This window comes from Aethalodelphis obliquidens, unplaced genomic scaffold (assembly GCF_003676395.1).
Source record: "Aethalodelphis obliquidens isolate GAN/ISIS:26980383/991018 unplaced genomic scaffold, ASM367639v1 scaffold6, whole genome shotgun sequence".
NCBI lineage: Eukaryota > Metazoa > Chordata > Mammalia > Artiodactyla > Delphinidae > Aethalodelphis > Aethalodelphis obliquidens.
In genome coordinates this window covers 4,820,374-4,954,172 of record NW_020837950.1, presented here as the reverse complement: position 1 = coordinate 4,954,172, position 133,799 = coordinate 4,820,374, and the positions used below count along the sequence as shown (strand labels likewise).

The following is a 133,799-nucleotide window of genomic DNA, read 5'->3' as shown; positions in this document are numbered from 1 at the left end:
TTTTTTTTTTTTTTTTTTTCCTGCACCGGTCTCTTAGTTGCAGCATGCGGGATGTAGTTCCCTGACCAGGGATCAAACCCCGGCCCCCTGCATTGGGAGCTCAGAATCTTAACCACTGGACTACCAGGGCAATCACAGGAAGTCCCTCTATATTATTTTTTATTTAGGTATCATGGAAATCTAAACTCTTTCTATGTAGAATATGAAATTGCGAATGGAAGACTGTTTATAGAAAAAAGACAAAATCTTTAAGTGGCACATATAGGCACTCAATATTTGTTGAATGAATGAATGTAAGGACAATAGAATATAATAATTCCATTTGGGATCAGATTATTAGTCTAGTATTTATAATCTAGTTTGTAGAAAAGTTGCTCTGTGAAAATTATATATAGTATACTTAATCTCTCTTTTGAGTCAATCATTTTTCAATTATCCATTAATTTATCTAAATTAAAAAACATTTCTATTATAGTTTCAGCCTATACAACTTTAGGAATAATTTCCAAATGTTTATATTATGATATAAAGATATGGTTCTGTTCAAAACCTACCTTTCTTGTGACTCTTGCTCATTCTCCAATGATACAGTAGTTTGTAAAAAAAAAAAAAAAAAAGTATTTTCCTGAATATATTTTGAAGCAATTCAAAGATAAGTTTTTAAGTTTAATTTTCATCTTTATTTAATGCTAGAAATGGCTCTCAGATTAATAGTTAGCTACTATATGGTAAGATTTCTAATGGATAACATTGTACTAAATGGATGCTAATGGATCAACGTTCCATTGGATATTGATAAATATTATCAAGCTAGACATGTATTATCTATAGAGTAGGACCAACAAATTTAAAATCTTATCTGTAAGAAAGTAAAAAAAAAAAGGGGGGGGGGTTAAAATGCTTTTGAGTGTATAAATTATATAAGCTTTACCAAGAGAAATTCTGTAGTAGATATGAAAAGCCCTAAAAGTTTTTATACCATTTGATCCAGGGGGTATTGTTTGCAGGACAGTGAGAGTGCCGAGTCCTAACCACTGGACCACCAGGGAATCCCCAGTTATTATTTTTTTAAAACTCTCATTGTTAACAGTTCTACTGAACTTAATGATTTTTAATAAGAAATAAAAAATTCAACAGCTTAAGAAAAAAAAAACAGTCCTTAATATGGGCTAGAGAAATCATCGTGAAAAAATGAAGAAAGCTTCACATATAAACACAAAAGAAAACATTAAAAGGAAGTGATCACTTGAAACAATTTTCTCTCTGCCCCACCTCTCTGAAAGATGAGCCTTCTATCTATGGAGAATCAGTGGAAGTTGTTGTATAATTTTTGGTATTGGCAATGACTAATAAGCTGTTCTTTAATTTTGCTTTAAAAGAAATTTCATAATAAGGAAAATTCACCAAGGATTTTAAAGCTTGGGTTGATTCAGCTAGGTGGTCTTAGGGGGGAAATTAACTTTTCTAGTTCTCACAGTCATTAAAAAGGAAGCTGTGTACCATCTTTTTCATCCTGGTGGACGCAAAGTAAGTGTTGTATCAGCTTTGTATATACATCCTACCATCCAAACATTCAGCAAGGTGAAGTTGGGTGTGAGGTGTTTTATATGGATATGAAAAATAGCTACTCATTCAATCCTTCCAGGAAAGAAATTTCTTACCAAATGGCAGAGCATTAGGCATCAGGTGTTAACAAAACCCCAGCTGTCATCCATGGAACTAACAGATGTTATGAGAAATATCCTGGCAACTCCTATTCAGTACTGTGACTCAAGACTTAATATTGGGCACTTCCCTGGTGGTGCAGTGGTTGGGAATCCGCCTGCCAATGCAGGGGACACAGGGTCGAGCCCTGGTCCGGGAAGATCCCACATGCCGCGGAGCAACTAAGCCCGTGCACCACAACTACTGAGCATGAGCTTTAGAGCCCATGAGCCACAACTACTGAAGCCCGCGCGCCAGAGCCCATGCTCCGCAACAAGAGAAGCCAACGCAATGGGAAGCCTGCGCACCGCAATGCAGAGTAGCCCCCGCTCGCCGCAACTAGAGAAAGCCCGCGCACAGCAACGGAGACCCAACGCAGCCAAAAATAAATAAATTTATTTATTTTTTTAAAGTGAGCTTGTTGTTTTTCATTAACCATATGACTTGAAGCTAATTACCTGGCTTCTTTGAGCCCAAGAGTTTTAATTTGTTGAATGATAAGACTTTCATATCTCTGAAATTCTTTCTAGTTCTAGCAACTATTGTTCCAATTTTTTTTTTTTTCTTTTTGGCCGGGCCACACGGCTTGCAAGATCTTAGTTCCCCAACCAGGGATCAGACCTGTGCCCCCTGCAGTAGGAGCATGGAGGCCTAACCACTGGACCAGCAGGAATTCCCTCTAGTTCTTTAATCAACAGTTAGATTATCAATAAAAGTGGTATATTTCGGGCCCAGCCACTCCGCGGCATGTGGGATCTTCCCAGACTGGGGCATGAACCCATGTCCCCTGCATCGGCAGGCAGACTCTCAACCACTGCACCACCAGGGAAGCCCAAAAACCTATCTTCTTTAAAAGCAATTCCTTATGTTAGCTTGTTTTATAAAATATCTTAGATGCATCAAAATGTGTAATTAAGAACAGAACAAACTTCTTTGTACCCACCATACAGCTAAAATGTAGAACATTACAGTTTTTCATCACGTTGGCAAAAATCCTTAAGTTTGACAAAACATGTTATTGGAAAATCTGCAGGGAAGCAGGCATTTTCATACATTGCTGGTCGGAATGCAGGAATATCAGGGGAATTTGGCAATATCTAGCAAAATTACGTATGCATTTAACCTTGGACACTATAATCACCTTTCTATAAAATGTATCACAAAGATATATAGGCAGAAATTTGAAATGATGTATGTACAAGGTGATTCATTGTAGTATTATTTGTAATAGTAAAAGATTAGAAACCATTCAAATGTTCATCAGTAAGAGACTAGTGTAAGAAACAATGGTACATCCATATGATTCATCCTATGCTGCTGTAAAAGATGCCCTGTAAAGTGCTGTGGGGGAGAAAAAAGAAAAAACAAACGCTATGGAATATGCACAGTATGCTACTTCCTGTGTAAGAAAGGAGACTATAGATATATGTGTGTGTGTGTGTTTTAAGTAACAATAGAAGGACAAACCAAAAGCCAATAAAAATGGTTACGTATAGTGGAAGGAAAAAACCAGAAGCAAGGTATGGCAAATAAGCATGTGAAAAAATGCTCAACATGGTATGTCATTAGAGAATTGCAAATTAAAACAACAAGATACCAATACACACATATTACAATGGCTAAAATCCAAAACAGTGACAACGCCAAATGCTGGGAAGGATGTGGTGCAACAGAAACTCATTCATTTCTAGTAGGAATGCAAAATGGTACAGCCACTTCGGAAAACAGTTTAGCAGTTTCTTACAAAACTAAGCATACTCTTACCATATGACCCAGCAATCACATCCTTTGGTATTTACCTAAATATCCACAGAGAAACCTGAACACAGATGTTGATAGCAGTTTTATTCATAATTGCCAAAACTTGGAAGCAACCAAGATGTCCCTCAGTAGGTGAATGGATATATAAACTGTGGTACAACCAAACAATGGAATATTATTCAGCAATAAAAATAAATGAGCTGTCAAGCCACAAAAAGACATGGAGGAACTTTAAATGCATACTGCTAAGTGAAAGAAGCAAATCTGAAATGACTACATGCTGTATGATTCTAATTATATGACATTCTGGAGAAGGCAAAACTATGGAGACAGTAAAAGATCAGTGGTTGCCAGAAGTTCTGGGGGAGGAAGGGGTTAGGGATGAGTAAGTGAAGCATAGGAGACTATCAATGGCTGCTAAAATCATTAGGTGACATGTTGATGAGGGACGTTATTATTACATGTGTTGATGAATCAGGGTGACCACTTTTGAACCTATTGATTGACAATCAGCATTACGTGCCTTTTGTTGTGATACAATAGGAAGTATACAGCATAATGAATGAAGTATCTTTGCCTAAGTAAATAAACCTAAATCTAAACCAAGCCTCTAAATCTAACTGCAAGTTTATAGGAAATAACATCCCATATTTATCAAAATGATAAAACTTGACAAGTCTGACCTTAGCAAGCTTGGTGAAGATGTGAAACTTTGGGAACTCTCACATTGCTGGTAGGCGTGCAAATTGACCATCCTTAAACTATGGGGAAAATCACCTTCTTGCCACTAGATGGTGCCTATTGGCTTTTGAGTAGTTTATTGTATTGTCTTCTATTAGGTTGCTACATTTCTGTAATTACTCTGCATCATCATTGGAGGAAGGGACTAGGCAAAAGCACCAGAGGAGTTGTAATCTGGACCCAGACAGCCATATCTGCTTTCTGCCTGTCACACCATGTTGGCACTGGGGACACATCTCTGAAGCTTGCTGTTTACCCAAGCCACTTATTTTATTCAGTTCCTTAGCAATATCTATCTCTAATACTATGTCAAAGATATTTTTTCTGAAAAATATGTTTTTTGATATTCAATAGCTTCTTTCCTATTTTTTTAGTTTGAGATCAGAGTTATAGGAAATGGTACAAAGAAATTCTATACATCCTTCACCCAAGACCTAGATTCCCTCTTATTAATATTTCACCATTCTCTTGCCTTTTCTCTCTCTCTCTCTCTTTCCCTCCCCTTCTCATTATCTCACATGTATAAATATATGAGATATCAATTATGTATAATTTTGTAAACGATTTAATAGTAAGTTGCAGACATGATGTCCCATCGGCCTTATAAACAAGGGGCACTGTTAGACAAAAACGACAGCATCCCTATCAAAATCAGGACAGTTTCTCAGACTTTCCTTATCTTTTATAGTCTTGGTATTTTTGAGGGCCAGGTACTTTGTATGACCTTCAGTTTGGGTTTGTTTGTTGTTTCCTCATGATTAGATACAAGTTATGGTTTGGGGGTCAGGAATATTACAAATGCGATGCTGTGTCCTCAGTGCATCATATCAGGAAGCACACAGTGTCAATGTGTCTTCTTACTGGTAATACTAACCTTTCTCATTTTGTTTCTCCGCTCAGAGATAATTAATAAATATTTTGTAGTTACTAATTAACATATAATTTTTAAGTATTTTGTGGGGAGATACTTTGGGACTATGTAAATATCCTTTTTCTCATCAAACCTTCACCTGCTATTTTGCCTGAATAAATTATTACTGTGGTTGTTACTAAATGTTCATTTTCTAATTCCATTATTCCTTCTACATTAATTAGCTGGCATTCTTTCCATTTATTTATTCATTTCTTTATACCAGTATAGACTCATGGATTCCTTTTGTTCAATGGTTTATAACCCATTATTAATATTATTTATTTTGATGCTCAAAATGTCCCATATTTCACCACTGGGAGCCCCTTCAGGTTAAATTCTGTATCCTTTAACATGTTCCCAATATACTTTGGGAGCGTCCTTATTTTCTGGAACAAGAAGATGTTTCAGACTCATCTTTACTTTCCATGGCACAGCCCTAGAACTGGCAACTTATCCAATGAACTCTGGTTCCTTTTAGTAAGCTACTTAGAAACCAAGATCTGGGTGTCATTGCTTGCAGGCCTCTCACCAAAAAGAGCTAGGATTACTCCTGTATCTATAGCTATATCTGTTCTAACATTCTCTCCCTTTCTCTTTCTCTCTCTCTCTCTCTCTCTTCCCCCGCTTCTCTGCCCCTCTCTCATTTATATATGTAAATAACTCTGACTTCACAGCAATCTCTACAATTCCAATCCGATACCTCAAAGTTTATTCTCGCCTCCCCCTTTTCCATATTTGTACCCCCTTCTCCAACAAGAACATTGTCCCGGCCCTACCATACCTGCCAGGTGTACCAGTTTAGTCCCTTTGACCCCAAATGCTCCTCAGTCATTTGCGATTTCTCCCTCCCCCTCACTGTGAACATATGATAAACCACTAAGCCCTGAATATCCTGCCTCCTAAATATTTCTTGAATCTGTCTGTTTCTCTATATTCTTTATGTATGATTATATGACTGGGAAAACTACCAGCTGCCTAGCAAGTCATCAGTGGAATTGTGGGAGCTAGTATATTCTTTTTCCCTCTCCCTCTAATGTTTCTTGGATTAATAAGACCAATTATTAAGTGTCTTATTAATCATGGTTAAAGAGCAATGTGTTCCCCAGCCCATGCTTGCTCTCATCCCAATAATTATTGAGAGAGCCCAAAAGTTGGATGTGAGGAGTTAAGTCTTAGTCCTGGTCCACAAAAATGAAGTGATACTCAGAAGGCAAAGCTCTCCTGATGGAGGAAGTGGCAGAAAGTGAGAGGCCACCTCTATCAGTCCAGCATCATTGGTGGCTTGGTATCTTGTAGCTTCCTAATCGTAATCTGCAACCTGAGTTTCTGTGGATAGGTGAGTGCATCTCAGTTTGATGCTGTACTCTCTTTTCTAGTAATGTGCTCCAGAAGTCCAGTTGGCTGTACTTGTCTTTTAAATATTTTGCATCGTCAGTGACCTTGCCTTATAACCTCAGAGTTGACCTAAGAGGTAGAAGTCAGGTAGGGTTGGGAAAAGCACCTTTTCTCCTGATGATAAAAGAAATCATCACATTCTAGAAATCTGAGGAAAATGAAGAAAACAAACATCACCGTAATACTATAACACTCGGATATAATTTCTTCCAGTTTTTTCTATGCTCTTGTAAAACAAACTTGATTTTATTATAGGCATTTACTTTTATATCCTGTTTTTTCTGTAATGTTATCATATAAGCATTCTTCCATTTCATTTAAATGTCTTTGTAAACATCATTAATGAAAACATAGATGTGTCCTAACCATGTCCTAATTTTTACATTGAGTTTGTTTCCTGTTTTTTACAATGCTGAGTAATGCTGGAATAAACATTTGTGTACATAAATCTCTGTTCTCATTGATAATTATCTTCTTAGGTTGGATTGCCAGATGTAGGATATCTGGTCAAAGTCTATGAATACAGTTAAGCTCTTGGAGCGTATTGCCAAATTGTTTTCCAAAAAGCTTGCTATAATCTACCCTTTCAGCAGCCATATATAAGAGTGAATGCCTTTCTCACTCTGACACTGCATCTTAAAGGATAGGATAAGAAGTAAGAATAGGATGATAAAAAGGGAGATAAATGGAAAAGAGAGATCAAGTAGTCGCCTGAGGAAGAACATTCATTTCTAACTTTTATCTTTTTACACTAGGGTGTGAGGTGATGTTTAGCCATTTTGATTTTCTTGGGAGCTTTTAGCCCGGTCTGATGTACACATCTAGGGAAACAGAAGATCCTAGATTCTAAGATACTTTGGTGATGTTGGGACATTCAGCTTTATCATTTGGTGGGAAGGTGAAAGAAATTGAATTGCCTAGTCTGGACACTCTGGACCATCCTCCCTGCCTCTTTTTCTCTAACCCTTCACAACTGATCAATCAACAGACCCAACCATTCTGCCTTTTCTCTGTCTGTCACCACCTCTTCACCCCTATTAGCTTTTCTAGTTCAGGCTGTCATCCTTCACTTGAATAAATGCAATAACCTCCTAACAGATCTCTCTCAAATCAACCTTTACATAAAGTAGTCTGTCTAAAGCATAAATCTAGCCATCTCACATTCCTCTTTAAAAGCCCTCAAGGGTGCCTCATTGCCTACAGAATAAGGATCAAGCTCTTGACAAGGGTCTACTGACCTCTCCCCCACCTGTCACTACTGCTGCATCTTACTTCCTCCTGTCCTGAGCCTTATACTTCATTAATAGCAAGCTATTTATAGCTACTGCACAAACACCACTTTGTTTCTTGCCTCTAATATGCTCATTCCTATTACTTAGCATACGCTGCTCCCTGAAAATGACTTTATTTCTTTTTCCAAAATAGTACAATAATTGTCCCTCCTTGGAGTCATATCATACTTCCCTGTCCCACAGATATCAGGTTTGGCTACATGGTTTGTTTGGACTAGGAATATGTGAGCAGAAGTTACGTTTGTCACTTCCAAGCATAAGCTTTAAGAGTCAGAACATGGCTTGCTATGCTCCTTTTTTCCCCCCATGCTATGAGATTAGTAATGTGGACAATCTACAATGGACACGAACGAGAAGTAAACCTTTCTTGCTGTGAGCCACTGAGCTTCTGGAGTTATCTGTTACTGCAGCATTAAGAATCCTATCCTGGGGACTTCCCTGGTAGTCCAGTGGTTAAGACTCTGTGCTTCCACTGCAGGGGGTGGGGGTTCAATCCCTGGTCAGGGGAACTAAGATCCTGCATGCTTCGCAGTGTGGCCCAAAAAATAAGTAAATTTTTAAAAATAAAAATAAAAAGAATCCTATACTGGCTGATAAACTGGCCATCTCCTAATCATTCTTTCACACAGGGTACTACCTCCACTGAGGTTCTGTAATAGATGTATGGCTACCCAGTACTTGATACAAGGAAACTTCCTGTTTGGAGAAGCTGCCATTGCATGAATTTTGTCAGGAGGCGCTTTCTGCCTCCCACTGGGGAAGCCAAAAAGAACTGACCCTTGTTCTCCCAGATTCCTCACAGCTAGAGAATAGGCATGTGACCTAAGGTCAGCCATTTGGAAGCTCTGGACTCAGGACTTTGAGTCTTAATACAAAGAAGCAAGAACAGTATATTATAGTATCATTTATGTTGCTAGTGGCAGCTGCCAGTGTCCAGTGGAGTGACAGCAGTGAGAGTGCAGTCAGGGATGTAACAGTGAGTGTCCAGTAGTGACAAGATAAGCAGACTGTTCCGGTGGTGTGATCTAGCTGTCTTTCAGACTGCCAAGTCCTCTCATTCCTGCTCATTTTCTGAGCCTGCTTTTCTAGTTTTCCTACCAATTCTTTGATGTACCTAATATCCTTCCAATCAATCCGTTTTCTTCTTAAATTATCCAGAGTTGCTTTTGGTTGTCTGCAATCAAGAAACTTATTCTTGGGCTTCCCTGGTGGCGCAGTGGTTAAGAGTCCGCCTGCCGATGCAGAGGACACGGGTTTGTGCCCCGGTCCGGGAAGATCCCACATGCCGCGGAGCGGCTAGGCCCGTGAGCCATGGCCCCTGAGCCTGCGCGTCTGGAGCCTGTGCGTCTGGAGCGTGTGCTCCGCAATGGGAGAGGCCACAACAGTGAGAGACCCGCGTACCACAAAAAAAAAAAAAAAAAAAGAAAAAAAAGAAACTTATTCTTACCAATTCCCAGGGCTCGAAGTGACCTGGTCTCCACGTGGAGTCACATTTTCTTTTTCTTTTTTATTAATTTTTGTGTTTTTTTCCTTCTTTTCTGTCTCTTTTTTAAGTCACATTTTAATAGCCCAATCCTGCATCCAAAAAGAACTGTAAAAAGAGTTCCAATCCCTGTCTAATTTCTCTGAAGAACATTAAAAGGGATCTCTTTTATGACCCATATTTACTGATATTCATGCTCTTTCCTCACCCACCTCCACCCTGAGAAATTTCTCACTCAGAGCTCCTCTAGAGCATCACACTCACAAACTTCCCATCTCTCCACACCTAGACTGCCCAGCCCTGGGACCTCTTTTCCTCTTACCCTCTCTCTCTGCCAGCTCTTTGTTATCTAGATCCTCTTACCTCATCCAGTTAGGTCCTTATGTATTTTATTTCGCCTCCCAGACCTTGGTTCTCTCTACTCATTTTTTCAATTCTGCAAAAGGTCTGGGAATCAAGCTGGCCAAGAGAAAATTCTCCTTAAAGTAGAGGTGGCAAAACGGCAGCCCACAACTTAGTTTAAGTTGTAGAGTGTTGCTGTTGTCTTTATTGAGTTAGTTTCCAACATTTAACAGTGGGTGAATTTCACCTAAAAATCTGGATTTCCAGATCTTCTGGAAAATTAAAAGACCTGGCAGCACTGGGATCCCATTTTCTCCATGGTAAGAATCGACGGGAGCTTGATAGCAGCCGTCTCCGTTGGTGGGGCATCACTCCAGTTCTCCATGATCCCTCCCCACTTTTCCTCATTCAGGTTGCTTTTCTACCTCCTGTGGGCATTTGAATTTGCTACCCCTGCTCTGTAAGGCACACCAGGAAGGACAGGAAGCATCTGTGAGATGAAAGAGCATATCTTCTTTAGGGATGGGGCATCAAGTGAAAGAAAGCATACAGGAGGGTAGCACTTGCATATTGTAAATCCTGTCCTGCCACAATAGGACAAAGGAGGAGAGACTAGTGAAAGAGGAGCATAGAAGAAAGTGAGGCAGTTTCAGAGAGCATGGTGGGTAGGGGGACAAGACAAATGGATTAAGGTGCCTAGCTGGCCTGAAGGATAAAAGTGCAGTGTTTACAATCTTCCATGAGCTTGTGTTTTGGAGGCTTTCTCTCTCTCCTCCCACCCTGCACTCCTGCTAATCCTCCCCCCTTCTCTATACCTGAAAGGCATCATCCTTGATGTCCCTCCAAGCTGCAGAGGAAGCAGTATAGTGCTCTTAATTTAGAAGCAAACTGCATTTGATTCTACTTTAATGCATAAGGGAGAAAGCTTTTGAAAAGAATCTTTTCTTAAATCTATCTATCTATTTATTTATTTATTTATTGGCTGCATTGGGTCTTTGTTGCTGCGCACAGGCTTTCTCTAGTTGTGGTAAGCGGGGGCTACTCTTCGTTGCTGTGCACGGGCTTCTCATTGCAGTGGCTTCTCTTGTTGCAGAGTGCGGGCTCTAGGCGCACGGGCTTCAGTAGTTGTGGTACGTGGGCTCAGTAGTTGTGGCTCGCAGGCTCTAGAGCACAGGCTTAGTAGTTGTGGCACACAGGCTTAGTTGCTCTGCAGCGTGTGGGATCTTCCCGGACCAGGGCTCAAACCCGTGTCCCCTGCATTGGCAGGCAGATTCTTATCCACTGCACCACCAGGGAAGTCCCTGAAAGGAATCTTAAGGTAAAATATTTTGAAAAGAATAGTTACCTTCCAAAGTTTGCTTATATTTCTTTTATATAAGAATTTTTCTTATGCAGTGTTTTAAAGCTCATGTAAATTATCAAACAATTGGACTAAAATTTCTTACAGTAAACATGTTGTTTGCTTACAACTTTACAAGTTCTTCACTGAGAAAACTTACTTGAGACCTATATCTCTATATTATATCTGTATCTGTATGTGAAAGAGAGTTTCAACCCTTTAGTACTACATGATTGTGAGTATAAAATAAAGCAACATGTTTCAGACTAGTAGAGAGGAAACCTATGGCAATGTTTAAGGAAAAGAGGGGGTCAATGAAACACTGGATTGTGAAGGTGCTCCACTTTAACATTATTCACTCCTTCCTCTGGAAAGAATTCAGGGATTTTAATATTTATAGTAATACATCACATTCATGCTTTTCAGGGAAGATCCAAGTGTTGAATATAGTTGAATTGATAAATGGCAGATTTGGGTTACTATACTATTCTGTTTAACTTCCATTTCTTGTCACCTTTCTTGACATATTACTCCACTTTCTTGTAGTGCTTGGTTATTTTTTATATTGTAACCAGAGACAGCAGAATTTTTTACAAGCTGATAAAGTAAAATGATATCCATTATGGAGAATAATTGGAAATATCTAGTTAGTTTGAAGATGTACATACCATGTGACCCAGAAATCCTTGCCATAGATATATATCCTAGAACTCTTGCATATATGCACAGGGAGACCTGTGCAAGAATGTACTTGCAGTATTGTTGGTTATAATCTCTATTAATAGTAGAATAAATAACTGAATTGTGGCCTATTGATTGAACAAAATACTGTGCTCTAATGAAAAGGACTGAACTATGGCTTCCTGTATCATTATGGAGGAATCTTGCAAATATAATGTTGATGAAGGGGAAAGCAGGTTGCAAAAGAAACATAGTATAACAATATAACAGTATTTGAAACAGTGTGGCTTAGTCATGCAGATACTCTGGAGTCAGACTCCTGAATTCAAAGCCATCTCCACTATTTACTACATGTGTGACCTTGGCAAGTGACTTAACCCATCTTGGCCTCAGTTTCCTTCTCTGTGAAATGGGGATAATAATTGTTCTGCTTAACGTGGTTATTATGAAAAGAAAAATGAGTGAGTACTAAAGTACTGAGAAGAATACATAGTACCATTATTTTTCATACAGTGTATCTTCAGTCTAAAATCATGCAGAAAATACTGGGTATTTTGTAAGAATGTATACATGTAAAAGCACATAGATATGAATGTGAATGAAAATACAAATTAATGATAGCAGTTATCTCCTGGACAAAGAGCTATTTCTTTTTTTTTTCTTTTTTTTTGCTGCACTGTGCAGCTTGCGGGATCTTAGTTCCCTGAGCAGGGATTGAATCCAGGCCCCGGCAGTGAAAGCGCCATGTACTAACCACTGGACCACCAGGGAATTCCCAGAGGAATTTCCCACATCTATTTCTTGAGCTGTGGTAGGTACATGATTTTTTTAATTATAATCCTTATGCCTTTGTGTATGGCTAAACTATTTCATGATAAATTTTAAATCAAATAAATAAAGTTTAGCTTTAAAACTATACACACAGTGTAACCAAATTTCCCCAAAAAATTGGAAAATAGAGGAAAATTCACCCCAAATCATACCCTTAACCCACAATTTTTAAAAATTATGTAGTTCTTATTATCCAGCAATCCCACTCCTGGGAATATACCTGGACAAAACTATAATTCAAAAAGATACATGCACCCCTATGTTCATAGCAGCACTATTCACAATAGCCAAAACATGGAAAAACCTAAATGTCCATCAACAGATGAATGGATAAAGAAGATGTGGCACATATATTCAATGGAATACTACTCAGCCATTAAAAAGAACATTTGCAGCAATATGTATACAACTAGAGATTATCATACTAAGTGAAGTAAGTCAGAAAGAGAAAACCAAATACCATGTGACATCACTTATATGTGGAATCTAAAATATGGCACAAGTGAACCTATCTACAAAACAGAAGCAGACTCATAGACATAGAGAACAGACTTGTGGTTGCCAAGGAGGGTGGGGGAGGGAGAGGGATGGACTGGGAGTTTGGGGTTGGTAGACGCAAACAGTTGCATTTAGAATGGATAAACAGCAAGGTCCTAATGCATTTAGAATGGATAAACAGCAAGGTCCTAATGTATAGCACAGGGAATTATATTCAATATCCTGTGATAAACCATAATGGAAAAGAATATAAAAAAAGAATGTATATGTGTGTATAACTGAGTCACTTTGCTGTACAGCAGTGATTGCAACAACATTGTAAATCAACTATACTTCAATAAAAAAAAATTATGTAATTCTTTCAACAACACAATGAGGTTGGTGAATAAGAACGTTATTTCTGCAGCGTTATTCATAATAGCCAAAATCAACCCAAATGGCCATCAGCAAGCAAATGGATAAACAAAATGTTGTATATCCATACAAAGGAAGGAAATTCAGCAATAAAAAAGCAATGAAATGTTGATGTATGTTACAACTCAGATGAAATTCGAAAACATTATGCTCAGTAGAAGGAGCCAGACAGAAATGACCACATATTATATGATTCCATTTATGTGAAATGTCTAAAAGAAGGCCAAAAAAGTGCCTAAACTAGATTAGTGTTTGCCTGGAGCCATGGGAGAGGAAACAAAGTGCCTGCCAATGGGCACAGAAGACTTTTAGGGGGTGATGGAAATATTCTACAACTGGATGGTGATGATGGTTGCACAACTTTGTATATTACTTTGTGAGTTATTAAAATTCATTGAATTATAAACCTAAAATGGGTGAATGTTAGAGTACGTAACTTATATGTCCAAAAAAAACCCCACTGTTTTTAAAAAGTCTTTAAAGAATAAACACTTATGCATGGGGGAGAGGGAGGGAATGTTATTTTATTTTATTTTTTTGCGGTACGCGGGCCTCTCACTGTTGTGGCCTCTCCCGTTGCGGAGCACAGGCTCCGGAAGCGCAGGCTCAGCATCCATGGCTCACGCTCCGCCGCATGTGGGATCTTCCCGGACCGGGGCACGAACCCGTGTCCCCCGCATCGTCAGGTGGACTCTCAACCACTGCGCCACCAGGGAAGCCTGGGAATGTTATTTTAGATTACAGACATGAACATGGATAGATATAATTCTGAGAAAGGACCCAGAACTCTACCCCATTAAACTATGTCAGTAAAAACCCTCCACGTAGGTTGAGGTAGAGGCTGAAATCAAAGGCACCTTTCTGTCAGGGTCTCTGGGAGGAGGCCACCTTACAGGAAGACCCTCACCAACCTGGAATAGCCATAATAGAAAAAAAAAATAGTAATGGTGGCACCATTAGGCAGAGAGAAATCTGGAGATGGTGCTCCCAGCGCTTCATGTTCTGTGGGTGGTTTGCAGGAGAATCAGAAGTTCCTGCATGCCCCAATTTGGGGAGAGTAGGCACCACATCCTGGAAATTATGATCCTGGGACCATATACCATGTATCTGTTGATGACCCTCAAATTTATATCTCACATCTAACTCTAGGCTCCAATTTCCAATGGCCAACCTGATATCTTCCCTTGGGCATTGCACAGAAATATACAACTAAACATAGCCCCAAATGGCAATCTTGATCTCTACAGCCCCAAACCTCCCCACCCACCATTCCCCCAGGTTGCCACCCCCATCCACATCCACTGTCCCAGTCTCCCCAGTACACAGAATCCACTTTCTCTATCTCCACTGCTACCACTTGTTCCCGTCCACCATAATTTCTCTCCTGGACAAAGCAACAAACTCTTAACTGGCCTCTCTGCTTCCACTTTTGCTTTCCTCCAGCCTATCCCACACACAACAGCAAAACTTGTTTTCTTAAATGTAAATTGGGTCCTATCACTTAAATGCCTGACTCTCCAATAGCTTCCTATTGTACACAGAGTAAATCCCTGAATCTGGCCTAAGTCCCCACCTGGCATTCTTTCCATTCCTCACTACATTTATTCACATTTGTTCTTCTCTCAATTTTCACATTTCCTAAGCGCTTCCCATCTCAAGGCTTTGGCACTTACTGTTCCTTCAATTTGTACCTATCTTTTGCCTTCTCATTCTTCACATTTCAGCTTAAATATGCCTCTCACAAAGTCACCTTCTCCAATCACTTTTTGTAAAGCAACCTCCCTTTTTTTCCCCTTCCTTCAACTCCTTTTCATTTTCTTCACAACACTTCTCACAATTTGCAACTATTATGTGTTGCTTTACTTATACTTCAGGCTGTTTCTCTTATGAGAATTAAACCTCTATGAACCACACGCTACTTACTATTGTAGCCCCAGCATACAGCAAAATACCTGGAATGGCTCAATAAAGATTTGTTGAATGAAAGCACTTAGAAAACCACTTGAATATTTCCCCCTATTGTTCAATTTTCAAAAAGAAACAGATTTTCTTGGTCGTATCAGGACTATTTTATTTACAAGTAAAGGAAGCCCATTTAAGATGCAGATACAGAGACGGAAATAAAGATGCAGACCTACTAGAGAATGGACTTGAGAATATGGGGAGGGGGAAGGGTAAGCTGGGACAAAGTGAGAGAGTGGCATGGACATATATACACTACCAAACGTAAAATAGATAGCTAGTGGGAAGCAGCCGCATAGCACAGGGAGATCAGCTCGGTGCTTTGTGACCACCTAGAGGGGTGGGATAGGGAGGGTGGGAGGGAGGGAGATGCAAGAGGGAAGAGATATGAGGACCTATGTATATGTATAACTGATTCACTTTGTTATAAAGCAGAAAGTAACACACCATTGTAAAGCAATTATACTCCAATAAAGATGTAAAAAAAAAAAAAAGATGCAGATACAGGATTCTCTCAGGAAGCTGAAGGGCAAAGGTACAGATGTGTCTTAGGAAAGAACTCAACACAGGAGTTCGGGTACTGTAGGGAACCTGGGGATTTTACCCTACATGCAAGCTAACAAGTTAGCCTGCCACCGTTACATTCTGGCAGAAGACAGAAGGTTCCTGAGTCAGAGACAAAGAACAATATATCATTCATACCCATAGCAGTAGCCAGAGTATCAGCATTTGCACTGGTTCTGAGCTCCAGTTCCCACAGGGCGACATGAAGAGAGCCAGGTGGTGCTTACACACCCAGTGTGTTGTGTTGCAGGTGAGAAACTCCAAGTTTAGGGAACCCAAATCTTTTATAATGGGCAGGATGCATGCCTGACCTTGACCCTGGGAGGAAACATTATTTTTATTGTATTGGATCATAAACAAACCTGCTTTTTTGCTACAGAGAGACATTATCTTTATATTCCAAGGTTGTTTGTTGTATAAACGTCCTTGAAAAGATAATCCAGAACAAGGGTGGCAGTGCCTCACTCACAAGATATGCAGAAATGCAAGAGATCCAGGGAGAAATGGCTCCCACCAGGCAGGTGAGGGGAACAGGATGCCCTAAGCCCAAAAAAATAACAGACGTCCACCAAAATCTCTGGACCGTGGTAGCTTTTAGAATGGTTGTGGGAATAAGTTTAGCACTTTTTACAAATGAATTCAGGGAATATTTACTAGTTTTTATCTTATAGAACCTTACCATTAGAAACTATTTTTCTTTTTTCTTTTTTGGCTGCGTTGGGTCTTCGTTGCTGCGCCCGGGCTTTCTCTGGTTGTGGCGAGCGGGGGCTACTCTTCGTTGCAGTGCAAGGCTTCTCATTGCGGTGGATTCTCTTGTTGCAGAGAATGGGCTCTAGGCGCGCAGGCTTCAGTAGTTGCAGCACGCGTGCTCAGTAGTTGCAGCACGCAGGCCCTAGAGCGCAGGCTCAGTAGCTGTGGTGCACGGGCTTAGTTGCTCTGCCGCATGTGGGATCTCCCTGGACCAGGGATTGAACCCGTGTTCCCTGCATTGGCAGGCAGATTATTAACCACTGCACCACCAGGAAAGTCCCGTAGAACCTGTTTTTCTTAAAAAAAAAAAAAACAACTCTTCCCAAAAGGTATAGAATATTTTGAAAACAATATTAATGTGTTTTCACAACAATTGGTATGGAGGAGAACAATTTAAATTCCTGGCAATGATGCATTTGAAATAATTCTTTAAAACTAATTTCACTTTTTAAATTTTCTTTTTCCAAAGAGTGTACTGTGGGGACTTACCTGGTGGTTCAGTGGCTAAAGACTCCGCACTCCCAATGCAGGGGCCCTCGGTTCAATTCCTGGTCCACATGCCACAACTAAGAGTTTGCATGCTGCAACTAAAGATACCACTTCCACAACTAAGAGTTCGCATGCAACAACTAAAGATCCCACATGCCGCAACGAAGATCTTGCACGTGGCAACGAGGATCCCGTGTGTCGCAACTAAGACCCAGTGCAGCCAAATAAATAAATATTTTTAAAATAAATAAATAAAGCGTAGATTGTGGCAAAGGGTCAAGAAGGGTATGGTTTTATGTTTTTCCTGCTTAAGGAAATCTGAACTACTCTGATTCTGTATGAATAAAAACAAAACTTGGAACATTTATAGCTGTCTTTAAAAGAAATTCAAGGCAGTACTAAGGGACTTAAATGCCCTCATTTAATCCCTCATGACCATTTCAGATTTTTAAAATTATGTTTGTACATGAATTTGAAATTCTGGTTACCCAGAACTCTGTAGATGAAGAAAGTCATATAGCCTTAGGAAATAAACCAGCTATCAGAGTAACCTTATTCTATGATTTATCTCCAATCAGTGATTATGGAATGGTAGTTTGTAAACAAATCAATGATTTATTTACTGTTTCTTCAGTTACACTTATTGATACGTATGTCTTAGATGATGAAACCATAAAATACTGAATTAACCAGTTTAATTCACTTTACAGAGAACTTAGCATAGCAATTGAGTGCTTAAATATTAGCTAAATTAGAAAATGGTCCACAAATCAATTATAGAACCAATATTTTCAATCTTAATGAAAGACGAATACTTAGAAGCACCATTTCCTCTAACTTAGTGTTAGTACTTTTTTGTTGTCTATCTCTGAAATTTAAGAAAATATATTTTCTTTTTCCCCTGTTGGTCCCATTTCTAACCCAAGAGAAACTAGAATTTATTTCAGCTATATTTAGCAGTAGAGTTAATCTGTAATAGAAAATTTAAATAGAACAAATTACATATTATCTTTTATAAAACTGAATATATTCTTTTTTTTTTAATTTACTTATTTTATTTTCTTTCTTTTTGGCTGCGTTGGGTCTTCGTTGCTGCGCACAGGCTTTCTCCAGTTGCGGTGAGCGGGGGCCACTCCTCCTTGCGGCGTGCTTCTTACCGTGGTGGCCTCTTTTGTTGCGGAGCACGGGATCCAGGCACGCAGGCCTCAGTAGTTGTGGCACGCGGGCTGTAGAGCACAGGCTCAGCAGTTGTGGCGCGTGGGTTTAGTTGCTCCATGGCATGTGGGATCTTCCCGGACCAGGGCTCGAACCCGTGTCTCCTGTGTTTGCAGGCGAATTCTTAACCACTGAGCCACCAGGGAAGCCCTGTTATGTATTCCTTGAAAACCCAAAATATTTGAGGTACCTGATGAAGTTGATGTGCTAACTATTGCCTTTCTGCCCATAATCCCTTCCTGGACATGCTATAGGATTCTGTTCACCTCTGCCCCCACCCCCACCTCATCTTGTTCTCCCACAGTGGACTAATCTTAGCCTAATAATACGTGAGTCTAATATTATGTCACCCAAGAATCTGGAACTGAGACACTGAGAGACTGAGTGATTAGGTCACAGTAGGCACACAAATGTCAACAGTTGTTACAACACCAAACAAAAACCCACATGTAAACTGATGTTGTGAAGGGAACTCACAAGCCATGAGTAGGCAGAAGTTTTGAGAGAGAATTAGGGGAATGGAGCAACTGGCAAACACGCAAGAAGCAGAGAAGAGAGGGCTCTTGTTAAAATGTAAATCAGGTCATGTCACTCTTCAGCTCAAAATCTTCCCTTTTCTTCTCATTTTAGCTGGAGTAAAAGCCAAAGTCTTTACAAGAGCCTAGTAGGTCCTATAGACTCTTTCTTCCATCCCTCTGACTTTCATCTTCCAAGACTCTCCCCATCACTCACTCCAGTTTAGCCACATAGGTGTTGTTCTTCCTTGAAGCCAGGCACATTATTGCCTCAGGGCCTTTGCACTTGCTATTCTGTTGGCATGCTCTTCCTAAGTTACCTGCATGTCTTGCTCTCTCACCTCCTTCAGACCTTTGCTCAGATGTCATCTTCTCTGCAATGCTTTCTCTAACCACACTATTTAAAAATTCAATACCACCCCTGCCCACATTCCTTATTCTCTTCTCTGATTTATTTTTCTCAATAGCACCATCATCATATGGCATACTCTACATTTTAATTATGTGTTTATTGTCTGTCACCCATCAGTAAAATGTAAGCTCCGTGAAGTCAGGTCTTTTTCCTCTGATTTTTTTGCTCTATGCCCATTGCCTAGAATAATTCCTGGTACATAGTACGTGCTCAATAAATATGTTGGATAAATAAATGAATGACTCATTAAAGGAGATGGAGGACATTTCCTTGGTTTCTTACTTTATAGTTCTGTTCCTCAAGTGGCCTGGCCACACTGTATTACCTACTCTCCGATGTTATAATACAACATTTTTTTTTTTACTCATTAGATTTTTTAATAGTTGACATATACCACTAGCATTATAATATCCAGAAAAATCTTTTTTGTTTTTTCAAAATAAATGAGCACACATGATGCACAACTGTAATGCTTATTTCTCTTACATGTTTTGGCTTCATCATCTCTGACTGCTTCTTAATAGGATAGCAATTTTTTAATATTAATATCTCAAGTGATAACTGGAAGATAATTTGGTTTTATAGGTAATACAATTTATCTTTTTGCTGTTATTATTATTAAAAATTTTTTAACATCTTTATTGGAGTATAATTGCTTTTCATTGTGTTAGTTTCTGCTGTATAACAAAGTGAATCAGCTATATGTATACGTATATCCCCATACCCCCTCCCTCTTGTGTCTCCCTCCCACCCTCCCTATCCCACCCCTCTAGGTGGTCACAAAGCACAGAGCTGATCTCCTTGTGCTATGGGACTGCTTCTCACTAGCTATCTATTTTACATTTGGTAGTGTATATATGTCAATGCCACTGTCTCACTTCTTCCCAGCTTACCCTTCTCCCTCCCCGTATCCTCAAGTCCATTCTCTACGTCTGCATCTTTATTCCTGTCCTGCCCCTAGGTTCTTCAGAGCCATTGTTTTTTTTTAGATTCCATATATATGTGTTAGCATACAGTATTTGTTTTTCTCTTTCTGACTTACTTCACTCTGTATGACAGACTCTAGATCCATCCACCCCACTACAAATAACTCAATTTCATTTCTTTTTATGGCTGAGTAATATTCCATTGTATTTATGTGCCACATCTTCTTTATCCATTCATCTGTTGATGTACACTTAGGTTGCTTCCATGTCCTGGCTAATAGAAATAGTGCTGCAATGAACATTGTGGTAGATGACTCTTTTTGAATTATGGTTTTCTCAGGGTATATGCCCAGTAGTGAGATTGCTGAGTCATATGATATTTCTATTTTTAGTTTTTTAAGGAACCTCCATACTGTTCTCCATAGTGGCTGCATCAATTTACATTCCCACCAACAGTGCAGGAGGGTTCTTTTTTCTCCACACCCTCTCCAGCATTTATTGTTTGTAGATTTTTTGATGATGGCCATTCTGACTGGTGTGAGGTGATACCTCATTGTGGTTTTGATTTGCATTTCTCTAATGATTAGTGATGTTGAGCATCCTTTCATGTGTTTGTTGGCAATCTGTATATCTTCTTTGGAGAAATGTCTATTTAGGTCTTCTGCCCATTTTTGGATTGGGTTGTTTGTTTTTTTGATATTGAGCTGTATGAGTTGCTTGTAAATTTTGAAGATTAATCCTTTGTCAGTTGCTTCATTTGAAAATATTTTCTCCCATTCTGAGGGTTGTCTTCTCATCTTGTTTGAAGTTTCCTTTGCTTTGCAAAATCTTTTAAGTTTCTTTAGGTCCCATTTGTTTATTTTTGTTTTTATTTCCATTTCTCTAGGAGGTGGATCAAAAAAGATCTTGCTGTGATTTATGTCAAAGAGTGTTCTTCCTATGTTTTCCTCTAAGAGTTTTATAGGGTCCAGTTTTACACTTAGGTCTCTAATCCATTTTGAGTTTATTTTTGTATGATACAACTTTTTAATATCTCCCCTTTTTTACTTTTAATTTTTTTCTTAAGCATGTCAATATTTACATGGTTCCAAAGTCAAAAGCATGTTACAAGATAAACTCAAGATAAATTATATTTTGTTGATGAAAAATTAATCAATCAATCTAAAAAAGAAATGGAAATTTTTATTTGAGCCAAATTGAGGATTATAACCTGGGAACGGCTCCTCAGAAAGCTCTGAGAACTGTTCCACCTATTAGAAGTCAAAGTACAGTTATGAAAATTTTTTGAGACAGAAGGCTATACATTGAATGATGTATTATAGACAGTTTACACAATCCAGATCTGCAAGTACACAGTGGTGGATCATTGAGACCCCTTTGAAAGATCAACGAGGAATGTAATCTTTAAAGGAGTTGTCTAGCTGGTGCTAGGAGAATGTTGCTCTTTATGGTTGAGCAGGTATTTCTGCTGATGGGGAGCTGTGGTTGAGGCACCATGCAGATACACCGCACACAGTGAGGGGAGAGAGGAGGCCAAAGGGCAGAGGAAATTCTTTTCATGTTTAAATTTTTCTTGTCTCGCCATAAAATATGAAGTTTATTTCACAATTTCTTTGCCCTTCACTCTGTTTCCTCCTTCCTCATTGGGTCACCATTTTTTTAAATCGATTTTTGGTTTAGGCTTCCATTGTTTATTTTTTATTTATATGTATATTTTTGTACATATATAAGCATATATGTATATATTTTATATCCCTCCTGCTGTTGACACTAAGCACCATTCTGAACCAGTTATCTTGGAGACATATGGATATCTTTCTCTTTCCTTTTTATTGAGGCTTAGTCCTCCATTGTGTGGATGCTTCATGATTTTCTCAACTAGTCCCATATTGATAACATCGGGGTTGCTCTCAGTCTTTCGATATTACAGATAATGGCATAAAAATAGTAAACTGCCTTGTGCATATTTCTGTTCATATTTTTTTCCAGTTTCCTTTTGGAATCAATTCTTACAAGTGAGATGAGATTAAATGGAGATTATTCAAGTGGTTTTCTGTTCTTTGCAACCAACAAGTCAAGATTAAAATAGCTACCTATCCCTGAAGGCCCATCTGAAATCACACTTCTTCTGGGAAAGCTCTTATTATCTCAAGCGAAAGACTCCACTTCTATTCCCTTAATACTCTCAAAAAAAAAAGAAATCAGAGGAAAAACAAACACACCAAAAAAGCCCTTATATTCTCTCTTGTCCATATGGCTCACATGGTTCTTTGTATGTATTGTTATCTTGTGTACATTTCATCCCCTTAATTGGACAATAAGCTGCTCCAGAGCAAGGAGCACAGTCCTTATGACCTTTATCATCTCTGGCCTTTCACAGTGTACCTTGAACTAGTAACAGTGACCAAATAAATACATAGAGTATAATCCAGCATACGACAATGCCCCATATAAAACTGTCCATTTAGAGATATGCCTCACACAACCCACCAGAATAAATCCCATGTCAACTGAAGAGTTGAATGGAAGAATTCTAAGAAACTATAAGAAAAACAGGTGTGATATTTAGCATTTGTTTAGAGGTCAGGGAAAGGACTGTCTGAACTTTGTGGCTTTAAGCTAGACTGACCCAGTAAAAATGAGCCTGGAGCCCTCTAGCCCATCATTAGGGATCTTCTCACATAGCTCCTGCCCATATTCTCTGCTCATGGTACTAATCCTGGCTGGTTAATTGCTGGGCTGACCCTTCAAGGGATGACTGAATGTTCTTGCCCAAATATAAGGCTCCAGAGCCAAGCCCATTACTACAGTCATGTGGAAGATCTGGCAACTACATTACTGTGCTCAGGGAGCACATCCGCTTCTGTGTGGAGGTGGTGGCCTTTATCAGCCTTTTGACTTAAGTGCAGGAGGAGTTGTTTTATCTGCCTGGAGTCTAATAGGCTACGCCCACTCTTGGAGGGGACCTTGTGCAACTTTATGATGTAGCTCTGAATGCATCTGTGGTGGAGAAGTAGAAGAGCATCTCTTTTATCCTGCCGGGTGGAGAGGTTGAGAAATTTATCGCCTTCCACGCACACTGCAATCCCATCTTTGAAAGCAATACGCATTGCCCTGCTATCCCATAGAATACATACCCTCTCCCTGCCAGTATCATTGCCAGCAGCACCATGGTCTGTCCTGCTGCCAATGCACAGCAGAATTTTGGTGGTTTTCTCAAGAGTTGTTTACAAAGATATCACGTCATAATTTGGGTCCAGTATTGAAGGACCAGAGGATGCTGAAGCAGAACTGCGAACTGACAGCTGTGTGTGACTGAAGGTTGCCTGAATACCTGGCCACACCTCCTGATCAACTGACGGGGGCTGCAAAAACCGGCAATAGTGAAAGTGCCATCGATTTGGGAGAATGGTGATGGTAGAAAAGAGGAAACAAGTCTTCCATAATGCTGGGGTAGACAACCATGCCGACAGACAGAGCAGCTCTGTTTGAACTGAGAGCCACCTCTTCATGTGCAGGTGCCCTATCTGAAGGAAACCATACCCACTGATAACAGGGGAACCACCTCTGCCATGCCCTACTACTCATCTCTTCCCTGCCCGACACCCTACCCTCGTTTCTCTAGACTAGAGTGCAGATGTGAGATGAGAGCTATCTGGTTTCCAGGATCTTTGGGGAGATGGAATCTGTTTACAGATCGACACAATGGTGGACTCCTGTGCATCAGGGAGCTCTGAAGAGCAGGCCCTAGTCCAACATATCTGGTTACCAGTGTGTCCCAAGACTAGAAACTCACAACCCAGACAGGCAGCAGCATCACTGGACCTTTAAATGCAACTCTTCCGCCCACACAACCTGCTAAAAAGCCTGCAACCACTTAGTTTTAGCAGAGAATCACCCCTCTCATCTACTGTTAAGACCATTCCTCCTATTCTCATCTGTTTCCCTGGCTCTACACTTTGTCTTTTGATATCTGCGTTTGTCTCGCTTGTTTCAGGGCCAGTTCAATTTTTCCTTCTCTCATGTATAAGCCTAGAACTCCTGCCATTAAATTCTGACCTTTAAATCTTCCTGCTTTATTGATTGTGGGGTAATATTACTGCCCTAGGTAAAAGACTCCCTCTGCTAGCTTCTTCCCCATAAAACTCCTACAAGCTGGACTAGTCTATCAGCCTTTCCAGTAAGAAGCTCAGATGCTGAAGCTTCATCTTAGTAAACTGCTGACAGGGGGTGGGAGGGACATGGTCTTCAGGACTCTTCCGCCCACCTCTCTGGAGTATCTGGAGTACTATCGGAGTAAATGGCCTACTAGGAAGTCTTTTGAGCAAGAGATAAAGGAATTGCTTCCCTCTCTAAGGAAAAGATTGTTTCAATTTGTTGAGTCGCAGAGGTGCTGAGACTTCAAAACTGGCAAACTTGCTCTTAGAGCAAGAGGATCAAGTTGTTGGGTATCATAAAAGCAATAACCCTGGGCTTCCCTGGTGGCGCAGTGGTTGAGAGTCCGCCTGCCGATGCAGGGGACACGGGTTCGTGCCCCGGTCCGGGAAGATCCCACTTGCCGCGGAGTGGCTGTGCCCGTGAGCCGTAGCCGCTGAGCCTGCGCGTCCGGAGCCTGTGCTCCGCGGTGGGAGAGGCCACAACAGTGAGAGGACCGTGTACCGCAAAAAAAAAAAAAAAAAAAGCAATAACCCTTGCTGCTAATTCCCACTCCAGATGGTAGCTGACTGAGGTATCAATATTCTTGTAAGGAGAGCAATGGAGAACTCATCTTGGTCATGAACTATTGGAGATTATGAGTGCGGATTCTGAAGTCCGACCACCTGTATTCAAAACCAGCTCTACTACTTCCTGGCTATGGGATTCTGGGAAATTATTTAACATTTCTGTCTCAGTTTCCTCATTTGTAAAATGGAGATGATGATACTAATAGCTGCTGCCTCAAAGGACAATTGTGAGTTTTAAATGCATTATTACATATCATAAAAGTGGTCAATAATTGTTAGCTACTATTATTATTGGGCTAATTCAAAAAGACCTAGATATTTACAGAATTACACTTCCAGGGTACATATAACTTTGTTTACATAAGGATGATGATGAATAAGAAAGGAAATTTCTAGATGTGCTTCAGGAAATTGAATAGTTGATTATGTCTTTCTGTCTGTGTGATGATGAATAAGAAAGGAAATTTCTAGATGTGCTTCAGCAAATTGAATAGTTGATTATGTCTTTCTGTCTGTGTAATATTCCAGGAGTATCCCAAAGACTCAGGAATGGAATTCTCTACAACTTCTTAGATAGAAGAGTAACTGTATAAATATCTCTATGACACCTTAATTTACTTTAGCCTAATACAAGCCTCTGTTCATAGCCTATTATCTCTCTAGCATCTCTAAGTCAATACTCAGAATAATATATTTAAAATCTTAGATTACTGTGACTTGTATCAACTTGGAGATTTAGATGATTCTTAAGTTTTCTCCTATCCTTGAACGGTAGGTTCTCTAGAACATCATGGATATCCAGAAGTGGTTCATATTCTACTTTTCCAACTTCACTATCTGATATACTACTTAAAGAAAGGAGGAAATAATAAATTTTATTTAACAATCTTACCCTCCCTCTTGCTACCACAAAAAGGTGGGAGACTAGGTATTGTTCCATTTGGGGTTAAGACGGCAGCCTTCTAAGAGTCTGAGAGCCTGTTTACCTCTGCCCTTATCGTGGACCTTCCCATTTTACATCAATATAATACATACCCCCAACAGTGTGATAGGGGGCCACCCTTGGCCGGAGGACTTTCTTAAGGAAGTGATGCCTGCCATTATGGTCACTTTTGAGGCATCCCATAACTTTAAGATTTGATCGATGCTGACTGGAAAAATTCTAGGTTCAAATCCTGTGCCCCTCTTCTTTTTGTCCCCAAGATTTCAATTCAGAATTTCTTATACACATAGCCTTTAAAGTTCTTGAGATTCCTCCTTAAAGTTGCATGTGCCAAGACAGTAAAGAAGAGCCCTCTTGATAGACCAGAGGGAGGTAGATCTCTGGGAAGAATGCTGGTGAGGAATAGGCGAGAAAGAACATATAGGAAATGACTGGTGCAGTGTGTGCCTGTGAAGACAAAATAAATGTACTGGATAGTAAAGCTTTCTTCAAAGAATTGGAGCATTTTTTAAACAAATGCAAATATTTCTGTAAGTGCCTAGCAATTTCTAAATTCCTTTTGGGCATGTGCTCATATGAGCGCACCCGTACACACACACACACACACACACACACACACACACAAACACACACCTTTGTTTAGGATTGCTAAATACCTTTAAGCCATTGAGTAATAGTTTATTTACTTAAATAATTTTAGTGGTTGTAATATTTTCCACTTTGTCAGGAGCTTCACCAAGAGGTAACATACAAGTAGAAACAAGTTATGGAAAGGGACACACCTGCTTAGAAAAAAAGCAACTCCTTCGTCCAGGAACAAAGCAAGCTTATCAAAAAAGACAACACCTGAAGAGCCAGTTGGGATAATTGTGCATACTGCAGACACCTCCTAGCTTTACTCCTCATGTCTACCTGAGAGTCACTTTTAGAGTGACTTTTAAAAAACATGCTGTAAAAACAAAACAAAACAAAACAAAACAAAAACATGCTGTAACACTTCTGAGTCACCAGAGAATTGTAGTTAACCCGAAAGAGAAAGACAGATTTAGGATGGAATGGAAGTATTCTTGTCCTTATACGTCTCAGTGAGAACCTAAGACTTTCTCTCCTCAGCAATTCTTAAGGGCTGTTGGCATTCAGGATGTGAAGAATGACCTAGTTTTGAAGATGACATATGTAGTGTGACATATTGCTCTTTGGAAAGAGGAAAATATAATTAAGAAAATCAACCATTCAACATTATTAGGAATCTCCACTTTAATGATTTGAGACATAATAAATGCATTTATCTGAAATTCACTCGAACTAAATCCATCCATTCATTCAACATTTACTGAACACCTACCACACAGTAGGCACTATTCTAAGCACCAAGGATACATCAGTGAATCCTGTTTTCACACAGTTTACATTCTATTGGGGAGAGATAGGCAATAAACAAAGGAAGAAATAGATGATGTGTCTGAGGAAAAACGAAACAGGCTAAGAGGATGGGGAATGATAGGGATGCTATTTTATGAGGGTCAGAATAATGAGGATAGTGAACTTAGGTGGTGATATTTGAGTTGAGATCTGAATGAAGGGAGAGAGTTAGTAATGTGACAGTGTGGAGGAAGAATTGACCCTAGATAGTGGGAATAGCAAGTGCAAAGTTCCTAAAGTAGAAACATGCTTGCAGGTTTGAAGAACATCAGAAAGGCCAGTGTGGCTGGAGTAGAGTGACGGAGGGGAAGAATAGGGTAGTCAATGAGATACCTGCAGAAGTTGCCAAGTATCAAATCTTTTAGGCCAAGGAGAGGATTTGGGATTTTTAAGTATGTTGGAAATCAAGTAGAGGATCCCTAGCAAAGGAGTGACCTGATCTGACTTACACAAAGGACCATCTGGTTGCTCTGTGCATCACAGATTGTAAGCAGCAAAGTGGAACAGCCCATTAAGAGAATACCACAATAAGCTACACAAGAAAAGATGGCAACTTGAACTACAGCTGTACCAGTGGTGGTACTAGGAAGTATTCAGGCATATTTTGAATATAGAGCCAGAATGACCTGTGTAAGGATCAGAGATTAAAGTTAAGTACCAGATTTGTGGTATAGCTAGGATCTGCCATCCAGTGTTCTGATGCTCCATTCATTTTTCCACATTACACCAACCTCTCCTTGCCCCCATGAACTTCATAATGTTATATGAACTATTCTTTTCAAGGAATATATTTGAAATGTTCTTGTTACAGAACCTGGCTAGTTGGGATCTATTTCACAAACTATTAAATGCAAGTGAAAGTGCTATACATGAAGCAGCCGTGTTGTTTAACCCTCTGGTGACTAGTTCAGATGTGCCAGAGACAGCAATAATATTTAGATGTGCATTATATAGATTATACAATTATTGTGATGCAAAGATATCCTTTGACTAGGTGTGCATAGCTAGGAAAATATTCTACTTATTTATTTAGGCAGCTCCGGGTCTTAGTTGCAGCACTCAGGATCTTCACTGTGGCATGCGGACTTCTTAGTTGGGGCATGCGGACCCCTAGTTGCTGAATGTATGCAGGATCTAGTTTCCTGATCAGGGATGGAAACTGGGCCCCCTGCGTTGGGAGCGTGGAGTCTTAACGCACTGGACCACCAGGGAAGTCCCGATATCCTACTTATTTATAATTGGTCAGCAAACGTCAAAAATACTCAATGCATTTTTTTGCTATGAATAACCATCTATCCGGTCCTTGACCTATCAGAATTTACATTCCTCATAACTTTCAACAAACCAGATATTCAATGTCCACTGTGTCAGACACTCTACTAGACATGAAAAACTAAAATAAATGGTCCCTTTTCATCAGGTACACAAAAACAACTGAAAGTGACTTAGAAAAAGAAGCAAAATTTTTAAAAGTGCAGACACCTGTTGCAAACTATTGATCAGGCAATGCTAGAGTAAACAGAACCACTAGATCGTTGTGGAATTGTCAGGAAAAATTTTCCTAGATGGGTGAGCATGAGTTTTTTTTTTTTTTTTTTTTTGAGCATGAGTTTTAAGAAAAGGAATCGGATTTAGCAGTTTTATGAAAAGGAATCAGATTTCGTAGAACATTCTAAGTAAGGAAAATATAGCACAGGAAGGCTAAAGGGTAGAAGCAAGTGACATGGCATGCGAGTCCACACCCAGGTGTATGTAATAGGACTGGATCATTATTAGCAAAGGGTGGAGGAGGCAATTAGAGGAAAGCTGCAAACATAAACCAGTAGTTCACAACTGACAACTCAAGAGCAGTTAATGTGATCACAACAAAGAATTTAGGTGTTTTTTGTTTGCTGTCAGTAGTACGAATTATAAACGGGTGCGACTGAAGGCAGATTCTTAGTCATACTTCTCTCAGCATTCATCAGTATTTGTCAACACGTTTATTAAGTACTTTCAATACACAACTGTTTTCAAGACTATGAAAAAGATTTTCAGAAGAAAACGATACAAAGAGCAGATTCTGCATCAATTAACAGACAAAGTTGAGAGAGGAGCAGTTTTCTATCGCCGCTTCTGTGCCAGTGTGCAGTAAACTGCAGTGAAGTCGGGAAAACTATTCTAGATAATGCCTTCAAAGTGCACAGTGTCTCCCCGTAGTAAGCACTTAACAATTTATGGTTATTATTTTGACCTTAGACCTCTCTTAACCATTGCGATTCTGCTTTCTCATTTTCAGAGGAATAAATGGGTCACAGATGGTCTGAGGATCCTGCCAGCCCCGACAATTTCCTATTTCAAGGAGGCATCGAATAAATATTTGCTGAACAAACAGACGAAGCAAACTGTCTCTCCACGGAGCCGGGCTGAGCGCCCACCAGGGAACCAGCCGGGAGGGAGGACAGGCTCGGATGCTGGACCCAGAAGCGGGTGCTCATCCAAGGCCAACAGGCGGGGTTGAGGGAGAGTCTCGATTTGCAATCTTAGCGCCACCCGCCGCCAAGTCCACACTCCCCTCGGGCCCCGCCTGCGGCCGTAATCGCTCTTCTCAGCCACCAGAGCAGCGACCCGCCTCCGCCGACGCTCCGGGCCGCCCCTTCCGGTTTAAGCCCCGCCCCACCGGCCTCGCCCGTGGCCCCACCCCTCCGCGAGATCGCCGCCGGGTCCTCTCAGCGCCCGCCGCCGGCCGGTCCATCCCCCGACGCTCTGAGGTCACCGACGGGGCCGGGCTGAGGTGGGCGGAGGGACAGAGGGAAGATGGCGGCCGAGGCCGGATATTGGCGCCGCCTCCCCCAATCCTGGAGCCGGCGCAGATGAGGCGGCTCGGCTGGGGCCAGCGGCGCGTCGGAACCGGAGTAGGGGGGGACCCTGGCAGTGGGGCCTGGCCCTGATATATGCCGGCGCCTCGGCTAGAGTGAGTGGCGGCGGCGCCTCTTTCCTCCGGCTCTTTCCCTGTCGCTGTGAGTCTGAGCGGGTGGCGGGCGGCCGAGGCGGCGGGGCCGGGATGGAGGACATTAACTCCAATGTGAACGCGGACCAGGAGGTGCGGAAGCTGCAGGAGCTGGTGAAGAAGCTGGAGAAGCAGAACGAACAGCTGAGGAGCCGCTCCGGGGCCGTGCAGGGCGCCGGCTCCCTTGGGCCTGGCAGCCCGGTTCGGGCCGGCGCGTCCACTCCCTCCTCCGGAGCGGCGTCCCCTAGGGGCTTCCCCTTGGGCCTCAGCGCCAAGTCGGGCTGCGGGGCCGGGTCGGGCCCGAGGCGGACGAGTAGCGAGGAGCTGCGGGACACCACCTCATTGCTGGCAGCGGGCGAGGGCGGCTTGCTGGACGAGGTGGAGCCGCTGCGGCCTGAGGAGCTGGAGCGCCTGTCAGGCTGGGAGGAGGAGGAGGAGAGCTGGTGAGCGCGGGGCTCCGGGCCGGAGCTGGGCGGGGACGGGCCCGGGGGGCGGAGAGCGTCTTCCGAGGGCCCCCTGGTAAGACACCTCGCTTTGTGTAGCGGGGTCCGCTCTCTGATTCATGGTTTTCTTGCTTTGGCTGCGGAACGGTTAGCGAGAGTTGGGGGTTCGAGGCTTGGAAGAGGAATAGGCTTTGTAGCTAGTTCTCCTCTGGATTGGGGACCCTCTGAGCTTTGGACCCCGTTGGGGTCTGGGGTCTGGCACAGCCTAGGAAGGGCTGCTCGCCGTGGGAGGAGTCGGAGATGGGAAACTGCTTTGTAGGAAGGGATCCAGCTTTGTGTGAAATACTGGCTTTCGGATGGCGGCCTGGGCATTTTGGGTGTGATGAGGTGTCACCCGGTGCGCGGAGCAGACCAGGGTAATCTAAGTCCGGGCAGCGGTCAGTGTTTTGGACCCGTGGGAGATGGGTACATTTCTGGCGGCGATGGGGAAACCGTGTGGATCAGCAGCACTCCCCCTTGGGTAGTAGGGTGACGCTTGCTTTGTGTGAAGAGGGCAGAGGATGGTGCTGCTTTGTGTGACGAGTCAAGGGTGGAACAAGAGCCCTGGCTCTCATTTTTTAAACAAGAATTGGGTCTGGCATTTTTCGAAGCTGTGAAGTGACAGTTATCTATCTTTCATTTCCATGTCATCCTAGGGGCAGAGAAAAACAGCCGTATTTAAAAATCTAAACCGAACTGTATTGTCATAAGCTACTTCTTGATAAAATTATGACCCACACCGTAATATCATTTCCATATATAGAAAGGACATGAGAGGCAGTTTCCCTCATGTTTTATTGTAATTGCATAAAGATGTCAACGGGAAATTCTTAATTTGTCTTAATTTATCCTTTTTTAAAGTTTTAATTTTTAGCTAAAGTATCTCTGCTCTTTGTTGAAACTGAAACTTCTAACTTAGTAAGGTTGAAATCCTTCATAGACTCCGGTTTCGCAGGGCTGCAACCCTTACAGAGTGTACTGAGGTAGTTAAGAGCTTTGCCTGGATTCAGGTCCTGGCTCTGCTACTTAGTAGCTGTACAGCTTTGGGCAAGTTAATCAGAGCCTCATTTTCTTCCTCTGTTTGATGGAGAAGATAATAGTTCTTACCTCTGTAGAGTTGTGAAGATTATGTGAGCTAATCCATGTATGCTTTTAGCATGGGTCCGGTATATGAGCTCTGTGAGACTAGCCACTATTACTCTTAAACCTGGTTGTTTAAATCAAGAAATATTTAGTGAGTGCTTTCAGGATCTTGAGGGAGGTTCTTAAATGTTGATCCCTGTTCATTAAGGAAGTTATGGTCTTGTTGGGAGCCAAGTTTTATGGAGGAATAAAGAAATAAGCTAGGAAATACACAGTGAATTGCTTAAAAGAGTGATAGGGACAAAAAGTACTGAGAGTGCTCAGAAATTGAGAAGAAAATAATAGTCTAGTTGGGGCAGACTTTGAGGAGAGGTGGTTTTGGAGCCTGAGAGTGGAGAAAGAGTGGGAAGGGCATTTTATGCTCTGACAACTGCTAGAGCAGAGTCAGAGATATTTGTAACTCAATTAGAAAGGTTTGAGTTACAGAGATGCTCTTGAATATATGATGTCAAGCCTTTATTTTATTGCCAAGTGATACCAAATATTATTAGAACTGACTGTGGTAGTGACAATTTTCATATTAGTGTGAAATCACGTCCTTACAAAGGAATCCTAGGTATGTATACACTTTAAAAGAAGTCGGAATCATCTAATATCACATGCCTCTTCCAAGTGATGATGATAATGATGCCCATAATAATAATGAAGATTAGCTGCACTCATTAGCCCATTTTAGACTATGTATTCTTAGAACACATTGACTCCCCTTGGAGAAGCTGATTAAGTCTTTTGCTGCTTTGGTTTCTGATCACAGTGTTTTTGTTCAGGTAAAGCAAGTCTTTTAAAATACTATGCCAGAAGTTTCTTTTGGCCAATTGATTCCTGCTTACTACTTTGATCCTGGTTACATATCTTGATGTTATAGATGTCCTGTGCTTTTTCTGAAAAGATTTGTGTGAATTGAAAGTTTGAAAATCATATTTAAAGTGCTTTGGAGTATGTGTATGGAGTATAAGTTATAAGGGGTAGTGGGTGTTAGTAGCAGTGAGGGAAAGATTTAAAGAGTCAAGAGTTTTTCTTAGCAAGCTAAAAGTCTACTTTCTATAACTTATACCCATTTCCTTCCTTTTCATCTAGAGGAATGTTTTTTCCCAAATGTATACCACAAAATGTCAGTCCTGAAGGTGTTAGTAGATATTGTGTGAAAAAAATAATTGTGGGTCTGAGATCAAATATATCTGGGAAAAACGAGGTTCAACAACAGCAACCAAAAAAACCCACCAGATTTCTTTAATGCTGGGCTTTTTAAATATGCTAATATGTATTGAATATAGTAAGTCTCTAAGTGGTACGGTTTGTTTCCTAAACTTATTTGCTCTCCCAAGGAACTAGTATCTTTAGAACACACTTAGAAAACAGTATTGTATTTACAGCAGTGGCTTTCACGGTTTGGTTTTGTTTTTTTCTCAATCCCAGCTTCATGATAAGACATACATTTTATACCATAGCCTAGTACACACATGTTTATGAATAATTGAAACAAAAGTTTCACAAAACTATACTTGGTATATGTGGTAAAGCGCTAATGTTTTCTGTTCTGTTTCTTTAGGAAAAAATGCTGGTTACAGCCCACTGAGCTGATGTGGTGACCCATTAATGGCTAATTATCAGTTTGAAAAATGCTCTTATAGAACAACTCAGAAAAGTCTAGAGAAGGGAACTAACATTATTGTGTATCACAGTGTGTCAGTCTATGCCAGGCAACTTATAAACATTTTTACACTTAATTGCATTTAATTTTTATCCATTTATGAGGTAGGTATCATTTTTTAGGTAACGACACTTCTTCTCTCTCCAAGCATCAAATAACAGATGGTAAATGATGGAGTCAGGATTTGAATCTAGGTCTTTATGACATCATAGCTTATGCTGTTTCCATTATATTTTGCTTTCTCCAAGTCTGATTCCTTTTCCACATGAATGGCCCCTTACGATATTTGAATACTACCATCATGACCCTGCTGACTCCTCCCCACCACACACTCTGAGCATTCTCATCTCTTCTTCAGAGTAATACAATCCCAGTTTACTTAATCATTCCTTAGATAATGTAATTCTCTGATCTTTCAACTGTGGTCATTTTTCTCTTAATGAATTCGGGTTGCTCCTTGTCATTAAACGTGGTACCCAGAACTGTACTCAGCATTTTAGATGGTATTTGACCAGACAGTGTGTGGTGGATATGTCTTGCTTGAGCTAAATGCTATTATTTTGAAACCAAATATTTCATTAACTGTTTTAATTTCTGTTATTTATGCTTAAAATGAGTGAGTGGTTTCAGTTACACCCCATATGTTTTATACATAGGCTGTTACACTAAGTCTTCCTAACGCTGGTTTTCTGTAATGAATTTTTTTAGCTTGAATATTAGGCTTTTATATTTCATTTTGTCAGTCTTGATTTAGGCATTTAATATCTGTTCCTTCCAAATTTTTTTGTCATTTTCATATTTCATAAGCATACCTACTGGGTCTTCATTTAAGTTGTTGATAAAAATATTAAAATGACAGAATAAAGGGCTCTGAAGTATGCAGCTTGACTAGACTTCCTCCAGATTAATGAACATCATTAATCAACTCACACAGTGGTTGTTCAGTAACTGTTAGTACTACTTATTATTATCAAGCCCATATGCCATTTTGCCTGTATGGATATTATGAAAGATTTTGCCAAGTGGCTTGCTATAATTAAGCTATATGATGCCTTAAAGAGTTCTTACCTTCAATGAAGTAAACTTATTAGCATAGACATTGCAGTTAATTTGGTTTGACTTGTTCATGATGAATCTTCTGGGTTTTTCCTATTCTAACTTTACAAACATTTTGTTTAACCTAGTTTTGAATTTTGCAAGGAATCAGTCTGGTCTGGAATTTCTAAACATTGCTTGTTTTTCTCTTTAGAAATTATCCTATTTTGTCTTATCCAGGCTTTTGAGCTTGCCATAATATTGATATTTCAGAACAACAAATTTCAGGTCAACAATAATTTGGTGATAAAATTTCAGTTATCTTCCATTATTTGGAAGAGTAGACTTAAACCTGTTCCAAGCTACCTTTTGGCTTACTGTGTATCACCTTGCCTCATTTGAACTACAATTTCCCTCAATTTAGCCTCCCCAAAATTCCAAGTTTATAGTTCAGTACTGTCAACTACATGTACATTGTTGTGCAACAGATCCCCAGAACCCTCCCATCCTGCATGACTGAAACTCTACACTCACAGAAGAGTAACTCCCCTTCCCCCTGCTCCTGGAAAGCACTGTTCTACTGTGTTTCTATGAGTTTAACCCCTTTAGATACCTATAGGTAGATCATGTAGAATTTGTCTTTTTGTGACTAGCTTATTTCATTTAGTATAATGTCTTAAGGTTCATCCATGTTGTAGCATATGACATGGTTTATCCCTTTTTGAAGGCTGAATAATATTCCGTTATAGTATATAACACATTTTCTTTATCCTTTCATCTGTTGGTGGACACTTGGATTGCCTCCATTTCTTGGCTGTTGTGAATAATGCTGCTGTGAATGGGAACCTACAAATAACCTGTGCAAATCCATGCTTTCACTTCTTGTGGGTATATACCCAGAAGTGGAATTTTTGGATCAAATGGTAATTCTATGTTTAATTTTTTGAGAAGCCACCGTACTGTTTTCCACAGCAGCTGTACCATTGTACATTCCAACCAGCATTATACAAGAGTTCCAGTTTTTCCATATCCTTGCCAACACTTGCTTTGATTCATTCTGAGTTTTTATGGGGTGTGAGGTAGGAGTCCAACATCATTTATTTTGCATGTGGATATCCAGTTGTCCCTGTACCATTTGTTGAGAAGACTTTTCTGTTCCGTTAAATTGTCTTGGTACCCTTGTCAAAAATCAGTTGCTCAGAGATTGGTTCAGATGGTGGAGTAGAAGGACGTGCTCCCACTCCCTCTTGCTAGAACACTGAATCACAACTACCTGCTGAACAACCATTGACAGGAAGACACTGGAACTCACCAAAAAAAGATACCCCACATCCAAAGACAATGGAGAAGCCACAATGAGACGGTAGGAGGGGCGCAATCACAATAAAATCAAATCCCATAACTGCTGGGTGGGTGACTCACAATCTGGAGAACACTTATACTACAGAAGTCCACCCACTGGAGTGAAGGTTCTGAGCCCCACGTCAGGCTTCCCAACCTGGGGGTCCAGCAACGGGAGGAGGACTTCCTAGAGAATCAGACTTTGAAGGCTAGCAGGATTTGACTGCGGGACTTTGACAGGACTGGGGGAAACAGAGACTCCATGCTTGGAGGGCATACACAAGTAGTGTGCACATTGGGACGCAGGGGAAGGAGCAGTGACCCCAAAGGACACTGAACGAGACCTACCTGCTAGTGTTGGAGGGTCTCCTGCAGAGGTGGGGGGTGGCTGTGTCTCAACGTGAGGACAAGGACACTGGCAGTAGAAGTCCTGGGAAGTACTCCTTGGCGTGAGCCCTCCCAGAGTCCGCCATTAGCCCCACCAAAGAGCCCAGGTACACTCCAGTGTTGGGTCACCTCAGGCCAAAAAACCAACAGGGAGGGAACCCAGCCCCACCCATCAGCAGACAAGCGGATTAAAGTTTTACTGAGCTCTGCCCACCAGAGCAACACCCAGCTCTTCCCACCACCAGTCCCTCCCATCAGGAAACAAGCCTCTTAGATAGCCTCATCCACCAGAGAGCAGACAGCAGAAGCAAGAAGAGCTACAATTCTGCAGCCTGTGGAAGGAAAACCACATTCACAGAAAGACAGACAAAATGAAAAGGCAGAGGGCTATGTACCAGATGAAGGAACAAGATAAAACCCCAGAAAAGTAGCTAAATGAAGTGGAGATAGGCAACCTTCCCGAAAAAGAATTCAGAATAATGGTAGTGAAGATGATCAAGGACCTCGGAAAAAGAATGGAGGCAAAGATTGAGAAGATGCAAGAAATGTTTAACAAAGACCTAGAAGAATTAAAGAAGAAACAAACAGATGAACGATACAATAACTGAAATGAAATATATACTAGAAGGAATCAATAGCAGAATATCTGAGGCAGAAGAACAGATAAGTGACCTGGAATACAGAATGGTGGAATTCACTGCTGCAGAACAGAATACAGAAAAAAGAATGAAAAGAAATGAAGACAGCCTAACAGACCTCTGGGATAACATTAAACGCAACAACATTCGCATTATAGGGGTCCCAGAAGGAGAAGAGAGAAAGGACCTGAAAAAATATTTGAAGAGATTATAGTCAAAAACTTCCCCAAAATGGGAAAAGAAATAGCCACCCAAGTCCAGGAAGCGCAGAGACTCCCATACAGGATAAACACAAGGAGAAACACACCGAGACACATAGTAATCAAATTGGCAAAAATTAAAGACAAAGAAAAATTTTTGAAAGCAGCAAGGGAAAAACGACAGGTAACGTACAAGGGAACTCCCATAAGGTTAACAGCTGATCTCAGCAGAAACTCTACAAGCCAGAAGGGAGTGGCATGATAAAGTGATGAAAGGGAAGAACCTACAACCAAGATTAGTCTACCCGGCAAGGATCTCATTCAGATTCGACGGAGAAATCAAAAGCTTTACAGACAAGCAAAAGCTAAGAGAAATCAGCACCACCAAACCAGCTGTACAACAAATGCTAAAGGAACTTCTCTAAGTGGGAAACACAAGAGAAGAAAAGGACCTACAAAAACAAACCCAAAAAATTGAGAAAATGGTAATAGGAACAGACATATCATTAATTACCTTAAACGTAAATGGATTAAAAGCCCCAAGCAAAAGACACAGGATTGCTGAATGGATACAAACACAAGACCCATATATATGCTGTCTAAAAGACATCCACTTCAGACCTAGGGACACATTCAGACTGAAAGTGAGGGATGGAAAAAGATATTCTATGCAAATGGATATCAAAAGAAAGCTGGAGTAGCAATCCTCATATCATATAAAAGACTTTAAAATAAAGAATGATACAAGAGACAGGGAAGGACACTACATAATGATCAAGGGATCAATCCAAGAAGAAGATATAACAATTATAAATATATATGCACCCAACATAGGATCACCTCAATATATAAGGCAACTGCTAACAGCTGTAAAAGAGGAAATCAACAGTAACACAATAATACGAGGGGGGAGGGGCTTTAACACCTCACTTACACAAATGAACAGATCATTCAAAGAAAATTAATAAGGAACCACAAGCTTTAAGTGACACAATAGAACAGATAGATTTAATTGATATTTATGAGACATTCCATCCAAAAACAGCAGATTACACTGCCTTCTCAAGTTCCCATGGAACATTCTCCAGGATAGATCACATCTTGGGTCACAAATCAAGCCTCAGTAAATTTAAGAAAATTGAAATCATATCAAGCATCTCTTCTGATCACAATGCTATGAGATTAGAAATCAATTACAGGGAAAAAACATAAAAAACATAAACACATGGAGGCTAAACAGTCTTTCCTAAATAACCAAGAGATCACTGAAGAAATCAAAGAGGAAATAGAAAAATACCTAGAGACAAATGACAAAGAAAATACAACAATCCAAAACGTATGGGATGCAGCAAAAGCAATTCTAAGAGGGAAGTTTATAGCAATACAAGCCTACCTCAAGAAACAAGAAAAAATCTCAAACAATCTAACCTTACACATAAAGGAACTAGAGAAAGAAGAACAAACAGCACCAGGAGTTAGCAGAAGGAAAGAAATCATAAAGATCAGAGCAGAAATAAATGAAATAGAAACAAAGAAAACAATAGTGAAGATAAAAAAACTAAAAGCTGGTTCTTTGAGAAGGTAAACAAAATTGATAAACTGTTAGCCAGCCTCATCAAGAAAAAGAGGGAGAGAACTCAAATCAATAAAATTAAAAATGAAAAAGGAGAAGGTACAACAGTCACTGCAGAAATATAAAGCATCCTAAGAGACTACTACAAGCAACTCTATGCCAATAAAATGGACAACCTGGAAGAAATGGACAAATTCTTAGGAAGGTATAACTTTCCAAGACTGAACCAGGATGAAATAGAAAATATGAGCAGACCAATCACAAGTAATGAAATTGAAACTGTGATTGAAAATCTTCCAGCAAATGAAAGTCCAGGACCAGATGGCTTCACAGGTGAATCCTATCAAATATTTAGAGAAGAGCTAACACCCATCCTTCTAAACTCTTCCGAAAAATTGCACAGGAAGGAATACTCCCAAACTCATTGTATGAGGCCACCATCACCCTGATAACAAAACCAGACAAAGATACTACAAAAAAAAGAAAATTATAGATCAGTATCACTGATGAATATAGATGCAAAAATCCTCAACAAAATACTAGCAAACAGAATCCAACAACACATTAAAAGGATCATACACCATGATCAAGTGGGATTTATCCCAGGGATGCAAGGATTCTTCAATATACGCAAATCAATCCATATGATACACCATATTAACAAATTGAAGAAGAAAAACCATATGATCATCTCAGTAGATGCAGAAAATGCTTTTGACAAAATTCAACACCCATTATGATAAAAACTCTCCAGAAAGTGGGCATAGAGGGAACCTACCTCAACATAATAAAGGCCATATACGACAAACCCACAGCAAACATCATTCTCAATGGTGAAAAACTGAAAGCATTTCCTCTAAAATCAGGAACAAGGCAAGGATGTCCACTCTCACCACTATTTTTCAACACTGTTTTGGAAGTCCTAGCCACAGTAATCAGAGAAGAAAAAGAAATAAAGGGAATACAAATTGGAAAAGAAGAAGTGAAACTGTCACTGTTTGCAGATGACATGATACTATACATAGAGAATCCTAAAGATGCCACCAGAAAACTACTAGAGCTAATCAATGAATTTGGTAAAGTTGCAGGATACAAAATTAATGCACAGAAATCTCTTGCATTCCTATACACTAATGATGAAAAATCTGAAAGTGAAATTAAGGAAACACTCCCATTTACTATTGCAACAAAAAGAGTAAAATGCCTAGGAATAAACCTACCTAGGGAGGCAAAAGACCTTTATGCAGAAAACTATAAGACATTGTTGAAAGAAATTAAAGATGATAGCAACAGATGGAGAGATATACCATGTTCTTGGATTGGAAGAATCAATATTGTGAAAATGACTATACTACCCAGAGCAATCTACAGATTCAATGCAATCCCTGTCAAATTACCAATGGCACTTTTTACAGAACTAGAACAAAAAAATCTAAAGATGTGTATGGAGACACAAAAGACCCCGAATAGCCAAAGCAGTCTTGAGGGAAAAAAACGGAGCTGGAGGAATCAGGCTCCCTGACCTCAGACTATACTACAAAGTTACAGTAATCAAGACAATATGGTACTGGCACAAAAACAGAAGTATAGATCAATGGAGTAGGATAGAAAGCCCAGAGATAAACCCACACACCTATGGTCAACTAATCTATGACAAAGGAGGCAAGGATATACAATGGAGAAAAGACAATCTATTCAATAAGTGGTCCTGGGAAAACTGGACAGCTATGTGTAAAAGAATGAAATTAGAACACTCCCTAACACCATACACAAAAATAAACTTAAAATAGATTAGAGACCTAAATGTAAGACCTGACACTATAAAATTCTTAGAGGAAAACATAGGAAGAACACTCTTTGACATAAATCACAGCAAGATATTTTTTGATCCACCTCCTAGAGCAATGGAAATAAAAACAAAAGTAAACAAATGGGACCTAATGAAACTTAAAAGCTGTTGCAAAGCAAAGGAAACTACAAACAAGACGAAAAGAGAGCCCTCAGAATGGGAGAAAATCTTTGCAAACAAATCAACAGACAAAGGATTAATCTCCAAAATATATAAACAGCTCATGCAGCTCAATATTTAAAAAAGCAAACTACCCAATCCAAAAATGGGCAGAAGACCTAAATAGATATTTCTCCAAAGAAGACATACACATGGCCAAGAAGCACATGAAAAGCTGCTCAGCATCACTAATTATTAGAGAAATGCAAATCAAAGCTACAGTGAGGTATCACCTCACACCAGTTAGAATGGGCATCATCAGAAAATCTACAAACAACAGATGCTGGAGAGGGTGTGGAGAAAAGGGAACCCTTTTTGCACTGTTGATGGGAATGTAAATTGATACAACCACTATGGAGAACAGTATGGAGGTTCCTTAATAACTAAAAATAGAATTACCATATGACCCAGCAATCCCACTACTGGGCATATACCCATAGAAAACCATAATTCAAAAAGACACATGCACCCCAATGTTTATTGCAGCACTATTTACAATAGCCAGGTTGTGGAAGGAACCTAAATGCCCATCCACTGCCGAATGGATAAAGAAGAAGTGGTACGTATATACAATGGAATATTACTCAGCCATAAAAAGGAACGAAATTGGGTCATTTGTAGAGACGTGGATGAATCTAGAGACTGTCTTACAAGGTGAAGTAAGTCAGAGAGAGAAAAACAAATATATATTAACACATATATGTGGAACCTAGAAAAATGGTACAGATGAACCAGTTTGCAGGGCAGAAATTGAAACACAGATGTAGAGAACAAGTGTACGGACAGCGAGCAGGGAAAGCAGCGGCAGGTGGGGGTGGTGGTGTGATGAATTGGGAGGTTGGGATTGACTTGTATACACTGATGTGTATAAAATGGATGAGTAATAAGAACCTGCTGTATAAAAAATAAAGTAATATTCAAAAATTCAAAAAAATAATCAGTTCCTCATAAAATGTATGGGTTTATTTATGGACTCACAATTCTATTCCCTTGATCTATGACTATCTTTTATGCCACTACTGCCCAGCGTGATTACTGTAGTTTTGAAACTGGAATGAGTGAGTCTTCCAGTTTTGTTTTTTTCAAGATTGTTTTAGCTATTCAGTGACCCTTGTATTTCCATGTGAATTTTAGGATCAGCTTGTAAATTTCAGCAAAAAATAAAAGGCAACTGGAATTTTGATAGGGATTGTATTGAATCTGTAGATCAATTGGGGATCTTAACTTTTGAGATCTTAACAGTATTGAGTTTTTTCAATCCATGAACATTGGATGTCTTTCTATTCATTTAGGTCTTTAATTTCTTTCAACTGTGTTTTGTAATTTTCAGTGTGTAAGTGTTACATTTCTTTTTTTAATTTTATTTTCAGTCATTTTATTATTTTTTTAATGCCACTGTAAATGGAATTGTTTTTCTCAATTTCATTTTTGGATTTTTCATTGCTACTGTATAGAAATATGGTTGATTTTTGTATATTGATGTCATTGTCTCCTGCAGCCTTCCCCAAGTCATTTATCAGCTGTAATAGTTTTTTTATTTTTTTTGGTGTGGATTCCTTTGGATTTTTTTTTCTTTGCGGTACGTGGGCCTCTCACCACCGTGGCCTCTCCCGCTGCGGAGCACAGGCTCCGGACGCACAGGCCCAGCAGCCATGGCTTACGGGCCCAGCCGCTCCTTGGCACGTGGGATCCTCCCGGACCGGGGCACGAACCCATGTCCCCTGCATCGGCAGGCAGACTCCCAACCACTGCGCCACCAGGGCAGCCCCCTTTGGATTTTTTATATAAAAGATCATGTCGGGCTTCCCTGGTGGCGCAGTGGTTGAGAATCTGCCCGCCAATGCAGGGCACACGGGTTCGTGTCCCGGTCTGGGAAGATCCCACATGCCGCAGAGCGGCTAGGCCCGTGAGCCATGGCCGCTGAGCCTGCGCGTCCGGAGCCTGTGCTCCGCAACGGGAGAGGCCACAGCGGTGAGAGGCCCGCGTACCGCAAAAAAAAAAAAAAAGAAAGAAAAAATATCATGTCATCTGCTAATAGAGATAATTTTACTTCTTTTTTCCAATCTGGATGCCTTTTATTTCATCTTCCCGTCTAATTGCCCTGAGTAGAACATCCAGTATCATGTTAGGTCCAAGTGTTGAAAGTGGACATCCTTCAATGTGATTTTTATTGCTCTTTTATTTTAAATAATTGCTAACAATTATTATTATTATTATTTTGTGGTACGCGGGCCTCTCACTGTTGTTGTCTCTCCCGTTGTGGAGCACAGCATCCAGACGCGCAGGCTCAGCGGCCATGGCTCATGGGCCTAGCCGCTCTGCGGCATGTGGGATCTTCCCAGACTGGGGCACGAACCCGTGTCCCCTGCATTGGCAGGCGGACTCTCAACCACTGTGCCACCAGGGAAGCCCTGCTAACAATTATTTATTGCACTAACACATGACAGATACATGCTAAGCACTTTATATACAGTATTTCATCTTCTTAATAACCCAGTATGGTCAGTCTATTATTAATCTCCATTTTAAAGATGATGAAATTAAAGCTTAGGTTAAATAATTTGCTTTTAGTCTCTCAAGTATGTGGATGAGCTAGGATTGGAACACAGTTAGTCTGACTATGTTTAAACATTTTCAGCTCTTACCTAATTTTAATTACCTGTATTTTTCATGTTATTCTTTGTATATTTGTACTGTTATTCACCTTTGGCTATTTTATATTCCCTAATTCTGTTTTTTGATCATTTGTCTTTAACGACCGGAGCCCTATGTACATTTTTATGAATTTCTTTATCTGATGACCTCTTTTTGTACTCACTATTCTTGTGCTGAATTGGCCTTTGGAGCCCCTGGGAGTCAGATTGTAGCTAAGAGCCATGACTCTGGAACTAGGTCGCCTGAGTTGAAATCCCTGCTCCCACCTTTGTCAACTGCATGACCTTGTTAACCACTTACTCTCTGTGCTTGAGAGTTTTCATTATCTGTAAAGTAGAGTTAATTATTGTATCAACCATATAGAATTAAATGTAATATAGGTAAAGGGTTTAGAACAGTTGTTGACACAAATTAAATATATAAGTGTTAGCTTTGTCTTTATCATCTCCATTTTATTTTAGTTCTAGACTGATCTGTCTTTGCAGTGAACTTAAAAAAAAACTTTTTGAAAAATTTCAAACATATACAAAAATAGAGTGAACAGTAAAATGAACCTCCACTTAACTTACAACCCATCTTTAACACTTACCAACTCATGCCATTCTTGTTTCATCTATACCATTCAAACCTCAACCCTCTGGACTATTTCGAAGCAAATTTCATCTCAAACATCATATCATTTAATTACTAAATATTGTAGTAGAAGATAAGGACTCTTTTTAAACATAACTACACTACCAGTTTACCCTCCCCATTAAAAATAATTCTTTAATATCATCAAATGTGATCTGAATGTTTTTAGATCAAATTTTCTAAAAAATGGTTTGCACTTCTTTGTTTAGAATTTTTTTTCTATTTTGCTATAAACTCCAAAATGAAATGGCCTCTTTCTTCCAGTATTTTGATCATTTTGTTATCCCCAGTTAATTTGTTGTTGGTGATGGTCAGAACAGGTCCAGTTCTCATTTCTTCCTAAGCCTTTTGAGAAGTTAATTGTTGGGTAAATCAAGAATTTCTTAGGTGTTCTCCGTGCAGGGTGAGGTTTTCGGCAGATGTCTAAAGACTTGAAGTGATCCCATGTCATTATTACATACTTTCTTTGTACTAGAACTGAAATTTGAATTAGGTGAGTAACATCATTCATATCTTCCTTTGGCCTCTTGGCCTGTAATCAGCTCCTGTAATATCATCCTTATTTTTACAGTTATATAACATTTTTAGTTAAATTTAGTTTTAGTGTCTCTGTGCTTTCATCCATGTACTTGTACTTTTAGGCTCCCAGGTTTCTGTAAAACAAAATAATTTTAGTCTAATTTTCCATAAATCCTCATGTTCTTCATTAAATTTACCTAAAACAGGTATACTTTTACTGAGGAAAGAAACAGTAGTGGGTCTCAAAGAAAGGACCCTTTTTAAATGGTTTTTATTAGAATTTCTCAAGAGCCTCATATAAAAGAATAAACAAATACATATAATACATAAAACATCTTTATGTTACTATTTAAAATATTCATTGTTGAGGGGGAGGATTAGGAACTGACTTCTCCACCTCTCCAAGTCTCCAGATTCTTTTCTCCATTCCTAGTGTGAATTGTGCTAATTGAAAAGGAATTTACATGTGGGCAAAAGGGGGGTGTATGTGTGAAATACTTTCTAAATGAGTTTTAGATTGTTTATTCATCCACTCTGCTGCATTTTTGTAGATGAGAGTTTAGTATTGTGTATATATGCATAAAGACTGTATTATCTAATCAGTATTTGTTAATTAAAATTGTCAGTATCTAGAAGTTTGTTGCTTTATTTTTTTTTTTTTACTTTTTCTTTGAGAGATTCATTATTGCTGACATACACTCTCTATATCTGTAGAGAAGACTACAGATTGAGAATAATGATTTTAGGGAAAATAGACATGAGCTGTCTGACTCTTTGTGGGGCCCTTAGGAACTTTTGCAGAACATAAAATCATAGAAAATAAAATTAGAAATGGACTTTGAGACCAGGCGGTCATGCCTCTTGTTTTTAAGCTGATTTAATATTCAGGCTGGTCAGGACAGATGATTATTTCTTCTTTTCTTAAAGGTTTTTGAGATTGGAAATCTAATAAGTTCCTCATATCCCGTTAAATCCATTTTACTTTAAATCAGTTTTCTTTTAAGTTTATGAAGACACTTTGAACTCATGCTGACTTCTCATCAATAAATTTTATGGATAAACTTCCCTAACTCAGAGGTAGATATGTTGGTGGTTTTTTCTTACTGTATTTTTTTCTCTCATAGCCCTTCACTTCTGATAATGGACTTTTATTACTTGACCTTTTTGTTTTATGTATGCTTTTTGTAGGGGACCATTGGTAGAATTTGCCTGTGATTTAATATGATGAGCCTAGGTTTATAAAGCAATTTAATTTGTATAATTGCCACCACTTACAATTTGGCAGTCATTCGCTGATTAACATCTTGAAGTTTTGTTTTCTAGACTCTTCTAGACCAGGGAGATGTTACTTTAAAGTAACATGGTTCGTGTGTGTGTGTGTGTGTGTGTGTGTGTGTGTGTGTGTGTGTGTTTTAAATGAATCAGAAGTTATACATCTAGATGATCATTTTATTCCTTTCTTAGCAGTGGTTTTCCAGTGATTCTAACATGGGTTTACATTTTTTTTTTTCTTTAATGGAAAAAATACTTAGACCCCCTATGTGTGAGCATTGCACTGCTGGGAACACTTAGAGACATGATAATGCATTTTCTTGCTTTCTTAAAAAATTGAATTTGGCCAAGAAGGGCCACATGATTGGTAAAATATATTACAATCATTATTGTTTAAGCATGTTCTATATACCAAGTATTGTATAAGGCATTTTATGCATGTTAAATAATTTAATCTGCACAATTTTGAGTTGTAGTTATTGTTATCCCCATTTTTTTCAATTGGGGTAAAATATACAAGACAAAAATTACCATTTTAATCACTTTTAAGTGTACAGTTCAGTGGCATATAAATACATTTACATTGTTGTGCAGTCATCACCACCGTCCATCTCTAGAACTTTACAAACTGAAACTCTGTATAAATAGTAATTCTCCATTCCCCTATTCTCCCTGCCCCCAGCCCCTGGCAACCACCATTCTACATTCTGTGTCTATGAATTTGACTATTCTAGGTACCTCATATAAGTGGAATCATATAGTATTTATCTTTTAGTGTCTGGCTTATTTCATTTATTATTGTCTCTTCAAAATTCATCTGTGTTGTAGCAGGTGTCATGTTATCTATATCTTACAGGTAAGGAAACTTAAACTCGAAGTCACATAGCTAATATAGTGTGTTGAGATTCATACCAATCCTGAAAACCGTGCCTGATAAAACATTTGATCTTGATTTATTTAACCTGTAGATAGATTTTTTAGACTTATTCTGTATAACTCTGGAGATCATTACTAGAACAATAGGTATACGTTAGAGGTAAGCAAATATTGATTTAAAAGGAAGAATTTTCTAGTAGAGCTGTTCGTAGATAGTATAGACTGCCTTTAAAAAGCGTGAGTAACCTTTAGCAGTAAAGACTGCTTAATGGTCCTGTGACAAGGGATGTTTCAAAGAGGTAAAAGTTAAATTTGGTTATTTCTAAGTGTTCTTTTAATCTGTGTTTCTGTGATTAAAATATTGTCATCTATTTTGGAACATAAGATACCCTAACACAAATTGGTAAGCTTAAATGTGGGAGAGATCTTTAGCAATGTAAGCATCATGGATTTTTCTTTTCCTAAATCTATGGCACATTTCTCTGAATATCCATAGTAATAGCAGATTCTTTTCCTCTTGAGGGTAGGTTTGAATTTTGAAAACTGTTAAAGTCATTATTATGCCTCGTGAATAAAAATGGGTTAGCAAGATGTTTGAAGTCCTCAGCAGTCCAACTCCAATTCACCTTTTTCCTGGATTTTCTTGCTGTTGTCAGAAAACTTCATAAACATTCATGCCTGTTACCTTTTAATTTTCATTCTGTATAGAGTACCTTTTTTCTTTCCTTTTTGAAGTTCTAAATTTCCCACTTGGTTTACTTCCTCTTCAGTGTTGCCTATCACTGTTTATATATCTTTTTAGAGTATATGTAACACCACAACCTCGTACTTTGTCTTGTCTAGATGGTGAGCATTTTAAGCAGAGGAAGCAGTATCATATTCATCTTTGTGTGTCAAAACAGGCTCTCAGAATCTTGTGTGTAGTAAGAGTTCAGTTATATTAAATTGAATCAATCTGATTGTCAATATGTTAAGTTGAAACGAGGTGAACGAGGTAAAATAATGAGACCAGATTTCTTCCATGACTTGCATGACCCCTATGCCAGTTACAAATGAGGAATTTCATACATAATCTGCATAATGGCAATATTTAAACTGTACTTTCCCATGAATGAATTAAAGAAAATTCTGTCCAGATACAGTATCTGATGTTTAAAATCAGTTTTAAAATTCTCTCTTTTGTAGGATAACTGTTACACCTTGTTTTATACTTCTTTGTACTTTTTGTAATTTCTCAATTTTCTGTTACGAACACAAATTGCTTTTTCCTTTCTTTTTTTTTTTTTGTGGTACGCGGGCCTCTCACTGCTGTGACCTCTCCCCTTGCAGAGCACAGGCTCCAGTCGCACAGGCTCAGCGGCCATGGCTCACAGGCCCAGCCGCTCTGCAGCACGTGGGATCCTCCCGAACCGGGGCACGAACCCGTGCCCCCTGCATCGGCAGGCGGACTCTCAACCACCGCGCCACCAGGGAATCCCACAAATTACTTTTATAATTTAAAAAAATCCTGATAAATCTTACTGATTTAAGTCAGTTTCATTACTCTGTAGTCACATAGGGTAAGGATCATAATACAGCATGATACATTAAAAAGCCATTGATGTTTTCCTTGTTACTTAGAATTAGTAAGATTATATTTCACAGATGAACAAATTTTGGTTCCAGTAAGTTTAGACATGTGTTTTTGATAGAACTGGAGCCCAAGTCAGCTGATGTGTATGATCTTATCCGTTATTCTTGTTTTTAACTTTGCATTTTAAAAATGAGATTCCACAAGTGCAAATATTAACAAGTTTATCAGATTTACCTAAAGTATGTAGTCTTTTTTTTTTAAATTTTTATTGGAGTGTAGTTGATTTGCAATGTTGTGTTAGTTTCAGGTGTACAGCAAAGTGAATCAGTTATACATAGACATACACTTACTCTTTTTTAGATTCTTTTCCCATATAGGTCATTATAGAATATTGAGTAGAGTTCTTTGTGCTATATAGTAGGTCCTTACTAGTTATCTGTTTTATATATAGTAGTGTGTATACGTCAATCCCAATCTCCCCTTATCCCTCCTCCCCCTTCCCCCCGGTAACCATAAGTTTGTTTTCTACATCTGTGACTCCATTTCTGTTTTGTAAATAAGTTCATTTGTCCCATTTTTTTTTTAGATTCCACATATAAGCGATATCATATGATATCTGTCTTTGTCTGACTTCACCCAGTATGACAATCTCTAGATCCCTCCATGTTGCTGCAAATGGCACTGTTTCATTCTTTTTTTATGGCTGACTAACATTCCATTGTATATATCTACCACATCTTCTTTGCCCACTCCTCTGTCGATGGACGTTGATTGAGGTTGCCTCCATGTCTTGGCCATGGTGAATAGTGCTGCAGTGAACATTGGAGTGCATGTATCTTCTTGAATTATGGTTTTCTCCAGATGTATGCCCAGGAGTGGGATTGCTGTATGATATGGTAGATTTGGGTTTTTTTTTAAAGTATGTATTTATTTGGTTGCGCTGGGTTGTGGCAGGCGGCTCCTTAGTTGTGGCATGCGAACTCTTAGTTGCAGCACGCATGTGGCATCTAGTTCTCTGACCAGGGATCGAACCCGGGCCCCCTGCATTGGGAGTGCATAGTCTTAACCACTGTGCCACCAGCGAAGTCTCCCGTATGGTAGTTCTGTATTTAGTTTTTCAAGGAACCTCCATACTGTTCTCCATAATGGTTGTACCAATTTACATTCCTGTCAACAGTATAGGAGGGTTCCCTTTTCTCCACACCCTCTCCAGCATTTATTGTTTATATATTTTTTGATGATGGCCATTCTGACCGGTGTGAGGTGATACCTCATTGTAGTTTTGATGTGCTTTTCTCCAGTAATTAGTGATGTTGAGCATCTTTTCATGTGCTTTTTGGCCATCTGTATGTCTTCTTTGGAGAAATGCCTATTTAGATCTTCCACCCATTTTTGGGTTGGGTTTTTTGTTTTTTTGATGCTGTGCTGCATGAGCTGTTTGTATATTTTGGAGATTAATCCCATGTCGGTCACTTCATTTGCAAATATTTTTCCCATTCTGTGGGTTGTCTTTTTGTTTATGGTTTCCTTTACTGTGCAGAAGCTTTGAAGCTTAATTAGGTCCCATTTGTTTATTTTTGTTTTTATTTTCATTACTCTAGGAGGTGGATCAGATAAGATATTGCTGTGATTTGTAGTCTGTTTTTGTTGAGGGGGAAAAACCCCAAACTTCCTTACTTTCCAGGAATATCAGATAAGGAATTTCAGAGCTCACATTTTGTGAGTCTTCGGGGTTACTGATGTTGCTGCTCTCCTCAGTCTCATTTTTGGGACTACTCTGCATGCAAATCCCTATGCCAAACTTTCCAGGGTCCCTGGTGGTGCCGATGCCCTGGTAGCCTAAAAGGGCTCATTCCCTTCTCTTTTATTTACCCAGATCCCTGCCTCCTTGCCTTTCTGCTAGGACCATATCTATAAGTATATCTGTAAATCAGTTTAATTTCGACATGATTTAAAATAAAATAATTTGGGTAGTAAATAGCATTAAATAGTGTCTCAATGTAAATGAATTGAGTTACAATAATGTTCTGTTCCTTATAGTAATGACTTGTACTAGCCAGAGCATACTGCATGTTGACTCCTGTTGTGATAGTTTAGTAGCAAAAATGAACTTGTAGAAGCATTTAGGTTTTAAGGCTTTCAGTAATATAAGTTCTTATTTTGCCTGTTCTATTTACGTAAAATCACATCCTCTGTGCTCTTTCATTTGTGAATCTAAATTATGGAGGAAATGGATACCTTTAGGAACAAATTAGCTTATTTAAGAGGAAGGCTCAATAAATGCAAAACATACAATTTGCTTTGATCTTGGAAAGGGTTCAAATTCTGGAGTAAAATTGAGACTTCTTGAGGGTATTAAGGAACTATAGGGAGGAAAAGAAAAAAGTGATAATATCTTCTTGAAATGTGGGAAATAATAGAAGCAAGATAATGCAGTACCATGAAGTTTATGAAAATATTTGGAGAGAGACAAACAGTGTTTAGTTAAAAATTAGAGGTTTAGAATTCATGAGGATGAATCAAACCATGTCCCACTTCTACAGTTACTAGAAGGAAATCTCCCACACACACAGCCCTTCACTGCTCCATTCATGAACTTCTGCTCATCTGCCTGTGAGAGAATTAGAAAGTACCCAACCATGTGTGGCTGTTAAGCGTTGTTTTGTTTGAAAAGCGTGAATAAGAAGCAGGGGTGGGGCTTCCTTGGTGGCACAGTGGTTAAGAATCTGCCTGCCGATGCAAGGGACACAGGTTCAAGCCCTAGTCCGGGAAGATCCCACATGCCGTGGAGCAACTAAGCCTATGCACCACAACTACTGAGCCTGCGCTCTAGAGCCTGCGAGCCACAACTACTGAAGCCCACACGCCTAGAGCCCATGCTCTGCAAAAAGAGAAGCCACCGTAGTGAGAAGCCCGCTCTCTGCAACTAGAGAAAGCCCACTCGCAGCAACAAAGACCCAACACAGCCAAAAATAAAATAAATAAAATAAATAAATTTATATATACAAAAAAAAGAAGCAGGTGTGGGCCAGGCTAAGTCCACAAATGACCTATGAGTCTGATAAATTTGAGGAATGGAATTTAATAGATGCTGTTAAGTTAGTGAGGAGGTTTTTAAGTATAATGCGTTTAGTGCCTAATTCGTACTGCATTTTATAATTATAGAGATTATATTTTATGTCTTTATTAATAACTAGTAGATATAGAGAGAGTACTTTAGTAATTTTAGGATGTGACTATCTTTTGAGTGAGCCTGCTAATTTCCCCCCTTGGAGGGAGATAATGGGTCTTGCGTTGACTTCTCATAGTGAAACTCTTGTTTGCCATTGGTTATTTTTAGCTGGGGCTGATCTGGAGAGAATTAAAAAATAAAATCCAAAAAAACAGATAAGTCCTAGAAACCTGAATCTAGGGGTTTGGAACTTGTTGAGCAGGTGCTATAGGTTTCTATGGTAGTACCCCCTATGACTGAGAGAGCTGACAACCAGCACGATGAGAAGTATAATCATTTAATTTTGTCTTAATTCGTTTTTTTTGTTTGTTTGTTTGTTTTTTGCGGTACGCAGGCCTCTCACTATTGTGGCCTCTCCCGTTGCGGAGCGCAGGCTCAGCGGCCATGGCTCACGGGCCTAGCTGCTCCGCGGTATGTGGGATCTTCCCGGACCGGGGCACGAACCCGTGTCCCCTGCATCGGCAGGAGGACTGTCACCCACTGCGCCACCAGGGAAACCCTTTAATTCATTTTTGAATTCCTGTTGAGCACCATGCCTGGCCAGTGGTAGCTGCCACATAAACATTTGTTTAAATGACTGATTATGGCTTGATACTAAGCCTTCAAGTGCTTAGAGTTTAGCTTGGAGACAGAATGAACACAGAATTCGGTCCTCTCTGAAATCAGCAATGAGAGTTCACAGCAGAAAGGTTTATATGGACTTGAATGTGAGAGCTGAGACTTAGGATTTAGGTACAGATAGGCGGAAGGGTATTTCTTGCTGCTCTGTCAGAATCAAAAAGTGCAGGGAAAAGAATGAGTGCTTCATTTGAGTAGGGTAAAGCGAAGTCTGTGAAGATACAAATTTGTTGGGGAACAAGTAAGAAATTTGAATCATTGGGTTGGAGACCATACTGTGGATTGCTTGTGAAATCTAGGAGGAGATTTTTGAGTGTCGGAATATCCTTAACAAAATCGTGTTTTGGAAAGATTAGTGTGGCAATAGTATGTAGGTGGGAAGAGAAGACGTAGGTACTTTTGTGGGCTAGAAAACTGAACCTCTGATCTTTACCAACCTCTTGGGCCCAGACGCACATAGCAAAACTGAAATTCAAACCAAAGTATTGAGTCCATAATGATAGTCTTTCCATTTCATCCCAACCACTTACAATTGATTGCATGAAAACAATCATCTCAAGCTAAATGAATAAAGATCAGATTTGTTTAGTTCCTCTTATAAAACATCTACATTGTTTAAAAATATCATTTTGATCTTGCTTTCTTATATAAGGGTATCGACGTTAAATAACGTCGATATCGACGTTAAATAACGATGATAAATTCTTTGTTGTGAGGGCTGTGCTGTGTGTGGTATGATGTCTAGCAACATCCCTGGCCAAGCAAAAATGTCAGACATTGCCAGATGTTTCCTGGGGGCAAAATCACCCCAAGTATTGCCTTAAAGCATACTTATGGTGTCTACTTGACCAGAAATATTTAGTGCTGTATTGCAGGAATAAGTATCTTATTCTAGTAACTTTCCTCCATTTACATTTCTAAGTCATAAAATAATGTTCTGAAAATTAGGAAAAATTAAAATGATTGTGTGATTTATTGTACAAACTATTTGAGAGTCAAGGGAGTGCTGAGATGCCAAAACAACAGGTTTAAATGAGGACTTACACCTGGGCAAACTGGGATGAACAGTCACCATGGGAGTAATCATAAAACATTTATTGAGTACCTACTATGAGTAGAGCACTGTGTTAAGATGATAAGGAGTAGTCAGAAGAACTGTGGCAGTTGGAAAGCCTCATGAAAAATGGAGTCTTGAATTGGTCTAGAGGTAAGGCTTGGGTTAGACAAGGAAAATGGAAAGGAAATTATTTTTGCCCCTGTAGTAAAAAGAGCTATAAGCAAAGACACATCTGTGGTTTAACAGATGTGTGAAGTGAACATTTATTTGGCCATTTTGGCTGGACAAGAGGGTTTTTTATTGGAGTACTTGAGAGAGAAGATCAAGGATGTGGTTTTGCATCGAAAACACAGGATCTTGAAAATTAAGTTGGGGAGTACATCCAGTGAGAAAGTTTTTGAGCTGTGAAACAATGTTTATCCTGACCTGTGTTTTGGAGAGCTAAGTGGTAGTAGAGGATGGATTGGAAGGTTGAAAGTCTGGTAGGTGTGGGGAAGCCAGTTTAATGAATCAATAGAATGTGTTGATTGAATGTATGGAGTGAGAAAACAGTCAAGGTCATTATAAAAATTTTCATTTGTTGACTGGAAAAAATAATGGTGTCATTTTAGGTTTGTTTGGGGATATTTGATTTTGAGACAATGTCTATAGTAAGCACTTACAGCTCTGTGACTGACACCCAGGAGAAAAATTAGTACTAAAACTATTAGAACATATTGTATGTCCAAAAAATGATGATTGGTTATGATGAAACAAACAAAAGATTTCTTCAAATTAAAAGAGTTTCTGGGGGCTTCCCTGGTGGCACAGTGGTTGAGAGTCCGCCTGCCGATGCAAGGGATGCGGGTTCGTGCCCCGGTCCGGGAAGATCCCACATGCCGCGGAGCGGCTGGGCCCGTGAGCCGTGGCCACTGAGCCTGCGCGTCCGGAGCCTGTGCTCCGCAGTGGGAGAGGCCACAACAGTGAGAGGCCCGCGTACTGCAAAAAAAAAAAAAAAAAAGTTTCTGGGAATTCCCTGGCTGTCCAGTGGTTAGGACTCAGCACTTTCACTGCCAACGTGGCAAGGCCAAAAAAAACCCAATAATAAAAAAAAAAAGTTTCTGGTAAACATAAAATAGTAGGAATAAATATATGGTTATATCTTATGAGGCAGCAGTTGATAAAATAACAAAAATAATGTGATGTAGGAAGTGTGTGAGGAGCTCAGGTTTTACACTTATAATGTGTATTTTCAGATCCTCATGTCATCACTTCTACCTTTGGTAATTAATAAGTGATCTTGAGAAAACTAGTAGGAAAGGGAAGAAAGTTAAGGGACTGGAGAATAGGTTAAATTTAGCCTCTTAAAGACACTGGGATGATTTGATTACTGTCACTTGAGAGAGATCCTGGTCAGTGGTTATGGGTATTTTGAAAGGAATGAGGAGGGTAGAAATGGATATGAATTAAAACAGGAAGAATTTAGTTCTGCTGATCTTACAACTGGGGTCCCCAACTGGTACATCAAGTATAACTATAGAATTTCCATGATTATAATTTTTCAGGAAAAAGGCAGTGCTCTATTATGAATTTTTGTATAATTATTTCCTTCATTCATTCTGCAATATGGTGTTCCGTTTCTATAATACTGTGTGCCAGGCAGTTTTCTTTGGGGGTGAGGGTGAGGCATAAGGAATGATGTGAAATATTCCTGTCCCTGAGATGCTTGGAGTGCTATATGAGAGAGAGTTAAACAATTATATATAGCTTTTATATATACACACAACTACTTTCCCCCATCCCTCCAAATGTATTTTATGCATTTTAACCATCTTGGTATCCCGTACACTTTAATAATAAGGAATCCTCACATACCCATTCTTATCTTTCTATGTAACTCAAAAGAAAAAGAGAAGAGATGGGACTTCCCTTGTGGTCCAGTGATTAAGACACCACACTCCCACTGCAAGGTGTGCGGGGTTCGATCCCTGGTTGGGGGAACTAAGATCCCACATGCCATTCAGGATGGCCAAAAACTTAAAAAAAAAAAAAAAAAAAGAGAGAGAGAGAAAAAAAAAAAGTTTGGGGTGCCTTTTTTTTTTTTCTTTAAAGGTTTTTTTTTTAAAATAAATTTATTTATTTATTTTTGGCTGCGTTGGGTCTTCATTGCTGTGTGCGGACTTTCTCTAGTTGCGGAGAGCAGGAGCTACTCTTCGTTGCAGTGCACGGGCTTCTCATTGTGGTGGCTTCTCTTGTTGCAGAGCACGGGCTCTAGGCACGCGGGTTTCAGTAGTTGTGGCACACGGGCTCAGTAGTTGTGGCACATGGGCTTAGTTGCTCCGCGGCATGTGGGATCTTCCCGGACCAGGGCTCAAACCCATGTCCCCTGCATTAGCAGGTGGATTCTTAACCACTACGCCACCAGGGAAGTCCCTGGGCTGGTCTTAATATTAACTTTAGTTGTATAAGCAGAGTATAGTGTATTCTCTCTTCCTACTGTGGCATAGCGTAAAGATATTGCCAAATTTTCTTTAGCACTTTAATTACCTGATATTTTATTTAATTATTTATTTTTTTGTAATTGCTATCTATGGATGCAATTGTAGCTAAGCAGATATGTATTATGTATTAGTCAATACACATTAAAACTGTCTCTTTCTTTGCAGCTGTTGCCACAATTTGCAGTCTGGTATAGTTTGAGACTTCCAGTCTTCCTGATGTCTTTTCTCAAAACAAAACAACTCATTTTCTGATTGCCACACTCCCAGTTGGTCTCCCAGCAGTACACAATTATGCCTCAACACTAGATGTTTGTCTCTTTAAAGAAGTAATTTCCAACCTCAGTTTTGTGGCATCCCAAGGAATATCAAAATTGTTTTGATACTCTTAAAATTAAAAAACCCATGCCATACCAGAATGAGAATCAAGAGAATCATGAAATGAAAATGGAAGCATAGAGTGTCACTGTCTAAAAGTTTGGGATTTACTACTTTAAAACTTTTCTTCAGTCTGTTCTGCTTGCTCTGCCCTGTTTGTTGATTCACCATGTTGTGTTCTGCTGTCATACCAGCAGTTTATGTCTGTATCCTGCCCTGCAGCCATTGTCACTTCAGGGCTTGTAAACTGTTCTAAGACTTTATTAATGAATTTGCCTTGTAAATAATTACCACTATTATTTATTACTAAAATTTCAAAAAGACTCTTACTACATATGAACTGAAGATATTTTTCTTCAATTGAGTTGTGATTTTTTTAATTGTATTTAATAGTGGGATCTATTACAACTTTATATTTTGTGGTTCATAAGGCTTAGAAGAGAGCAGGGAACAGCAGGAGGCCATTAGAATGATTACTATATTGAAGCCTTTAAGTCAAGGATCTTGTACATTCTTTTAGAAAATGTATTAGTTGGTAAAGTATGTAAAGTATTAGTTGGTAAAGTTAAGAGCTTAGGTTCTGAAGCAATCCTGGTTTTGCCACTTAACAGCTATGTCACCTTGGACAAGTCATTTAGCTCACTGTGCCTCTTGACCTCATCTGTAAACCAGGGATTATATTAGTACCTATCTCATAAGCTTATTGGGAAGATTGAAAGGGTTAGTATATTTTAAATACTGAGGAACTTCCCTGGTGGTCCAGTGGGCAAGACTCTGAACTCCCAATGCTGGGGGGCTGGGTTCGATCCCTTGTTGGGGAACTAAAATCTGGTGCAGCCAAAATAAATAAATAAATAAAATACTGAAACCATGCCTGCCATGTAATAAGCCCTTGATTAATAATAACATTAATTATTATTTCACATTGTCTCAGGAAGGTTGTTAAATCATTATAAAGCAATGTATCCTAATAGTTTATTAAATTATATTTAGGTGTGGGTACGGCCAAAGATACTTTTATTAATGAAAGTTTAAAAAAACCATATACAATGGAATATTACTCAGCCATAAAAAGGAATGAAATAGTGCCATTTGTAGAGACGTGGATAGACCTAGAGACTGTCATATAAAGTGAAATAAGTCAGAAAGAGAAAAACAAATAGCATATAATATCTCTTATATGTGGAATCTAGAAAATGGTACAGATGAACTTATTTGCAAAGCAGAAATAGAGACACAGATGTAGAGAACAAACTTATGGATACCAAGGCGGGAAGCGGGGTGTGGAATGAATTGGGAGATTGGGATTGACTTATATACACTACTATGTGTAAAATAGATAACTAATGAGAACATACTGTATAGCACTGGGAACTCTACTCAATGCTCTGTGGTGACCTAAATGGGAAGGAAATCTAAAAAAAGAGAGGATATATGTGTACGTATAACTGATTAACTTTGCTGTATAGCAGAAACTAACACAACATTATAAAGCAGCTATACTCCAATAAAAATTAACTTAAAAAAAACAGTAAATGAGTTCAACATACATCTGTTTCTTGTTCCTCTGCTCCCTTGTGTAGCTGACCAACTTTAGCCTTCTGCAATACCCCTTTGACATATCTGTCCGTCTTTACTCAACCCTTGGTCTTGTTCCCAGTGCCTTTTCTGAAGAAGTTACTCCACAGACCACCAACTCTGATCCATTGATTCCACACTCTGGGCAGACCTTTAAGCCTTTCCATCACCCTGATTTAAATATAAGCCTTTCCTTGACCTACTGTATAGTACAGGGAATGCTACTCAATGCTCTGTAATGATCTATATGGGAAAAGAATCTAAAAAAGAGCGGATATATGTATATGTATAACTGATTCACTTTGCTGTACACTAACATAACGTTGTAAATCAACTACACTTGAATAAAAAATTTAAAAAAAAATTCAAGCCTTTCCGGATGGACCTAGAGATTATCATACTAAGTGAAGTAAGTTGGGCAGAGAAAGACAAATATATGATATCACTTATATGTGGGATCTAAAAAAAAAGTGATAAAAATGAACTTATTTACAAAACAGAAGCAGACTCACAGACTTCGAAAACAAACCTGTGGTTACCAAAGGGGAAATGTCGGGGGAAGGGATAAATTAGGAGTTTGGGATTAACATATACACTCTACTATGTATAAAATAGGTAATCAAGGACCTACTGTATAGCACAGGGAACTCTACTCAATATTCTGTAATAACCTATATGGGAAAAGAATATGAAAATAATGGATATATGTATATGTATAACTGAATCACTTAGCTGTATACCTGAAACTAACACAACATTGTAAATCAACTATACTCTAATATAAAATAAAAATTAAAAATAAATAAATAATAAAAATAAAATCAAATTTCCAATCTGAAAAAAAACCCCATAAAATTATAAGAATAGAAACAAAATTACAATCTCAATATGGCCACTTTGAACTTACTTTGTTATGTTTCCTTTATCTTTTTTCATATGCACTTAAAAAACATTGTAATCATTGGTGTTTTGTTCAGGGTTCATTCAGATGCAAATATATAAGTCTGTAAATGTCATTACTATTGCAGGGAATATACATTGAACTTTGTGAAGGCAGAGGCTCTTTTCTTTTGCGTTGAATACACCTTACTCAGTAAATAGAGAAGTATGATTTTGAGGTATTAAAATCTGATGATTTTCCTTAGCCTGTAAAAAGTTTCCATACCAATCTACAGAAATTTATTTCAATAACAGTTTTGATATAATTTTTATTTTTACTTTAAATAAAGTTAAATCTTTGTTGTTCTTAGCTTTATTAGCCTACTTTCAGCTGACTGCAACATGAAAAGTGATTACTGTGGTTACTATAAATTCAGTAAAATGTCTCCAATTTCCCATCCTATCTCTGTCTTTTAATAATATGTCTGCTATGTGTATGCATAAAAAAGTCCCAAGAGACATACTGCAAACTGTAAATAACTTGGGAGGATAGAATTGGTAGGGGGAGGGAGGTTATTATCACTCCTTACATTTATACATTTCTATATTATTAAAGTTTTTTTGTTTTGTTTTGTTTTTTAATTTTTGGCTGCGTTGGGTCCTCAGTGCTGCGCGCGGGCTTTCTCTAGTTGTGGTGAGCGGGGGCTACTCTTCGTTGCGGTGCGCAGGCTTCTCATTTCTCATTGCGGTGGCTTCTCTTGTTGCTGAGCACGGGCTCTAGGCACGCGAGCCTCAGTAGCTGCGGCACACAGGTTCAGTAGCTGTGGCTCAGGCTCTAGAGCACAGGCTCAGTAGTTGTGGCTCACGAGCTTAGTTGCTCCACGGCATGTGGAATCCTCCTGGACCAGGGATCAAACCTGTGTCTCCTGCATTGGCAGGCAGATTCTTAACCACTGCGCCACCAGGGAAGTCCCTAAAGTTGTTACTTTTACAAAATAGTTATATTCTTAGTTGTTTTTATCACCAGTCATGTTATACAGGTATGTGTGACATATCGGACAAAATATGATTTGTTATGATCAGTTTCATAACATTCATATTCTTAATTACATCTTTACTAGTTCTCTCACTATTAACAATAGACATAAATTATATTTAATGGTGTTTAATTCCTTTGTAATAATTGTCCTAAGGGAAAAAGCAACATCTTGAGAGACCAATTATTTCTAACATATTTTTTAACAGCTTTATTAAGATAGAATTTACATACATAAAATTCACCTGTTTTTAGTATTGAGTGATTTCTATATTTACAGAATAGTACAACCATGACCATAATCTTGGTTTAGAATATTTTCAATATCCCAGAAAGGATCTTTGTACCCATTAGCAGTCATTTCCCATTTCTCTCTCCCCATCCCCTCTCCCATCCCTGGGCAACCACCAATCTGTTTTGTCTCATAGATTTGCCTATTCTAGACATTCCATATGAATGGTATCATGCAGTATGTGGTCTTTTGTGGCTGACTTCTTTTACTTAGTTTAATGTTTTTGTGGTTTATCCATATTGTAGCATTTTTATTGCCCCGTAACACATTTTAAAATTTTTACTTATTTATTTATTTTTGGCTGCATTGGTTCTTTGTTGCTGAGCGCAGGCTTTCTCTAGTTGCAGCAAGCGGGGGCTACTCTTTGTGTTGGTGCGCATGCTTCTTATTGCAGTGGCTTCTCTTTTCGCGGAGCATGGGCTCTAGGCTCTCGGGCTTCAGTAGTTGTGGCACGAGGGCTCAGTAGTTTTGGTGCACGGGCTTAGTTGCTCCGCAGCATGTGGGATCTTCCCGGACCAGGGCTCAAACCCGTGTCCCCTGCATTGGCAGGTGGATTCTTAACCACTGCGCCACCAGGGAAACCCCTAATATAGTCTTATGACAGGTACTTAAGGAAGGTTTCCTTGAAGAAGGGACATTTAAGTTGAGACTTCGTAGAAAGTACGAATGGGCTGGCCGAAATTGGGCAAGGGAGGGTGAGGTAACCAAGAAGTGGAATTGAGTTTGTTTAAGGCAAGGGGAACAGCATGCACAAAATGACCTAGAAGCAAAAGTGTTGGGCTTTTCAGGAGTAGAAATTAGTACCATATGGCTATTATTTAGATTTGAGTGGTGGAGAAGGGTGAGAAATGTAGCCAAAAAAAAAAAGGTACTGCAACAGTTCGATCATTGCTGTGTTTCAAGGGCCACGGGGGCTGTGTTTTGGAAAAAAACTATCATAAGGGCAAAAGGAAACTGGCATAGAATTTTTAGCAGGAATATTAATAGTCAGATTCATATTTCAGAAAACAATTTGGCTGCAATATATAGAATGGATTGGAAGGGAGCAAGACCAGAGATTTTAAAATTTTTAAAAGATTGTTCATTTTCAGAATTCTTCTGGCCATTCTTTGTCTTTACATTTTCATGTAACTTCTAGAATTAGGTTGTCCATTTCTATAAAAATGCCTGCTGACATTTTTGTAGGGATTGTATTCTGTTGATCAGTTTGGAAGAATTGACATCTTGACAACATTGAGTCTTCAGATCTAGGAACATGGTACATCTCTCCATTTATTTAAGTCTTTCATTTCTCTCAGCAATGTTTTATTGTTTTCGGTGTACAACTCTTGCACTTCATTTGTTAAATTTATTCCTAAGTATTCTTTTTGATGCTGTTGTGAATGGAATTGTTATATTTATTTCATATTTGAGTTCATTGATACATAGAAATAAGTTGATTTTCTTTTTTTTTTGGCCTGTTGATCTCATATCCTGTGACCTTGCTAAACACAATTAATTAAGTCTAGTTGATTTCGTTTGCTTTCAGTAGATTCCTACAAAGGATTTTCTATGTACAGGATCATACTGTCTGTGAATAAAGACAATTTTACTTTTTTCTTTCCCACATGGATGCCTTAATTTCTTGTTCTTGCCTTTCTGCACTGGCTAGACACTGTAGTACCACATTGAATAGAGATGTTGATAGTGTGCATCCTTAACTTTGTTCCCAGTCTTAGGAGAAGCATTCAGTCTTTTACCATTAGATCTATTTTCTGAAAGAGTTTGTATAGGATTGGCATTACTTTTCCTTAGTATTGATAAAATTAATAAGTGAAGGCATCTGGAACTGGGCTTTTCTTTACAGGAAGATTTCTCATTACTAATTCAATTTATTTTCATAAATCTCTTCAGAGTCTCTATTTCTTCTTGAGTCCCATTTGATAACGTGTATCTTTCTAGGAATTTGTGTATCCAGTCTATCTGTTTTGTTGGCGTAAAGTTCTTCAAAATATTCCTTACAATTCTTTTAATATTGGTAGTGTTTGTAGCAATGCTTACTCCTTTTTTTTTTTAGTTTTATTGCGATATAATTGAGATACAGTACTGTATAAGTTTAAGGTGTACAGCGTAATGACATTACTTACGTATTTTGCAAGATGATTACCACGATAAGTTTATTTAACATTCATCATCTCATACAGATACAAAAGGAGGGGGGAAGAAGAAGAAAATTGTTTTCCTTGTGTTGAGAACTTTCAGGAAATGTTGGGCTTTTTGGTTTTTTTTTTTTTTTAATTGGAGTATAGTTGATTTACAGTATTGTTTCAGGTGTACAGCAAAGTGAATCAGTTATACATACATGTATGTCCATTTATATTCTTTTCCCATAAATGCCATTACAAAACATTGTCTCTACTATAGTCTGTACTATACAGTAGGTCCTTATTAGTTATATATAGTAGTGTGTATCACTTTTTCTTTCACACTTTGGCAATTCATGTGAAAGAAGCCAGACACACAAAACACACATTGTATGATTCTGTTTATATGAAATGTTTAGAAAGGAACATGGAGCAGAAAGCAGATTTGTTATTGCCTAGGGCTGGAGGTAGAAACGGAAAGGGGGTTTCTTTTTAGGGTGATAAAAATGTTCTAAAATTACATGGTGGTGATGGTTTGGGTAACTAAATACTAAATTCATCAAATTATACAATGAATTTTATGGTGCAGAAATTACACAGGCAAATTTTATGGTATGTAAATTACATCTTGAAAAGGCTGTTTTTTAAAAAAGTTGTAAGGTACTTTTAGCATCTTTAAAAATACAGAAACTACTATAAACTAAATGAATAAAACATCAATAATTCAAAATCAGTTTAAAACATCATAATCTCGCCTATACCAGGTGAATGGTAGCTTTCCTGTTTTTGTCAATGGCACTATAATTCTTTCAGTTACAACAGCTAAAAATTTAAGAGTAATTTTGTATTCTTCCATCTTTTTTTATTTCCTACCCTTATCAATTTGCCTACTAAAAACATTTTTTTTCACTGATGCTTTTGAATTTCTTAAATAATAATATACAGTTCAGTCAAGAGGGACTGTTTTCTGATGGACACAGCCAATTTATTGATGGCTAATGTAACTTATAAGTTGAGATTGTCAAGATTTTACTTGTCAAGAAAACTTGAAAAATATTGCTTTATTCGCCTATTTCTGCTAAAATTAAGTCATAGAGGCCCAGTGGGAGAGCTGAACCTCCACCTCTATGCAGCATCAACAAGACAGGTGGAGGCAATGTCAGATGGGGCACTTTTTCTCCCTTTTCCCCATCCTCCATGAGTTAGTCAGGTGCAGTAAAGGAGCTGATTTTACATCCCATCCATCTGGAAGTGCAGTAATTTTGTTTACATCATAGATTTCACTTAAGTGTCTTAATTTGGAAACCACTCTGGTTAGAATTCAAGTAACTTCACATTTTTCATATAGAGTAACATTTGAAATAAATTAACATCAATTGATGTAATCTGAACTAATCTGAGGAAAAACAAATGAAGTAGGAAGTATCTTCCCACCTTTTTGTTTTTATATGCCTTCCCCAGGAGCTTATAAAATACTTTTCCTTTCTTCTTTACTGAAACTGAAGTAATTTCATAAATTGATTCATATTGTTATTAAGGATTTTTTAATGTATTGCTTTTCTCTGACGTATCATTTGAAAAAAGGGCTACAGAGTGGATACTGCTTAAGTAAAAGGAATGCATTACTAGTGGTGAATGTGTGGTTTGTGGTAGGAAGGGAACTGGGAGTTGGAAAGCAAGGTATTTATCTGCCTTCTAGACAGGACTTAATGATATGGTTATATTAGGGAGTTAAGAACTATTGAAAACAGAATAAAATATTGTAAAGACATGTTTCTTCATAGTTTTTGAAATGAGAGTAAAAGAGAAAAATAAAGACACATTTTAGGACTGGACAGTTGGCCTCATTTGGGTTCATTTAATAGTTGAGATTTGGGCTTATATTGATGATTGTAGTGTCATTTTCTTCCTGTGCAGAAAGTAAATGTGGGTGATTTTAAACATACTCCATCATTTTTACTCCCCATCCCCCAATTTAAATCTGTTCCAAAGGATCCCTATTTTATAACCTTGTGCTTAATAATTAACATTACCCTTTTTTGTTTTTGTTTTTTGTTTTCTTCTAGGCTGTATTCATCACCAAAGAAAAAACTTACACCAATGCAGAAATCAGTTAGTCCTTTAGTTTGGTGCAGGCAAGTTTTGGATTACCCAAGTCCTGATGTTGAATGTGCTAAAAAGTCTCTTATCCACAAACTTGATCAAACTATGTCAGGTATGTCTATAATTTTACTTGTAAATTCATCTCTTTGCTTTCTTTAATCAAAAAACAGATAAATGTTGACTGGTATGTTTTTAGGAAGGCAGTTCTTTGCTTGAGGGGTGTTTTCCAAATCACATTGTGCATGCCATCGTGAGTTTTTGCCATATGCACATAACCCTGTTCTGTTATTTTCTTAATAGCCTTTAAAAAAAAATCTCCGTATTTTTATTTAGCTTCATCCTAAAAAATATCCATGAAATAATGGATTTTATGTAATAAGGTTTTTTCTGGTGCAAGCTAAAATAAATAATTATTTTAAAAAAATGTTTTGTCTGATATCATCTAAAATCATCTCACCAGCCTCAGGGAAATTCTGATGTGGTAGAAAGATACAGGTTGAGAACCAAAGAGCCCTCATTCTCACTCTGTCGCTTTGTTGCTATGTGACTCCGCGAATTATTTAACTCCTATAAGCTCAGTTTTCTTATAAGCATGATGAACCCTGTAAGTGTTATTTAAGGATTAAATGATAATGTTGAAAGAGCCTAGCATGTTTTTCTGGCTCATGGTAGTGCTTAGTAAATGTATTCATTTCCCCTCTTTTTTTTTTTTTAACTTGACATTTTAAGTTAAACTGCTTTTATGTTCTATTGTTTAATAGCATTCACAAAGCTGACAAAATGTGTCACTCTAATGGCATTTAAATGTAGCATGCCAGTGTGTTAGAAATGTAGGAAAAATATTATTGATTCTTTCTTGGAATTACTCTCAATCTTTTAAAAATATGTTTCAAAAAAAATTTAAAAATTAAAAAAAAGAATATCAGTTTCTGGGAATTCCCTGGGGGTCCGGTGGATAGTACTCAACGCTTTCAGTGCTGGGGCCCTGGTTCAGTCCCTGGTCAGGGAACTAAGATCCTGCAAGCCTCGCAGCGAGGCCAAAAAAAAAAAAAGAATATCAGTTTCCTGGAATGCTCATGTAGTAAAAGATTGATGCATGATTACTAATCCTAAATAGAGTTTTGTTTTTTGCTTTGTGTTTACTTGGCAGCCATGTCCTTAAAATTGCTTTTTTTTTGGCTTTATTATTGAGGTACGTCCTCTTTTTTAGAGTGTAAGCTGCAAATGGTCAGGGGAAGCAGGGGGGAGCCTACACAGTTAAACTGTCATATAGTAAAGTGTAGTTTGTTGTGGCAGGAACAGTGGTTATTATAAGAAAATAACGTATGGGATGGACATAGGGGAGAAAACCAAAGCTGTTGCACTTCAAAAGTAGCAATTGGAGTGAGTAGCTTTTTGCTTTATTATAACAAAGGCATTAAAGATAGTAGGAGCATGTAAGAAAAGCTGTTACTCTTGAACCAAAACTAGGTGTAATCAAGTACTGGATCTGCTTAACAGTGTTTAGATTTTATAGCTGTATGCACAGAGCAATAGCTATAGCTGTATATATTCAAAGAAAAATAATTTGGCTGTTGCAAGTTTGAACCTTGTAGTCCTAAACCTCTCTTTTCCCAAGTTAAAGGGAAGATTGTTTTTTAAATGTATTTTTTTGATAAGGCAAAGCTTCCTAGGAACTTAGCTATTATATTCTAGCACAGCCGTTTTCTACTCCATCATACTCAGCTTCTCTTTAGTGTACCAGCACCTGTTCCTAAGATATTCTTCTCTTGTTTTTTTGATAGCACATTATCTTTTTTACCCTTATTCTCCCTCCGGTTTTCTTTTCAGTCTTCTTTAAAGTTTCTCCCTTCTCTGCCCATCTTTTTGTGTGTGTTTTGGGGGGGGAGATAATATTTATATAGCACAAATTTCCCACTTTCACCATTTTTAAATATACAGTTCATACAGTTCAGTGGCATTAAGTACATTCACATTGCCATCACCACTCTCTATCTCCAGAACTTTTTTGTTATCCCATACTAAAATTCTGTACCCATTAAACTTCCCATTCTTCCTGCCTTCCCCCCACCCCCGCCCCATCTGCCCAGGTCTCTCTTTTGCCCCATTTCTCTCTGTTTTGATGATTTCATCCATTCATACTATATCCAGTATCATCTTTATTCAAACTAATCTCCTTTATTTATGCATATTCAATATTTTTTGAGAACCTGTTATGTATCAGGCGTTGGGCAAAGTGTAGCGGATACATGATGAAGAAAGACTAACACTGTACCTGCACTCACGGAGTTTGGCATCTAGTAGGGGAAACATGTTAATAAAATAATTTTTATAACTGGTGATATGTAATAAAAGAATGATCTACAGTGCTTTGAGCTTGGAGAAATTAGAATTTTACTTCAGGAAGTAATGTTTGGCCTGAGTCCTAAAGATTCAGGAAAATTTAAGTGGGCTAAAGGGGAAGGCGACAGAGGGAGTAGAGTGTTCCAGGTGGTGAGAACAGCTTGTGCAAAGGCTCTGTGGGAGGCCTTTGGGAGCATATGGGAGGGAGCCTAGTGTACATGAGGAACTGGACATGAGGTCAGAACAATATGTAGGAGCCAGACTCTGCAAGGCCTTAGAGACCATGTTAAAGGTTTTGGACTTTATTCTAATATTCTAAAAGCAATGGGAAGATACTGAAGGGTTTTATTCAAGGGTATGGTATGTGTTGGCAGGAAGAAGAAATGATAGGATTTGCACGTTGATGAGGACATGCTTAGCTGTAGTATGGAGAGTAGATTGGAGAGGGCCAAAAGTGAACCGTAGGATGCTTTTGAGGGGGGTTGATGATGATAGCTGCGTAGTGTGTGTTGGGGGGAAAGGGTTGTAGTGGAGATGAAAAGGTGTGAAAGGAAAAAGGAATGAACCAAATATGAGGAAATGAGGGAGAAGAAAGTATCAGCAGTGATTTCTAGCTTTCCAGCTTGTGTAATAGGATGAATGTTGTTATCATTCTGAGATAGAGACCCCAGGAAGAGAATTTGTTTTAGTTCGAAAATAATGAGTTTGGATTTGGACTTGTTGGCTCTGGGGTGCATTTGCCATACCCTCAGGGGAGACATTAAATGGGCATCATATATGGGACTGAAGCTCATGGAAACTTAGGCCTGGAGATATAAATAATGGATATTTGGGGGAATAGAGATAATAACTAATGTTGTGAGTATGAATGAGATTTCTCAAGAAAAAGAATATGGTTTAGAGTGAGAAGATAAAAGAGTTGAGAACTTGAAATGCTAGTGATTAAATAACCAAATAAAGAGAGACTGCGCTTCAAAGGAAATAGAACAGTAAAGAGATAGGAAGGAATGAACACCCGTATTTCTGCTCAGGTTGATATATTGAGATCATGCTACATACTAAATATGTTTCGTGGTGTCTTGTCTCATGGTGAATATGTAGAAAAATATGTAGAAAACTATACTGACCAACTTACCACACTATCCAACTAAACAGAAAAACTAAACAGAAAGCATGTGTTCCTCCTCCCAAAACCAGTGCTCTGCTTATAGGCAAACCAGAAACTTCAGAAACATCTTATTGTTTTTTCCCTTTAGAAATCCTTACCGGGTTTTTTTGTTGTTGTTTTTTTTTTGTTTTTTGCGGTACGCAGGCCTCTCACTGTTGTGGCCTCTCCTGTTGCGGAGCACAGGCTCCAGACGCGCAGGCTCAGCGGCCATGGCTCAACGGGCCCAGCCGCTCCAAGGCATGTGGGATCTTCCCGGACCGGGGCACGAACCCGTGTCCCCTGCATCGGCAGGCGGACTCCCAACCACTGCGCCACCAGGGAAGCCCCGGTTTTTAATATTTATCCTTTTCTTCCTTTTTTTTTTTTTTTTTGGCCACTTTTATTGCCTAGTTCAGTCTAATCTATTTAACATTAGAATTTCCATCAGTTTTTTTTCCTTAAGCTGATTGGATCATATTACTCTTGCTCAAAAGTCCCCGATGGTGTTATCACTGCTACTGAACAAATTTCAGACTCCTGAGCATAGTATTCCAGGCCTCCTGTGACCTGGCCCCAGCTGGTTGTTCCTGTTTTGTCGCTCACCATGAACTTTACCTTTCTAGATTACTCACTGTTATTCCCTGGACACTCTATGCATTTTCAAGACATGGTTTTAGTTTATGTTATAAACACAGATGAAAACATATACTTTCCCCACTTCCAGTGTCCTACCAAATTATCCTCTCAAGACTGCTCCAGTGCCTCTCCTTCCAAAAAGCCTTACTACCTACTTTCTCTCAGTTGTAATGAATTACTCCTATCTCATCATTTCCATTAGCCTCTTTGTGCCTTTATGATAGTACTCATTTCATTTTGCCTTGAAATCACTGTTTTTTCTGCCTGCACTACTTGGCTTTAGGCCTCTTGAGAAGAAGTACCATGTCACATTTGTGTATTTATTCTGCATAGTACTTTGGTGATGGTCATAAATATGAATGAGCTGTAGATTTTAGAATAGGGTGAAGAAAAGAAAAAATATTTTAAGTATTAATTTTTCTTGTATATAATTGATATCTTAGCCCTACTTTCATACTATTTTTATAATTTTATATGCATAGCACAAATTTTTCCCCTTTTTTGGCAGAAGTATTCTCCTTGGTCCAGAAAATGGGGTGGGGGGGGTTCTTTTTAAAAAAAGAATTCTTGTATGTTTGACCTTAATCTGGCCTAAATAGTCAGTATTGCTTTATTTTTTCAAAAATCCAAACTTTGGAACGACTATTTTTAAAACTCATTATTTCATAGTTTTTTGTTGTTATTAGCAGTGTGTGTTTGTTATAGAAAAATGAAACAACACAAATATGCTTTTATATTCATTTTATTTTTAAAGGCCATTCAAGGTTGACACAGTTGGAATAAACTTTCCAACAAGATAGAAGTAACTTAATTTAGTAGCTAATAATTTGTTGAGGAGATATTCTTCCTATAGTATTATTTCTGTTTGGTGTGGCTCCTGTTTTATTTGCATAACAAAATTTAAGATAGTGGAAGTATTTTGTTGGGATTATTAATGTGATATATTTCTCTCCACTACTATAGAAATGTTTCTGTGTTTAAACTGAGATAATGACTTACTGAATTTCCTAATTGGAAAAATTTTTTTTTATAAATTTATTTATATTTTTAATTTTTGGCTGTGTTGGGTCTTCGTTGCTGCGCACGGGCTTTCTCTAGTTGGAGCGAGTGGGGCCTACTCTTCATTGCGGTGCGCGGGCTTCTCATTGCAGTGGCTTCTCTTGTTGCAGAGCATGGGCTCTAGGTGCATGGGCTTCAGTAGTTGTGGCACATGGGCTCAGTAGTTGTGGCTCGCAAGCTCTAGAGCACAGGCTCAGTAGTTGTGGCGCACGGGCTTGGTTGCTCCGCAGCATGTGGAATCTTCCCGGACCAGGGCTCGAACCCTTGTCCCCTGCATTGGCAGGCGGATTCTTAACCGCTCTGCCACCAGGGAAGTCCCCCAGTAGGAAAACTTTTGCGATGTTATTAGCCTTTTCTTCAATTTGATTTTTCCCCTTGTCATTAATGCAGCTCTCAAGAGGCAGAATTTGTATAATAATCCTTTCAACTCCATCAGTTACACAAGTCCTTACAGTCCAAATGCCAGTAGCCCATACAGCAGTGGTTTCAATTCTCCGTCCTCAACCCCAGTGCGACCTCCTATAGTCAAACAGCTAATACTTCCTGGAAATTCAGGTAAGGAGAGACGAAATGGAGTAATTAAGAAATGGTTTTTAACTTACTGCCCTGCCTCAGAAAATAACTTACTCATCAGTAGTTCAAGTTCCTTTATTTATGAAACCTCCAACTGGTTAGAGAAGATATCATTGAGGTGCTACTTAGCACCAGGTAGTATGGTACTAGGCACCAGTGATACAGATAAGCCAAGTTACATTCATAAAGTTTTCTTTAGCATGTGTGTAAAAGTTTTTTAATGTGGCTTGAGAAAAATAGCGTCACAGGCTTTATTTTTTTAACCAGTAGATGCTTACTGAGTAGCTTGCTTAGGTTGTAAAAGCTACAGAGTTAAACTCTTCTAATAGGAGTTTTAATAAGCTTTGATATTGTAGTTAAATAGTAGTACAAGGCTGTATATGAATGTGCCAAGAGAGTGTTTAGAGCTCTAAATGATATGGGAGAGGGATAGATTGCTATAATTGGGGGAAGAATGTTCTGCTGTGGTTCTGTGACTGAGACTGTTATTCTGTAGCTTACTGTTCTTTAGATTTCACCATTCAGTTACTCTTATTACTGCTATTGGTATGATTAATTATCATAGCTTCCTTAAAAATTAAAGTATTATTAACCACCTCAAACTTTTGACTTGTATACTCCCTAGTCTCATCACTTATTGACCCTGAAGTTTGTTCTGTACGTAGGTTGTTACTTGCTACTTATTTCACCCATGACTGTTGTACTAAAAAGGTTGTATTTGTTTAATATAGAGAATTTTATTCAGGCACTATTTGAGACTGACCTTATAGTACTTTTCCTATCATGTGCACTATGCTCTTCTTGACAACATAAACTGTTTCGTATTCTTCTTGCTCTTTTTATGTGCCATTTGTGTTGGAGCTGGCTCTTATGGTGAAGAATTCTGGAAAACAAGTTTCAAATAAATCTGTATTAGAAATATTAGTGACAGTCCTGGGATTTTTAAAATTCTTCATTAGAAGTTGATGATCTGATGAAAGCATTTCCTTAGGAACAAATTAGAGTCTTTTGGATATGTATATGCTTTATTCCTCTGACCTGTCTTCTATCCCCCTTTTGGTTTAGTGATAAAATGAGTTTTTTCATCCAGTCATTTTCTTCATCCCATCTTTGTGCTTCACTAGTTAACTTCAGAGAACTCCTTGGATCCCCATTACTAGTTTAGGGAAGGAATTTTGTAAACATGGCATAATGTAGGAGAAATGAGTGTAGTGTTCTTTTTTTGGTTTGTTCCTAAATCTCTAAGGAGTCCTGATTTTCCTCAAATTATAGCTTTCTTGTTTAGGAAAAGTAGGTGCTTTATTCAAGGGAAACGATGGTGGTATTTGCTAGTGACTGAATTTGGGAGGAGAAAACACATCTTAAATTCATCTATTTATAGAGTAGTTTCATTGGCTACCTTGTAAAAGTTGAAATCCTATAGCATGTATTATTGAACATTAATTACTTGCCAGGTACTGTTTTGAAAACTTAATTGTTTCATAAGAATATAGATAAGTTATAGCTATAAGAAAATGTGTTTTGTATTTGTCATTATCTATGAAGGAGTCTCTGTAGCCCTCTTTATACTTAATCAGGACAATTTTTAATTTTAACATTTGGGAATTTTATAAACAGAAAAGGCAGAATAACAATGAACTGAATCCAAAGATATAATATCAAGTTAATTGCAACAGATGTTTATTCAACTTTTGTTTCACTGAAGTTTGAATCATTTTCTTTTTTAAGGTAATTTGAAAAGTTCGTCAGACAGAAATCCTCCACTCAGTCCTCAATCCTCTATAGACAGTGAATTAAGTGCTTCAGAATTAGATGAAGATTCAATTGGATCCAATTATAAGCTAAATGATGTAACTGATGTGCAGATTCTAGCTCGGATGCAGGAAGAAAGTAAGTATTTTAATTGTTAAAGTTGTGGTCTTTCATTACTGTACAATTTTGTTGTTGTTATTAAATATGTCAAAGTGTTGTGGAATAATAACGTAGTAAGAATAGAAATGTTGAAATTTCAGAGGCTTTTTCAACAAGTGGACTGGTTTGTTCATTAACTTGTTTTTAGAATCCATAGTATGTAGAGCAGTTTGCTGTGTGAGGAGCAAAGAAAAACAGGCTATGCTCTGCTTCTGTGACTGGTAATCATACCCTGCATGTTACTCTACACTGTAACTCTGTAGTTATTACTCGGTTGCTCTGTGTTTTCTTAGTGTAGACCAGAGTTTCTCAACGGTTCTTTCATTATTGCCTCCCCAAGGAGCCGATTTAGACATTTTTCCCCCTTTTTACCCACCCCCACTCCCGTTAAATTTTAATACCGTTGATATACTGTATATCTCTTTTTGTACTGTAAAGGCCACAAACTATTATGATATCGAAGATTTTTTTCACATCCCCCAAATCATTTTTTGTCTCCTTGGGGGCAAATTTTCTTTCTTAGAATGTTTGGCGTAGTCTGTAAAAAAGACCTTCATGGGAAAATCGGGATTGTGACATTAAGTTAAATGAAGCATGTGATGTTGCTTTGCAAAGTGGTCCTTGGAACTTTTTAGGTCACATATACCTTTGAGAATCTGATAAAAGGGTTGTCCCCTGTCATTCCCAAAATATGCATACGCACAAAATTTTTCATACTATTTCAAGGGCTCATTAGTGCCCTCTCATCTGAATGTAAGATGTTGGTGATAGTATTATTCTTGCCTGTATATTTTATTGTATGATGCCATAGGCTTAACTGTGAAGGAAGCAGTCTCTCTAACCTTCATAATGAAAAGATCCTTGAAACACAGATTTCAGAGTCTTGACAGTTGGCTGAGGTAATGGAGCAATGCTATAGTTTAGTTCAAAATTTTTCTGTTTAGGTCCTTTCTTTTATGTAAATATGTAGTAAGTTTTATCAAGCTATAACATTTATTAAGAAACTGCAATGTTTCTCACTCTGCTAATTCTTGTCTCATTTTCACACATCTTCCCTTAGAAAGATAGAAAGCTTTGGTGCTTGTTTTATCTATCTTTAGCCCTAGAAACTAATAACATTTTACCCTTTTCTTCTGTAACTTTGTGTATGTAACTCCTCACTGGGAGTATGGTATTGTCAGCTAGTGAGGGGTTACTTATTATCATGGATGTGAAAAAAGAATAAAGAATGCTGTGTAACTACCAGTTACAATAAACTCACTCATTTCTTCTTTGAATCCTGACTTTTTAGACTGCAGTATTTTGTTAGAAATTCAACCAGCTATTTGCTGTAGTTTTCATATTGTGTGTTGGTAATGCATAATAGAAATTTTAGTCTTACTTGAAAAATCCTTTCTAAGCTATTCACACGCACAAATATTTCTTTTCCTAGTGAATTTTTTAAAAAATAAAACAAAAAATGCTGAAAATGTGTATGATTCCTCCTTGAAAACACCAGCTTTTTTTTTTTTTTTTTTTAAGAGAGAATGATTTTCCTTTTTACAACATTGTTTCTCCCATTCTTTGGTAACAAAAATGAAGAGTAACAGATTTGGGCGTTTGCCTGGTTAAGCTCCCTCATTTTTAAAATGAGAAACACACAATCCCATAGTGGTTGTGACTTCCCTAAGACCCCCTTGTTAATGGAGAACCTGCATTGGGATCTGGATTTTTCTTTTTTAAAACACCGCTCTTCTCACTGGTCTGTCATCTTTTGCTAGGTGACTTTAGTGCCATGTTTGCTATAACATGACACTAAGTAATTTGTTGGTTACTACAGTGGTCCCCAAACCTGACCAAAGGGCTAGACGGGCCCTAGGAATCTAGTTTTACAGGTACCTTGGTGTGATTCTCATCCACTACTTTGGGGAACCATGTTGATATCACTTTCTGTGAATGAATATATAATTTAAAAGTTTGATAATTCTCTAGAACAGATCTTTTGGGCTAAACTGCCAATAATTAGCAGGACTTCCTCAAAATGTTATCTAAATTCCATACATTTTTTCAATTGTAATTTTTTTTCTCGTTGAATATCTATCAGCATTTGTTTTTATTCTAGAAGGTTTTATACTATTTGAAGGGCTCCTAAGGTTGCTTGGGTATTTCTGGAGGTATCAATATAATTAAGGGACTCCTTTGAAAATTCTTACTTGATGGCTTAGAATTTATCTTGTTTTATTGAAGTCTCTTAGGTTATGAAACAACTGAAATTATGTTTGTGTCCAAGTATTGAATTCCTAAGAGTGGGATAGAAGTTTCCTTCATCATCTTCTTGAGTAAGATTAATGCAAGGATTCAGTATCCAGGGAGTATATTTACTCACTGATGTATTCTTTACACTGGTTGGGCAGTAATTGTTTTCCTTCAGTATTCCTTTAACGTTAATCTCAAATTTGGATTACTGTCTTTTGGAGTAGAAATATTTTTAAATTTATTGTTCTATTTTTAATATAGATTTCAGATTCAAGAAGAAATGTTGAAATTGGGCAAAAATTTATGAATTTCATTTAATTTAAAAATAGCCTTTTAGATGTGGTATATGCATCCTTATGTGTGGGAAAGTCTAAGGTGAATCAAGTGAAAGGGAGTTTTCCTTTACACGTTATACCCTATTTGAATTTCTCAATGATAATCTTTTGCTTTTAAACCTTAAAAAATATTTAAATGTTTAAAAATAAAACTAAAGAAATAAAATAACACATTCATTATTGTCAGGTCTCCGGCAAGAATATGCAGCCACCGCGTCTCGGCGCAGTTCTGGTTCATCTTGCAATTCTACAAGACGGGGTACTTTTAGTGATCAGGAACTTGATGCACAAAGTTTAGATGATGAAGATGACAATATGCATCATGCAGTATACCCTGCTGTTAACAGGTTTTCACCATCACCACGCAATTCACCTCGACCATCACCTAAGCAGTCACCCCGAAATTCACCTCGTTCTCGATCTCCTGCTCGGGGAATAGAATATAGTAGAGTGTCCCCACAGCCTATGATTAGCCGCTTACAGCAACCTCGCCTTTCCCTTCAAGGCCATCCCACAGATTTACAGACAACCAGTGTTAAAAATGAAGGTAACTATAATGTCTGGAAAAACTTTGTCCTTCAGGGCTTCCCTGGTGGCCCAGTGGTTGAGAGTCCGCCTGCCGATGCTGCTGATGCAGGGGACGTGGGTTCGTGCTGCGGTCTGGAAAGATCCCACGTGCCGCGGAGCGGCTGGGCCCGTTGAGCCATGGCCGCTGAGCCTGCGCGTCCGGAGCCTGTGCTCCGCAACGGGAGAGGCCACAACAGTGAGAGGCCCGCGTACCGCAAAAAAAAAAAAAAAAAAAAAAAAAAAATTTGTCCTTCATATTCCAGTATGAAAGTAACAGTTTTTACCAAGGTTCTGTATTTTAGAAAGTAGATCAACAATTTAGACAGTTTATTGTTTCATTAATACTGAGTCAGGGACTTCCCTGGTGGCACAGTGGTTAAGAATCCGCCTGCCAATGGAGGGGACGTGGGTTTGTGCCCTGGTCTGGGAAGATCCCACATGCCATGGAGCAACTAAGCCCATGCGCCACAACTACTGAGCCTGTGCTCTAGAGTCCCCGAGCCACAACTACTGAGCCTGCGAGCCACAGCTACTGAAGCCCACGAGCCTAGGGCCCGTGCTCCATCACAGGAGGAGCCACCACAATGAGAAGCCTGTGCGCCGCAAGGAAGAGTAGCCCCCGCTTGCCGCAACTAGAAAAAGCCCACGCGCAGCAGCGAAGACCCAACACAGCCAAAACTAAATACAATAAAATAAATTTATTTAAAAAATACTGAGTCAATGCAAAAATAAAGGAAGAAGTGAATTTAATTTTGCTTGATTATGTTAGTTTTGCTTTGTTATACTCATGAAGTGATCTGTGTATAGATTTTTTTTTTTAATTTATTTTTGGCTGCATTGGATCTTTGTTGCTCCGCGCAGGCTTTCTCTAGTTGTGGCGAGCGGAGGCTGCTCTTCGTTGCAGTGTGCGTGCTCCTCATTGTGGTGGCTTCTCTTGTTGCGGAGCATGGGCTCTAGGCACGCGGGCCTCAGTACTTGCAGCATATGGGCTCAGTAGTTGTGGCTCGAGGGCTCTAGAGCACAGACTCAGTAGTTGTGGCGCACGGGCTTAGTTGCTCTGTGGCATGTGGGATCTTCCCGGAACAGGGAATCAAACCCATGTCTCCTGCATTGGCAGGAGGATTCTTAACCACTGAGCCACCAAGGAAGTCCCTGTGTATAGATTTTGATTTAAGTAATTTATGGTTCTTTTTAACAGTTCTACCCATTTATAGAAACTGTATTGTTTATTTTTATAAGACGTGTACTTCCTGTTAGCTCTTCTAAAATACGCATAACACTTAAATAAAGAATTTTATTTTTTTTTAATTTATTTAATTTTTATTTTTGGCTGTGTTGGGTCTTTGTTGCTGTAGGCGGGCTTTCTCTAGTTGCGGCAAGCAGGGGCTACTCTTCGTTGCGCTACTCAGGCTTCTCATTGCGGTGGCTTCTCTTGTTGCAGAGCACGGGCTCTAGGTGCATGGGCTCAGTAGTTGTGTCTTGCAGGCTCTAGAGCACAGGCTCAGTAGTTGTGGGGCACAGGCTTAGTTGCTCCATGGCATGTGGGATCTTCCCAGACCAGGGCTCAAACCTGTGTTCCCTGCATTGGCAGGTGAATTCTTAACCACTGCACTACAGAGAGGCCCAAGAATTTGATTTTTGAATGTTAATTAACATTTTAATTTTCTTCATCGGAAAGAATGTTTTGATTTTTTCTTTTAATTAAATTTCTGTTGTCATAGAAAAACTAAGACGCAGTCTTCCAAACCTATCCCGAACATCCAGTACACAAGTTGACTCAGTGAAAAGCAGCAGAAGTGACTCAAATTTTCAAGTGCCAAATGGAGGAATACCTCGCATGCAACCTCAGGCTTCAGCCAGTAAGTATCTTTTATGTATCAGTTATTTAAAGATAAATGAAAATTGTAGATTTTAATTTTGTGCTGAATAGCTGTATTAAACTATAGTAAAATGTAGTGATTATCAATTGCTATAAGATGATGATAGCTATATTAAAATTTAAAATTTGTCCCTATGAAATACCCAATTGTATCAATACTTAAATCTGTATGAAACTGTGGTCTCTCTAGAATTCTAAAATAAGCATGTTCTAGCTGTTTAATGTATAAATATATATGCCTTAAAAATCTTATATTCTGCAATACTGCACATTAAAAATGACAGGATTTTGGGGGGAAATAGTCCTGAAGCAGACCACTTAAAACCCAAGGAGCTTTCTTACTAGAACATTAATAAAAACAATAATGATCCCATGAAAATAATAGCACAATTAAAGGCATGTTAAATTCTTAATAAATAAAATAAATACTCCAGCAAATGTAGAATTTCATTTTTAAAAAAAGTTGAAGGTAACCTGATGGAAAGGAACGTTGAGACCGTTGAATTAAGGAGACATATGCACCATAAACAAAGATCAGATAATCATGCAGAAGGAACTTCTAAGACAAAGTGGCCAAACTGAGCTAAGAAGTGATGTGGGAGTAGATGGCACTCTGTACTTTACAGAGAGACTAAAACAGAATTGAATACTTTCCAAAAAGTATTGCGTATTAAGTAGGGTAGATATGAGCATGCAGTCAAACCAGTTTTAAACAACTATCAGAGTTATTTCTACAATCTTAGAAATGCTCAATATGCATGCCTTCTATCCCACAGTTCACATCAGTTTTGTAGTTTGATTCATTCAGTTCCTTTGTAGCATGTTTACTGTCAGTGGTTGAAGTGGTCACTGTGATGTGTTCCTTCATTTCCTCAAAGCTGTGACAAAGAAGTGATACAGACATGAGGTTATTGACTGTCCATTTATAACTTGTGTATTGAGTAACACAACTTTGAAAGCATTCAACTCTTTTTAAATCCCCTTGCACTCTTCCTTGGCTCTATTGTGTTTAGCTGACTTTGTGTAGTTTGTATTAAGCTGCTGTTACTTGGTGGCTCAAAAATCCAGTCCAGAAAAAAATACATTTGAACCAAAATGACTTTTGTGATATATTGATAAATTTTCCCTATTTACAAATTGCATATAATATTATTTTTATTATAGAACTCACATTGTACGGTACCAAACATTCATAATTCTGTTTAATCCTCTGAACAATTCTATGAAGTAGGTTCAATTACTAACACATTTTACATATTAGGAAATTGAAGCTTTGAAAGGTTACATAAGTTATCTATGATCATACCATACAGCTTATAAGTAGCAAGTTAGGATTCAGACCCATGTTGATCCTGATTGAAAGCCAAAGCCCATTTAGAGAGATTTGTCACATCAGTGGTTTAGTACTAAGACATAAAAATTATCCAGAAATATTATTTCTTTCTTTTTCTAAGATAAACTCTAAAATTTAAGGCGTTGTAGAAAACTGATACCTAGAGATTTGGGTACCTCATTTTTTTAGATGGAGGTGTGCAAAAACATGTTTTTATATCACATTAAATTTTAAACACACAGACCATGTGAACTGTGTGTTTAAGAGTGCCGTTATGGTACTCATGTGGTACTCATAAATGGTGTAGAAAATAGAGATTCACAAAATTTAAAAAATGAAAGTAAAGATACAGTTTAAACTCTAAGTTATTGCTGAAGTGGTGAGTGATAGGTTTTGTGCCTTTAAACCTGCAAATTAAGTTAATTTGATTTAATAATATCCTGTTTCTGGGGTTTTCTTCCCTCTTGGGAAGAGCAATCCACAGTGTTAATAAAACAGGAAAGAAACTTTTATATCGTTAAGAATATTAAGTAACAAAACTCATGTATATTATAAGCTACACTTTTACAGTCTATGCACAGATAATCCAAAACACCATTTTCACTTGGCTTTCAGAGGTGCTTTAATACTTAGTTTGAAATTGTTAAATTCTGAATTTCTCAAATCTTTCCATGACATATTTTCAGACAGCTTCCCAGCTCTTTGATGAAACCAGCTATATCTATATCCTTTTTACCTCATTCCATTATCGTCAGTACCAAATCTTTACTCAGATTTGTTCCCTCATGCCCTCATACATGCTGTTTGTTTATTTAAACTATTCTAGCATCTTAAAGCTGTATGGAAATGAAAAATAACTCTTTACAAAAAGAGAAGGAACAATAAAAGATTGAGAACCTAGGATAAAAATGTTAATAAAAAAAGAATATATTGACCATATCTTAAACTTTATGATAACTACTCACCTTCTCTAGTGGTAGAATTACCATTGTATAATCAACTGCTGATTCCCTAGAATTTTTTTTTCCTGTAGGTAAATTATTTTTTTCTTTTTCCCCAGAAGTGGATTATTAAGGAAAATACATAAAGAAACATAATGAGATTCTAATCACTAATTTACTTTTAAGTGGGATATATGTATACTGTTTCATAGTCGTATTTCAATATTTGAATAATGTATAGGCAGAAGAAAAAGTAAGGTACCATCCTATTTTAAAAATTGCATATACTTGTTTATTTTTATATATGTAGCTGTAGTGAAGTTTATTTATGATGAAAATGTCACAAATATTTATTTTAGTATAGAATCACACTACTCACAAAAACGTATTTGGAAAGTAGTAAATCCAGAATATTGGCAGGTTAAAATTAATAAAGTTTATTTTATAAAAATATTTAAAACTTGAGAGTTCCTTGGAGGTCCAGTAATTAGGACTTGGGCTTTCACTGCCGTGGCCCCAGGTTCAGTCCCTGGTTGGGGAACTAAGATAACAGAAGCCGTGCGGCACGGCCCAAAAAAAAGAAAAAAAAATTTAAAACGTTTTGTTTAAAGTTAATATATTATAAAGCAAAATAAAGTGTTACCTATTTTTCTGAAAATTTTACATATATCTTTGATACATAATATATATGTGTGTTTTAACTAGTGTGTGTATATAGGTGTACTGTTTTCATAATAGCCTTTTTATTTTGATATATAATTATGTACAGATATTACAATGGCAAGTTTTATATATGAATTAGCATTTTAAATATTTTATATAAACCAAGTTTATATATTTGCTGCATTTTATTTTCTTACAAGTATTTTTCCAGCTCTTAAGTGGTAAAGCTTTGGTTCTTACTTGCTGGTCTGCATGAACCTAACTTTGCAAGGTTGCTTTATTTCCACCTAAGGGACCACTTCTTCTGCCTTGTTACTATGCCAATCACTATTTTTATATGCTTATTTGCTATGGCTGCATTATTGTGGATGTTGGCATTCAAATATGAATAGTATGAGAGTTCTAATATATTTTCATTTTGATAGCTATTACCAATTCTTGACTTTTATATTTGGAAAATATGAGTAACTTAAAAAGTTTAAGAAAACCAGAGCATTGCAGAGGTCATGGATACATGTAATTTTCTCAGATTCTCCAGTTAAAGGAAGGAATGTTTCTCATCGACAATTTTTCAAAAGACTAGTGCTTGCTTTCTAAGACCACTGGAGCACAGGTTTAATAGAAAGTTTAATTTTCAGAAAAATATAGGAATTACTGGTTCAGAAATAAGAGAAGAGAGAAAAACCCAAGGCAATCTGCTGGTTTTATAAAAAGTAGTATGAGTTTACTTTCACATGTATTGTCCCATTTGAACCTCACAACATCTCATTTTTCATTTTTATAGAGAGGGAGAAAGATCCATATAAATTATATGTACAATGTCAAGTAACTAGAAAAGTGGCAAAACCAAGCCAAATTACTCCCTCTTCTCAACTCCTCCATGAGTCTCCTGATTTCCTCCCAATCATTGTTTGGATTACATCATGCTGACCTAATTTCAAATGAGGAGGCATCTTGGAAAATATTCTTGGATGACTCTACTGGAGCATGATTTGAGACTGAACTATAAATACTTTGTGAATTACCACAAGAGTAAAATAAGTCATTGTAATATTTATCCACTTGCTTGCTTACATTTAACTAAATGGAAGAATATATTTGAATAGGATACAGAGTATACTCCCAAAGAAGAGATGTATAGGATCAGTATTGTACTCTGGACCTCTCACTGAAGAGGAAGTGTCCAGGGCAGTTGTCAGCTTATACATAGGCCAGACTGCACTTAGGCTCATGGGGAAGGAATTCTCATCCAGATTTCACTTGTGACCAAAACACTAAAAGGTTACACTCAAATTTTATATAATTATGAAATATAAATTGAAATAAATAAGTCATGATAAATCTGTGTAATTGGCTAATGTACAAATGAGTGAGATACTTGTAGAACTCCTGTTTAAGGATAAGTAGTGTAATGATGTTGTCAGTTATCACGAAGAGATTTTATAAATGTGGTTTTTCTGACCTTTACTTCTGGAAATGTTGATTGAATACATCTGGGATGGGGACCCAGAATCTATTTTTTAGAAGTGTCTTAGCTGACTCTGGCATATTTAAGTTTGAGAACCACTCAATTGGACCTCAGCTGTGGAGGATCTCGAATATTTAGTTTGAATCTCTGGATTTTATCCAGTACTCAGTCACTTATGTGTTTCTTAATTATTCAACAGATATTTATTGGGTGTATATGTTCCAAGCACTGGGAATATAAATGTGAAAGAGACAGCTCATGCCCTCCAAAAGAGGAAGTGATAGGCAGGAAGTGATGTGGGAACAGGAGAGGCATTACACAGCAGGTATGAAGAGGTTTTCAGGAAAGGTATTGAAAGATGTCTCAGCCAACTCTGGAGGAGTTGTCACACGAGGAAAGGAAGTATAAGTTTTCCAAACAGTGGGACCAGTAATGAAGTCTTAAGAATGGCACCCTGATTATAGTGGTTTTGTTTGACTAAAGTGTGGGTCACAGGATGGTTAGTTGGTGCAGTGACCAAGGACGAGAGATGTAGGTAGGGGTTAGATTGTGGGAGCTTTTAAATATCATGTTGGGAATTCCCCGGCGGTCCAGTGGTTAAGACTGCACGCTTTCATTGCCGAGGGTGAGGGTTCGATCCCTGGTCAGGGAACTAAGATCCCACGAGCCGCGCGGTGCAGCCAAAAAAATAAATGAATCAAATAAATTTCATATTAAGGAGTTTAGATTTCATCTTATAAGCATGGCGAGCCATCATAGGCTTTTAATCAGGGTTACTTCTTAAGAAACTCAGTCTGGTAGCAATGTGGAGAATGGATTAAAGTTCTAGAAGGATTTGGAGACTTTCAGTTTAACTACTATAATTTATCTTTTAAAAGTGATTTTGGGGACTTCTCTGGCGGTCCAGTGGTTAGGACTTGACACTTTCACTGCCTGGGCCTGGGTTTGATCCCGGTTGGGAACTAAGATCCCGCAAGCTGTGCGGACAAAATAAATAAATAAAAAGTGGTTTTGTCATTAGAAAACAGATCAAATTACGATTGATAATTCAGATTAAAATTTAGTTTTTGTTCTTATTTGAGTAACATTATGTGACTTTGTGGTATCTCATGAAGATCATTCATTTCATTCCATCTGTATCAGGCAAATTTAGAGTATACTGCCTGATCCTATTTGCTATAAACAGGATCCTATCTGATTCTTTGACTTATTGTTGGACAGTTTTCACTTGTCTGTAGATGCTGTTCTTGTGGCATCACCCATGAAACTTGAGGGATAAATAAGGTCCATTGGAGTTATTGTAGCTATTAATTTAAATAAGATCTTTCCAGGACAGTTGATTAGAGGTGATATGTTAAACCCTCGTTTAAAAAATTATAATAGTTAATAGATACTGTGGATTGCCAGTGTATGTACAGTTGGTTACCTTTTGCCCTCATTTACTCCACTCCAATCACCATGGCCTACTTCTGTTCTTCAGATATAGCAGGCACACTCCTACCTCAGGTCCTTACTGCTGCTTTTCCTTCCATATCGAATGCATTCCCCTGATATCTGTATGGCTCACTTCCTCTCTTCCTTCAGATCTTTGGGCAAATGTCATCTCAGGGAGATATTTCCTGATGACTCTGTTTGTAATTGCAACTTAAATTTCCTACTTCTTGTCCCCCTTTCCTACTTAATATTCTCCTTAGCAGCTATCACCATCTTGCAGGCCATATATTTTACTCTTTGTTTATTGTTTCCCCTTCCCTAAAATCTTAGTTACATGAAAGTAGGAACTTTGTCTATCTAGCTGGATACTGAATCCATTGTTCCTAAAACAGTGCCTCTAATAAAGTAGATAATTACTTGAAAGAATGAAAGAAAGCAGGAATGAATGAATGAGTGAATGAATGAAAATATGAATGGTTGAAAGCATGTATGAATAAATATGTAAATGAATATTCAATGATGATAGCATCCTATATTTCTGTGGGATAGATATGAGGTAATGCATTATAAAATTGGTGTTTTTTAGGTTTGGAGAATTTTTTGCTTGTCTGCCTGGCAATATATTTAACTTAAACTGGCATACAATATTGTTTAGCAGCAGTAATGTGTTGTAGTAAGTGTTACAGAAATTGAAATCAAATGCATTTGGTACTTTTTAAAAATGTTTACTATTAGACAGTGAGAAAATCCTATCAGCATTGATACGGTTAAGCAATAGAGGGAAAGAAAAATTCTCCTTAATTCTTTTTGGTGATATATCAAGTAATCCATTTATCAACCCAATGATTGTTTAAACTCTGGCCAGATTTATGGTTTGAGATCTCTTTTTGGGGGCGGGTTGGGGGCGTTGCATATAAATCCTAGAGATATATGAAGTCTGACTTTCAAATGGGTAGAATGACATTTTAGAGCCACTTAAATAGGTGACTGCACTGGTACATGTGGGAATCATCAGTTCATTGGAGCCAAAGAGATTTAACTCCAGATGGCTCTGAACTGCTGCTTAATTGCCGGTTATGAGAGTTTCGCTGCAGTTAATAGATTAGGAGTTCCAAAGAAAGCTTAGAACTCCTCATTGATCACTTTAAAAACCAGATGCTCTGACTCTTCCAAATCCCTCAACCCCAACACATACACACCCCTGCCCACCCCATATGCCTGTGTGCATAGTCCAGATATGTTGCTACCCAAAGTCTAAAGTGCAATTAGTTGAATTCTACGGCAAGATGATGTTGAACATATTAAAGCAACTAGATTGTTTACTCCCTTGAGGACCTGCCTGGTTCTGAGTTTTCTTCTCCTTTTTGAGTATGGGGATTACTATTTCATGTTAGGACAGTTCATCTAACAATAACTGCTTTGCCAAAGTCTGCTTTTTGCGCTGAACAAGTACTACGTTTATTTTTTTTTCTGTACTGTGTGCTTGCGTTCATCACTTTACTTATTAGCTTTGTATTCTTTGCATCCTGTAGCATGTTTGCTGGTGGTTTGTTTTCTCTTTGATATTTTGATTGGTTTACATATTATAGATTTTCTCATCTATAAGAAATAATTTTGGAAAGTATGCACTTTGCACTAAGGTTTCCATTCCCTTTCTTTTCCAACTTAATGCACTAAGCATCACTTTAAGATTCCTCTGCTTCTAGGATTCTAACATAGTTTCACCTTATCTGTTCCTTGATAAATTTTCAAGTTTGTATTAAAATATTCAAGTTTACAGAAGCTATAGTCTTTATCTTGTCCTTCCAGGCAAATATTACAGTTCCTTATTTTTCAACAGCTTCGCAAAGGCTGAAAAATTTGCCTCGTACTTCCCTCAAAGCCAAACAGTTGCTTCAAACTTCATCTACAAAAAGAGGTAACTACAGCCTCTTACTAAGTTTTAAATTTCAGCAAATGGTCAAGTTAGTTAAATCTTTTACCTTTTGGCATACTGAGTCAGTGATGTCTATAAGGCACATTTTAGTCTTTTTTTTTTAATACTAAAATAATGTGTATTCATTCTCTGTTACTTGGATAAATCCAGAAGAAACTCATTTTCTACAGAGGTATGTATTGGGTTGCAATTCTAAAAGGAATAAGTGATATATAGCATTTAATATTAGAGAATTTATCATTTTTCTTACCTAAAACTGAAGGTTATTGTTTTAACTTTGTTAGGTAAACTAATAAATGCTTTAAAATGAACCAAATGCCAGACATTCTGTATGTTATGTTTTTTCTTCTGTCTTTGGTTTTTGGATTTACTTATCTGTAGGATGAAACAAGCATGTTTTCATATTAGAAATTGATTGACGTTAAAGCAGAGTTGTTAACTGATGATGTTTGGAATATTCATGGAATGGTAGCTTTTGTAAGAACTGACAGCTGAAGAAATATATGAAGGTTGACATCAAAGTTATCATGTTGGTTTCAAGAGATTGGATGTATGGACAGCTAGGAAGAAGTAGAATTGGGAGAAACACTGTGGGATTAGATAGACCAGCAGTAATAAGAATGAATAGAAGCCTCAGAGGAAATGGTACAGAACAAATATAGGCAAGGAGGAAAAATATTTCCCCTATCCAGGACATGTAGATTTCCTGGTAGCTTCAGAACTCAATAAATAACAAAGATATATATAAGAAGGATAAAACACTAACAGGACATTATATGGAAAGAGGAGGCTTGGGATTTGATTTGTTGAAAAAATGATTTAGTTAATATGGTTATAAAAGTACTGAAATAGGTACTTTAGCAAGTTCACTAATGCAGATGTTTTAGCAATGATTTGGTGGATTAAGTATAATTTAAGGAAATAGTTTTAGATATTAGAATCCAAAGAAAAGAGAACAGTCAAATAGAAAAGTAGAATGTTGGAATGTTTGTGTTTTGGATGTCAGGGGCTGGTTATAGGCCTCCAGTAGGGGTCTGTTTTGGTGCCACTGTCAGAAATAATAACAGACTGAATAGATTACGCTCTTTTGATAGAGAAGAAGGTGATTTATTAAGGATCATTTTAGAAACGGTTCTTAAATTATTTGAGGACCTTAAACCTCTTTTTTGAGATTTCCAGATACTTTTGAGTACTTCTAGGTGTAGAAGGTAGGTGAAAACAGATGATTATAAAAGGATTGTAGTATCTATATCAGGGCAAGAGAGGATTTTAAGTTTATATAAATTTTATTTTTTGTATGCCTCTATAAGCTGCTTCATAATGTTTTTTGGCATTAGGTACGCTTATATAATTTAAAAATTTTACTTGAAGATTTTACGTTCCTATTTATTAGATCGAGAAGATCATAACTTCTGGCTGATTTTTTTTTGTGGGGGTGGGGGACGCCTGTGGAGGTTACGTTATTTTTGTGATTCTGAACTACCAAACTGCCTGCCCTCTGTGATAAGATAACAGGAAAACCCAGTCTCATAATTCCTGGTACCTCTAGCTGTCTAGATGACATGGTAAAGAAAGAGAAGTTTGTGCGTGTGCATGTTTGATTTTTTTGTTCCTTTTTGTTTCATTTTGTTTAATCTCTCATTTATCTTAATCCAGACTCCCTTATTTTCTGGTCAGTACTGTGGCTTGGTGATGATCATTTTACACTATAAGTTCTAAACCAATTGAAAAAGGAACAATATATGATAGGATTTAAAATACTAGTTTAATTACTGGTAAAGCTGAGCTGGAGAATATCTCTTGGATCCAAGGTCAAAATGGATTTTCTAATTTACCCTCATGTCTAGACTTTGAGAGAGAGGAGTCTGCATTGGACTGTGGGATTCTCTGCTCTTGTAGGGATGTGAAGCAGACAGGATTCAGACACCACGTTTTCATAGGTACCTTTGCACATTAATCCCATCCAGTAGAGAAACATGGACTAGATAGTAAATTGCCACATAAATAAGTTGTTCCTCTTCCTGGGGATGAGCCTATAACATTTTCTAGAAAGCTGATTTACTTATTTTAAGGGCTCACAGAATCATGGGAAGAGGAAGAAGATGGTTTCCTTAACTATTGGAAAAATGGTCACTTTGATTTTAATTGCATTTAGTAGTAGCTGGAGTTTGAATATGGGAAGGGAAGTAAAACTGTGTTGCCTGGCACAAAGAAACACTCCATAAACATTTCTTGATGAACACAGTCATGCCACTAACTCAGGAAGGGCTGGACACATCCCTCTTTGCGTTTTCTTCTTGCAAAGCTTTTGTGTTTCTTCAGTCCACTTTTCTCTTTGAGGGAAAGAACGCATTGTGTTTTTTTAAGACTTCGTAGAAGTGACTGCTTAAACTGCTTTGTTAAAGATATATTTTATTTATCTCCAGCTGCTGGGAACTCAGTCAAGTAGAGATAAACAAGGTAGAAACCTCAACAAGTCAGGGGAAGAAAATGAAGACTAATTAGAGAAGTGAATGTAGAGATAAGGACAAATTTGAATGTACAAACATACTTTTATTTAGAAGGAAAGAAACAACTAAGGAGGAGTTCATGATGGTAGTTGTCTAATACTGCTTTAATTTTCTAATTCACTATATTTTGAGATATTTAAGGTGACATAAGCAATATTTATAAGAGGCCTTATTGATATGAACCCAGGAATTTTGTCATTACCCTGGATCCGAAATTTTAAATTTCGTGTTCCCTTTTCTATCAACTAACACATATTGAATCTGAAGCATGAACAAGATACATGCATTACATTCTTTTCACTTTTTTTCCTCTGTTCTAGCCCCTCTTTACTTTTTCTTCTGTTAAAAGTTGTGATCAAAGCCAGCCTCTGCCATAAACAGTTTTTAGATACAGTTAAAATTGAAGGAGTTGCTCTCCCTCCCATGACTGTTACATACAATTGGGAGAAGGAAAGGAGAGAGCATGGGGGCTGTTCTTGGGGCTCCCTCCAAACACACAAATTTCTGTTAGATCATTTCATGCTGTCTTTGTAATGATACTTGAATAGATTTTACTTATATTTAGACTTGCTAAGGCTTTTATGATTTTCTAAGATTCTTTTTTCCTCTTTAGTTAAATCTTGACTACATCTATCAATTTCCTTTGCTGAGAAAGTCCTAGATCAAAATTTCCACCTCTCTGAAATTTGTGCCTTGATTTTCCTGATTAAATAGGACTGCATTTTAAAATATTAAAAGCCTTTAACATTCTGTGGTTTTAAAAGATCACCTGATTCCAATTAACCCTCATTATATTTTTATTCCTCCCTAACTCCCAAGTTTATAGACAAGGCAAAATGCTGCTACCATTAGAGGAGGAAACATTTTTTACAATAGTAAAACTACAGCTTAGTGCACCTCTTCACATACTGTAGTTTTCCTCAGTTTATACTTTAACCTTATTAAAGCATTTCTCTCCATATCTGGAGATTGTAGAACTTTTTGACTTGTCCTTTCATAAACTGTAGTACATTTATCTAAGAATATAAGGATTAATAAATTTAAAAGGATTTCTAATTTATAAATCTATTTTTTAATCTTTGTTATTTTAAAATATAGCACAAATTCAGAAAACCATATAATACATAGAGAGCTTAATGAATTCCTATAAGGTGACCCCCTTGTAACTACCATTCATATCAGGAGACTAGAACTTACTACCTCAGATACTCTATACCCATCTGCTTCCAAACACAATCCTCTCTTGACCCCCTCTCCCAAGAATAGCCATTCTTCCAGATTTTTACAGTGATCACTTCCTTACTTTTCTGTATAATTTTTATCATCCAAGTAATGAAATTATAGTTTTGCCTCTTTAATATATGTCTTTTTTAAGTTTCTCTTAATTTATAGTTTTCCTCCAACTCTTTACTCCCCCTTGTTGTTTGAAGAAACCACCAAATCACTTGTCCTGTAGATGTTCACACAGACTGGATTTTCCATGGTGTCATTTATCAGGTTCCTCTGTATTTCCTATAAATTGTTAGTTATCCACATGCTTAATTAGATTCAGTTGTTATTTTTGGCAAGACTGCTATATAGGTGGTGGTACTTCTTGGCGTTGCCTGTTTCATATGATATTAGCAGGCATTGATGCATAATGCCTATATCCTTACTTTATTAGGAATTGCAGAATTGGGTTATTTCAATTCTAACATTCCTAAGAGAAACTTTACCTTATTCTTTGGTTAACTAGCACTGAGGTTTTATTTCAATACTTGTTCTTTCCCTTTATTTACCAGTTTACAAAATAAAAAATTGGCAATCTAGGATCCTCCAAAGGTGACCAATATTTTTCATATATATACATACACACACACATACATATATATATATATATGTATATATATATCATTATAAACTTACAGATTTAAACATTTTTTAATGTGTTTCGATCTGAGTATTTTCCCAACTTTGGTAGAAGCATCTTCAAGTTGGTGTTCAGGTCTTTTTGACACAACCCTGGTAGTCTTTGATAACGTCTTGATAACTGGTATGACAAGATAGGCTCATCTTATACACTTCCTGCCACAGACCTGAATTTAGTTATTTCTCAAAAAAAAAATCCTGATTTCTTTTGGTAGGAAGTGGAATTTCAAAACCAAAGTCTGAGTTTTTAGTTGTGCTGTTTACTATCCAGTTGGTCATTATTTCTAGTTCTTTTCAATTACTAGAAATATATATGTGTAGATTTGTGTTTGTATATTTTTTAAGATTGAATGCCTTAATGAGTTCATGCTGATACTTCCTAATCAAATTTAGGGCTTGAGGATAATTACTTAACCTCTTTTAACTTAAAGCTTGCTTTCTTTTATTCTGCTCCGAGAAGTCTGTCTCTCAGAAACACATAGAAATAGACTATCATTTAATAATTTGTTTTCTCCCACATTTTACAGAATCTTCTGGGGATAACATTAGTGTAATACCATACAATATGGTTACTAAAAGCAGTTTATAAAACTTTTTCCATAAATAGGTTACTAGGGGATAAGGGGGGAAGGGATAAATTGGGAGATTGACATATATTCACTACTATATATAAAATAGATGACTAATAAGAACCTGCTGTATAGCACAGGGAACTCTACTCAATACTCTGTAATGCCTATATCGGAAAAGAATCTAAAAAAAGAGTGGTTATATGTGTATGTATAGCTGATTCACTTTGCTGTACACCTGAAATTAACACAACATTGTAAATCAACTATACTCCAATAAAAATAAAAAAACTTTTTCCATAAATAACTATTATATACTCTTCTTTATATGCCTCATTTAGTCTCAGCCCTACATTTAAATAATATTTGATACTTGCTACCTGTCTGTTGATATTGTCTCACCAGTCAGTTTTCTTGTTTAAAGCTTATCCTCAGTTAGATTCCTTAAGGAGTTATGGGAACAATATCCATTCCCTCAATTTTTGCATGTTGATGACAGCTTGTCTGCTCTTTTTATATTTGAAAGTCATTAGCTAGATACGAAATCTTTGGCTCACATTTCTTTCCTTGAGTATCTTAAATATATGACTCCATTTTTGTCAGGAATAAAGAACTGTTTCCATTCCAATCATTTGGTCTTTTTATCTGGATGTCCAAAGGTTGTTTTTTTCTCCTTTAAAGTTCAATAGTTTATTAGAATATGTCTTAGTGTTTGTCATTCTGAGTTGATTTCCCCAGATATGTGGTGTGTTATTTCAATTTGAAATTGCAGAGTTTTAAAAATTTTAGGCAAGTTCTTTAGAATTATAGTTTTTTTTTATTGTGTTCTTTTGCTTTGGCTTTCTTTTTTTGTGGGGACTCTTCTTGTACACATGTTGGGTGTTCTTTGCCTTTCTTCTGTGTTTCTTGCCTTCTCTTGAATCCTTTTCATCTTTCTTCATTTCTTCTTGTTCTGTAAGTTTATTTTCATTGTTTATTTCTTTTAAAGCATAAGGTCCTGTGTATGGTGACTCTTGTATTCCTTCTGTCTTAGACTTCATTTTGAAATGATTTATTTTATGTCTGATTCTTTTCTGTGTTCCACCACCTCCCTTTTGAGTGTTCATTCATTCTGATTTATGTTCTTTCATATCTCGTAATTTTCATCTTTTTGTGTGTGTGCATGGTGGACATATTTGGCAAGGTTTCACCATTAGTAGGAATGTTATTCTATTCCTTATTCTCTCTATTTTTTATTTAATAACTTTATATGGGATTTTGCCTTACTCTTTTTCTATTGCTCATTTTTCTGTGAAATTGGTTTTTCTAAACGTTTAGAAAGGGAGTTTAAGATTTTCTAATTTATGGCTCTAGTGCTCCCTCTTCTTTTGTTTTAGGGAACTGTTCAAAAATATGGCTGTTGGCGGAGTGGCTGGGCCCGTGAGCCATGGCCGCTGAGCCTGCGTGTCCGGAGCCTGTGCTCCGCAATGGGAGAGGCCACAACAGTGAGAGGCCCGCGTACCGCAAAAAATATATATATATGGCTGTTTATTTTCTGAGATTTCTTGCTTTTACTCCCCTCCCCTGTTTTAAAATTCATCCTTTTAAAGTGTATAAATCAGTGTTTTTTAGTACAGTTGACCCTTGAACAACACGGGTTTGAACTGTATGGGTTCATTTATACACGAATTTTTTTCACTAAGTGTGTGTTACAATACTACACAATCTGTAGTTGGTTGAATCCACAGGTGCAGAACCATGCATGTAGAGGGCCAACTGCAAAGTTATATGTGGATTTTCCAGTGTGCAGAGGGTCAGCACCCCTAACCCCCTGAATTGCTCAAAGGTCAACTGTATATTCACAGAGTTGAGCAACTGTTAACCACTGTCTGATTTTAGAGATTATCATCACCCCATAAGAAACACCATGCCCATTAACAGTCACTCCCATTCCCCACTCCTTCCAGTCACTGGCAACCACTAATCTTTCTGATTCTGGATTTGCCTGTTCTGAACATTTCATATCAGTGGAATCATACAATATGTGATCTTTGCAACTGGCTTCTTTCAAACAAATTTTGTCTATCCATTCATCAGTTGGTGGACATTTGAGTTGTTTTCACTTTGTACCTGTTGTAAATAATGCTGCTAATGCTGCAGATGTTTGCTGGTAGCTTATTTATTCTTATCTGTCAGTCTTTTTGTATGTATGGAAGAAAAGCTAGCAAAACCTGTTCCCAGGGGTTTCTTCTGCCTCTTATGTATAATAAATATTCTCTTGATAAATATATGCTTATAAAAATAATGGTAAGTACTGTACCCTAATGAAAGAAGAAATCAAGGGATTCTATGTCTTGTTTTTTTATGATTACTTGTCAGCCATTACAAACTTAATATGCCTTGGTGTTGTATATTATAAAACCTGCATAGGATAGTAGCCCCACAAATAAACTTTCTGAGTCTAGTTGAAAATTAAAATGGCGAAAAAGACACTTTAATGTCTACTCCCAGAGGTGTTTCTCTTTTGGTATTACCGAGAGGTAAAGAACACCAATCTGGGAATCAGGAGACCTGAATTCAAGTCCTGACTTTCCTGTTTATTTGCTCAGTTGATTTCTGTGGTTGTGGCAATTTTCCGTCTCTGTAAAGTGGAAGGGTTGTAGTAGTTACTAGTATCTCTTTTAACAAGGATTTTTTAAAAATTATTTATCTATTTATTTATTTTTGGCTGTGTTGGGTCTTTGTTGCTGCGCGTGGGCTTTCTCTAGTTGTGGTGAGTGGGGACTGCTCTTCGTTTTGGTGCTCAAGCTTCTCATTGTGGTGGCTTCTCTTGTTGCAGAGCACAGGCTCTGGGCACACAGGCTTCAGTAGTTGTAGCACGTGGGCCCTAGAGCACACCAGTTTCAGCATTTGCGGCTCGTGGGCTCAGTAGTTGTGGCACGCAGGCTCTAGAACATGTGGGCTTCAGTAGTTGTGGTGCTCAGGCTTAGTAGTTGTGGCTCACGGGCTCTAGAGTACATGGGTTTCAGTAGTTGCTGCTCATGGGCTCAGTAGTTGCAGCACGCGGACCCTAGAGCACACGGGTTTCAGTAGTTGCTGCTCATGGGCTCAGTAGTTGCGGCACATGGGCTCTAGAGCACAGGCTCAGTAGTTCTGGCGCACGAGCTTAGCTGCTCCGCAGCATGTGGGATCTTCCTGGATCAGGGCTTGAACCCGTGTCCCGTGCATTGGCAGGTGGATTCTTAACCACTGCGCCACCAGGGAAGTCCTAACAAGGATTCTTTAACTCTGTAATGAGAGAATCATATTTACTTCATCTCTGTGGTCTTTAATAACCAGAAGTTATTTTAAAGTCCTTATTATGTCAGTAACCTGTTGCCATCATTTATGGTGCATAGACCATTGAGTGACTGGAATGATATACCTATAAAGTAAGGGATAGTTGACAAGGAAGTTTTTTTTTTTTTTTTTTTTTGCGGTACGCGGGCCTCTCACTGTTGCGGCCTCTCCCATTGCGGAGCACAGGCTCCGGACGCACAGGCTCAGCAGCCATGGCTCATGGGCCCAGCCACTCCACGACACGTGGGATCTTCTCAGACCGGGGCACAAGCCCATGTCCCCTGCATCGGCAGGCGGACTCTCAACCACTGTGCCACCGGGGAAGCCCAACAAGGAAGTATTTTTGTCTTTATTTTTTTAATAATTGAATGGCATATGTACTTTGCTCCCCATCAGTCATGGTAGCCAGTGTTTGGCAATGTGTGTATTTTTATTGCAAACTGTGCATTTATTGTATATTTACATATTTTTAAAAATTATACAATTAATGTAATTTGTAGTTTGGTTGACACATGACTGTGAAGATAACCACTTGAAGTGTCTAGTTTTTATATTGCAAGATAGTGTTTAATATTGAGATATATTATTTGTAAAACATTTTGTATTCAGTGAGTATCAAGCTAAGAACAGTATACAGTTTGCTCAATTTCTCCATTTTAAAGTGTCTGCTGAATTATACAAGCCTTAATTAGAAAATAAACTTACCATTTTTATTAAATGCTTATTGAAAGACAAAAATGAATATTGAAAAATTAAGAATCCTCATATCACCCACCATTCCATTTTAGAGATGACTTAGACACCACAGTTAACATTCTTAGTCATATCTCAGTTTTATAAATAGAATTCTAATTCTTGCTTGGAGCCGATAACATTCCTTCATTTTGTGCCTTGATTCAAGTGTAATTCTCGGTATCCACAATGAGTAAAGAGAAACTATAGCCTGCTGTCATAATTAATTTGGGTAATGGAGCCTAATTTACTTAATCCCTATATTTTAGTTAATTTATAAGGACAGCTTAGGAGACTGTCCTGAGTGACATTGTTGAATATCTTTCCAGATAACTGAGCTGCAGCAGGCTGAAAAGCACCATCTTCCTTAGATAAGGGAGGCATGGATATGATACACCTTACAAATCCTATAATATTTTACATTTTACCAACAGTTTACTTACACATTGCTCATTTGATCTTTGCAGCTAACCTGTGATATTTGCCGAGATTTGTTTTATTAGATTTACATCTGTATATCTATTTTCTCTTTTTTGGGGTGCAGTGCAAATGGTATTGCATTGAAAATTTTTATTTCCGTGCATTTATTGCCAGCGTATAGAAATAGTCGATTTTTGTATGTTAATCTTCCATCCTGTGACTTTCCTGAACTCGAAATTTCTGGAAGGTTTTTTTTGTTCTTTTGTTTTTAGATTCCTTGGGATTTTCTTTGTAAACAATCATGGAGAAAGTTTCTTTCTTTCTTTCTAATCTATATGTCCATTATTTCCTTTTCTTGTTTATTGCACTGGCTAGAACTTCCAGCATGTGTTACATAAGAGTGGTGAGAGCCTATATCCTTGCCTTGTTCCTGATCTTAGAGGGGAAGCGTTCGGTCTTTCATCATTAAATATGTTAGCTGTAGATTTTTTGTAGGTGCTCTTTATCAAGTTAAAGTTCCTATTCCCTGTTTTTCTGAAAATTTTGTCATGAATATGTGTTAAATTTTGTCAGACACTTTTTTTACATCAATAAATAGGCTCATGTGATTTTTCTTCTTTAGCCTGTTATGGTGGTAGATTACATGGATTGATTTTCAAATACTGAACCAACTTTGCATCCTGGAATAAATCCCACTCAATCATGGTATATAATTTTTTTTTATGTATCACTGAGTTCTGTTTGCTAATATTTTGTTAAGGAGGTTTATGTCTATTTTCCTGACAGATATTGGTCCATAGGTTTCTTTTTTGACACTATCTTTTTTGTCACTCTCTAGTGACACAGTAGTTTTTGGTACTACTGGTGATACTACTTTCATAAAATGAATTGTGATGTGTTCCCTCCTCTTCTGTTTTCTGATAGAGAGTGTATAGAATTGGTGTTAATTATTCTTTAAACCTTTGGTAGAATTTTCCAGCAAAACCATCTGGGCCTGGAGGTTTCTCTTTCAGAGGGTTTTGAATTATGAAATCAGTTTCCTTAATAATTATATGGCCATTCAGTTTATCTGTTATATACAAGATGAGTCGTGCTAGTTTTTTGAAGAATCGGTTCATTTCATCTAAATTGTCAAATTAATGTGTGTAGGATTGTTCTTAGTACTCCCTTATGATCCTTTTGATGTCTTCAGGGTCTGCAGTGATATCCGATTTCATTACTGATATTGGTAATTTGTGTTTTCTCTCCTTTTTATTTTGTCAGGCTTGTCAATTTTATTGTCCTCTTGAAAGAAATCTTTATTTCTTTGATTTCTCTGTTTTTCTTTATTCAGTCTCATTGATTTGTGCTCTTTATTATCTTCTGCTTGCTTTGAGTTTATTTTACTTTCTCTAGCTTTTTGAAGTAGGAACTTAGATTACTGATTTAAGACTTTTCTTTTTCCTAATTATGACCCACAAACTTTGATATTTTGTATTTTAATTTTTATTCCGTTCCATGTATTATAAAATTTCTATTGAGAAGTATATCATTTAGTTTTCAAGTGATTTTTTTCATCTTTTTGTTACCTTTTAGTTATTGATTTCTAGTTTGATTGTATTATGGTCAGAGAAAGTACTCTTTGTAATTTCAGTTTTTAAAAAATTGTTGTAATTTACTTTATGGCCCAGGGCATAGTCTTATTTTGGCTTATATTCTGTGGACACTTGAAAAGAATGTATATTCTGCTGTTGTTTAGTGGATTGTTCTATAAATGTCAGTTAGATTCTGTGGTTGGTGGTGGTGATGTTGAGTTCTTACATGTTCTATCAGTTGTTAAGAGGGGGATGTTTAAGTCTCCAACTATTGTGGATTTGTCTGTTTCTCCTTTCAGTTCTGTAAGTTTATCCTTCACATTTTTACAGCTCTGTTTAGTACATACACATTTAGGATTGTTTTGCCTTCTTGGTAATTTGACCCTGCTTTCATTATGTATTATCCCTCTTTGTCCCTGATAATTTTCTTTTGCGTTATCTGATGTTAATATAACCATCATGCTTTCCTTTTGTATACTTTGCTTGATATATTTTTTCCATCCCTTAACTTTCAACCTCCCTATATTTTTATTTATATATATATATATATATATATATATATATATATATTTTATTTTTTTTTTTTTTTTTTTTTGGTACACGGGCCTCTCACTGTTGTGGCCTCTCCCGTTGTGGAGCACAGGCTCTAGACACACAGGCTCAGTGGCCATGGCTCATGGGCCTAGCCGCTCCGCGGCATGTGGGATCTTCCCGGACCAGGGCACGAACCCGTGTCCCCTGCATTGGCAGGTGGACTCTCAACCACTGCGCCACCAGGGAAGCCCTATTTTTATATTTGAAGTGAGTTTCATAAAGACAGCATAAACTTAGGTTATGTTTTAAATGCATTTCTACCAAATCTCTGTCTTAATAATTGGTGTAGATGGACCATTTACATTTCATGTAATTATTGATATGCTTAAGTCTGCCATTTTATTTGTTTATTGTTTTTTCTCTTTTTCATTTCTCTATTTTCTTTTTCCTGCATTCCTGTGGGTTATTTGAACATTCTTTAGAATTCCGTTTTGACTTATATATAGTGTTTTTTAGTCCATATGTTTGCATATGTAGTGGTTGCATTACATTATGTATACATAACATCATATATACATATCATAGTCTGTTGATGTTATCATTTTATCAGTTCAAATATGTAAACCTTACCTTTTTTTTTTGCGGTACGCGGGCCTCTCACTGCTGTGGCCTCTCCCGTTGTGGAGCACAGGCTCCAGACGCGCAGGCTCAGCAGCCATGGCTCATGGGCCTAGCCGCTCCGCGGCATGTGGGATCTTCCCGGAACAGAGCACAAACCCATGTCCCCTGCATCGGCAGGCAGACTCTCAACTACTGTGCCACCAGGGAAGCCCAAACCTTACCTTTTTTCATGTACCTTTACCCTCACCCCATTTATAATTGTCTTAAATATTTTCTTTAAATAATATTTCAACAACATCAGTGTTATAATTTTTTCTTCAACCTGCACGTATTATTTTGAAAACTCAAGGAGAGGGAAATCTATGTGTCTGCGCATATTTTTGCTTACCTTGTTCTTTCTTCTTTTCTGATATTCCAAGTTTCCATGTTTTTATCATTTTCTTTCTGTTTATAGAATTTGTTTAGCTGGGGATTTTGGGGGGGAGGGGAGTCTGCTGGCCACAAATTGTGTTGGTTTTCTTTTGTCTGAGAATGTCTTGATTTTCCCTTAGTTCTTCTGGGATATTTTCTCTGAGTATAGGATTCTGGGTTGACATTTCTTTTAACTCTTGAAAAATATTTGCTACTTTTCTCCTGGCCTCTGAGGGCTATGATGCGAAATCCACTGTTGTTAGAATTCATTTTCCCCTATAGGTTAGGTATTATTTCTTTCTCTGATTTCAAGGTTTTTTCTTGTGTTTCATTTTCAGAAGTTTATAACTATGATGTGTCTTGGCATGGATTGCTTTGGATTTACCTAGTTGGTGTTCTCCTAGTTTTTTGAATCTGCAGGTTTATGTCCTTTGACAAATATGGGAAGTTTTCTTATATGGGAAGTCATTATTTCTCACAGTACTTTTTGTCCTCTCTTTCTCCTTTCCTCCCAGTACTCCATTGGCAAGAAAATGTGGGTCTTTTCTTGTAGTCCCACAGGTCCCCAAAAATTCTGTTCAGTTTTTTCTTTTTTTATTGAAGTAGTTGATTTACAGTGTTTTGTTAATTTCTACTGTACAGCAGAGTGATTCACTTATATATATATATACACACACATTCTTTTAAAAATTCTTCTTCATTATGGTTTATCACAGGATATTGAATGTAGTTCCTTGTGTTATACAGTAGGACCTTGTTGTTTATACATTCTAGATATAATGGTTTGCATCTGCTAATCCCGAACTCCCAATCCATCCCTCCCCTACTGCCCTCTCCCTTGGCAGCCACAGTCTTTTCTGTATGTCTGTGAGTCTGTTAATGTTTCGTAAATAGGTTCATTTGTGTCATATTTTAGATTCCACATATAAGTAATATCATATGGTATTTGTGTTTCTCTTTCTGATAATCATACTTACCATACTTAGTTATATTATCGTACTTAGTATGATAATCTCTAAGTCCATCCATGTTGCTGAAAATGGCATTATTTCATTCTTTTTTACAGCTGAGTAGTATTCCATTGTATATATTTAACACATCTTGTTTATCCATTCATTTGTTGATGAACATTTAGGTTGTTTCCATGTCTTGGCTATTGTGAATAGTGCTGCTATAAATATAGGGGTGCATGTATCTTTTTGAATTGTAGTTTTATCCAGATATATGCCCAGGAGTGGGATTGCTGGATCATATGCTAGATATATTTTTAGTTTTTTGAGGAACTTCCATACTGTTTTCCAAGGTGGCTGCACCAACTTACATTCCCACAAATACTGTAGGAGGGTTCCCTTTTCTCTACACCCTCTCCAGCACTTGTTATTTGTGAACTCTTTAATGATGACCCTGTGACCCTGACCAGTGTGAGGTGGTACCTCATTGTAGTTTTGATTTGCATTTCTCTAATAATTAGCGATGTTGAGTTTCGTTTCATGTGCCTATTGGCCATCTGTATGTCTTCTTTGGAGAAATGTCTATTTAGGTCTTCTGCCCATTTTTCAATTGCGTTGTTTCAATTGTTTTTTGTTGTTGAGCTGTATGAGCTGTTTGTATAGTTTGGAAATTAAGCCCTTGTCAGTCACATCATCTGCAAATATTTTCTCCCATTCTGTAGGCTATCTTTTTGTTTTGTTGATGGTTTCCTTTGCTGTACAAAAGCTTGTAAGTTTGATTAGGTCCTATTTGTTTATTTTCACTTGTATTTCTATTTCATTGGGAGGCTTTTTTTTTTTTAAGTCTATTTTTTCTATGTTCAAATTGGGTAATTTCTTTTGTTCTATCTTCCAGTTCACTGGCGTTCCCCCAGCCCCCATTCTGCTACTGAGCTCATCCACTGAGTTTTTTATTTTGGTTAATGCATTTTTAAGTTTTAAAATTTACATTTGATTCCCGATTCTCTATGTCTTCTATTTATTTGTTGAGACTTTGTATTTTTGCATATTTCAAGTGTTAAGAATTACTCATTCAAAAAATTTTATGATAGCTACTTTATTTTTTTTAAATATCTTTATTGGAGTATAATTGCTTTGCAATGTTATGTTAGTTTATGCTGTACAACAAAGTGAATCAGCTATATGTATACATGTATCCCATATCCCCTCCCTCTTGAGCCTCCCTCCCACCCTTCCTATCCCACCCCTCTAGGTGGTCACAAAGCACTGAGCTGATCTCCCTGTGCTATGCAGCAGCTTCCCACTAGCCACCTATTTTACATTTGGTAGTGTATATTTGTCAGTGCTACTCTCTCACTTCGTCCCAGCTTCCCCTTCCCTCCCTGTGTTCTCAGGTCTGTTCTCTACATCTGTGTCTTTATTACTGCCCTGCCACTAGATTCTTCAGTACTGTTGTTTTAGATTCCTTATATGTGATAGCTACTTTAAAATCTTTGTCAAATAATTCTAACGTCTCTGTCATCTTGGTGTTCACATCTCTTGATTGTATTTCTTTATTTAGTTTAAGATCTTCCTGGTTCTTGGTATGATGAATTTTTTTAAAAATTGAAATCTGGACATTTTCAGATTATGAGAGTCTAGATCTTATTTAAACCTACCCTTTTATGAAAGGGTATGTCTTTCTCTGACACCACTCAGGCATTTGGTGGATATGGGGCAGGGGATTTCATTACTGCTATGGGAATAGACGCCCAGGTTCCCCACTCAGTTCCTGTTGACACCCAATGGGGAGGGACCGACTGGGTGGAGGTAGAAATTTTGGCTCCCCATATGGTCTCCACTGAAACTGTGTTGAGGGTGGTCTTACTACTAGTGAGCAATCATGAAAGTCCTGACTCTCCATTAGTCCTCCTCTGACACCAACCCAAGAGAAGGGAAAAGAGCACCTCATTACTTCCTTCTCTCTTACCTCCCTGGATAAGGTGTTTGTAGGCCTTGTTCAGTCTCAAAAGGATAGAAGTCCAGGCTCCCCACTAGCCTTTGTTGGCATTGGTGACAGTAGTGCCACAGTTTTTTCTGTGGTGTTTGGCTGGAGCAGAGCAGTTATCTACAAGTTTTCTTCCTAGTCCTTTGGCTAGAGAGAGCAGATTTGTTTTTGGTCTGTCATACCCAAAGGTCTTTTTGGGTTGCTGCCTTCTTCAGCTTTAATCTGGGATATATGAGGCAAAAGAAAATCCTGGGAACTCATTATCATGTCATCCCTCAGATCTCAAGGTTCCTGGGTAGTGTTTCTTCTTCTCTCCATGTTTCAGTCTTATGTCTGTTTTATATACAGTGTCCAAGGTCTTAAATTATACTTACTGGGAGAAATAGGGGAAAGTTCATCTATTCCATTTTCCAAGTGGAAGTCTGAGATTCACGTTCTTAAAAAATTTCAGGAGACAACCATTTCCCTGGCATAACTATTAATAGTTAAAATGGTGGTCAGAAGCTTTTCCAGAGGAAAAGGCTTTCACAAAGCCTATTTTCAAGATAAGCTTTGGTGAGACATTCCAAACATTATAGATATATTCCAGTATTTATAAAGCTGTGATGTAGAAATGAAGCACTCTCAGGGACTTCCCTGGTGGCGCAGTGGTTAAGACTCTGTGCTCCCAATGCAGGGGGCCCGGGTTCGATCCTTGGTCAGGGAACTAGATCCCACATGCATGTGGCAACTAAGAGTTCACATGCCACAACTAAGGAGCCCACGAGCCGCAACTAAGGAGCCTGCCTGCTGCAACTAAGACCTGGCGCAAGCAAATAAATACTGTTAAAAAGAAAGAAAGAAATGAAACACTGTCAGCCTCATCAAGATGATCTGCCTAATTTCACCATACCCTCTACATCAGTCACCATAAGAAAGAAGCCTAGGACTCCTTGGTCGTCTCTCACCTACTAGATTGTTGTTCACAATGTCTTAGTGAATCTCTTAACCTGACCTCATTTCTGTCTATCCCCAGCTCTCCAGACTTTTCCAAAATACTCCTTGAAACTCAGTGATCCTCCTCTGAACTTTACTGTTCTTGCCTCCTATCTGAAACCTGCATCCCCACCAAAACAAAATCCCAGTCAAAAGGCTGCCAAGTATGGTAAAAAAAAACTAGGACTGAAGGTGGCTTTTCTGGAGTTGGTACTGGAAGGAGCAGGTCTAGGCACCACCCTTAGATAGTGGCTAGAGGATAACTTAGACATAGAGTCTCAGTTATTCAGTGAGCTTCCAGGAAGACAGTGAAACAACTTGGGCAGAGACAGAAGTGGGACTGTAGGGAATAGAATTGAGAAAACACTTTCATAGACACCTATAGAAAGGGGAAGATGGATTATGTAAGGTAAAAAAAAAAAAACAACTTCTGTGAAGATCATGGAATTTGCAATTCAGGGTACTTGGATCCTGTGGACATCTTGTCTTCAGTTTTCTACCAGAAGAGACTGTAACAGTTTGTTGGATATAATTGATTCAAGATACAATTGGTTCATAATTATTCTCAATTATGGCCTTACTTTAGAGCCCCTTATGGAGTTTTGGGGGGTTTTTTTGGTTTTTTTTTTTTTTTTTTTTTTGGCTGCACCCTGCAGCATCCAGAACTTCCCCAACCAGGGATTGAACCTGCACCCACTGCAGTGGAAGCATGGGGAAGCACAGAGTCTTAACCACTAGACCACAAGGGAAGTCCTGGAGTTTTGTTTTTTTTAATCAGCTTTACTCAGGTGGAATTTTAAATGCACAAATTTAATTACAAGAGCATACATTCATGCAGCCAGCCCAGTAAAGTTATCGAACATTTACATCATCCCCCAAAGTTTTTTTTGTACTTCCTCCCAGTCGGTTCTTCCAGCCTCAGGCAAATATCTGATTTGTGCTTAGTTACCATAAGTTAGATTTGCCAAATTTTTGAGAATCATCCTTGTTTTATCAGCAGTTTTCTCCTCTTTGTTGCTGAGTGGTATTCTGTTGTATGGATATACCACAATTTGTTTACCTATTCACCTGCTGATGGACATTTGAGCTGTGTCCAATTGAATGGAGTGTTCTATAAATGTCAGGTCAGCTTGATTGATGGTGTTGGTCATGTCTTTGTCCTTTCTGATTTTCTACCTATTTGTTTCATCTATTACTAAGGAGTGTTGAAATATCTAATTCTGGACTTTTTTAGTTCCTTTCAGTTATGTCTGTTTCATGTGTTTTGTATATTTGTTTTGGGGTATACATAGCTAGTATTCTTATGTCCTCTTGCTGAATCGACCCCTTTAACTTTATGAACTCTATCTCTGATGGTAATTGCTTTCTGATATTGTAAGCACTCCATCTTTTTCATAATCGGTTTTGTATAAGGTAACTTTTTCTGTCTTTTTACTTTTAACCTGTGTCTTTATATCTAAAATGTGTTTCTTTTAGATAGCATGTTGCTCTTGCTTTTTTGTCCATACTGGCAATATTTACCTTTTAATTGGAGTGATCACTATTCACGTTTAATGCAGTTATTAATATGGTTGGTTTAAAATCTGTCTCACAACTTGTTTTCTTTGTCTCTTCAGATTTTTGTTCCTTTTCTCCTTTGCTTTCAGTCTTTTGGAATATCTGAGTACTTTTTATATATTACATTTTATTTTCATGGTTGGCTTACTTTCTATCTCTTTTTTTTTTCTTTTTATTAAGTGGTTGCTTTAGATTGTGCAGTGTACATATTTAACTTATTACAGTTATCTTCAAGTAATATACCACTTCACTTATAATGTAAGAACCTCAGAACAGTATATTTCCATTCCTTCCTATTTTTGGTGCCACATTTATCATTTACTTTTACTCTCTTTATATATATTATATTAAATCACAGAGAATGTTTTTATTAGTTTTATTTTACAGAGTTATCTTTTAGTGAAATTAAAAATGATTTATTAAAGATCTTTTATGTCTCCCAAAATATTTACCATTCCTGGCACTGTTCATTGCTTTATGCAGATCAGGGTTACCATTTGGTATCATTTTCCTTCTGCCTGAAGAACTTCCTTTAGTATTTCTGTTAGTGAAAGACTTGCTGGCAACAAATATTCTCAGATTTTGTTTGTCTTTAAAAGTCTTTACTTTGATGTTAGTTTTGAATGATAATTTTGCTGGATATAGAACTCTAGATCGAAGTCTGAGTTGTTTTTTTTACATCTTTATTAGAGTATAATTGCTTTACAATGGTGTGTTAGTTTCTGCTTTATAACAAAGTGAATCAGTTATACATATGCATATGTTCCCATATCTCTTCCCTCTTGCGTCTCCCTCCCTCCCACCCTCCCTATCCCACCCCTCCAGGCGGTCACAAAGCACTGAGCTGATCTCCCTGTGCTATGCGGCTGCTTCCCACTAGCTATCTACCTTACGTTTGGTAGTGTATATATGTTCATGCCTCTCTCTCGCTTTGTCGCAGCTTACCCTTCCACCTTCCCATATCCTCAAGTCCATTCTCCAGTAGGTCTGTGTCAGAAAAAAAAAAAAGTTTGTTTTTTAAACTACTTAGATACTTGAGTTTATAGTTATCATCAAATTTGGAAGATTTTCAGCCATTCTTCAAATCTTTTCTGTCCCACTTATAACCCCTTTCATCTGGGACTCCAGTTGCATGTATTAGACCACATGATTTTGACTTGTAGATCAGTAAGGCTTTATCATTTCTTTTTTGAGTCTTTTTCATTTCTTTTTTGAGTCTTTTTATTCTCTGTATGCTTTAGTTTAGATAATTCTTATTGTTAGGTCTTCAGCTACCTCTTCTTCTGCAACATCTAAATTGTTATTAATTCCCATCCAGTGAACTTAGCACTTGGAATATATTATAAGTTTTTCATCTTTAAAAGTTCTATTGGGAATTCCCTGGCGGTCCAGTGGTTAGAACTCTATGCTTCCACTGCAGGGGGCCCAGGTTCAATCCCTGTTCGGGAACTAAGATCCTGCAAGCTTTAGGGCATGGCTAATAATAATAACAATAATAATAGAAAAAATGTTTTTTTTTAAAGTTCTATCTAGCTCTTTAAAAAATCTTTTATTACCTCATATTTATATATATTTTTTATATCCTTAAGCATATGTGTAATAGTTCTTTTTAAAGTCCTTGCGTGGTAATTCAGTCATTCCTGTGACTTCTTAATCTGTTTCTCTTGACTAATTTTTATCCTAGTTTTGGTTATCATTTTACTATTTCTTTATATGTCTACTAATTTTTTATTGGTTAGTGGACATTGTGAAGTTTTATGTTCTGTGCTGGATTTTGTTACCTTATTTTAAATCGTGTAGACTTTGTTGTGATAAACAGGTAAGTTTTTTATGGGTTAGTTTAATCCTTTATAGCAGGGATCAGCAAACGTTTTCTTAAAGGGCCCAATAGTAAATATTTTAGGATTGTGGGTGATACGGTCTCTGTTGTAAATTTTCAGCTACTCTTGTAGCTGGAAAGCAGCCATAGACAATATAGAAACACATGAGTTTTGCCATATTCTAATAAAAATTTTTTAAAAAAAGCATTTTACTTTCCCATGGTGGTAGCTTGCTGACCCCGGTTTTAGTGGCTTGTTTTTAAGTTTTGTTTGAGTGGATTTGGGGTAGCTTTATTCTAGAACTAGTTTATTCCTTTTGGAGTGTCCCCTGATTGCCCTGGGTGTTTGACAAGGATTCTCTGATCTAATTGGTTGAAACTCAGATGTTTCCTAGTCCTGTATGAGCTTTGGAAACTGTTCAGTTTACAGTGCTCCAGGCCCCCTTTGCCCAGTGTCATGGAGCTTCACTTGGTGCATGCACAGCTCAATATTCCAGCAAAGGTTCAAGCAGACCTCTAAGCTGAGTTATATAGGTCTTCTGGAGCACCTCCCTCCTCTAAGGTAATCTTCCCCTCAGATTCCAAGTTTAGTCTTCTCAAGTCAGCAAGATAACTTTGATCTACTCTGGATCCTCCTCCTCACTCTATAATCCAAGCCCCCCCCCCCAAAAAAAATAAGCCAGGGTGCCAGTAGAGCTCACCACATTTATTTTCCCTCTCTCCGGGATTACAGTCCCGTACTGCCTGTTGTCCAATATTTGAAAACTGCTCTTATGTATCTTAACTGGGTAAGCCCTGTCCTGTTTTTGTCAACATGGTTGGAAGTGCCTGTGGTGGTTTTAAAATAAATATCTTGATTTCCATTCCAGACTAGATTCTCTAGGGGTGGTGCCTGGGCTCCCCCCTCACCCCGCCAACCTTTTTTTAAAGTTTCTACGGATTCTGACACACAGTCAAACTTTCCTCTACTCATATCCTTGGCAAACTAATGGAGGTTGAGAGAGAATATGGTGACTCTGATTCATTTCTCCCCTGCACTCTCCTCCCTTCCTCTCCCCCCCGCCCAATTCACTCTGAACCTCACCCCAGAGTTCTTTGCTAGGTAAAGCATGTTAAGGTAATATTTTTTATTTATATTGTATGTAGCCATTCATGGGCATTTGAAGAAACCTTCCAGAGATGATTTATCCAAATAGGATAAACAGGAAAGGATGAATGTCCCCCAGGACATCTGAACTTACAATGCTAAGGGACCACTACAAGAATAAAATTTATTTGAAGTCTTATTTTGACTTAAAAATTAATGCAAATTGTACATTTAATTCTTTCATATATCATTATTTGTTTCAACATGTATTTTAAATAACCACTTAGTAGAATTGACATTCCAGCAAAATGTACCATCTTTATCCTGTGACTTCATATACCTCTTGATATGCCCCTAACTAGATTTATAACTTCCCTACTTGGTGAAGCACAACAATAGAAGCAGGTTTAGTTTCTAAATTATAAGTTACACTATGGATGATGCAGGACTTGGAGGTACACTCTCCAGATACTTGATACATGTTTACATGAATGTTTCTTTGAGGGGAAAGTGTGTTTCAAATTCCAGTCAACTGTCTAGTAGTCAGCATTTTTTTCACCTCTAGAATATGGCTCAGGTTGGTTTCCACAGTAAAACAGAATGCTGCAGTGCCTTTTCTGGTTTTGTAGATTCCTAGCTGATCTAGTTAAAACACTGTTGTCAAGGATAGTTGCAATCCTCTGAGTAAGGACTTGGTTACTTAAGAGCTACCAGTGATCGATCTATCTATCTATCTATCTATCTATCTATCTATCTATCTATCTCCCTAGAAATATTCTTTATTCCTTGCATTTCTGTAGAGTGAGTTTTCATGAATACAGATGTACTGGTGCCCAGTCATAAAGCAGTGGTTTCACTTGCACTTGGTTTCCACTGAAAACATTGATTTTTCTTTGCCATTCTACAGTACCTTCTCCAGGCAAATTCCGCTCCCCTGCAGCACCATCTCCTTTGGCTCTCCGGCAACCAGTAAAAGCATTTAGTAACCATGGCTCTGGTTCTCCTGGTAGCCAAGAAACAACACAACTCATGCAAACCACCTCCTCACCTGGGCCTCCCATGGTTCAGAACACAGTCCCAGCAAATCCTCCCAGCAATATCAACAGCACTACTCTAACCAGACCTGCAGGGACAACTGTGATGAGAAGTGGCTTGCCCAGACCCAGTGCCCCTTCTGCTGGGGGTATACCAGTGCCTCGCAGCAAACTTGCACAGCCTGTTCGCAGGTAAGTGGCAAATGCCCTGCTTTGATCTTCTTGAGCATAGGGAAGTGGGTAGACTGGAATTATCCTCATCTCTGCATTTGATAGTGAAGATCAAGAGTCCTAGTGGGTTCCCACTAGCATCTTAGTACAATTTGAATAAAACATTACTTTCCTTACTTAAGAAATTCTCACTTGGGACATTGGGGTATTATATCACTTTGGTACAGGTTAAATTTGCCCAGATGCCTAACATGACTAAGTATCTTGGTGAACTTCTAGAAAAAATTGTTAGAACCACTTCATTTGGATGTGGTATTTGTTCATTTTGAATATATTGATATTCAATAAAGATACTAAAAGCATAATAGAACCTAGAATGAGATTTAAGATAAAACTTCTAGCCATCAGGTCTGAGTATGTAATCCAGGAGGGTGGTTTTCAAACCTCACTACAATTCAGAATCTTCTGTGGAATTTATGTAAATATAGAGGCCTAAGTTTTACCCACAGAGAGTAGATCTGGTATGAAGCCCAAAATCTGTAGGTATGCTGTTTTTAAATTTGTTTGTTTAATCTTCAGGTGATTCTGAGCCTAGCCAGGTTTGGAACCATGTATCTGTAGTCTTCATCTACCTTTCAGAAATGTGCTTACCACTATCAGTAAACTTAGGTGTCAAATATAATTAAACTTGAAATATTTATTTGCATGAAAAAAGTGCTTTTGTGCTGTAAGCATTGAAACTGAATTACCCGTACCTCTTTTATTCTAAGATAACATATTACATTTCTGAATTCAATAGAGTATAACAGCTCTTTGCTACGTACTATGCTAAATAACATATCTGTACCTTATTTAGTTTTTACAATAGCTTTAAACATGTAGGTACTGTTATTATGCCTATTTTTCAGAGGAGAATATTAAAATTTAATGAGGTTAAGTAATTTACCTAAGACTTCAGCTAGTAAGACCTTCAGTTCTAAGTATGTCTGACTTCAGAGTCCTTTTAAGCACTGTCCCATTCTGCCTCTCTCATGATGGTGACACTACACCTCTAATATCACATTCATTAATTTGCCCCTCAAATAAATAAGTAAATAATAAGCTTGGTGATCCATTCAGTTGGAAAAGACAAGACAATCTTTTCTCTTACTCAAGTGGCTATGTTAACAAAAAAGAAGTTAGTGCAGTCACCTGATGCCCAGTGAAACTTGAAAGTTGTAGACATGTTGAGTGTGGGATGGTTGCGCTGATAGCTGTTTAGAGCTTTGATCTCAGCAGTGCCCTAGAACATTGGATCGTGATGCCACCTGCAAAGTAATTAATATATATGGAAGATAAAATGGTAATGTTCCATTAAAACTTGCAAATCACTTTATAAATTGCTTTATTTCAGATCCTTGCCAGCTCCTAAAACCTACAGTAGCATGAAAGATGACAGTTGGAAAGATGGCTGTTATTGACCAGCAAAGACAAGAATGCAGAGTCCACAGCTTCATGGATACCCCTTCACCAGGCTAAGAGACAACTTTTATATGCAGACTGTTCAGATAAGACTCTTGGGATTTATAAAATCCCAGCCCTCTCTGTCTTAATTAGCACAAACTGACAGAGATGATCAAGCAGCACTTTAATGACATTTAACATCAGATGTGTTTGGTAATCATACAATCACTCTCCACGGAATCACTTTTAGTTTTGTTTAATAGAAACTAGGTTGATTTTTTAATATTTGACAGAGGCCAATATCTGGGCAAAAAACTAATGGATGCCAAAGAGAAATGCCCATTTGTAAATGAGAGAGTACCTTTGTGCACAAGAAACTGGTGAATTCAAGCTATCCAAAACTTCACATTCAACCTAATTTACTGTATAAATAGTATCAATAAATATTTGTGTTAATGAGAAGTAATATTCTGACTACTTATCTAAAATGTTTCACTAGTGTTTCACTAGTTCTCCAGGAAACTAGATTGAGATGACGGGGGGGCAGGGTGGGAAGAAACCTGGGCTAGAGATTTAAAACATGATACCTAAATTTGGAAGAATCCTATAAGTTATTTTTGCAGATTCATTAGAAAAATTATTTTGTTTAATCTTAAGTTTTGGGTGTAGCTCACATATCACCACCACAAGTTAGTGTTACACCATGCATCCATCATGTTGCATTGACACATCGGACTTCTGTGTGTTTGTTTTGATTGCCAAAAGGGCTTAATATCAGTTGTACAATCTTTCTAAACTTTATAGCTCCTGGCTCAGGAAAGATAGCCTTTGCTATTGAAGCCAACTTCTTCACATGCTGTCATCTGTTACAGAACTAAGAGTTCTTGTTTTTATTAACAGGTTTCCACGATGGGAAAGAGCAAGTAGTATGTGTGTTTATTCTTGATATAAATAACACCACCTCAGTGCTTACAACCTGGAACAAAACCATACAATAAAACCGGGGAGGGAAATCTATGCACTTAACCTTACAAAATCTCTGGTAATGACAGTTGTATTGTTACTATTAATTGACACAGTAGCCTATTATGTGGTGGGAAATTATAGCCTACTGAATCCTACTTAAGTCGATCCACTTTAAACTAACTGTTTCAAAACATCCTTTGAAAATACTGCCCCTTTTAGATTCTGCCTGACATCAATTTTTTGCCTTTTTGGTAACAAATGAAACCTACTGCATATGACTCTAAGCTGTTAAACACTTGCTCTATGATGGCCCTTATGTATATCTTGGAAATCACTTATTTTGGTTTTTATTCGACTATTACCAGACTAAAACTTCTTCTTCAGCAGGCTTCTCATTTTTCATGGTGAAGTCTGTTTTTAAGTATTTAATTTGAACAGCTTTAAAATATTGGCAGCTGGGTCACTAAAGAATTTTAGATATTTGAACATAAGTTCATTTCCTATTAGTCAAACACATTCTGTAAGTTGGCAAAAGAAATTGAGAGAGAAATGGGAAGCTTATATTCAGGATAGCACTGAGGTTGATAGGTTGAGAGAATGATAAAACTTTTAAAACCAAGACCCCTGTTCTGCCATGATGGACCCCATGGTAGTCTTTATTAGCTTGACCAGTAGGGAGTCATTCAGTTAGCACAAACAGCTGGAGATTCAAAATGCCAGTGCTAATGTATTTTGGTGTTTCATGCAAGGAAGAAATTTTATCCATGGATTTGAGGGTGATGGGGATGGGTCAGGAAAGGATGGCGCCAGAATTCCACATGATGATGAACTTAAAAATGTTGCTTTTCAGAGGAAGATAAAGCATCTGTTTCGGGTAGAGGGGTATCGCATGTAAAAATCTAAGTAAGTAAAAGAAAGAACTAGCCACTGTCTCTTTTTGAAACCACATATACACAAAAGAAAATAGGTCTCAGTTTTCAGTGCAACATTGGAAAAAAAAATGCTGCAATCTACTAATTAAAAGGAATTTTAACCCTATTACAAAACACCCATTACATTTTTAAGTTAGATTATCAGTTTCAAAAGGAATATTCAGGTTATTTAACTTTGTTTTTAAATGGCTGCATCAGAAAAAAAAATGTCTATTTTTTTTTAATTAAAATATTTCATCACTTGTTAAAAACATATTTGGATCTGAGTTGGGTAAAGTATTATTTTACCTGCTGTTGTACTACCACAGACTATTGGCTTTTAGTTTCCTAAAGAGAAAAATTGCCTATTTACTAGAAAGCCTTTGTGTATTGCCAATTTTTCTGTTTGGGAAAAATCTAAGGATTCACTGTGGTTAGTCTTACAGATGAAGTGTGGATTTGATAAACTAGTGCCTATGATTTTAACTTATGTTTGATATATAGTAGTAAGGGTTTTATGAATGTTGATTATTTTTTGTGCCAACAGCCCAGAATTGTCACTTATATGTAAGCAGAAAGCTGTGAGCTCTGCTTCCAAAGTTATTTAATTTTCTCAGTGTTTGAATGTTATTTTTTGTAAGTGTGTTAATAAAAGTGTAAAGAATTGGAAAAAATATAAATATTCTTAACTCAAGCATTTGCTGGATCATTTTTCTACAAAACTTGTTTGTATAATATAAAACGCTCTCTGAAGGGTTGGCTTTTTTTGGTTTTCATACCCTGGAAATCACATTTTGTAATACTGGGGACCATTCATAATTGTCAGATACTTTTTAAAATTATTATCTCAGTACGTCACTTTTATAAAAAAGTTTTTCTGAAAGGAAATTAGATACATGTGTCCCCAGATGTTTGTATAACTCTAGAATGATCTAGACTATGTATATTTAACTTTTTATTGAATGTACAGGTGTCCATTTTTGACATTATGCATGGTCCTTTTAGATCACATGAAGTTTGATTTGCAAAAACATTTCTATAGCCGAACTTGTACGTGTGGTTGCCTCCTTAATAAACAACCTGACCATAATGTTTATTATTAAATTTATATTTGTTTTTTTAAGTGTTTTATTAATTTCTGGATATGGTAAGATCTGCCCCCCCTTCCCACCAGTTGCCTACAATTGGTAATAATAAGTAGCTCAGTTGATTTTTTAAAAACACAAACCCAAATCATATTGCCTTCCAGACTTGATCTCTGTGAGGTTGGAATATATCATGTATTCTCTCTGCCCTAGTTATTTCATATGTGGATTATTTGGGGGTAAAATTTGTAGTTTACTCAAAATTGCTATTTTCCTGGAACTTTTTAACTTGCTGTGAATTGATATCTAGTTAGAAAAAGGTAGCATACGTAAAACAAGCAAAAAACTATTATATAAGAGTATCCAAGAGGGAAAGTTAATTACTTTTTCAAACCAAATATGAATATTTGTTTAGTTGATCATGTGCATCTTTCTCTTATGGATAAACAGAAAATATCAAGAATCATACACTGTTTTATTAGTTCCCCGCATCCCTTTTGGAAGTTTTTACTGTCCTCATGTTAAAATTAGTCTCACTAATGAGTCATAAGAAATGACACCTTCCTGCTTGAATTTTCTCCCAAGCCAACCTGAAAACTTTTAAGAACCATTTAAAATAAATGCCATTATACTTGTAAATTAATGAATGAAAAGTTTACTTAAACTTGTTATATACCCTGTGTAACAGGAAAATGTTTATGGTGGTTCTTGTGAATTATTTGCTGTATCAAAGTTTAGCTTTGAATTACAAAATAGAATAAGAATAAATGATAGTGAAACTAACTTGGAGGGAGGTAGTGAACAGCATGTTCACATGAGCATGAAGCCGAAGTTAGCAACCACTAACATATTTGAATGATCTAAATAAAAGTCTGAGTAGACTAAATGGCCCTCTGGTTACTAGTATGAAAATGGAACGGATTTCACTCATGGACCTTAGCTAATACAACTCAGTTAAAACTATTAATTGCATGCTAATTTCACAGCAATTCTTTACACTGGATAACTTTAATGTTTTCTCTTTAAAAAGAAGGGGAAAAGAGCTTATTTCTTCTGATTTTAAAAATAATAGACCCATTACTTTTTTACTTAACTGAAAATACTAAGAAATATAAAAGGGGAAATGATCACACATTTCACCTTGGGATCCTGCAATCCCACCTTCCAGAAGTAAATATTTAAGTGCTGACCTTAACATGGTTATAAAATGCAGGTATCTCCCATATTTCAAAGGTTCATTGTATGCCACTTTGCTTTTATGAAAGACGTATTAGTAGCTGTTTTCACTAATCAAAAGAAATCTGAAGAGTATTTTTGCTTTTATGAAAAAAGGGGAAAGCAAAAATAGCATTCAGTGTTTATTTTGCAGGGAGCAGTGTGCCCCCCACTGCGAAGTCCTTCATCAGGAACTACTCAGCATCTCAGCATCAAGCCACCATAGCTTGGAACTATGTGAGCATCTGTGCTTTATCTTGATTTATTTTGTGTATCTGTTAGTAAGATGTGTCCTCAGATAATTGCTTCTTCACTTTATGCCATTTCAGCTTAGGAAAGGTTTCATAGAAATGCTTCTACTTTCAGTAGCAGGAGAAAACTGTATTAAGTGGAAGGGTAAGAAGTCTTATGTTTAAGATGAGAAAATACTTTTCACTTACAATGCTGACATGAGTTTGCTTTTGAACAGAGGTGTATATTAACTGCCTACTGAAAGCATGACACATTTCTCAATTCCTGATTGTAGATATTCCTTGATTTAAAAAAATATATTGTTTATATCTTTATAACATCAGTTGGTTTCTGTTATGAAAAATTATTTTAGGAAAGTAGAGAAACAGTAAATTACAAAGAAGAAAAAGCACTAATTCCATAGGTAATCACTCACTTAAATTTAAGGATATTGTCTTTTTTCCCCCTAATGAAATTGGGATTATATTCATGATTGACATTGTAACTTTTTCTTAATTCTGAGGTCACTGAGGACTGCCATCATTTAGATTGGTTCTGCTCGGGGAGAAATAAGTTCCAGAAAGAGTATACAAATATTCCAAAACTTTACCAAATTTATATTCTCATATTCTTTATATAGTATCTTTTATTGACACTTGAGCTTCCACCCTACCCCACCCAAGTCTACCAAGCCATGAATTGACAGTATTGGTTGAGTACAGCTCCCGTTTCAAAATAAAATACCTCTGAAGAAATAGGCACAACCAAATAAAGAATCAAGATAGTCTAGATTAGAGTTCTCAGACTTTAGAATCACCTGACAGACTGCTAAAATGCAGATTTCTGCACCCTACCCCAAGCATTCCTGTTTAAAAATAGAACGCTGGTCCCAAGAACAAAACTTCTAGGAATAGGATTCCCCAGCACAGGTCAGGTGCCCATTACTGGGCTAATTGACTATGGCAGGTGATTGGGGTTAAGTAAAAACCACGTAGCAAAAACCAGGTAGCTCTTGTGAAAACCATATGGAGAGAATGAGGGAAGACCGTTTTCCCTGAAAGTGGTGCTATCCCCAGTAAGTAGGCCTAGTCTTGAGCAAACAAAACAGTAGGTACTTACACAAATGTCTCAGTGTATATCGTATAGAATGGTTATTTCATGTCAATGGTCATGTTTTCCTGGAGAAAACATTTGTAGTGAGAGGGAAGGTTCCGATAGTATTTTTGAGCCCTTGGCTCAAATTGTTCATGCAGCCTAGTATCATTCCTGTCTTGAATTCCACAAAGCACCTCAGTATCCTTATTATAAGTTCCCGTTAATACAAAGGTTGATTTAAGCTAAGATTCTGGCATCTGCCACCAGAAGGAAGTTAATTTTTTGAACTTTTTAAGTGTTTTTTAAATTGATATATAAAATATGTACAGAAAAATGTACAAAACAAATGTTCAGCTGAATGAATTAGTGAGTAACTATAATACATGTGTAACCACCATGTAGGCAAGAATTAGACTATTAAGAGCACCCCAAAAATACTCCCCTAATGCCATCTGCCAATCACTACTTCCTTCCTCCCCTTCAAAGATAGCAGGTATCCTGACTTCCAACATTATAATTTAGTTTTGCCTATTTTTGAACTTTATCTAAATGTAACCAGATACTTTGTAATTTTTTTCTGCCTATCATTTTGATTAAAGGCTAAAAGTGCTGTTTCTGTCAGACTTGGCAGTAAACAACAAAGATAATGTGAGATTCACCTATGTTTCTGATGTCACTGTAGTGTGTTCATTCTCCTTGCCATATTATATGCCATTTTATAAATATATTACAATTTATCCATTCTAATGTTGAAGGACAATTAGGTTGTTTCCAGTTTAGGTCTCTTGAAAATAATGCAGATTTTAACTTCAGGGATAACCAAGATGGAGTAAGCCCTCAAAAGCCCTTCTCTCCCACTTACAACTAAAAATTTTGGACAAAATGCAAAAGACACCTACCTGAGGACACTGAAAAGTAAACAAAAGCAGGTGGATTGGGAGGAGAGTCAAACCTGGAGAAGAGACCCATACAGGGATGAGTTTTCCATTTTTTTCCTCTTTTATCTTAGCCCTGAGCTCAGAGAGGGCACCCAACAGAGCTGTCATAAGGACTCCTCTGGTAGTTTGAACCAGAGGAAATTCTGAGGGAAAACCTATGAAAGGAAAATCCCAAAAAATGAGAAAAAAAAATAGCTCTTGGAAGCTAGGGCATGTTGGGGGCTTTTATTTTTGCTTTTCTTTCATGATTTGTCACTGGTGAGCACCCCAGTTAAGCCCTGGTAGCAAACAGTGCCAACAGTTAAAATTGATGGGAAGCCTGTTTTTCTGACAGAGGAAATGGGAAAAGAACCTCTGCAGTTTGAAGAATGTGAAGATAATCCCCATTTTTCTCTACTCTCTTTGTCCTGAAGTTGTAAACTGAGTTGTGGCAACTGCACAGTAATAGTGATGGAGCTAAAATTCTGAGAGAACCCTTATATCTGGTCAGAGGACAGGGCAGAGGTGCTCTTTGGGGCAAGGGGGGAACTGATGAGAGAGCTGGAGAAAGCGGTCCTTTATGTTTTGATTAGTGCAAGCACCAGGCTTACGCCTGAGCTACACATACTCAGACCCAAAGCAGCACAGCAAAGCCTTTGAGAACTGAACTAATTTAAACCACTGAACATGACACAGCCTAACTGTGTCTGTCATGCACTGAGCAGTGCATGTGTGAGGTAGATCCAACATAGAATAACAAAGCCTTTGTAAACTAAACTGACATTGGAACCACAGCCCACAGAAGATGGAACAGAAGTTGCATTCTGAACCTATCTAGGTTGACTGTTTAAACAAACAAAAATCAACATTGTCCAGAACATTTTAATGGGACCTAGAGTCTAAAGTATAATATTCAAAATGTCTAGCATATAATCTGAAATTACTCAGCCTGTAAAGAACCAAGGAAATGAGATCATTCCTCAAGAAGTACGACAACAAATGTCGACACCAATATGGTCCAGATGTTAGAATTATCAAACTTTAAGGCAGCCATTATAACTATAACATGAGACAAATGAAAACACTCTTGAGATGAATGGAACTATAGAAGTTCTCAACAAAGTAGAAATTTTTTTTTCAAAAAAAGAAATTTTAGAACTGAAAAGGTATCTGAAATTTAAAAAATTTGCTAGATGGATCCAATAGCTAACTGAAGATGACAGAAGAGTCAGTGATATTGAAGGGAGATCAATAGAATTTATTAAACCTAGATAACAGAGTAACAAAAGATTGAAAAAATGAGCAGAGCCTCAGGAACCAGAGGACCAATATCAAAAGGCGTAACATTGGTTTCACTGGAGTCTAGTAGTAAACTAGCTCTCCAAAAAAGTCATTTGTAGGGGCTTCCCTGGTGGCGCAGTGGTTGGGAGTCCGCCTGCCGATGCAGGGGACACGGGTTTGTGCCCCGGTCTGGGAGGATCCCGCATGCCGCGGAGCGGCTGGGCCCGTGAGCCAGGGCCCGTGAGCCATGGCCGCTGAGCCTGCGCGTCCGGAGCCTGTGCTCCACAACGGGAGAGGCCACAACAGTGAGAGGCCCGCGTACCGCAAAAAAAAAAAAAAAGTCATTTGTAATGCTTTCCAATGTCCAGGTAAATATTCCCACCATGGCCATTTTCAAGCTATCAACATGATGTCATTGAACATAGTATTGGGAAGAGTTGTGCAAAATCAGCTTGTGAGTTGGTACAAGCTGGCTCTAGCACAGCAATGTTGGGATCCCAGAAAAGGAGGAGAAAGAGCTAGGTATGGGACAATTATTTGAAGAAGTAATGGATAAAACTTGCCAAATTTGATGAAAGACATAAATTTACAGATTCAGAAATCTCAGCGAACTGAACCTACCTGGGTTGATAACAGGATAAACTGAAAGAAAACCACACCAAGACACATCATAATTAAACTGCTTAACTCAAAAAGGAAAAACTCAAAAGAAATACACACAGACACACATCATAATTAAAGTGCAGACAACCAGAGATAAAGAAAAAAAAAAATCTTGAAAGCAGCTAGATTAAAACACTTTATGGGGACTTCCCTGGTGGGGCAGTGGTTAAGAATCTGCCTGCCAATGCAAGGGACACAGGTTCGATCCCTGGTCCGGGAAGATCCCACATGCTGCAGAGCAACTAAGCCCATGCACCGCAACTACTGAGCCTGTGCTCTAGAGCCCGTGTGCCACAACTGCTGAGCCCATGCACCGCAACTACCGAAGCCTGTGTGCTTTAGGGCCTGCATGCTGCAACTGGTGAGCCTGCGTGCTGCAACTACTGAAGCCCCTGTGCCTAGAGCCCGTGCTTCACAACAAGAGAAGCCACCACAATGAGAAACCCGCACACCACAATGAAGAGTAGCCCCCGCTCGCCTCAACTAGAGAAAGCCCGCATACAGCAACAGAGACCCAACACAGCGCAAAGAAAAAACCACTTTATGTATCGTGGAACAACTTTTTTTTTTTTTTTTTTTTGCCGTACACAGGCCTCTCACCACCGCGGCCTCTCCCGTTGCGGAGCGCAGGCTCCGGACGCGCAGGCTCAGCGACCATGGCTCACGGGCCCAGCTGCTCTGCGGCATGTGGGATCCTCCCGGACCGGGGCACGAACCCACGTCCCCTGCATTGGCAGGTGGACTCCCAACCACTGCACCACCAGGGAAGCCCGTGGAACAACAATTTAAATGATCACAGATTTCTCGTCAGAAACTCTGAAGGCCAGAAAATACTGAAAAAGATCTTTAAAGTGCTGAAAAAAAGAATAATCCACTCAATTTTCTATCCATTGAAAATTTTCTTCAGTAATCAAAGCAAAGTAAAGACATTTTCAGGTGAGGGAAAACTAAGAATTTATTGTCTGCAGACTTAAAGAAAATGATGGCATATGAGGGAAACCTGGAACTGCAAGAATGAAGGAAAACCAGCATAAATGTTAATTATGTGGTTAAAAATAAAAGAAAAATTTTCTGAGTTCTTTAAAATATGTATGACTGTTGAAAGCAAAAACTATAACTTTGTCAAAAGAAGTTTTCAGTGCATTTAGCAATAATGCATATGACAACTATAAGAATAGTAAAGAGACCTGTATAGTTGTAAGGCTTCTATATTATACCTGAAATGACAAAATACTAACTCTAAATAGACTGTGAAAGGTCAGGTGTATATATCGTAATCTCTAGAATATGTATATTGCAATTGCAATTAAGAGAGAGAAAATAGATGTTATAATTTAAGTTTACATAATCTAAAAGAAGGCAGGAAAGGTGGAATAGAAGAACAAAAACAGGACAAACAGAAAACATATTAAAATGGAAGACTTAAATCCATCCATACCAATAATTACGTTAACTGTAAATAATTTAAGCACACCAAATTAGATTGTCAGATTGCATAAAAAGACTCAGCTATATGCTTCATAACTATATGTTTTATATAAATATGAACGTGTAGGTTAAAAATACAAAGATGAAGAATGACGTACCATGCAAACATCAATCAAAAGAAAGCTAGAGTGACTCCATTTGTCGAAGTAGACTTCTGAACAGGGAAGATTAGCCAGGAATAAAAAAGGGAAATTACATAATGATAAAAGGTCAATTCACCAAGAAGCTGTAACAGTCCTAAAAATGTACGCACCTAAAAATCTTCAAATTCATGAGGCAAAAACTGATGGAGCTGAAAGAGGAAATAGACAATATTAGGATTTGGAAGACTTGAACAACACTATCAAGCAACTTGGTTGAATTGACATTTAAAGAATACTCAATCCAATAACAGCATAATACATATTTTTTTAAGTACAAATGGAATAGTAACCAAAATATATGCTGGATTATAGAAAACAAAAAGAACAACTTTTTAACACATTTTATTCTCTGAATAAAACAGAAATAGGGGCTTCCCTGGTGGTGCAGTGGTTAAGAATCCGCCCGCCAATGAAGGGGACATGGGTTCAAGCCCTGGTCCGGGAAGATCCCACATGCCACGGAGCAACTAAGCCCGTGAACACCACAACTACTGAGCCTGCACGCCAGAGCCTGCGAGCCACAACTCCTGAAGCCTGGCGCCTAGAGCCTGTGCTCTGCAACAAGAGAAGCCACTGCAATGAGAAGCCCACACACCACAACGAAGAGTAAGCCCCTGCTCACAACAACTAGAGAAAGCCCGTGTACAGAATCAAAGACCCAACGCAGCCAAAAATAAATAAGTGATAATAAAATAAAATTTAAAAATAAAAAACAAATAGATTACAGTAAGATTGATAACTGGAAAATACAACTTTCTGGAAATTTTATATAAAACATATATTTAAATAACCACACATCAAAGACAAAGTCACAAGAGAAATTAGGAAATATTTTGAGTTGAATGAAAATGAAGGTACAAAACATTGATATTTGGGGAAAGCAGCTAAAGTAACTTGAAGGAAATTTACAGTATTAAATGCTTATATTAAGTAAAAATGTGGTTGGCAGAATAATAGCTCGCCAACGATATTCACATCCTAATCCCTAGAACCTATGAGTGTGTTAGATTTCATGGCAAAGGAGCATTGAGTTGTAGATGGAATTCAGGTTAATCTGCTGACTTTGAGATGGGGAGACTGTCCAGGTGTGTTCAGTGCAAGCAGTGTTGTTCCTCAACAATTGAGGAAATCAGTGGAGTCAAAGTACTGCTGCTATGAACTTCCTTGTACATGTGCATGCATTTCTACTAGATATATGTATATAAGTGGAATTTCTGGATAAAATGATGTGCAGCTGTTTTCCACAGTGGTGTGCCAGCTCCCATTCCTACCTGCAGTGCTCCACATCTTTGCCAATGTTTGGTATTGACAGTCTGTAGTCATTCAGAGTGTGTTGTGCTATCTTTGTGGGTTACATTTTCATTTCTTTGGTAATTCATGTGGTTGAGTACTTTTCCATATGATCATTGATCATTTAGATATCCTCTTGTGAAGTTGGTTCAAATAGCTTGCCTGATTTTCTGAGTTTTCTTTCTCTCACTGATTAGTAGGAGTTCTATATCCTGGATAAGTACATTTAGATAGTTTTCAGTAAAGTTTTTCATGATTCTTTTTAATGAATATATAATCAGAAGTGATGTCCCTTTCATTTCCTGTATTGATATTTGGGGATTCTTGCATTCTCCCTGTCCTTCTCCCACCTCTCCTTCCTTATCAGTTTCACCAAGAGTTTCTCAATTTTTTAATTGCAGCAATTAATTTGATGTATCCCAGGACCCAGTCCTTGGTCAACTTCTCTCTCTGTACTCACTCAATGGTTCATAGCTTAGAAATCATCTATTATATGTCTGGAATTCAGACCCATCTCCTGCACTCCAGATCTACACACCCATCTGCTGATTCAGTATCTTCACTTGGATATCCAACAGAAGTCTCAGGGTGTACATATGCAAAACAAACTTCTGATCTTGCAAACCTTCTGCATCCATCTTGGCTGATGGCAACAGGCTGAAAACTTTGGAGTCATTCTTTTTTTTTTTTTTTTTTTTTTTTTTTTTCCCCAGTACGCGGGCCTCTCACTGTTGTGGCCTCTCCCATTGCGGACAACGGCTCCGGACGCGCAGGCTCAGCGGCCATGGCCCACGGGCGCAGCCGCTCCGCGGCATGTGGGATCTTCCCGGACCGGGGCACGAACCCGCGTCCCCTGCATCGGCAGGCGGACTCTCAACCACTGCGCCACCAGGGAAGCCCTGGAGTCATTCTTGATAACTCCTCTGTCTCTCTGTCTCTGTCTGTCTCTCTCTCACACACACACACACGATATAAGTTTCACAGGAGCAGAGATCGTTGATTTGTTTATCATTGTACCTCAAGTGCCTAGAACAGTGCCTAGCACATTGTAGGCACTTAAATATTGAATGAAAGCATTGTTGGTGAGAATCTCTTGAGAGAGCAATTTGTAACACTTAACAAAATTTACAATGTAGATTAAAATGTAGATCCAGTGATTTCCAAGAATTTATATTACACCTGTATGTGTGCTTGTATAGATGTGAATATAGAACATTTATTATAGTGTTATTTGTGGCAAAGGCTGAACTTAAATGACAATCAGTAGGACACTGGATAAATTATGATACATTATTCACTGAAGTATCATGTAGCCATAAGGAAGATCAAGATACAATAATTCTATATAATGCTGTGGAATGATACCAAAGATACAGTGTTAAAAGTGAAAACAAAGTGCCAAACAGTGCCATTTGTGGAGTAAAAAGATTTGTGTGTGATATTTGCTTAACAGCGACTGTTTCTAGAGGAAAGCAAAAGAAACTGGTGACTGACCTGTGGAGAGGGGAACTGGGGACTAGATTAATAGTAGTAAAAATACTTATTTTACCAGCATACTTTTTTGTACTTTTGAATTCTTTACCATGTGCATATGTACACCTACTGGTTTTTCAAAAAGTAAGAGAAATGTAGCTCTCCTTCTAACTTCCCCACCCCTCCTAAAAAAACTAAAATTTTGACTTTAGTTTAACGAGTAGAATTTGGTTTGTGGGAGATGCTCTTCTTTGTCTTAGCCTTCTTATTTATGTCATCTTAAGTTTATATATTTGGGCCACAAAAGGCATTTTCATAAATTTTACTTTAATGTTATGCTTTGGGCTTTATCCAGAATTTTATGAAGAACAGCCACAAAAGCTGCTTCTCTCTGGCGTAAAATTACCAGGAGCATTGCTCATTATATGGCTTAACATCCCCTATATGAGGGCCCATGTGAGAACTTTAGTCTAGAATGCAGTACCTGGAAAATCATAGTCTCTCTTGAGGAACTGAGTGTGCCCCCCCCCTTGATTACAAGACCTTTGTGCTTTGTCATGTTTGCAGTTTTCTCCCTGTTGCCAGAAAGAGTAGATGTATAAATGATGCTTAATTGTAGTAACTGAATTTATTTATTTATAGCCTACCTTGGTCCAAAAAAATATAAGGTGGTTTACATAAATACAAGAAGAAGTTTTGTTTTGTTTTGTTTTTTGTTTTTTTGCGGTACGTGGGCCTCTCACTGCCATGGCCTCTCCTGTCGCGGAGCACAGGCTCCAGACGCGCAGGCCCAACGGCCACGGCTCACGGGCCCAGCCGCTCCACGGCACGCGGGATCCTCCCAGACAGGGGCACGAACCCACGTCCCCTGCACCGGCAGGTGGACCCCCAACCACCGCACCACCAGGGAAGCCCAAGAAGAAGTTTTTATTAGAAAGGAAAATATCATGAAGCTGAAGAAAATAGGAGAAACCTCATGTGGCATATTTGCTTCCTTTTCCTTTTCAGAGCACTGATTGTATTTTTATTTTATAATACAACTATTCTCTTAGAAGTAAGGTGAACATAAGTGAAGAATCCGTATTTATATTTTTAACCTAAATGTTAAAATTTTCCACCTATTTTCATTCTTCAGCAAGCCAGGAAGTCTTCTGTAGATTTAACTTATTCTGCACAGCCCTAAGCTGTGGACTGAGAAATTATGAAATTATATTCATATAATTATATAATATAATTACATGAAGTTATACTATTGGTTTATAGTAAATAAAGGAGACTCTGACTACTAAATAAGTGTAAGCAAAATCTGTTAAGTCCCTTACAAAAAGTTTTGCTATAGGAGTTTCTTTGTCTTGATTCCTTTAAAATAACATGAAAGTTTTAGTTAGAAAACTTGATTTTCTATGGTAGACATCCTTCTTTTAATATACACTTTTAGAAAGTTGCAGGGGAGAGGGAAAGTTATATTTGACAATTGGTAACTTGGCCAGCAGCTACTTAGAGTGTTTACACTTCATCTTTTAGATAAAAGGAAATACCTATAGGTTATTCCCATGTAGATGATACCAAACCAGGCAGACTTACAAATAACTAGAAAGAGTTCTTTTTAACACTGTCTCTATTATTTATCTATTTTTTAAATTTAGATATAATTGGCATATAGCATTATATTCATTTTAGGTGTACAACATAATGATTTGTTATTTGTGTATATTGCAAAATGACCACCACAATAACTCTAGTTAATATTCATCACTATACCTAGTTACAAAATTTTTTTTTCTTGTGAAGAAAACTTTTAAGATCTACTCTCTTAGCAACTTTCAAATAGACAATACAGCATTATTAACTGTAGTCCCCATGTTGTACATTATATCCCTATGACTTATTTATTTTATAGCTGGGAGTTTCCACTTTTTAACCCCTTTCAGCCACTTCACCCACTTCCCACACCCCCTCCCAATTCCCCTCCCCACCTCTGGTAACCAGCAGTCTGTTCTCTATCCATGAACTCGGTTGTTTGTATTTTGGATTTGTTTTGTTTTGTTTTAAATTCTATATATAAGTGAGATCATACAATATTTGTTTTTCTCTGGCTGACTTATTTCACTTAGCGTAATGCCCTCAAGGTCCATCCATGCTATTTCAAGTGGAAAGATTGCCTCCCTTTTTTATGGCTGAATAATCCAGAGTGAGTGAGTGAGTGTGTGTGTGTGTGTGTGTGTGTGTGTGTGTGTGTGTGTATGCCATATTTTCTTTATCCATTTATCTGTTGATGGACACTTAGGTAGCTTTCATAGCTTGGCTATTGTAAATAATGCTGCAGTGAACATGGGGGTGCATATATCTTTTCAAGTTAGTGTTTTTGTTTCCTTCAGATAAATACCCAGAAGTGGAATTGCTGGATCATATGGTAATTCTATTTTTAATTTTTTGAGGAACCTCTATACTGTTTTCCATAGTGGCTGCACCAATTTATATTCCCATTAACAATGCAAAGTTTCCCTCCACATCCTTGCCAACGCTTATTATTTCTAGTCTTTTTGATAATAGCCATTCTAACAGGTGGGAAGTGATAGGTCATTGTGTATCTGATTTGCATTTCCGTATTGATTAGTGATTTTGAGCATCTTTTCATGTGCCTATTGCCTATCTTTAGGAAAATGTCTATTCAGATCCTCTGTCTTTGGAAAAATGTCTTTCAGATCTGCTGCCCATTTTTTAATAGAATTGTTTGGTTTTTTTGCTATTGAGTTTTACGAGTTCTTTATATATTTTGGATATTAACCCTTTATCATATATGATTTGCAAATATTTTCTCCCATTTAGTAGGTTAACTTTTCATTTTGTTGATGGTTTCCTTTGCTGTGCAGAAGCTTTTTGGTTTGATGTAGTCTCACTTGTTTATTTTTGCTTCTGTTGCCTTTGCTTTTGGTGTCAAATCCAAAAAATTCATCACTAAGAGTGATGTCAAGGAACTTGTGGCCTATGTGTTCTTTCTTTCTTTTTTTAAAAATTTTATTTATTTATTTGGCTGCATCGGGTCTTAGTTGTGGCATGTGGGATCTTTTGTTGCAGTGTGCGGGCTTCTCTCTAGTTGTGGCACAGCCTCCAGAGCATGCGGGCTCAGTAGTTGCGGCGCACGGGCTCTCTAGTTGTGGCACACGGGCTCCAGAGTGCGAGGGCTCAGTAGTTGTGATGCATGGGCTTAGTTGCCCTGTGGCATGTGGGATCTTAGTTCCCCAACCGGGGATTGAACCTGTGTCCCCTGCACTGGAAGGCAAATTCTTAACCACTGGACCACCAGGGAAGTCCCCTATGTTTTCTTATTATAGGAGTGTTAATTGTTTCAGGTCATGTTCAAATCTTTGACCCATTTTGAGTTAATTTTTATATATGGTGTAAGATAGTGGTCCAGTTTCATTCTTTTGCATGTGACTGTCCAGTTTTTCCAACACTATTTATTGAAGAGACTGTCCTTTCCCCACTGTATATTTTTGGCTCCTTTGTTATAAATTAATTGACCATATATGTGTGGGTTTTTTTCAGGGCTTTCTATTCTGTTCCATTGATTTATGTGCCTGTTTTTGATGCCCATACTATACTCTTTTGATTACTATGGTTTTGTAATATAGTTTGAAACCAGGGAGTATGATGCCTCCAGTTTTTTTCTTCTTTCTCAAGATTGCTGTGGGTACTTGGGGTCTTTTATGGTTCCATACGAATTTTAGGATTGTTCTATTTATGTGAAAAATGCCATTGGAATTTTGATAGGAATTGCATTGAATCTGCAGATTGCTTTTGGTAGTATGGACATTTTAACAATATCAATTCTTCCAAGCCATGAGCATGGAGTATCTTTCCATTTATTTGTGTCTTCTTCAACTTTTTTCATCAATGTTGATGATGTGATGTGATGCTGATTATGATGTGAATATTGCTTAATGATTTAAGCTCATCAGTAAAATCAATGACTATATTCTGTGTTTGGTAGATTTGTTTCTTCTCTGGCTACCAGTTGTCAATCCTACTGCCAGAAAGCCAGTGTTGAAGCCACCCTTACAAAGATGCTGTCTTTCTTCCTGTGGACCCAAATCACATCATCCTAATTATTAGAATTACATATAAGAATAGCCAGTAAGTTCTAAGTCCTTGACTATGTCTATTTCTGCATGGATGCCAAGTTTCTGTTTCTCTTTCTTTGGGACAGTTATTTCACAAGTCTCCCTTGACATGCTTTTTGATTTTTCACTATGTTCAAATGTTTGAATAGCCAGAAATCTGATACCCAGTCATTGGGGGTGGGGAAGGGGAAAAGTGCTGCTAACTGTAATGCTCATCAAGACTAGGGAAGTAGACAGCACAGGAGTTGAATGACTTACCTTTTGTATTCATTAATCCTGATTCTATTATATTATAATGAATATAAAAAATGTAAGCCCACAGAAAACTGCTCTTTCAGTCCTTGATTACCTATTAGGAGGCGTGATACTGGGCGCCGCAGAGGATACCTGCCCGCCAACCCTGCTCGCTTTTACATGAACCCCCGACCAGGTCTGCAGCTCCCTCTCTCTTCAAGGACATTTTGTTGTTGAGGTTGTTTGACATTTTTGTTAGTAGTTGACTGTGCCTTCTCTTTCTGTGGGTGATATTTAAACTATGATGTTTATTATTTCCAAAAAAAACTTTTTTAGGACGATTTGTTCTGTATTAGTACTAAGTTGGAAAGTCAAGGTGCTGTTTTCTATTCTAAACACTAGGGGGAGATCTTGTTTTCTCTTGGAGTGGTGGTTTTTTGTTTTTTGTTTTTTGTTTTCTTTTCCACTCCCTCTCCACCAGCCCTACCCCCACCCCCCAAAAAAAAACTCTTGGAGCGTTTTAAATACCAACTCGCAGTCAGCTAGCTCTGAATTCAGTTTATTTTCAGTACAAGTGTATGTGTGCGATTTTCATCTGTATAAAAATAAAATGAAGATACATGATGACTAAATGCAATGTGTTATCTTGGGTGAGATCCTGGAAGAGAAAAGGACATAATGCAAAAACTAAGGAAATCTGAATAAAGTATTGACTTTAGTTATTAATAATGTATCAATATTGGTTCATTAATTGTGACAAATATACCATACTAATGTAAGATGTTAACAATAGAAGAAAATGGGCATAAGGTATGTGGGAACTTAGTATTTTTATAACTGTTCTGTAAGTCTAAACTGTTCCAAAATAAGTTTATTTTTAAAATACATTTTAAAAAGTGAGACAAGAACCTAATTTCCCTTCTTTTTCTTTTTGGAACCATGGAAAATATTTTAAAAACAATATATTTGCAGAACAAGTTGAATATGGGAAAGAGGGACTTTGTTAAATGAGCCATAAATATATGATGTAATTAAATGGGATTAGATACATTTAAAGAAACCTAACGAAAGTCTGCTAAGTTTTCTTGAGGAGCTATCAGAGGGTTCCTCTCTGATATGTGTTGTTACATGGCAATCATCTAACAAGAATTCCTGTCAACCCTAGTCAGAGCTCTCTCATGTTCTCTAAGTTTCTACTTCTCATAGGAAATCATACATTTCTCTTCTCTCTCTCAAACTCCAAACCTGTGTCCCTGGACTCACGGCTCCTTGCCCTCCCTCCGGCCTTCTCCTTATTCCCTCCCCAAGGACCCATTTGTTCCTCCGTTGAGATGGTGCACTTCTTATATAAAGTTTCAGATTCCTTTCCTGTGGTGGGAGGGCTTGGGGGTCTGTGGCGGTCAGTAGTGTCTTTCAGCATTCTCGTCCTTCTCTTCCACCTGGACATAAGGTAGAGTTGCCTGTCCCTGCCTGTTCCTTGCTTTAGCCAATGGAACATGAGCAGAAATGACATGTTATTTTTGGACAGAAGTCTTTCAGAGCTGGTATGTAACTCCCACTTTGCTTTCCCCTACCACAGAAAACACTGTCATTCCAGGTGATGGTGACTCCCTCCACTTGCATGCTTAAGTGTGGACCCCCAGCCAACCCGCGGGACATACAGCATGAGAAAGAAAAATATCTTTGTGGTTATAAGTCATTGAGATGTCAGGGTTGTTAAGAAACACAACCTAGCTCATCCTGTCCATCCACCAGCCCTCCCAACAAAACATAGTGTAATCTTCCTAGTTTTGCATGTGAAGAAACAGAAGACTGGGAGATTAATATTACTCAGCTACGAAGGAGTAAAGCCAGGATTTAAACCCCAGAGGTATGGCTCCAGCGTCTGTGCCCTTAGTAACCATCCCACAGAGACTCTCTGAGAAAAAATACAGGAATACATCAGAGAGTCCATCTTCCATTTACTTCCCCTGAACAGCGCCATCCTGCTGCTCCTGTCTGCCCAGGTTGCTTCCTCTGCCTCCTGCATTGCTATTGCCCTGAGACTAGCCTGTGAGAACCTTTTCCTGTATCTGTGGCTTTTCTTTCTTAGTTTACTCTCTTATTTTCTGAAGCTTTCTAAGGGGCTCATAGGAAAGGATACATGGGAGGTTAACTTTTGGAGGCCTTGAATTTTTAAAAATATTTTTTTCTTCCCTCATTGTGATGGTTAATTTTATATGTCAGCTTGGTTGGACCACAGTGCCCAGATATGTGTCCAACAGGTTTTTGGATGTTTCTCTGAGAGTGTATTTGGATGAGATTAATGTTTACGTAGGTAGATGTTCTGTCAGTCTCTGCCTGTTGATAGTGATGCTGTCAGCTAGGGATGCCTTGAGGCACTTGCCTGGTCCGTACTACTTGTGGTGAGGCCCCCACTGACATTTCCTTGACTGGAGCCAGTGTTGTGGCTGGACTGGCCCTTGTGATTCTTACTATGATCAGAAGACACACCTAAGCAAACACCATGAGGGAACTTTGAAGAACAAAATGTATTACAGGTCCTGAAGGGTACATGGCACACCCAATGGCCACACACTGAGGTCAAAGGTAGAAAAAGAGGGAGGGGGGCGCAGACCTGGGGTTCTGCCTTAATTGGGGTCTGAGGGTGAGGTGCCTAGGGTTCGCTTTTTATTGGCGAATTTAAAATGTAAGAGTAGCAATTAGGGCCCAGGAAGGGAAAAGTGGAACCATTCAAGTGGTCAGTCATCTAGGTTACCCAAGGGTTTCTGAAAAGGGAACTTCATAGGTAGGGTGGCCTGGGTTCTTATCTAGTTGTTTGACTAGTAGCTGTGTCATAGAGCTGGCAACATGCTTATTCGGCATGGAGGTCTTTGAAATGGATGTCTTGGTAATAAAAGCTTAATGTCAGGCAATACATTACAATAAAAAAAAAAGCTTAATGTCAGACACACTACAGTGGGCTTGGAGTAAAGCAGAATGCACTCCATAACATGGTGAGCCTAATCTAATCAGTTGAAGGGCTGAATGACACCAAAGACTGATCTCCTGAGCAAGAGGGAATTCTGCCAGCAGATGGCTTTCTGACTTGAATTGGCTCTTCCCTGGTCCCCAGCCTTCAGGTGCACCCTAAAGATTTTGGACTTGCCAGAATCCATAATCAGATGGGCCAGTTCCTTAAAATAAATCTTTTTATATGTAAATACACAAACTGTTGTCTCTGTTTCTCTGAAGAAGCTGACTGATACACTCATACATAATTGCTAGTTTGAAAGACATATTAATCTCCCTGGAAAATAACAATTCTTCAGAATGTTGACATTCTGTGGTCTTCAAATTTTACAGTTGGTACTAAAAGTCTTATTGTCATTATAGTCCAGTTTCTTTGAATGTATGTGAAAAAAAATCTCTGAAAAAAAATACTTTCTTTGTTCCAAGTCTTTTGGTATTTTATGATCTTCTTCTTGGTCAGTCTTAAAATTTTATTGTTCTGGGCCCTTGGTGGGTCTTTTTAACCTGGAGATTCATGTTCTTCAGTTCTGAGAAGTTTTCTTCTTTTCTTATGAATATACTTCACTGAACTAGAAGCTTGATGAAGGCAGGGACCATATATATCTTGCTCATTATTCATCTTACGGTGCCTCGTGTAATGTAGTACCTGGAGCCCAATAGCTATTTGAATGAGTGGATGAAGGAATGAATGAATGCAGGAGAAGAACATGTATGCTTTGGGAAGAGCAGATTGTGCTGAGTTTTAGACCTGTAAAGCTTGAGGTGTAAGAGCCTGGAGCCTCAGAAAGATACCAGGGCTATAAATGTTAATTGGAGAGTTAACTGCATATATTTGGTAACTGAAGCCCTGGTCTTGAAATGATCCCCTGGAAAAGTGTATGGAGAAAGCTAAGAAAAGAAGGTGGGTAGTAGAAGACTATAAAGTAAATGATTCCTTTGAATAAAGAAATAATTTTGGGGACTTCCCTGGTGGTCCAGTTGTTAGGACTCCGCTTCCAATGCTGGGGGTGTGGGTTCGATCCCTGGTCGGGGAGCTGGGATTCCACATGCCCCACGGCCAAAGAACCAAAACATGAAACAGAAGCAGTATTGTAATAAATTCAATAAAGACTTTAAAAAAAAAGTCAACATCAAAAAATGTCTTTAAAAAAAGAAAAAGAAAGAATTTTGTTCCCCAAATCTTCCAAACAGAAGTAAAACTTGAAGATGTTCCCTTGTCCTATAGTTTTCTGTACCTCCCAGCAGAACTTTGCATATTCTTTGAGAAGCATGATACTAGAGCACACTAATTCGTAGGATCTGCCATCAGAACTCACCTCTATTTATATCCATAGTTGAAGTAAGCAGAGAAAAGGAGACCTACATGGGCAGGAAACAGAAATGGCAGAGAGGAAAAGCTGTTGGTAGACAAGATAAGTTGCCAGAAGAGAGGTACAGGGGAACAGTTCTAGCCCACCAAGCCCTTGGTCTCCTCTAGGCTATTCAGACTCTCATTCCCAAGCCTTCTGCGCCTGAAAACACTGCTGCTAAACACTCCTCCGACCCCCAGATAACTCCCATTGCTCCACCCCTGCCAAAAGCAAATAGCTCCTGCAGACCCAGCTCTGTTCTCTTAACCACACCACACCATGCTTTCCACCAAGTCTTATTCCTTCTCTAAGAAGGTTCAAGCCTCTTTCTTGTTAAGCCTAGCTTCAAGTGAAACCAATCTCCCCAGTTCCAGGTGAAGTTAGCTACCTTCTCTAATCACTGGATATTGAGGGTCCCCTCTAACTGCCTGTATCACCAGCAAGATCACCTGCCAGGAACTGACTCTTAGTCCAGGTTCTATCTCTGTCTCACCCTCCATATGTCTCTGCAAGCTCCACACTCTCAGAAAGAAGCTCTCAGGGAAACCATCCCACCCGACCCTGCATAGTACCTTCCTGCTAGAACGTGCCTGTAGATGAGCTCACAATTGAATTTGTTTATTTTAATGGTTGGGGTTTGGGTACCTGGGAGCCAGTTTTAGAAAAGGTATTACCTGTTGGATGAAATGATGATGAAGTACAGATCTAGCATGCAGTTCTAAGATTCTTCACTCCCAGGCTAGCTGACTGGGGAGTGTTAAAAGGAAGTTGAAAGTTAGTTTGCGTGTTGTAACATCCTATACAAACAATAATTCAGTTTCCATCATGATGGGCTAGATAATAATTTTCTCTAAAATGAAAAATGTTGGATAAAATATATTTAAAATCACATTAAAAACAATAAAGAATTGAAAAAAGAGTGGGACCTGCCATGCTAAATTTTGGGGGAAAGCCTGAACCTAAAAGTCAAGGGAAAGTACCTGAGCACCGAAACCTCTTTGTGCTCAGGTGTCTCCTAATGCTGAACACTCAGTCTTCAGTTCCCCGGTCTCATGTGGCAAAGGAGACAGTCAACGTTCAGGGTCCACCCAAGAAGAGGAAACTAAGAGGGGACATTACCTACATCATAGGGACCCAAAAAGGCTACTGTGATATTGTCATTTATAATAAAAACATATATTCTGTCTTTGTCCCCATTTCCAGCAAAGAGATCCTAAAACCCTTGGAATTTCCTAAGCGAAGAGAGCAACATAGGTGTCTTTTGTTATGTTAATGAGGTGACATTTGGATCCACCTAAGTATGAGGACTGGTTGCCAGGAGAACAAACTATAAACAGATGGTTGGAACTTTCAGTCCCACCCCCCCACCCCCCTATTTCTGGGAATGAAAGAGGGGTTATAGATGGAATCATTCACCAATACCAATAATTTAATCAACCATGCCTACGTAATGAAGCCTCTATAAAAATCCAAAAGGATGTGGTTTGGAGAGCTTCCAAGTTAGTGAACATGTGGAGAATTGGAGAGAGTGGCACATTTGGAGAGGGCATGGAAGCTCTGAGCCCTTTGCCCATACCTTGCCCTATGCATCTCTTCATCTGGCTGTTGATTCATACCCTTTATAATAAGCCAGTTATCTAGTGAGTAAACTGGTTTCCTGAATTCTGAGAGCCACTGTAGTAAATTAGTCAAACCCAAGGAGGGGGTCATGGGAACCTTTGGTTTACCCCCCATTATTCAGAAGCACAGATAACAACCTTGACTTGTGTTTGACATCTAACATGGGGACAGTCTTGTGGGAATAAACCCTTAACCCATGGGATCTGATGCTATCTCTAGGTAGCTGGTGTCAGTATTGAGTTGAATTGTAGGACACTAAGCTGGTGTCAGAGAGCTGCTTGGTATGGGGGGGTGCAGGGGTGTGTGAAGGGGAGCCCCACACATTGTAATTGGAGACAGAATATTAGTTACATAATTAAAGAAATGGTAAATCAGAACAAAGCTCCCACCTCCCTGAAGTAACAGAAAGGAAAAAAACAAGCAAGCAAACAAAAAGTAACAAGGAAAGAGTCCCTAAGAAGTTATAGTGGACTTCCCTGGTGGTGCAGTGGTTAAGAATCCACCTGCCAATGCAGGGGACATGGGTTCGATCCCTGGTCTGGGAAGATCCCACATGCCGCGGAGCAACTAAGCCCGTGTACCACAACTACTGACCCTGCACTGTAGAGTCCATAAGCCACAACTACTGAGCCCATGTACCAGAACTACTGAAGCCCATGTGCCTAGAGCCCGTGCTCCGCAACAAGAGAAGCCACCACAATGAGAAGCCCGAGCACTGCAACAAAGAGTAGCCCCCCGCTCACCGCAACTAGAGAAAAGCCCACGCACAGCAATGAAGACCCAATACAGCCAAAAATAAATAAGTAAATTTATTTTAAAAGAAAAGTTATAGTCATAGACTGGTCCTTAAAAGAATTTGTATCCTGCATAAACATAGCCTAGGTGAACCAGAGAATCTCAAGGTGAGATGGTCCACGTCTGGGGTGCCTGTGCACTTGGCAGAAAACCTCTATGAAATAAGGTTCATTTAGCCTAGAAACCAGAGAACCCACCAAGTTTTTCTTAAAGGTGATGATCAGCAAGCAAACATACACAAGAAAGCAAGGTAACATGAATGAAAACCAGTAGAAAAACGTGACAGCAGAAACAGACTCAACTAAATCTAAGATGTCAGAATTATCAGGCACAAATTATATAAATGACAAGCTTGAAAATATCTGAAGGAAATGATTAAAAGTGACAGCAGATTTGGGAAATGAAATTCTAGAAATGAATGCTACAGCAATCCAAATGAAAACTCAAAGACATGTTTGGTAACAGAAGAATTCATGAGCTGAAAGATGGATCAAAATAGATTACTCAGGGGACTTCCCTGGTGGCACAGTGGTTAAGAATCCACCTGCCAATGCAGAGGACATGGGTTTGAGCCCTGGTCTGGGAAGATCCCACATGCCGTGGAGCAACTAAGCCCGTGTACCACAACTACTGACCCTGCACTGTAGAGTCCATAAGCCACAACTACTGAGCCTGAGCTCTAGAGCCCGTGAGCCACAACTACTGAGCCCATGTGCCACAACTCCTGAAGCCCATGTGCCTAGAGCCCATGCTCCACAACAAGAGAAGCCACCACAATGAGAAGCCCACACACTTCAACAAAGAGTAGCCCCCACTCACCACAACTAGAGAAAGCCCACGCACAGCAACGAAGACCCAACGCAGCCAAAAAAAAAAAAAAAAAAAAAGATTACTCAGAATGTGTAACAAATGAAAGGGTGAAAAATACTGTGGAGAAGTAAGAGACATGAAAGACAGGGTGGGATTCTTAACCTGTTTGTGATTGGAATCCCAGAAGGAGACAGAGACTGGGAAGAGGCAATATCTGAAGAGATAATATATAGCAGAGCATTTTTCAGAAAGATACCAATCCACAGATTCCAGAGACTCAGAATATCTTTTTATTTTTGCTGCTTGGGATTTTCACACTGAAATACATCATAATTGTAAAAGAAGCTAGAAGGTGAAGGAAAGAGAGTATATCTTCAAAGCAATAGCAGTTAAACTGACAACTGAGTTCTTGACAGAAAAAATGAAAGCCAGAAAACAATGCCATAATGTCTCAAAGAAAATTGGCTGAAAGAAAATAACTGCTGCATTAGAGTTCAAGCAGAGAAGCACAACGAGCAGGGGATACATATGAAGGTACTTGTTGCAAGGGATCTGCTTACACAATTGTGGGGCCTGGCTAGGTAAGTCTGAAATCTGTATGGCAGGCCCTCAGAAGCGTGGACCAGAACTCATTGAAACAGGCTGAAACAGCAGTCCATTGGCAGAATTTCTTCTTCAATCTGGGAAGCCTCAGCTCTGTTTTTAAGGCCTTTCCATTATTGAATCAGGCCCACTCAGATTATCTAGGATAATCTTCCTAACTTAAAGTCAACTGATTCTGGACTTTACACATCTACAAAACACCTTCAGAGCAACCCCACTTTTTTAAAAAATTAATTTTTATTGGAGTGTAGTTGCTTTACAATGTTGTGTTAGTTTCTACTGTACAGCAAACTGAATCAGCTTTATATATATATATATATATATATATATATATATATATATATATATAT

The 133,799-nt window shown here is 38.1% G+C and overlaps 1 protein-coding gene across 4 annotated transcripts; it reads left to right on the top strand.

Moving 5' to 3' along the window:
- The first annotated feature begins 29,964 nt into the window (after positions 1-29,964).
- On the top strand, positions 29,965-111,141 carry SLAIN2 (SLAIN family member 2). 4 transcript variants are annotated; one of them, XM_027103027.1, is made up of 9 exons: positions 30,080-30,748; positions 64,028-64,176; positions 69,640-69,804; positions 71,551-71,712; positions 74,491-74,850; positions 76,592-76,729; positions 84,429-84,506; positions 106,404-106,722; positions 108,095-111,141. In XM_027103027.1, exons 1-9 carry the CDS (start codon positions 30,360-30,362, stop codon positions 108,159-108,161), a joined length of 1,827 nt encoding a protein of 608 aa, XP_026958828.1. In that variant the 5' UTR covers positions 30,080-30,359; the 3' UTR covers positions 108,162-111,141. The 4 variants fall into 4 exon arrangements, with proteins under 4 accessions (XP_026958829.1, XP_026958828.1, XP_026958830.1 ...); XM_027103030.1 differs by having other exon boundaries at positions 30,083-30,269; XM_027103028.1 differs by lacking the exon at positions 84,429-84,506 and having other exon boundaries at positions 29,965-30,748; positions 108,095-111,129.
- The last annotated feature ends 22,658 nt before the right edge of the window (positions 111,142-133,799 follow it).

Coding starts and splice junctions, on each gene's coding strand:
- SLAIN2 (XM_027103027.1), top strand. CDS start 30,360: ATGGAGGACATTAACTCCAATGTGAACGCGGACCAGGAGGTGCGGAAG. Junction 69,805..71,550: donor AATACTTCCTGGAAATTCAG/GTAAGGAGAGAC, acceptor TTCTTTTTTAAG/GTAATTTGAAAAGTTCGTCA. Junction 76,730..84,428: donor GCAACCTCAGGCTTCAGCCA/GTAAGTATCTTT, acceptor ATTTTTCAACAG/CTTCGCAAAGGCTGAAAAAT.